This window comes from Aphelocoma coerulescens, chromosome 3 (assembly GCF_041296385.1).
Source record: "Aphelocoma coerulescens isolate FSJ_1873_10779 chromosome 3, UR_Acoe_1.0, whole genome shotgun sequence".
Taxonomy (NCBI): Eukaryota; Metazoa; Chordata; class Aves; order Passeriformes; family Corvidae; genus Aphelocoma; species Aphelocoma coerulescens.
In genome coordinates, this window is record NC_091016.1 from 125,059,230 (window position 1) to 125,190,202 (window position 130,973).

Genomic DNA, 130,973 nt, shown 5'->3' on the forward strand with positions numbered 1-130,973 from the left:
AGTGGGAATTTGGCCCAGAGCAGGAGCAGGAGCCAGGGAGGGCGATCCTGCTCCCAATCCTATGGAATGCTGGGAACGCAGGCCTTGGGATCTCTGGAAAGCTGGAGAACATCCTGGAAGCGCATGGGGGGAATCTCTGAGGGAAGAGGGGTGGGAATAATCCCAGATCCCAGATCCTCCATGTCCCCACAGCAAATCCTGTCCCAAAAAGAGCCCTGGATTCCTGCTGGGAATTCCTTCCCAGCCCCCATCCCTGCATGCTCCGGGAGAGTCCCTGCCCCGAAGGATGCCAGATTCCGGCCCTTCCTGAGCTGTTTTCCAGGGAAAAGGGAGCAGAGCTGGCTTGGATGAAACCCAGGAGGGATCAAATCCACCCCATGGATCCTTGCTCCGATGTTTTTATGGGAACAGGGTCTTCCCAAGGCTCCCAGGGATAAGGAGACCCCATGGATGAAGAATTCAGGGATGGAATAATCCATTTTTAAAAATAATTTGCCAGGGAAACCATTTATTCCTGGGAAAAAAACCCCTTAATTCCAGCATTCCTACAAGATCCGATCCCACAGGACGTTCCCAACCCTGCTTCTGTGGGAATTTTGGATCCAGAGGTGCCGGGAGAAGCAGCTACAAAACCCTGCGTTTTCCAGGGGTTTTTCCCTCCTGGAGAGCTCCACATCCATTGGAAGCTCCGGCTCATCAGGAATTCTCTTCCCCGACTGCTTTTTTAGGACCTGCCGGGCTCGGAGCTTCAGAAAGCCGGGAGCCACCAGAGGAGTGGGAGTTGGGATTCACCCCCAGCACATCCTTTCGCCATCCCAAAAAGCCGGAGCCAGGAATGCTGAGACAGCCGCAGCGATGTAAACACGGAGCCGCGCAGTCAAAACAAGGAAAATCCGGCATTTTTCCCGATTTTTAGGGACACGGCCTTTGGAGGGAGAGCTCTGCCTCCAGGAGATAACCGGGAGAGGGGAGGAATGTTTTCCCTTGGCTGAGTGGATGCGGAATTCCCAGCAGCAGCACAGCGAGGATTTCGGGATCAAAATAGGTTTGGGTGGGAAGGGACCTTAAGGATCATCCCATTCCAACCCCGACACCTGCCACGATCCCAGGGGGGATCCGACCTTTCCTTGCACACTCCCAGGGATCCAGGGATTCTCTGCGAATTCCAGCCCAGCCCCTCCCCACCCTCCCAGCCAGTAATTCCTCCCCAACATCCCAGCCCAAGCTCCCCTTTCCCACTGGGAAGCCATTCCCTGCCTCCTGCCCCTCCAGCCCAAATCCCAAATCCCAGCTCTCCTGGAGCTCCTTTAGGCTTGGGAAGGGGCTCCGAGGCTTCCCTGGATCCTTCCCTTCTCCTGCTGGACATTCCCAGCTCTCCCAGCCTGGAGAGCTCCAATCCTTTCCTCCTTCCCAGCACCCTTGGCATGAGCTGATCCTGGTGCCGATCCATGGCCAAGGACTGGGATCCCGGCAGAGCTGATCCCTGCGCATCCTTGGAAATGCTGCTCCCCATTTCAGCCGCTTCCCAAGGGGAATTCCTTGGACGCTCTGGGGATGGGGAAGAGGAATTCTGCCCTCTGGAAGCACCACCTGGGCTCTCCTCCTTCCCAGGAGCTGTGATTCCTGCTGGGAATTCCCGGTGCTCCACAGAACGTCCCACTGCTCCAATGAGCATCCAAACATCCCATGAGGATCCAGCTCCCCATCCCAAGGCTCCTTCCCTGCCCTGGAGCTCGTTCCGTGGGTTTTGCTCCTGGAATTCCCATAGAAAAGTCCTCCATGGCCTGAGCCAGCCTGGCAGGGGCAGGGATCAGTTGGGAAAACTCGGGAAAGGGTCCCAAAATCCCAGGAAATAAATGGAGGTGTGTCCTGCCCTATTCCCACCTGGATCTTCCCTTCCCACGGCACCAGCCCTGATCCCAGGGTGGGATGGAGCCGGGAATATCCCGGCTGGGAGAGCAGGAGGCACAGCCTGGGCTTGGAATGGTCATTCCCTGTGGGAGAGGCGCTTCCAAACTGGGATCTGGGGGGTGCCGATCCTTGCGCTGGCTCGGGATGGGGGAGCCATGCCGGGAATCCCTGGAGGACCTGGGATTGGATATTTTGCTGGGATATCAGGAAGGAATCCTTCCCTGGGAGGGTGGGGAAAGGCTGGGATGGACTTCCCAGGGAATTTGAGGCTGCCCCTGGATCCCTGGAAGTGTCCAAGGCCAGGCTGGAGCGATCTGAGAATGTGGGAGATGTCCCTGCCCATGGAATTGGATGGGATTTCAGGTCCCTTCCCACCCAAACCATCCCAGGATTCCACAATTCCACCACCTCCTCCCCCTCCAGGACCTCTAACAGAGCAGCACTCCCTGAAATAGTTGGGATTTATGGAAACCTGGGGATGCTTTGGGATCTGCCCCCATTCCCACCTCTCCCCCTCTGTCCCCGCTCTTCCCAGTGCCAGGGAGCTGTTCCAGGCCATGCCAGGCTGACGTAAATCCTGGGAAGCTGGAAAAACTCCCGGGATTTGGGACTGGCCGAGGCCAAGCTGAGCCGGGAGCGGTGCCAAGATCCATTCCCGAGCCAAGGGCAGCGGCTCCGGCACCTCCTGGAGCCGGGATCAGCCCAGGAGGCATCGGGAGAGATCCCTGAGCTTTGGGAATACTCTGTGGGAAGCACCAGGAATGCTGCGGGATCCACAGGGGTGGCTCCAGCCAAACTCAGGACACAGGGAAAGGGCCTCAGGTCGTGGCAGGGAAGTTCAGGTTGGATATTCGGGAATATTTCTCTGCTGGAAGAGGGAATGAACATTGGAATGGTGGGGTCAGAATCCCTGGAATTGTTTAAAAAACGAGTGGATGTGGCACTTTTCCATAGGGATTTGGTGGGATTTGGTCAGAGGTTGGATTTGCTGGTCCTGGAGGTCTTTTCCAACCTTTTCCAGCCTGGGAATGCAAGGGAATACCCAGAGGAATTCTGGCTCGGGTTGGTTTGCAGGGAAGAGGATGCTGAGGGAATCTGGGATCCCTCCGGAATTCCAGACTGGGATTTGCTGGTGGGATCTCCTCCTGTGCCACCCCGAGATTCTAGCAACTCCTCCCATGGATGATCCCAGTGGGATCAGCCCAGGGAGCTCATCCCGGATGTGGGAGTGACGAGGGAATGGGATAGAGGAGGGAAGGGGGAGGGTGGGAATGTGGGAAATTGCCAGGAAAACGGGACGAGCCGGATGCTCTTTCCCATGCCTCTGGAAAAGCAGCGATCCCAGCAGGATCTCTGAATTCCCAGGAGTTGCCTGACCACTGCCAGGGAAGTGGGGAAAAAGAAGGATTTGCCTCTTCCTTCCTGCAAATGCAGCAGGAATTCCGTCCTTGTGGAGATGAGGATTTGGATCCCATTTCCCAAATCATTCCCTTTGTTCTCAAAACCACCTGGGATTTTGGGACCCTTTCCCGAGTTTTCCCAACTGATCCCTGCCCCTGCCAGGCTGGCTCAGGCCATGGAAGGCTTTTCTATGGGAATTCCGGGAGCAAAACCCATGGAACGAGCTCCAGGGCAGGGAAAGAGCCTTGGGATGGGGAGCTGGATCCTCATGGGACGTTTGGATGCTCATTGGAGCAGCGGGACCTTCTGTGGAGCACCGGGAATTCCCAGCAGGAATCACAGCTCCTGGGAAGGAGGAGAGCCCAGGTGGTGCTTCCAGAGGGCAGAATTCCTCTTCCCCATCCCCAGAGCGTCCAAGGAATTCCCCTTGGGAAGCGGCTGAAATGGGGAGCAGCATTTCCAAGGATGCGCAGGGATCAGCTCTGCCGGGATCCCAGTCCTTGGCCATGGATCGGCACCGGGATCAGCTCATGCCAAGGGTGCTGGGAAGGAGGAAAGGATTGGAGCTCTCCAGGCTGGGAGAGCTGGGAATGTCCAGCAGGAGAAGGGAAGGATCCAGGGAAGCCTCGGAGCTGCTTCCCGAGCCTAAAGGAGCTCCAGGAGAGCTGGGATTTGGGAAAGGTCTGGAGGGGCAGGAGGCAGGGAATGGCTTCCCAGTGGGAAAGGGGAGCTTGGGGTGGGATCTTGGGAAGGAATTACTGGCTGGGAGGGTGGGGAGGGGCTGGGCTGGAATTCACAGAGAATCCCTGGATCCCTGGGAGTGTGCGAGGAAAGGTCGGATCCCCCCTGGGATCGTGGCAGGTGTCGGGGTTGGAACGGGATGGGATTTAAGGTCCCTTCCCACCCGAACCATTCCATGATCCGATGACTCCATGCTCTGATAAATTCCCTGTTTTTCCCTTCCCATCCCAGGTTATCCCTCTCCAGCCCAGACCCGCCTCCCACTGCTTCCCTCCGCCTTTGGACTCTGTGTCCCGGGATCTCAGCCCCCGGCAGAGCTGGATCCGGCCCTTTCCCATTCCCAGCTGGCTCCTCCATGGGATGCCGTGACCTGAATCCCGTCCCTTTTCCCACCCCAGCTCCATGAGTTCCCTCCCCGTTCCCTGCTCTGGGCCCTGCCTCAGCCGCTCCGGGTCCAGAATTCCCGGGAACAAAGGGCAAAGCCCCGATCCACCTTTTTTTCCCCAAAACCGGGCACAGGGCCAGGCCTTGGCACCGCTCCCTCCGTGCTCCGGCAGCCAAGGATTGCACAGAATCCCTGGGAAAAAGCCTGGAAAAGGAGATGAGAGCGACTCCGAGTGTCCAACGGGCACAGGCCGGAGAATTCCAGCCAAAAACCAGGCATGGCATCCAGGGGCACTCCTGGGATTTGTATTCCAAGCAGGATGGGGGGAAGCAGCCCAGGTGAGTCCCAGCCAGGGAATTCTGGAATTGGGAGCTGGAATTCCTTGTCCTGCTCAGGGATGGGCCTGGGAATCACAACAGGATCGAGAGCCAGTGTTGGGATTGGTTTTCCTTAAAAAAATGGGGGAAAATGAAGGAAAAGGGGATTATCCAAGGAAACGAGGGAAGCAGAGTCGTTTTCCAGAGGGAAAGCTCCCAGTTAAAACGCAAACCGTGATCCCTGGAAACACGGGATGAGGGATGGGCTCCGGATCCCTGTGGCTCCGAGCAAATCCAAGGCAAGCTGGAATTGCCCACTAGGAGCCACTTGGGAATTTTTCCCGTTTTCCAGAGTCTTTTTGCTCTTCCCTCTGCTGGTTTCCAGCACCTGGAAGTGGCTGTGGATTCCCAGGGATCCTGCCTGCATTCCAGCTGGGAGCTGGAGCTCTCCAGGGATCACTTCCAGAGGGTCAGGGCATCACCAAATATCCTGAATTCTGGGGGACGCTCCGGGGTGATCCCAGGCTGGGATCCGGGTGTCCGGGAATTGGTGTCAGGGTAACTTTAGGATGTTCCCGAATTCCGTGACAGGCCTGGAATGTCATGGCTATCCCATTAATCCTTTGCCACTCCTCCATCCCTCTGGGATGGCCTGGAATCCCAAAGTTCCTCAGATGGATCTGGACACCAAGGTTTGGGAATTGCCTGGAGTCTGGAAAACCACGAGAGGTTGTTCACATGGGAATTTCCAGTCCTGGAATCATGGAATGGTTTGTGTGGGAAGGGACCGGAAATCCCACCCCATTCCATGGGCAGGGACACCTCCCATGATCCCAGGTTGCTCCAAGCCCCTGGAAGCCTGGCCTGGAAAACTTCCGGGGATGGGGCAGCCTCAGATTCCCTGGGAATCCTGAGGGATTTGGCTTAGTCCCAACACATCCCATCCCAGGGCTCGGAATTCTGCTTCCCAGGGGGATCTGTGGAGGGAGAGGGGATGGAAAATTGGGATTTGCATCCCTCAGGAATCCTGGGTAACCTGTCCATGGAAATGTTCCTTCCCTGGCCTTGGATTCCCTTCCCTGACCTTGTTTTTCCTTCCAGAAAATTTTCCCCGAACTTTCCCCTCCTTTCCTGCATTCCGAGCCTGGAATTTTGCCGGCCACCAGGACACAGGCAGAATCTCTTCCCATTCCCTGTTTTTCCCTGCTGGAAGAAGCAGGATCAGCCTGGCCCTGCCTCTTCTCGCCACAGAACCAATTCCAACCCCCCCCCAGCTGCTCCTGCAAGTCGGATTTTCCTGGAAAATCGCTGGAAGCAAAGGCCTTGGTGAGCCGGGATCCGGGAACATCCCGGAGTGTGAGGAATCTGAGGCTGGAAGGAGGCCGAGCTCGGAGCTGTCCCCGGGAGCTGCTGGAACCAGGACACAAAAACCCCGGGAGCAAGGCTGGAAAAGCCACTGGATGTGACAGGGAGGGAGGAAATCAGGGAAAATCCAATTTCCAGCACAAATCAACCCTGACAGGGAAGGAGGGAACGGAGCGTTCCCGGATCCGCTGCGTTCCCAGATCTGCCACCTCCTCAACCCGACCCAACGGCACCAGCCCAGATCCACAGCCGGGAAAACGGGATCCGGAGCTGTTCCCTGTGTTCCCTGCCCTTCCCAGGAATGTTGTGGCTGCTTCCCACGGTTACAAATCCCGCCGGGAGCAGCCAGAGGAGGGCTGGAATGGGATAACGATCCCGGCCTCGGGACAGCGGGAATCTCCCGGACATCACCTGAATCCAGGGAATGGTGCCGGGATGGAGCAGCCGTGGGGAGATTCCTGGCCAAGGCTCTTCCAGTCAAATCTTAGGGATCTTCCCTCCGGTGCAGATGGAATTCCTGCTGGGAATGAGCTCGAAGAGGCTCCAGGGGCAAATTCCAGGCTCTGTCCCTCCTTTTCCTGGATCAAGCTGCTTTATCAAGGTTCTTCCCTGATGGAATCCTGGAATTTTGGGTGGGAAGGGCTCTCAAAGCCCCTCCAGTCCCATGCCATGGGCAGGGACACTTCCCACTGTCCCCGCTGGATTCTCCCACATTTCTGTCCATGCTTCTCCAGGCAGGAATGGCTGATCCTGCTGCATGAGGCCTCTGGGAGAGGCTTTTTCCATGGATTTTCCTCACTGCCTTTCCCTGCCTTCTCCGCTGCTCCTGAAGCTGAACCCCATCTCCAAAACATTTCCCAGCAGGATTTTCCCAGCCCCGAATCCTGGAATTGTCACCATGGCGGGACGTGGCGGCTCTTCCCTGGCAGCTCTTCCCTGATGCTCCACGATGGGAATCTGGGAATTCCCATCCCACCACATCCCCCTTCCCCAAACCATCCAGCTGGACGGGGCAGATCCCAGATCTCCAGGAGTTCAGGGGGTGGTTTTTTGGGAAAAAGGAGGTGATTGTGGCACTTGGGGACGCTCCGTTGTCCCCGGGCGATGTCCGTGACCTTGGGAAGGGAAGCGCTGCCATTGGGAACATTCCAGTATTGATGTTTTCCGCTTCCAAGCCCTCGGAGCCGGGCTGTGGTCACAGATGAGGCTCTCTGGCTCCTCCGGATCGATGGGAACACCACAAGGACCTTGCCGGTGTCCTTGTCCCCTCCATGGGACAGGGAGGGATCATCCCAATCCTTGCTCTTGACCCCCAATCCCTGATGATCCCTTGGAATGTCCCATCCTGCTCTCCAGGAACTGCGGAAGAAGGAAAAGCAGCTCCCAAGCTGTGGAATCCCCTGGATCCCGAGGATGGTTTTCCATGAGGATGGAAGGAGACGGGGAACGGCAGCATCGGGAACACGGGAGATGCTTCCAAATCCCAGGATTTTCGTGCCTAAGGGACAACGTGGGGCTGGGAAGGGCCCTCCTGGAGTGAGTGGGAAGGGCGCTGGAAGGTCCTCCTGGAGCCGAGCCCTCTCTGGGATTTTTTCCTGCCTCCATCAAACCATTCCCGGGGTCCCAGGGGAGCACGGAACACGCTTGGATGCATCCAGCCCCAAATCCATCCCCACCCCAGCATCCCCAGGAGGGATGAGCGTGCTGGAGGCACCAGGAGCCTGCCGAGCAAAGATCCTAAAAAAGTCCCCTCCAGACCTCAGGATTTCATGGAATTCCAGCGTGGTTTGGGTGGGAAGGGACCCTGAACCCAATCCCCTTCCAAGCCCGACACTTCCACGATCCAAGGCTGCTCCAGCCTGGCCTTGGATACTCTCAGGGATCCAGGGGCAGCCCCGGCTCCTCTGGGAATTCCAGCCCAGCCCCTCCCCACCCTCCCAGGGAAGGATTCCAGAAGATCCCAGACCCCGAGAAGTTTGGGACTGTGTGGGGCTGGAGGTGACAAATCCCTGTTGTTATCCTGGAATGCGACAGAGCCCTTCTGGAATTTTTGGAGCACCAGAGGGGGAATATCCCTTGCTCCTTGAGGAAATGGCCTCAGGGATCACCACGGGAAGTTTCAGTTGGATTTTGGGAACAATTCCTGCCTGGAAAGGGTTTTCCAGCCCTGGCACAGCTGTCCAGGGCAGGGCTGGAGTCGCCATTCCAGGTGGGATTTAAATCCCTGTGGATGTGGCCCCTGGGGACGTGGGTGTGGGGTGGCCCTGGCAGCGCTGCGGGAGAGGTTGGAAAAAACTCCAGAGGATTTTTCCAGCCCAAACAGCTCTGATTCCATGATTGCACGCCCAGAGATCCCAGATTCCATTCCCTGCTGGTCTCCGTGAGGGAGGAAAGGGGAGAAACAGAGGGAAAACTTGGATAAATTTGGGAGAACCCAGCTTTTCCTCGCCCACAGAAACAGCAAATCCCACCTGGAATTCCCCCTTGGAGAGAGCAGCTTTCCCTGGAAGGAGTGGGCAGGTGGGAAGATCCCAGCTCCAGCCGGCTGCCGGAGGATGTGTGGGTGGGAATGTCTCATCCCAGCCGGGCCAATGCCGGGAATCACCGAGGATGCAAAAAAAGGCAAAAAAATAAAGGAAAAGCTTCGGGAATGAAGGAAGCGCCAGAATCCCAAATCCCGGTTGCCCGGACAACGACCCCGGAGCCCTTGGATGAGTCAGTCCTGGATAACGACACCGAGGATGGGCTTTCCCTGCTGGAATCTCGGCTTTCCCAAGGAGCCGGAGCGGGAGCAGCCGGTGCCTCACCCTGGGCTCGCCTGCTCCGGACCCGCATTCCCGGTTTCTGGCCAGACATGGATTTATCCCGAAGAACCAAAGGAATCCAAACAAGAATTGGGACTGGGGACATGGACAGGAGGCTCCAGGTCCTGCAGGGATGCCCTGGGAAGGGAATCCAGCATGGGAATCAGGAAGCAGCAGCAGCTATGAATCTCCATCTCCCACTTCCTGGGGAATTTTGGGATTTTCCTCCCGTTTCCAGCCTGGGAAAAAGCCATTGGCAGGATGTGCCTGTGGATTGTGTTTAAAATTCCCTCAGGTGTTGCTTTTTTATTGGATATTTTGGATTTTCCACTTTCCAGCTGCTGGCATCCCTCCACCAACGCATGCTCCCACCGGTTTGGGAATATTCCGGGCAGGAATAAATAATTCATGGAGCACGGCCATGGAATGAGGCACCCGGAGGACACAGGGAGAGGCCAAATGGAATTCCTGGCTCCAGCTGGATCCCAATGCTGGCACCTGGCAGGGCTGGGAGTGGGATGTTCCTGCGGATCCATCCCAGCCGTTCCATCCTGGAGATTGGGATTCCCATCCTGGATATTGGGATTCCCATCCTGGAGATCAGGATTCCCATCCTGGATATTGGGATTTCCTTCCTGGAGATCGGGATTCCCATCCTGGAGATCAGGATTCCCATCCTGGATATTGGGATTTCCATCCTGGAGATCAGGGTTTCTATCCTGGAGGTCAGGATTCTGTCCTGGAGATCGGGATTCCCATCCTTGATATTGGGATTCCCAGCATGGAGATCGCGATTCCCATCCTGGATATCAGGATTTCCATCCTGGATATCGGGATTTCCTTCCTGGAGATCGGGATTTCCATCCTGGATATCAGGATTTCCATCCTGGAGATTGGGATTCCCATCCTGAAGATCAAGGTTCCCGGCATGGAGAGAGGGAAGGAACTGGGATTTGAGTTGGAGAAGCTGGAGGGTTGGGATAGGGATTGATGGGAATTTTCGGTCAGGCTGGGGATGGATGGGAATTTTCCGGCGGTTTGGGAGGGAGGAAGAGCTGGTGACAAACAGGATATGGATCCCGAGGGGCCGGGACAAGGAATCCGCACCGGAGCCATCCATATCCAAATCCATGTCCAGATCCAGGGATGGATGGGGTGAATCCAGGGAAAGCGTGGATCCAGCTGATCCCTGTCTGGATCCAGGGGCAGCGTTGATCAGGGATAGTCCCTGGCTGGACCGAGGGACAGTGAGGATCCAGGATGGCCCTGGCCTGGATCCAGGGAAAGCGTGGATCCAGCTGGTCCCTGGCTGGAGCCAGGGATTGTCCGGCTCGAGGCTGTTCCCTATTTGGACCCTGGGATGGTGTGGATCCAGCTGATCCCTCTCTGGATCCAGGGGTGGTGAGGATCCAGGGGTGGTGAGGATCCAGGATTGGTGAGGATCCAGGGATGGTGAGGATCCAGGGATGGTGTGGATCCAGCTGGTCCCTGGCTGAACCCAGGGATTTTGTGGATGAAAGGATGGGGGTGGATCCAGGCAAAGTGTGGATCCAGCTGATCCCTGACTGGATCCAAGGATGATCTGGATCCAGGGATGGTCTCTGGCTGGATCCTGGGATGGTGCAGATCCAGCTGATCCCTCTCTGGATCCATGCTGTGTATCCAGGGATGATCTGGATGCAGGGATGGTCTGGATGCAGGGATGGTGTGGATCTAGCTGATCCCTGTTGGGATCCAGGATGGATCTAGCTGATCCCTGTTGGGATCCAGGATGGATCCAGCTGCTCCCTGTCCCGAAAGAGGCCATTGCCAGAGGCTCAGCTGGTCCAGAGCCTTGTAGGGAAGGAGTCCGGGATATTTCAGGAAAACCATTCCCGGCAGGATTGGCTGCTGTCCCTGATTCCCTTTGCAGGATCCTGTCCCACCTGGAATTCCCATCCTATCCCAGTTATCCCAGTGGGACAGAGACAGCCCTGGGGCCCATAAAACCGGGATTCAATCCATCCTGGAGAAGGGAAACATCCCAACTTCCACAGTTTCCAAAGGCGCTATTCCGGCCGGGAGGAGCCGGAGCCACTTTGGGATGTGCAGCTACAAATCCCGGAGCTTTAGCTCATTCCTTGAGGAATTTTTCCCTGGAAAAAGCCCTTCCAGAGGGCTGGAATGTGGCCGGGAGGGGGGGCCCGGAATATTTTTGTGTCACCTCTGCCGGAGCTTTTCCAGCTGCTCCTGCCCCTCTCCCTGGGGACAAGGAGGGAACACGGCACCTCCGGATAGGGATGAGCTCCTGGATTCCTGCTGGGAATGGCATCCCTGCAGGCAGCCCCGGCGTGGTCCTGCTTCCAGCCGGGACAGGGAAATAAATCCCAAGGATCAGAGCTGGATCCCCACAAAAGCACCTGGATTCCTGGGAATTGCGTTATCCCTTGACTTCCTGGGGGAATTCTTTCTCCTTCTCATTATTTGGGTTATCTTTGTCCCATTATCCCAATAGTTTGGCGTTGGGAAGTGCCTGGATTTCTGCTGTGCAGGGAATGATGTGGTTCCGGAAAGGAAAGAATGGAATGGAATAAAATGGGTTTCAATAAAGTGGGATGGGATGGGATGGGATGGGATGGGATGGGATGGGATGGGATGGGGTGGGGTGGGGTGGGGTGGGATGGGATGGGATGGGATGGGAGGGGATGGGATGGGATGGGATGGGATGGGGTGGGATGGGATGGGATGGGGTGGGGTGGGATGGGGTGGGGTGGGATGGGATGGGATGGGGTGGGATGGGGTGGGGTGGGGTGGGGTGGGGTGGGGTGGGATGGGATGGGATGGGGTGGGATGGGGTGGGATGGGGATGGGATGGGGTGGGATGGGGATGGGATGGGATGGGATGGGATGGGATGGGATGGGATGGGATGGGATGGGATGGGATGGGATGGGATGGGATGGGGATGGGGATGGGGTGGGATGGGATGGGGTGGGATGGGGTGGGATGGGATGGGATATTTTCATTTGGAAGGAACCTACATGGATCAAATGGCCTTGGATCAGGGACACCTCCCACAATCCCAGGCTGCTCCAGCCTGGCCTTGGACACTGCCAGGGATCCAGGGGCAGCCGCAGCTTCTCTGGGAATTCCAGCCCAGCCCCTCCCCTCCCTCCCTCCCAGCAGGAATTCCTTCCCATTATCCCATCTATCCCTGCTTTTTTCCTCCTTGTTCGATTTCTGCTGGAGAAAATCCTGTTCCTGAAGTCCAGTGAAGGGTTTGGAGCAACTTCCACCCCCTCCAGTCCACCTGGAGCAGTGGGGAAGGCAGGAAAAAGTGGCAAGGAAAATCCATGGAAAAAACATTTCCCAGAGGGATCAGCCTGTCCTTGCCTGGAGGGGAAGCACAGGCGGAAATGGGGGAAAATCTGGGATAGTGGGAAGTGTGCCCTGCCCATGGAAGGGGATGGGATGGATGGGCTTTGAGGTTCCTTCCCACCCAAACCATTCCATGATTCCCACCCAAACCATTCCACGATTCCAAGGGATTCTGCACTGCCCATGTCCCACATGGCACCAGCTTCCCACATCCCTCCCTGGATCCTGCTCCGGCTGCGTCTCCACATCCCTGGAACCAGCAGCAGCCGGAGGCAAGGGCTGCCTTTGATCGTTTTCCAGGAAATCCAAGGACACGGAATGACCGGGAGAGGCCCAGCGGGGCCAGCAGGTGCCTGATGGAAAACAGAGACGGCTGCAGGCGCTTCCCAAAATTTAATTAGGGATTGTAAACAGCTCTGCTGGGCTGGGCCTGGACACTGGGAGAAACCCTGTGGAAAATGGTCCTGGGGGAAGGGCTTCCTGGGAAAAGGGGGATTTTGGGGGCAGCCCAGGGAGGTGGGGGAGGGAAAACGGGACCAAACTCAGCCCAGTTCGGCTCCGGGTCTCTCCCAGTGGTGGGAGAGGAGCGGAGGGTGGGAAAATGGGCAGCCAAAAATGGGAGCCTCTGGATCCTGGCATGGCTTTGGGAAGTCACTTGGGACACGGAAGTGATGCCACGGCCGGACATCCAGCAGGGATTTGGGTCCTTCACTCTGGGTTTGGAACCTCCACCTCTGGATTTGGAACCCCCGCCTCTGGATTTGGGTCCTCCACCTCTGGATTGGATTCTCCACCTCCAGGCTTGGATCCTCCACCTCTGGGTTTGGAACCTCCACCTCTGGATTTGGGTCCTCCACCCCTGGACTTGGATCCTCCACCTCTGGATTTGGATTTGCCACCTCTGGATTTGGGTCCTTCACTCTGGGTTTGGGTCCTCCACCTCTGGATTTGGAACCTCCACCCCTGGATTTGGGTCCTCCACCTCTGGATTTGGATCCACCACCTCTGGATTTGGGTCCTGGGATGGCCTGAAGTGCCACTGTCCCTCCCATCCCATCCCATCCCATCCCATCCCATCCCATCCCATCCCATCCCATCCCATCCCATCCCATCCCACTACGTGCAGATTCAGGGAATCATGGAATGGTTTGGGTGGGAAGGGATCTTAAATCCCACCCAGGGCCACCCCCTGCCGGGGGCAGGGACACCTCCCGCTCTCCCAGGGTGCTCCAAGCTCCATCCAGCCTGGCCTTGGACACTCGCAGGGATGGGAATGGGACCCCAGCAAGGAATGTTTTCCTCATTTCCCACTATTTCCGGGGTGCAGGGACAAATCAATCCCTTTTTGTTGCAGTTTTGGGGGAGCCTTTCCCTCATCCCACCCTCCTCCAGCTGCTCCTGATCCTGCACATCCCTTTTCCAGCCGCAGAAGGGGATGGAGATGGGATGGGGGAACAGGATACGGGAGGAGGACGGAGCCAACGGGCTGGAGGGGCAGGAGGCAGGGAATGGCTTCCCAGTGGGAAAGGGGAGCTTGGGCTGGGATCTTGGGAAGGAATTCCCGGCTGGGAGAGTGGGGAGGGGCTGGGCTGGAATTGCCAGAGAAGCTGTGGCTGCCCCTGGATCCCTGGGAGCATCCAAGGAAAGGTTGGAGAAACTCGGGGTCAGGGAAGGTGTCGGGGTTGGACTGGGATGGGATTTAAGGTCCCTTCCCACCTTTCCACGATTCCATGGAACATCAGGTCCCGGCATCCAGAGCGGTCAGAAGGAGGAATTGCAGCTGCTCCCTGTTCCAAGGGCTGGAACAGAGCCGGGATCCAGAGCCCGGATCCGATCCAACCTGGACCTTTCCAGAACCAATCTGCAAAGTGGAAGATCGTGGCTGGGAGCCGACATTCCCGATCCCTCTCCCGGACATTCCGGATGGACTCCCGACACCTCTGCTGCCTGGTTTTCGTTTGGATTTCACCTCCAGGCCACCTTCCCGTTTTTCCACTCGAATCCTGGTTTTCCACCGCTGTCGGATCTGGTGTCCCAAGTGGCCAGTGGCACGGTCGGCTTCCCAAAGGGATGGATAAGGAGCTTTTTCCCAGGAGGGAATAGAATTAAGGAGCCTGTCGGGAATTAGGGAAGCACTCGCTGGATTTATTCCGGAGCTTAATCCAATTCCAGCCACAGGAGAGTTTGAGCTCCGCATCCACAGCCCTTGGAGCAGGACAGGCAAATCCAGTTCCAATCCCCCTGGAAAACCTCGGCATGGGGTGAGGGTGGAGCCCCCGGGATGCTCCACAGCCGCCCTTCACCCAGAGCGGGAATCCTCGGAGCAGCGGGAAAATCCCTGGAGCTGGGAGAGGGGGCTCCAAACTGGGATCAGGGTGCCCAGGTCATCCAACCTCCCATTCCCAATCCATGTCACCAACCCCAACATTCCCAATCCATGGCACCAACCCCAACATTCCCAATCCGTGTGAGCAACCCCAACATTCCCAATCCATGGCACCAACCCCAACATTCCCAATCCGTGTGAGCAACCCCAACATTCCCAATCCATGGCACCAACCCCAACATTCCCAATCCATGTGAGCAACCCCAACATTCCCAATCCATGGCACCAACCCCAACATTCCCAATCCATGGCACCAACCTCAGTGTTCCCGGTTCGTGTCTTCCAACCTGAACCTTCCCACTCCATGTCACCCATCCCCAACATTCCCAGTCCAGGTCACCCACAGGGAAGAATTCCTCCCCAATATCCCATCCATCCCTGCCCTTTCCCAGTGGGAAGCCGTTCCCTGGTTCCTGTCCCTCCACCCTTCTCCCAAGTCCCTCTTCAGCTCTCCTGGAGCCCCTTTAGGCTCGGGAAAAGACTCCAAGGATTCCCTGGAATCTACTTTTGTTGTGCTTTGATCCCTTGGAGCTTCATCCCATGGGATTTGTCTGCAGGGACACAGAATTCCAGCCTGGAGCCATCCCAGCAGCTCCAGAGGATCCTGGAATGGTTTGGTTGGGAAGGGACCTCAGATCCCATCCCATTCCAACTCCGACCCCTTCCCCTATCCCAGGCTGCTCCAATCCCATCCAACCTTTCCTTGGACACTCCCAGGGATGGAGCAGCCGCAGCTTCCCTGGGAATTCCAGCCGGAGCCTCATCTGCTTTTCCCAAACTTTTGCAAAACCTAGGAAAAATTCACTGGAATTTTCCCTCTTGTTTTGACTCCAAATACAAATGGAACATCCAGAAAAGTCAGCTCCGGTTTTCTTCTCTCCTTTTTCCTTTTTATTTATCCTCTTTCCTTGTTGGTTTTTTTTTTTTCCTGCTTTGTGGCTCTCCCCACTCCGGGAAAGCTCTGGAGAAGGGAAAGGGGCTGCCAAACTTATTCCCTAAAAACCATCCGGTCGTTTTCCAGCCGCTCCAGGATTTTCCTGCCTTTTTCCTGGCAGCTCCATGTTCCCAGTTAAATCCTGACCTTGTCCTTCCCTCTTCCCTCAAGGCAAATCCATCCTTTCCAGCTGAGACTCCTCCAGGCTTTTCCAGGAGAATCCTGGGAAGCAGCTGGGCTGGGGCTGTGTGGTAGAAATTCCAGGATTTGGGATGGATTGGTCTCACCTGGGCTCACCTGGAGCCAAAAGCGGGGGGAGGGGCCCAAGGTGGGGAAAAGGGAAAATATGGGGCAGAAAAGAGGAGGAAAAAGAGGGGAAAGAGGTGGGAAAATATGGTAAATAAGAGGTGGAAAAAGAAGGAAATAAGAGCAGGAAAAAGAGGGGAAAGGAGGTGGAAAAAGAGGGAAATAAGAGCGGGGGAAAGAGGGGGAAAGAGGTGGGAAAAGAGGGAAATAAGAGCAGGAAAAAGAGGGGAAAAGAGGTGGGAAAAGAGGGGGAAGGAGGTGGGAAAAGATGGGAAATAAGAGGTGGAAAAAGAGGGGGAAAGAGGTGGAAAAAGGGAAATGAGAGGTGGAAAAAGAAGGGGAAAGAGGTGGGAAAGAGGAGGAAGAGGTGGAAAAAGAGGGAAATAAGAGGTGGAAAAAGAGGGGAAAAGAGGTGGGAAAAGAGGGGGAAGGAGGTGGAAAAAGAGGGGAAAGGAGGTGGAAAAAGAGGGAAAGAGGTGGAAAAAGGGGGGGAAATAAGAGGTGGAAAAAGAAGGGGAAAGAGGTGGGAAAAGAGGAGGAAGAGGTGGAAAAAGGGGAAATAAGAGGTGGGAAAAGAGTGGAAAGAGGTGGGAAAAGAGGGGACAGGAGGTGGGAAAAGAGGGGTGATAAGGAAATAAAATGATGATAAAAGAGATCCAGAAGGATGTTGATAAGAGAGATAAAAAGACACAAAGTGAGGATAGAAGAGGTGTAAAATCAGGATAAAAGGGGTGGAAAAGGAGGGTGAAAAGCGATTTCAAAGGGGATTGCTAAGAGATGGAAAAGGAAATAAAATGATGATAAAAGAGGCGTAGAAGGAGGGGGAAAAGGTTTAAAAAGAGGAGTAGAAGTGGTTTAAAAGGAGGGTGATAAGAGGTTTAAAAGAGGATTGATAAGAGATGGAAAAAGAAATAAAATGATGATAAAAGAGTTGTAAAAAGGGGGGTGAGAAAGGTTTAAAAAGAGGAGTAAAAGAGGTGTAAAAGAAGTTGGAAAGGAGGGAGATTAGAGCTACAAATGGGGGTTGATAAGAGAGAGAAAAGGAAATAAAATGATGATGAAAGAGGTGTAAACTGAGGGCAAAAGAGGTGCAAAAGGGGGGTAAAAAGGTTCAAAAAGAGGAATAAAAGAGGTGTAAAAGAAGTTGGAAAGGAGGGAGATTAGAGCTACAAATGGGGGTTGATAAGAGAGAGAAAAAAGGAAATAAAATGATGATAAAAGAGGCGTGGAAGGAGGGGGAAAAGGTTTAAAAAGAGGAGTAAAAGTGGTTTAAAAGGAGGGTGATAAGAGGTTTAAAAGAGGATTGATAAGAGATGGAAAAGGAAATAAATTGATGATTAAGGAGTTGTAAAAAGGGGGGGAAGTACTGTAAAAAGGGGGGCGAGAAAGGTTTAAAAAGAGGAGTAAAATGTGTAAAAGAAGTTGAAAAGGAGGGAGATTAGAGCTACAAATGGGGGGTGATAAGAGAGAGAAAAGGAAATAAAATGATGATAAAAGAGGTGTAAACTGAGGGTAAAAGAGGTGCAAAAGGGGGGTAAAAAGGTTCAAAAAAGAGGAGTAAAAGAGGTGCAAAAGGAGGCATAAAAGGCGTCTAAAAGAGAGGTGATGAGAGATAGGAAAAGGAAATAAAACGATGATAAAAGAGAGAACCCAGGGTGGTGCTGAGAGCTCTCAAAGGCTCTAAAAAATGCTGATAAAGGAGCTCTAAAAGGGTGGGAATGTGACCCCAAAATTCCCTGCGCTCCCAGGGCCGGGCAGGCCTTGCCCGTGGAATCGTGCCCCTCTCCGGGTCCCATCCCGGGCAGGGATGAGGCTCCTCCTCTCCCAGGGATCGGCGGCATCAAGGACAAATTAATGAGCCTGGGGGGGGGGGGGGGGTGGGTTGGACCCAGATGTTCTCCACAGCTGGATATGGAAAATCCCAATCCCAACCTCAGGAAAGGACTGGGAGAGACTGGGAGGAAGGATGCGCCTGCCCAGATCCCGCTGGAAATGAGCCTGGCCTGGAACTGGGAATGCCCGGGAAGGGTGGTCTGGAAATTGCCATCAGCGATTTCCAACGGCCCCAAAGTGTAATTACAGGGATTAGAGGGATTAGGGAAAAGCAGGACACGGCAATTCCCTTAATTCCACACATTGGCACTCCGAGGGCAAACGGGAGCATCTGGGGACAGCCTGGAATGGTTTTCCAGGGGGATTCTCCATCCGTTATCCCAGCCCGGCCGGGGATCCAAGCAAATCCCCTGGAAGACAGAGCAGGGGATGGCTGGAGATACATGGGGGGAGCTTGGAGTGGGATCTGGGAAGGAATTCCCGGCTGGGCTGGAATTCCCAGGGAATGCCCGGATCCCTGGCAGTGCCCAAGGAAAGGCTGGAGCAGCCTGGGATCATCGGGGGAGGTGCCGGGATGGGAATGGGATGGGATTGAAGCTGCGTGGATCCCAGGCAAAGCATCCCGGGATTCTGGGATCCAGGAGGCTGCGAATCCATGCCCAGGGGTTTTTCTGGGAGTCGGGGATGGGAAAGGGAAGGGAGACCCTTCCTGGAGTGCCGAGATTGCCAGGGAAGGGCCTGGAGGCCGGAATTCCTTCCCGCAGAGGAGTCGGGATGGGGCTGGATCCAATGCCAGGCTGGGAGAGGCGGGAATGGAGGGATTTCCCTGGGAAAGGGGAGCTCGGGCTGGGATCTTGGGAAGGGATTCCCGGTTGGGCTGGAATTCCCAGAGAATCCCTGGCTGCCCCTGGATCCCTGGAATTTTCCAAGGTCGGGTTGGACGGGAATCTGGGACAGTGGGAGGTGTCCCTGCCCTTGGAATGGGATGGGATTTAAGGTCCCTTCCCAGCCAACCCATCCCTTCATTTTGGGATTCATCCCTCCTGCTCATCCCAGGAGCATCCGAGGACTTGGCGGAATTCCTGCCGGGATTTGCAGAGCTGGCAGCTCCTTCCCGGCTTATTTGTGATCCTGAAAAAAAAAAAAAAAAAAGAAAAAAATGGAATTGTTCCTCTGGAAAGGCACAGAGCGGAGCGGCCTCGTCATCCCATCAAAGAGAGCCTTGCCTTGGGATTTTTCCAGGTTTTTCCTGCTGACGTCACCGGCATCCATCACCCGCCTGGGACTTCAAACACGGACGGAGGGATCCGTGCGGGAGACGTGCTCCGTGTCCCAGAAAAGAGCCCGAAGGAGGAATTCTGGGCTGTGCCGAAGGAATCCGACAACGGCGCCCGAGGATTTCACTAAAATCCGGGAATCTGAAGAGATTTGGCCACGCTGGCCATTGGAATCCCCCCTCAGGATGGGAAAATGCCAGGGAATCATGGAATTGTTCAGGCTGGAAAAGAGCTCTGAGAGCAGCGAGTCCGTGGGGAGTTTGTGCCTCTCTTCCTTTTCCCGGGAATGTGGATCCTGGAGAGGACACTGAGGACAACTCCATCCCGGAGGGCCAAAAGCTGGAATTACAGCTGGGATTGGGGAATTTCATGGAATCCTGGAAGGGTTTGGGTGGGAAGGGCCTTAAATCCCCTCCCATCCCACTTCCCACGATCCCAGGGTGCTCCAACCCCATCCTTGGAAACTCCCAGGGATCCAGGGACGGCCACAGCTTCTCTGGGAATTCCAGCCCAGCCAGGAATTCCTTCCCCAAATCCCACTTTCAAGGATGAAACGATTCCTTTCCATGATTCCCCCACCTCCAATCCCTGCTCCAGCGCTGCCATCCCGATATTCCAGCGGCTGCGATCGGGAGGGATCTCCCGCTGCGGATCCCACACGAACGGGGAATCGCGGAGCGCCGGGACCCCGGGAATGGATCCCAGGACCCGCGGGCAGGGGTGGCTGCGATCTCGGGAAGCGATTCCTGCCTCCGGGAGCTTCCAGGGATGCAATTCCCGAGCTCGTGGGGCCCCCTAAAGGCCCGCCTTGGGAGCGACCCCAGGAGTGCGAAAAATCCACGGAAAGGCCCCAAAATCCCTCCCTTGGAATCTCCGATGGGAGCGCGGAGCCGGCCAGGATCCAAAGGGGGATTTGGGATCGCCCGTTCCAGGTGGGAACATCCCCGGAGCCCAAAAGGAGCTCCGGGATCAGATCCCGGCCCTGCCTGGCCGGGGGAGCGCTGAGATTCCACCCTTCCCGTTAAAGATCCCACAGAATTCCCGGATCCCCCGGGGGTTTTCCTGCATTTCCCTCCTCTTCCCTGCTTTTTTTCCCAGCTTTTTCTTCCTCTTTATGTTTCATTTTTCTTTGTTTTTCCCCATTTTTTTGGCCTTCATCCCCACCTTTCCCTTCTTTCCGTTTTCTCCCCTTCTCACTCTCTTTTCCCCATTTTCCTTTGCTTTTCCCCATTTTTATTCACTTTTCCCCATTTTCCTGCTGTTTTCCTTAATTTTTCCCTCTTTCCCTCAGTTTTCTGTTTCCCTTTTCCCCACTTTCCTTCGCTTTTCCCCATTTTCCTGTTGTTTTCCCTCCATTTTTCCCCATTTCCCTCAGTTTTCCCTTTGCTTCTCCCCATTTTTCCCGGTGTTCCCCATTTCCCCCCCAGACCCCCCCAGTGCATCGGGGGGGTTTTGGGGAAACCCCAAATTGGGGGGGATTTGGGGGTCTGGGGGGAGAGAAATGGGGAACACCGGGAAAAAATGGGGAGAAGCAAAGGGAAAACTGAGAGGGTAAAAATAGAGGGGAAAAAAGGCAGGAAAATGGGGAAAAGAGAAGGAAAATGGGGAAAAGCGAAGGAAAATGGGGAAAAGAGAGTGAGAAGAGGAGACAAGGGGAAAAGAAGGGAAAGGTGGGAATGAAGGCCAAAAAATGGGGGAAACTGAAAAAGAATTCAAGAAGAAGAAGAAAAAAAAGCTGGAAAAAGCGGGGAAGAGGAGGGAAATGCAGGAAAACCCCCGGGGGATCCGGGAATTCTGTGGGATCTTTAACGGGAAGGGTGGAATCTCAGCGCTCCCCCGGCCAGGCAGGGCCGGGATCTGATCCCGGAGCTCCTTTTGGGCTCCGGGGATGTTCCCACCTGGAACGGGCGATCCCAAATCCCCCTTTGGATCCGGGCCGGCTCCGCGCTCCCATCGGAGATTCCAAGGGAGGGATTTTGGGGCCTTTCCGTGGATTTTTCGCACTCCTGGGGTCGCTCCCAAGGCGGGCCTTTAGGGGGCCCCACGAGCTCGGGAATTGCATCCCTGGAAGCTCCCGGAGGCAGGAATCGCTTCCCGAGATCGCAGCCACCCCTGCCCGCGGGTCCTGGGATCCATTCCCGGGGTCCCGGCGCTCCGCGATTCCCCGTTCGTGTGGGATCCGCAGCGGGAGATCCCTCCCGATCGCAGCCGCTGGAATATCGGGATGGCAGCGCTGGAGCAGGGATTGGAGGCGGGGGAATCACGGAAAGGAATCGTTTCATCCTGGAAAGTGGGATTTGGGGAAGGAATTCCCGGCCGGGAAGGTGGGGAGGGACTGGGCTGGAATTCCCAGAGAATTCCCCTCCTTTTTGGGGGGGTTTATCCCGGTTTTTGGGGTTTATTTTGGGATTTGGCCTCATTTTGGGGGGAGGCTCGTTCCGGTCCGGTGTTAAAATGATCCCGAATAATCCCCGGAATTCCGGAGCCAACGAGCCCGGGAGCCAAAGCCAAACCCATGGATTTTATTGAGATGATCCCAAATAATCACTGGAATTCCGGGGTGGGAAATGCGGATTTTATGGAACAGGGAATGTGGGAGAGAGGGACGGGAAAAGGCAGAGAAAGGGCCGGGAACGAGGTGCGGGGACAGAAGGAGGGACAGAGCCAAGGAAATGTCCCCATCCCGGGATCCCGCTGGATCCACGCCCTGGGGATCCTCCCGGGATGGGGATTCCCGAAAAGCGCAGATCCCATGGATTCACAGGTGGGAACGGCCCGGTTTGTCCCGGGATGGGGCAGAATTCCCGAAAAACACAAATCCCATGGATTCACAGGTGGGAACGCCCGGGAGCCTCCCGGGATGGGGAGGCTTTGGGGTCTCTGGGGCCGCTTTGGGGTCTCTGGGTACTTTGGGGTCTGGGGCCGCTTTGGGGTCTCTGGGCACTTTGGGGTCTGGGGCCGCTTTGGGGTCTGGGGGTGCTTTGGGGTCTCTGGGGTCCCTTTGGGGTGTGGGGCACTTAGGGGTCTGGGGACATTCTGGGGTCTGGGGGACTTTCTGGTCTGGGGGCGCTTTGGGGTCTGGAGCACTTTGGGGTCTGGGGGCGCTTTGGGGTCTCTGGTGCAGTGCCCGCTCCTCCCCCAGGGACCTCACTGGGGGAGCTGCACCCCCGTTTTGGGGTGATTTATCCCATCTTCGGGGCCGTTGCAGGGCTGCACCCCCACATTGGGGTGATTTATCCCATTTTCGGGGCCGTTGCAGGGCTGCACCCCCGTTTTGGGGTGATTTATCCCATTTTCGGGGCTGTTCCAGGGCTGCACCCCCACATTGGGGTGATTTATCCCATTTTTGGGGCCGTTGCAGGGCTGCACCCCCGTTTTGGGGTGATTTATCCCATTTTCGGGGCTGTTGCAGGGCTGCACCCCCACTTTGGGGTGATTTATCCCATTTTCGGGGCCGTTCCAGGGCTGCACCCCCACTTTGGGGTGATTTATCTCATTTTTGGTGCCGTTGCAGGGCTGCACCCCCGTTTTGGGGTGATTTATCCCATTTTCGGGGCTGTTGCAGGGCTGCACCCCCACTTTGGGGTGATTTATCCCATTTTCGGGGCTGTTGCAGGGCTGCACCCCCACATTGGGGTGATTTATCCCATTTTCGGGGCTGTTCCAGGGCTGCACCCCCACTTTGGGGTGATTTATCCCAACCTCAACAGTTTTCTCAGCCTCAACAATTCCACAATTCCCGGATTCCAGGAGTAGCCGCCTCCTCCCAGCCCCGCTCCTCGCATTCCAGCGGCTCCATCCTCATCCTTCCCGCTTTTCCTTGGTGTCCCTCCCTCGGTTCTCGGCACAAAACCGCCCCCGCTCGGGAAAGAATTCCCAACCCCCTCATCCTGCCCAGGGCAGGGCTGGAGTCCCCATTCCCGGAGGGATTTCAAATCCCTGTGGATTTGGGGGGACCTGGATCAGGGGTGGGGGGGGGTGGGGCGGTTGGGCTTTTCCAGCCCGAAGAATTCCAGGATTCCCGGAGCTTTCCCGCTCGCTCCTCTCCCACTGGCGCTGACGCTCACCTGGGTTCGCTCTTCCCAACAGAGGCGGGGCCGGCTCAGCTCCTCCGCGACATTCCCGGGAATTTTGGGAAGGGCGGGCGGGGGGTGCTCGCCCTTATCCCGAGGTTGCAGCCTCGTGGAGCCGTGCCTCAGTTTCCCCATTCCCGGCCTCCCGCAGCTGGGAAGGGAAGGGAAGGGAAGGGAAGGGAAGGGAAGGGAAGGGAAGGGAAGGGAAGGGAAGGGAAGGGAAGGGAAGGGAAGGGAAGGGAAGGGAAGGGAAGGGAAGGGAAGGGAAGGGAAGGGAAGGGAAGGGAAGGACAGGTGGGAGGAAGAGGAGGGAGGGAAGGGAAGGGAGGGGTGGGAGGGGTTCGAGGGAGGGGAGGGGCGGCCCCGCTGCTGAATAATTCAGCGCTGGCAGCGGGGGAAGCTCCGCACCGGCACCGGCACCGGCACCGGCACCGGCACCGCACCGAGCTGAGCTCCGGAACGCGGCACCGAGACCGGGACCGGCTCCGGGACCTCACCGAGACCACACCGGGACCGCACCGAGCTGAGCTCCGGAACGCGGCACCGAGACCGGGACCGGCACCGGGACCGCACCGAGCTGAGCTCCGGAACGCGGCACCGGCACCGAGACCACACCGCGACCTCATCAGGCTCCGGGCACCGCACCGGGCTCCGCACCGGGACCGCACCGGGACCGCATCAGGCACCGGGACCGCACCGGGCTGAGCACCGGGACCGCATAAGGTACCGGGCACGGCACCAGGACTACACCGAGCACCTCGCTCTGCACCGGGCTCTGCACCGAGACCGCACCGGGACCACGTCAGGCACCGGGAGCCGCCCCGGGACCACCTCGGGCTCCGCTCCGAGACCGCCCCGGCACCACCCCGAGCTCTGCACCGAGCACCGGGCTCCGCACCTGGATCGCATCAGCCACCGGGACCGGCCCGGGACCGCCCCGGGCTCTGCTCCGAGACCGCGCCGGGACCACCCCGAGCACCTCGGTCCTCACCGGGACCACCCCGAGCCCGCCCCGGCGCCCCCCGGCTCCGTCCCGAGCCCCCCGCAGGGTCCCCCCATGGCTCTGGTGCTGCAGCTCCGCTCCGTCTCCGGCCTGCGCGGCAAAGGCGACCGCATCGCCAAGGCGGCGTTCCGGGGTACCGGGAGCGGGGACGGGAACTGGGGATCGGGATTTGGGCCGCCGGAATCTGGGGAGCAGGATTTGGGGAGCAGGATTTGGGGAGCGGGATTTGGGGGAGAGGGATTTGGGGGGAAGGAATTGGGGGAGCGGGATTTGGGGTGCAGGAATTGGGGGAGAGGGATTTGGGGGGAAGGAATTGGGGGAGAAGGATTTGGGGTGCAGGAATTGGGGGAGCGGGATTTGGGGGGAAGGATTTGAGGGACAGGATTTGGGGACAGGATTTGGGGGAGCGGGATTTGGGGGGGTGAGGCTTTGAGGAACAGGATTGGAGGAGCAGAATTTGGGGTGCAGGAATTTGGGGAGCAGGATTTGGGGGATCGGGATTTTGGGGCGAGGATTTGGGGTACAGGAATTGGGGGAGCGGGATTTGAGGGAAAGGATTTGGGGTGCAGGATTTGGGGTGCAGGATTTGGGGGGAACTATTTGGGGGGAAGGATTTGGGGGAGCGGGATTTTGGGGCGAGGCTTTGAGGAGCAGGATTGGAGGAGTAGGATTTGGGGTGCAGGAATTGGGGGAGCGGGATTTGGGGAGCGGGATTTGAGGGAAAGGATTTGGGGACAGGATTTGGGGAACGAGATTTGCGGGTGCGGGATTTTGGGGTCAGGATTTGGGGGGCAGGGTCTGAGAGACAGGGTTTGGGGGGAAGGATTTGGGGAGCGGGATTTGAGGGGCAGGGTTCGAGGGGGAGGATTTGGAGGCAGGAATTTGGGAGCGGGATTTGGGGAGTGGGATTTGAGGGACAGGATTTTGGGAGCAGGGTTCGGGTGCAGGATATGGGGGGCAGGATTTTGGGGGGGTTGCGGGATTTGGGATGCAGGATTTTGGGGGATCAGTATGTGGGGAGTGGGATTTGGGGGACAGGATTTTGGGGGGACAGGATTAGGGGTGCAGGAATTGGGGGAGAAGGATTTGAGGGATCGGGATTTGGGGAGCAGGATTTTAGGGGGGCAGGATTTGGGGGAGCAGGATTGGGGGGGTGGGATTTGGGAACAGGATTGGGGGGTGGGATTTGGGAACAGGATTTCCGGGACAGGATTCGGGGAGTCCCAGCATCCATCCCTGCCTCAGTTTCCCCACGCACGACCCCAAAGCGGCTCTTTTTGGGGTCCCCTCCCCACGGGTTCATCCAGGGAAAAGGAGGTGAATTCCCAGGGTGAAATTCCCGCCGGGAGCCAGGATCGTGTCCCAGCTGGAATCCGGCTATGGGATCACGGCTTTGTAGGATCGAGGGTCCCAAGGAGAGATCCCAAAGGAATCCTGGTCTGGGATCCGGGATCAGCCTGGATTTCTCCCGAGGATTCCGCAGCTTCCGATTCCCGCCGGGATCCGCAGCAGCTCCACAGATTTCCACGGGAAGGAGGAACAATTCTCCCGGGGATGTGGAAGTTCAGGAGCTGCCGGAGCTTTTCCAAGGCTTGGGAAAGGCTCGGGATGGGATCCCGGCTGGGGCCGGATCCCTCTTCCAGCGGCTGGGAATCCATGGAGGCGGAGTGGGATGAGGGCAGCAATAGCGATTCCAGCTCCGGGAAGCGGGGGAATTCCAGGAATTCCATGGCCGGCCTGGATCAGCTTTCCCTGCTCTTAACGACCTTGGGATCATTAACCAGGGACAATTAACCCTCAGTTCCCTGTGCTGCTTCCCAGCGCCAAGAAAATCCCCGGGAAGAGGCGGAATTCCTGGCTAACTCGGAGCCTGGAGCAATCCCAGCAGCGGGAACGGGATGCAGGGCAGGAAAAGCCACCTTGGATTTTCCCAGTGGGCTCTGGGAGATCCCAAATTTCCAATTTGGAACATTCCCGGTCCCGAATCCGGCCCAAATTCCCTGTGGGACAGACAGGATCCATCCCAGGACAGGATACAGGGAATGGCTTCCCAGTGGGAAAGGGAAGCTCGGGGTGGGATCTTGGGAAGGAATTCCTGGCTGGGAGAGTGGGGAGGGGCTGGGCTGGAATTCCCAGAGAATCTCCGGAAAGGCTGGAGCAGCCTGGGATAGCGGGAGGTGTCCCTGGAACGGGATGGGATTCAAGGTCCCTTCCCACCCAAACCATTCCAGGATGGAATTCCAAGGAAGGAATTCGGTGTCGCCTTCCAGGACAGTCGGATCAGGGTCCAGAGGTTCTTTCCTGGTCTTTTCCTTCCGTGAGTTCCAGTGGAAAGGGGGATTTAGCGTCACGCTGGGATGAAGCTGATCTCCCTGGTGCTTCCAGGTGGGAATTCCTCTTCCCAGGCTCATCCAGGCCCTGGCCAGGAAAATCCAGCTGCTAAAAGGGGCAGGAAGCAGCTCGGGAAGCGATTCCAGGTGGGGTTGGATTGGGAAGCGATTCCAGGTGGGGTTGGATCAGGGAAGGCAGCGGGGAAGCGGATCAGGATGGATCCATCCCTCGCACGCGCCCGGAGAAGGATTTGGGCTCGTTCCCTGCTCATTCCCTGTTCCAAAGCTGCAGCAAACCTCGGATCCACAGGGGAAAAATCGGCTCCAAAGGCTGTCAGCATCTTTCCCAAATTCCTGGTATCCGAAGGGAAACCGAGGGAGCAGCTCCAGAGGGACAGGGAATTCCAGGGATGATCCCTCTTGGATGGGCAGCCGGAACACTTTGGGATGTGGGAGAGCTCTGGGGTTGGAATCCGGGCTGGAATCTGGGCCGGAACATTCCATGGGACGCAGGAGCTGGTTCAGGATGAGGGTATGGGAATAATCCATCAGGGTAAATAAGCGGGATGATCCTTAGGGATCATCCACACCGTGGATTCCAACAGCAGCAGGAACAGAAAGATGGGAGTTTTCCACGCTCTTGGGATCGTGGAATGATTTGGGATGGAAGGGATCCTCAAGCTCATCCCATTCCAACCCGCCTGAGAGCTCTCCTCCCTCATTCCATGTCTTTGGGAATGCTCTGCTGCCCCCTCGCTCCATGAAAGTTTGGGAATGCCGGGCAGCTCAGTCCTGCTGGCTCCTTGTCCTCTCCAGCAATTCCTTAAAATCCCTGAGGGAATTTTGGAGCTTGGATTAAACAGAGGGTGCCCTGAACCCCATCCCGGCCCCCATGGGAATAATTCCTTGGGAATAATTCCTTGGGAACAATTCCTGCCTGGAAGGGGCTGTCCAGCTCCAGCACGGCTGCCCAGGGCAGCGGGATCCCCATTCTGGCAGGGATTGAAATCCCTGGGGATGCGGCACTCGGGGACACGGATCAGGGAATGTTGGGCTGGCTCCAAGAGGGAAGCAAAGTAATTCCATGATTCCATGATTCCTTCCTTAACCAGGGCCCTGTCCTGCCCTGGGATGGGATAGGGTGGATTCCAGGCACATTGACCTGGAATTCCAGGCCTGGAATGTGTCCGGTTGGAGCTCAGTCCCAAAATCCATTGGGAAGAGCTTCCTGCCCTTTTCCAGTGCCTCTGGAAAAGCTTTGGACCCTTGGCCATGGGATGAGGAGCCCTCTCCCAGCTCCCGGCTGGATTTTCCTCGTTCCTCTGGTTTTCCTGGATCCCCGAGCCTGGCACAGGGATTCCCTTCCCGATGCCAGCCCATCCAGCTTCTCCCTCCGGCAGCGCATCCCGAGGGATCCGGCGGAGCTCCCAGGCTCAGATGGGAGAGGAAGGAGTGAAATCCGGGATGAAGCATTCCCGAGGCTGACACCCCGTGGGAAGGCCTTGGAATAACGCTGCTCCTCCTCCTCCGGGAATCCTGGGAGCTGCAGTGTTTTCCAAACCAGGGAAACTGAGGCACAAATGGAATTCCAGATCCATGGGAGGAGCCAGGGAGGGGGGAGGGTGGATCCTGCTCGGGAAGTGGAGGGAAAAGATGGAGTCCATGGCCAAAATCCACTCCCATCCCGGAATTTCAGGGCTTCCTCTCCATCCACAGCCTTGGATTTGACTCCCACATTCCCAAGGGATCCCTGTGCCCTGTGAGGATCTGGGGGGGGGGGTTCAGCTTTGCCTTTAGGATTCTCCCAGTTTTCCATCAGGGATTTGGGAATGGGATTGAATCTCGGTGGCTCCAAAGGGCTCCCGGATCTGTCGCGGTTCCATTTCTCCCCCTCCTTGCTCCGCACATGGAAACAAAGCTGGGATGACTCCAGGATTTTCCGGGAATTCCGGCTTCTCAGCCTGGCTTTGGGGAAGAGGCAGGAAAACGGGGAATTTTCATTACCTGGCCCGTTTTTTGGGAAACTCCAGCAGGATCGGAGCTCTTCCAGAGTCTCTTTCCCATGGGAATTCCCACTTTGAGTCCGGCTTAATTGCATTTGTTTCCGGGGTAATTAGGGAGCCGGGAGTTAATGGATCACAGATGGATCGTAATGAGCTGCCAGGAGAGGCTTCCTCTCGGGAATGGGGCTGGAAAATCAGGGATGTCACTCATGGGTACCTCCTGGAGAACTGGCGGATAAAGATTCCGCCGCCAGGAAAAGTTGGAATGCTCCTGGATTGGGAAGGGTTGGAGCAGGGAGGTCCCACAGGATCGAGGGGCCTCTCTCAGGAGATGGAATTCAGGCGGAATTTTCCATCCGGCTGTTCCCAACCCGCAGATCCCAAAATCCCAGGCTCTCCCACACCTTCATCCAACTGTTGTCCCTCTTTTTCCCTCTCCAGGGCTTTCCTTCTACACCCGAGTGCTGGAAAACTGCGAGGATGAGGCCAAGTTTGACGAGGTAGGAGAACTTTTCCATCCTTTCATCCCACAAATCCCTTTCGCTTTCCCAGGATTCCCAGTCCCGGTGAAATCCCTATTCCCAGTTATTGTTGCCACCCTCGTTGCCTGCTCCAAGGTTTTTCCTGGCAGGGCCCAAACGGGATTCCTGGCTGGACACAGGTGGGAAAATCCCTATGGCATTTTCCAAAGGGGGAATAAATGAAAACCACAAAAAAAATTCCATGTTTTCTGCTGAAATTTCGGGAAAGAATTGTTCATCCACACTGGGAAAATCCGGCTGGGATTTTGGCTCCATTGCTCCTTCTCTCAGGAGGAAAAAGCTGGACTTTTCCCCTTGAAATTCCTTCTTTTTCCTTCAGAGTGAGGCCCTGGCACAGTATTCCCAGAGAAGCCGTGGCAGCCCCTGGGTCCCAGGAAGTGTCCAAGGAAAAGGCTGGAGCAGCCTGGGATGGTGGGAGATGTCCCTGCCCATGGAATGGGATGGGATTTGAGTTCCCTTCCCACCCAAACCAGCCCATGAACACTTCCAGGGTGTTCACACATCCCATAATTTTGGGCATTTTTCCCCTCCAAGCCGCATCAATTTCCATCTCCCACTCTGTGGGATTTTCCCCCCTCATTCACCACGTGCCATTGGAAAACTCTGTTTGGGAATGGTTTGGATCGTGTTGGGTCAGGAGCCGTGTCCAGCCTGGAATTCCAGCTTTTTTTAGGGAAGCGATTCCCTCCTGGAGCAGCCACAGGCTCCATGTTCCATGCCATGGAGGCATTCCCGGACCCAGAGGATCAAATCCTTCCCGCTGGGGGAATATCCAGGGAATCACCACCCTCGTGCTGCCACAGGGAATACCTGGGAATGTTTTAAGTTCAAACCACCTGGATTATCCATGGCAGATCCCGAATCCTGGAGCAGGAGGTGGTGGCCGGGTGGGATCGAGCTTTGATTCCAGGGAACAGGGATGGGACAAGGGAAAACGGCCTCAGGCTGTGCCAGGGAGGTTGAGGTTGGATTTTGGGAACAATTCCTCAGGGAAAGGGTGGCCAGGCCTTGGAAGGGGCTCCTGGGGAGGTTTGGAGTCCCCATCCCTGGAGGTTTCCAAGGAATTCCTGGATGCGGCACTTGGGGCTCCAGTGGGGATCAGCCACAGCTTGGATTTGATGATCCCAGAGGGAATTTCCAACCTCGATAATCCCTGGATTCTGTGATCCCAGAGCTGGAAAAATCCATGGCAATTCCCTCTTTTCCTGCCACCGCTTCCCATGAATCAGGGGCCGCCTCCAGGCAGGATTTGGATTTCAAGCCCCGGTGGTTTCCACTTGTTTGGTTTCGCTCAGTTTCTTTTCCAATTATTTTCCCTCGTTCCTTAACGAGCTCTGCAAATCCTCGGCTTCTCCGGAGCCTGCCGGCTATTCCAGAGGCTGCGCACAGCTCCCCAATTAATCAGGAACGTTTGCGTTCCCTGCTGCGTCCCAAAGAGTTTAACCTTGGAAGGGCTTTTCCTGGAGATCTCCCACAGCTCGGGAGGGAAGGGAATCTCTGGGAATGAAGGAGCCCGAATTCCTTGGAGCTGCAGTTTTCTGGGATAATTTCGAACAGGCCCTGAGGGATGAGCTGCTCACATCAATCCCAGGAAACACAAACCATGGAAGCATGGAATGGGTTGGGTGGGAAGGGAACTTAAATCCCATCCCATTCCATGGGCAGGGAATTCCCGATCCCAGGGTGCTCCAAGCCCCATCCAACCTTTCCTTGGACACTTCCAGGAATCCAGGGGCAGCCGCAGCTTCTCTGGGAATTCTGTGCCAGGGCCTTCCCTGTTGGTTTTTTCCCAGCACGTGGAAAACCCCTCGGATCAACCTGTGACTTTTCCAGACTTATTTTCCCCCTTTTCCTTTGGCAAACACAATCCCAAACTTTACCGAATCCCTGGACATGGCTCCCCACAAACACGGCCACTTTCTCTGCCTTTCCTTGGATTTGGAGTGGATTTCCTTGGATTTGGTGGATCTGGAGCCCCCAGAGCACATTCAGGACCCTTTGGAAGGAGCTCGGACAGGGACAAGGGAACCTGGCTGGAAAAGTTCCCATTTTTGTCCTCCTCTGCCTGGGAGAAGGAGCCGAGGGCTGATGGTGCAGAGGCCTGAAAAGCGGGAACAGGACAATTCCTCAGGCCAGAGAGGCATTCCCGAAGAATTCCTTCCTGGAAAGGGCTGTCCCGTGGTGGAGCCCCCATTCCGGGAGGGATTGAAATCCTTGTGGGTATGGGGACATGGATCAGGGGTGGCCTCGGCAGTGCTGGGAATTCTTGGATTCAGGGATCTCCGAGGGCTTTTCCAACCCAAATGACTCCTTGGTTCCATAATCTTGGGATTGCCGGGGGATTTTATCACCGGATCCAATCCCTGGAGCATCAAAACCATTGGAAAAAAACAGGAAAAAGCAGGGGAAGGACTGAACTCCATCCCCACATGGAGAGCTTGGGATAAATCCTGCTGCAGGATCCAGAGCGGTGCCGGATCCATTGGTGCCATTTCCCATTTCCTTTTATAATCCCATAATTTTTCCTTTGCTTCCTTGGCTCTGCAGACAAATTAAAACCGGGAATAAATAGCTCGGGAATGAGGGCTGGGGAAGTGCTGAAGAGGCACCGGTCCTTCCTGGGAATTTGCTGGATGAGCAAATTCCCTTCCCGTGGTTTTCAGTTCCGCTCTGCTGCTCCTGAGAGAGATCCCGGATCCATTGCCTCCGGCACATTCCCATCCTGGGATGCACCGGGAGCAGCTTGGGAAGGGGGGATGCTTGGATTTGGGAGGCCCTGGGGCTTGGGAAACCAACGGGAATTCAGGGGGTGGGGCTGGAAGAGGGATTTGCCTTGGGAAGCAAAAAAAAATAGGAAAGGGATTCTATTTTATGGAATGCTTTGGGTGGGGAGGGAATTCAAGGATCATCCCATTCCAACCCCGACACCTGCCACGATCCCAGGCTGCTCCAACCTTTCCTGGGACGCTCCCAGGGATCCAGGGGCAGCCACAGCTTCTCTGGGAATTCCAGCCCAGCCTCTCCCCACCCTCCCAGCCAGGAATTCCTTCCCAACATCCCACCCCAAGCTCCCCTTTCCCACTGGGAAGCCATTCCCTGCCTCCTGCCCCTCCAGCCCTTTCCCAAATTCCAGCTCTCCTGGAGCCCCTTTAGGCTCGGGAAGGGGCTCTGAGGATTCCCTGGATCCTTCCCTTCTCCTGCTGGACATTCCCAGCTCTCCCAGCCTGGCTCCATATTCCCATCCTCATCCAATGTCTAGATTTATATTTTCCGTGTGTGCATCCATAAAATATTTGGCAGTGGGCACATCCTTAGCGACATCCCTATAAAACAGCCCTGCCGCCTTTTTCCTGGGAAAAGAGGCCTTTTCCCATCCTCATCCCCCCCCCCTCCCCCCCAGCAGCTCCCTGGAACACTCCTGCCTCACCCATCTCCTCCTTTTCCCAAAAAACTCCTGGATCATCCCTGTCCTCCTTTTCCCAGCCGATCCTCGCTCATCCCTCTCCTCCTTTTCCCACAACCATCCTGGCTCATCCATCTCCTCCTTTTCCCAGACTTTCCGCTGGCCGGTGGCGACCAACATCGACGGGAATGAGATCCTGGAGATCCAAGTGTTCAACTACAGCAAAGTCTTCACCAACAGGTGAGTCCTCCCTTCCCAAGGATCCCATCTGGATCTTATCCCACAGGAAGAGGCAGCTCCGGTTTGGTCCAGAGGTGGGAGGGTGAGGAATGCACTGGCTGGAGTTTCCTGGGAATTTCCAGTGCCGTGCGAGCAGCTCAGGGGGGGAGGAATTCACCCCAGGAATTCCGTGCTGCTCAGCTCCGATTTTCCCCCGACTTGTGCCGTTTGTTTCCATGAAATTTCTGTGTTTTAAAGGAAACTGGAATTTTCTGGTGGATTATCCAGGTGGAAGTTGATGCTGGAATGTGTTTTCCCAGATTTTCCAAATCCTGCAGGTGTTGGATTTATTGCATCCAGGGAAATTGTGGCTGCCCCATCCCTAGAAGTGTCCAAGAAAAGGTTGGATGGGGCTTGGAGCAGCCTGGGATAGTGGAAAGTGTTGAGGTTGGAATGGGATGGGATTTAAGGTCCCTTCCCACATGGATCCATGAGGACCCCTGGAAAAGAGAAGGATCCAGGGAATCCATGGAGGCCCTTCCCGATCCTAAGGGGGCTCTGGAAGAGCTGGAGAGGGATTTGGGATAAAGGATGGAGGGGCAGGAGGCAGGGAATGGCTTCCCAGTGGGAAAGGGGAGCTTGGGGTGGGATCTTGGGGAGAAATTCCTGGCTGGGAGGGCGGGGAGGAGAAGAAAGGAGCTGGTGCTGGGAACATCCCTCCAGGAATGCTGGGAATATGTGGAATAGGAAATCCCACAAAACCAAGGCAGTGCTGGAACTCCAGCCCGTTTTCCTTGTCCAGGAATAAGTCGGAGGAGGTTGTGATGGTTCTGGGAACATCCCTCCAGGAGTGCAAGGAAAAAATGGGAAAAGAAATCCGACTAAAGCAAGGCTGTAATGGAACTCCAGCCCATCCTTCTTATCCAGGAATAAACTGGAGAAGGAGAGTGGAGAGGAGGGAGAAGGTTGGGAACATCCCTCTGGGAATGCAGGGAATATGTGGGAAAAGAAATCCCATGGACTGTTCAGAAATGAGTTGGAAGAGGAGGAAGAGAGAGGAGGGAAAGGCTTGGGAACGTCCCTCCAGGAACGCTGGGAATATATGGGATAGGAATTCCCGTCAAACCAAGGCAGTGCTGGAACTCCGGCCCATCCCCCAAATCAGCCGGAGGAGGAGGAGAGGAGGGAGAAGGTTGGGATCAGCAGGGTTGGGAAAGCTGATCCAGGCTCTCCGTGAATAATTCACACGCGGCTGATGAAGGCCATTGATCACAGGCCTGGAAAAAGGCGGGATACCTGATCCAGACCCTCCGGAATGACGAGGGAGTCGCATCCGAGGGGCTGCTTTTGTTCCCTGTCTCTGTGGCCGTCAGCAGCAGACAATTGCAGGAACGTGATCCTTGTTTGGCCTCATCCAGGTGCCTCCGGATCCTGTCGGGTTCATCCCGGCTCCGGAGGGTCCCCAGGAGTGTTCCCAGGGTGCTGAGTATCCAAGGAAAAGGGCAGGATTGGATGTAGGGAGAAGCCTCCTAAGCCTCCAAATGGGCCCTGGCATCCCAAAAATCCTGTCCCCAGCTCCTGGATTGGGAATCTCCAGGCTGGGAATCTCTCCAGGACACATCCAAAGCATCCAGGTGCGGGTGGATGAAGGGTGGGGCCACATTCTGCCCGTGGGTCATTCCCAGGTGGAAATTCCCACTGGAAAAGCTCCACACGAGGGAAGGATCAAAAACCGTGGGGCCTCCACACCCTGCAGAAAACCCAGGAGATTCCCATGGCGTGGAATAATCCATCTGATCCCATCCTGGAAAATCCTGGTGTGAGATGGGATGAGCTGGGTGGGAACACCGGGATCCTGCTGGGATTCAGTTGTTTTCCATGGTCCTCTGGGACACCTTCAGAATCCCTCCAAGATGGGAGAAAATTCCTGGGATGTTTTCCCATGGTTCCAGGTCCTGGGAAAGGCTGGATGGAGGAAATCTGAGATCCCAAATTTTTGAGATTTGAGCAGGAAAAGCTGCTATGGGACATTCCTGAGGGATGTGGGAATGGGAATCACACTCAGGAGAGGGGGAGATGCAGAAAAAAAGCAGAGGCACAACCAGGGATGAATCCGAGAGGCGGCCGTGATCCAGTGGCTACGGAGTATCATCCCTGTGCTCCCATTCCCAAACTTCTGGGACAGCCTGGACCAGCCTTTCCGAGCAGATTTTCCTCGTGCAGAAAACAGGGATAACACTGGGAAGAGATCCCAGTCCTTCAGGAGCGGGCACAAAAGCCAGGAGCTTTTGCTCCGGGGGGTTCCGTCTCCTCGGTGTCCCTGTTTTCCCCTGGAGCAGCAATGGGATCTGGCCAAAGGCCCAAAGCCACATTCCAAACCCGGAGCAGGGGGCACAGAGAACTTTCCTATGGAAAACCGATCCCACGGAGAACAGGCAGGAGCTGCTCCGTGACCCGCCAGGGACACAAAGAGCCGGATTCCAAAGGGTTTAATCCATCCCCGGAGTCTCCGGGATGGAAGCGGAGCTCGGTCCTGTCCTTTGTTCTTCTCCAGCCACGGAGATCCTGGCACAGCTCAAGTCCTCCGTGTCTCCAGAGGGATCCTCGTTTCATCCGCGGAAAATTATCCGGGATGGGAACAGGAGAATGGGAAAAATGAACTCCGGAGCCAGAGGGTTCCCCCTTGTCCGACTGCCCTCCACACACGGAGCAGTTACGTGGGATTTTGGGATGGAATTCCTGGCTGGGAGGGGCTGGGATGGAATTCCCAGGGAAGCTGTGGCTGCCTCTGGATCCTGGCGAGTGTCCAAGGAAAGGTTGGACAGGGCTTGGGGCAGCCTGGAATAGTGGAAGGTGTTGGAGTTGGAATGGGATGGGATTTAAGGGCCCTTCCCACCCAAACCATTCCAGGATTCCATGCCGGAATCCTCGGTGCCCAATCCCCACCTGCAGCCCCTCGTGTGGGGCCCCTTCTGCCCCGGCCACGTCGGATTTTGTGGAACTTTTCATTTCTGGATCAAAACTCAGAGCGACACCGAGCCAAACGCACCCAAACCGCCGCTTCCGGAATCTCATCCCGAATTAATTGCCTGGCAGGATATTCCCATACCCGGACCCGACTTCCCTTGTTATCCTACTCCACTTGTCTCTCAAAGAAAAATCCATTTATATGTAATGGGAATTTTCCTGAAGGAGGAATGGGAAGAAACTCGGCTGGGGCAACTTTTACTATCCAGAGGCTGCTGAGCGGGAGCAGCTGGAGTGTCCCGGATTTCTCCCGGTTATCCAGGCGGAAAGGAACCCGGAGCAATTCCGGGCTCCTGCAAGTGGAGTGAAGGGGATAATTACGAGGGAAGTGATTTTGGAAGCTCTAATTCCAGGGAGTCCCACAATTCCGGATGAAGCTGCAACTTGGCTGGAGAGGGAAAAAGGCTCCTCATTCCGGAGCGAGCTCCGAGCTCCAGGCAGGAGCCACCAGAGGAAGCAGCTGGAATCAATCAGGATTGCCCAAGCAGGGATTTGGACATCCATGGAAAAGCTGCAGGTTCCAAATGGGAATGGAGACCTTCCGCTACCCCAGGGTGCTCCAAGCCCCGTCCAACCTGGCCTTGGACACTTCCATGAGGATTCAGCAGGAGAATTCCCGGGGAAGGGACCAAAAGCTGAGGAATTCCTCCGTTTTCCTTATCCCGCCTTTCCAGGGGTGTCTGGAAGTGGGGACCAAACCAGGATGGAGGTGCCAGGATTTGGCTCTTGTCAGTTCCCTGGGGGGATGGATGGATGGATGGAGGGATGGACGGACGGACGGACGGACGGACAGACGGATGGATGGATGGATGGAATGGGTGGACAGACAGAGGGATGGATGGACGGATGGATGGAGGGAGGGATGGATGCATGAATGGATGGATGGAATGGAGGGATGGACGGATGGATGGACGGATGGATGGATGGATGGACGGATGGAGGGAGGGATGGATGGATGGATGGATGGATGGATGGATGGATGGATGGATGGATGGATGGATGGATGGATGGATGGACACAGGGATGGATGGATGGAATGGATGGATGGAGGGATGGATGGATGGATGGATGGATGGATGGATGGATGGATGGATGGATGGATGGATGGATGGATGGATGGATGGATGGAATGGATGCATGGATGGATGATTCCCAAAAAAAGAGCCTCTCCCTGGCTTCAGGAGCAGAACTTGCCCATGGATCAAACAGCATCCAAGGGCTGAGGGAGCAGAGGAGGGAAAATGGGATTTCCTGGACTGGAGAATGCTCTTGGCACAGACAGGTGGAATTCCTGCCTTTGGAAAACTTCAGTGCGGGCAAAGCCTGACCGGATTCATGGGATTCACCATCACCCCAGCCACCGTGTCCCTGGAATTGCAGGAGGTATCCCTGGAAGTTGGGATGCACCACGAGGGCAAAGCCCAGTGGGTCCTCGGGTTTGGAGCATCCCGGACTCCCTGATCCCGGGATTTGAGCAAGCTCCTGGTACGGAACCGGCCTGGCTGGGGTTGGAAACCAGAGCTGCTGCTCCAGGCTGATAAAATTACGGATGACCCAGAAAATGTCCCTTTTTTCCATCAGCAGAAGTGCCGGGGAAGGGAGGGAGCAGGGCCCTGATGAATTATGGAACACTTGGAATTGAACGGCTGCACAGACGAGTCCTGAATATTTAATTCCGTCTTGCTCGGATCCTGCTGGGCAAACGGCTGGGAAAGGATCCGAGGAAGGAGAGGAGCTTCTCTGGGAATCTGTGCCAGGACCTCCCGACCCTCACAGCCGGGAATTCCTTCCCAATCTCCCTGCCCTCTGCTGCAGGGCTTGGAATGGCTCTGAGTTACCTGATTTTGTCATGGATTCATGGAATGGTTTGGGTGGGAAGGGACCTTTGGGATCATCCAGTTCCAACCCCGACACCTGCCACGATCCCAGGGTGCTCCAAGCCCCATCCAACCCAGGGATCCAGGGGCAGCCACAGCTGCTCTGGGAATTCCAGCCCAGCCCCTCCCCACCCTCCCAGCTGAGAATTCCTTCCCAAGATCCCACCCCAAGCTCTCCTTTCCGACTGGGAAGCCATTCCCTGCCTCCTGCCCCTCCAGCCCTTTCCCAAATTCCAGCTCTCCTGGAGCCCCTTTAGTTCGGGAAGCAGCTCCAAGGATTCCCTGGATCCTTCCCTTCTCCTGCTGGACATTCCCAGCTCTCCCAGCCTGGCTCCAGAGCAGCTCCAGCCCTCGGAGCAGCTCCATGACCTCCTCTGGACTCTCTCCATCAGCTCCACATCCCGGTGTTGGATCCCGGAGCTGGAGCAGCTCTGCAGGGGGACATTCCAGGAGGAATTTCCTGTTCCTTCCTCAGGTCTCTTTGGGCATTGAGCACCTGGGAGCCAAAAGTCCCTGGATCCAGGAGGAGCAGGGAAGCCACCACCACACCTGGGAATGTTTGGGATTCCAAACAGGTTAAAAAACAGGGACACCCGCAGGAATCCAGAGCCCTGCCGGCTCCACTCCTGAGGAATAGCTGGAATGGGCCTGGATGATCCTCGTGGGTCCCTTCCAACTCAGGATATTCCGTGGAATAAGCCCCAGCCTTTTCTCAAGGAATACTTTCCACAACAGAAGAGCTGCTGCTCTGGCAAACAGGGAATAACGTTGTTTTCCAAACCCCGAAATCCAGGTGGATCCAGCAGCTTTCTCCCCACCTTGGAGAAGAAGCAGGAGGTTTCCATGGGATGCATTGCTCCTTCCGGATTGAGAATTACGGAGTAAACAAAGGAAAACTTTCCCTGTTCCGTGTCCTGCAGGGCACCTTGGAGACAGAGCTCTGCTGGGATTGATCCGTGCATGGAGTGCGGAAAATGAGGGATGGAGGTGGAAGTCCTGCAGGGACCTGGAGGGGCTGGAGCGTGTCCAGGGCAGGGAATGGAGCTGGGAAGGGGCTGGAGCAGCAGGAGCGGCTGAGGGAGCTGGGAAAGGGGCTCAGCCTGGAGCAAAGGAGGCTCAAGGGGACCTTTTCCCTTGCCACAGTTCCCTGGGAGGAGCCAGATGGGATTGGGATCTGCTCCCAGGGAACAGGGACAGGAGGAGAGGGAACGGCCGCAGGGCGGGTTCAGGTTGGATATTGGGAACAATTCCTTCATATCAATGGATGGGGCTTGGAGCAACCTGGGATCGTGGAAGGAATCGGGTAGGATGGGATGAGCTCCAAGGTCCATTCCCACCCAAAGCATTCCGTGATTCCATGTCCTGGTGTAGATGGATGAGGGACAGTCCCTGGTCCTTGTTTGAGTCACCAGCATGGAAAACACTGAGGACATTCCGGATGGAAAAGACTGGTTTGGGATCTCTCAGCTGCATCCCAGGAATTAAAGACTGATGGCTCCCAAATTTCCTTCTTTCCTTATCCCAACAGCATTCCCTTGGAATGGCTCCTCTCCCACCTTCTCCATTTTCCAGCATCTCCTGGATGAGCCCTGATCTGGGATCTCACCTCTCCCTAAGGAAAACGGGAAGCAGAGCCCCGCACAGCTCCTTGGCCAGCAAAGCCCTTTTCCCATGCGAACCAGATCCTGGTGGGTGAGAGCTCCCAGGATTTCCTGTCCTTTGCTCCTCAGGCTCATCGGGACGTTCCGGATGGTCCTGCAGAAGGTGGTGGCAGAAGGGCAGCTGGAGGTGACGGACACGCTCATCGATGACAACAATTCCGCCATTCAGGTGGGTCTCCAGGGGGAATGGACAACATTCCCATCATTCCTGGATCCACGCGTCCATGTCTCCGCTGAATCTGTGGGAACAGGGGTATTGGTGTTCCCACCTGGGTCCTCAGCCTTGCCTTGATCCCGTTACTCCTGGTCTGAAGGGATGAGACAGCCGGGGATATCCAGAGGGTGCACAGAGAAGCCTGGATTGGAAAAGTGTGGGAAGTTTGGGATGGGGAAAAGCAGGAATGGATCTGGTTTGATCCGAGCATGGACAGGGACCACCAGAGCCCAGGGTGGAATTGCTGAATTCCAGACTGGTTTGGGTGGGAGGGGGGAGCTTAAATCCCATCCCGTTCCAACCCCGACACCTGCCACGATCCCAGCCTGCTCCAACCTGGCCTTGGACACTCCCAGGGATCCAGGGGTAGCCACAACTTCTCTGGGAATTCCAGCCCAGCCCCTCCCCACCCTCCCAGCTGGGAATTCCTTCCCAAGATCCCACCCCAAGCTCTCCTTTCCCACTGGGAAACCATTCCCTGCCTCCTGCCCCTCCAGCCTTTATCCCAAATCCTTCTCCAGCTCTCCTGGAGCCCCTTTAGGCTTGGGAAGGGGCTCCAAGGTTTCCCTGGCTCCTTCTCCAGCTGGATATTCCCAGCTCTCCCACCCTGGCTCTGGAGCCTGACATTGGATCTGTTCACACCCAGCTCCTCTCTGAGAAGGAATGTAAGGAATAAGGGACTTCACTTGGAATCCTGGCACTCCATAAGGGTCTCCCTTCCTCTTTCCTCCCTTTTCCATCCCCAGCTTCCATAAAAATCCCTCTGAATGGATTCAGAGTGTCCTTTAGCATGGAATCCTGGAACGGTTTGGGTTGAAAGGGACCTTAAAGCTCATCCAGTTCCACCCCCTGCCAGAGGGCAGGGATAGATGGGATCTTGGGAAGGAATTCCTGGCTGGGAGGGAGGGGGAGGGGCTGGGCTGGAATTCCCAGAGCAGCTGTGGCTGCCCCTGGATCCCTGGGAACGTCCAAGGCCAGGTTGGAGCAGCCTGGGGTCGTGGGAGGCGTCAGGGTTGGAATGAGATTGGGATTCAAGCTCTCTTCCCACCCAAACCAGTCTGGGATTCCAGGATTCCATCCCAAGCCCTGGCCAGGCCCATCCTCATCCCCGTTATTTCATTCCAAAACCCTCATTATTTTGCCACCAGAAATTTGGGAGCATTTCACTCCCATTCTCTGATTTTCCTCTCTGCCCTCTGTGACACCGACGGATCCTAAAAATGTGGGATTTTTCTCCTTTGCAGCGTGACTTTAATCAGGCAACTTCCCAGTATCCCAAGAGAGCAGCGGGAATTATGTCTTCCCAGATCTGCATCCTTTGCATTTTCCTTCCCTCCTCAGGAGCATATTCCTTGTTTTTATCGCTTTCATTCCCTCTGTCCCCCCAGGAGAAGCCGCTTAATTCAATCCTGCTCTCCTCCCTGCCAATCCCGAGCATTCCGCGCATCTGCCCCTGTCCGTGGCGCTGGATGAGGCGGCGGCTTCCCGGGAGAAGGGGGAGGCTGATTTTCGATGGCAGCCCCGGGGCTGGGTACCAGGATCAGAAATAGCTGCGTTTCCAAGCGAGTTCCAAAACTCCGTTTCCATGGGAAACGGCTCCTGGGAGATGGGAGCGCAGCGAGGGAGGCGGCGGCTGCTCCGCACGCGGGGAGCTTTTCCTCGGGATGGGGGCTCGGGATGAGGGGGCCACACCTGGACTGGGCCGGGGGGCGGGGCGGGTCTCATCCTGCTTTTCCCAGAGGGGTGGGAATTATGGGATTCCGGGCGAGGAGGTGCCTGAGGGATTTTCCATGTGATCCAAGGGTCTGGGAAAGCAGAGTCAGAGTCCAGAGGAGGCCGCGGAGCTGCTCCGAGGGCTGGGAGAGCTGGGAATGTCCGGCTGGAGAAGGGAAGGATCCAGGGAATCCTCAGAGCCCCTTCCCGAGCCTAAAGGGGCTCCAGGAGAGCTGGGATTTGGGATTTGGGCTGGAGGGGCAGGAGGCAGGGAATGGTTTCCCAGTGGGAAAGGGGAGCTTGGGCTGGGATCCTGGGAAGGAATTCCCAGCTGGGAGGGTGGGGAGGGGCTGGGCTGGAATTCCCAGAGAATCCCTGAATCCCTGGCAGTGTCCAAGGAAAGGCTGGAGCACCCTGGGATCGTGGGAAGGTGTCAGGATTGGATTGGGATGAGCTTTGAGATCCTTTCCCACCCATCCCAAGGCAGTTTCTGGGAACAGCCTCATTTTTCCATAATGGAACCCAAAGGAAAGGTTGGAATTGTTTTCCTTTTTCCAGGCTGGCTGAGAACCATCCCTGGCAGCTCCCACCCTCCCTCCTGACTTTATTGCCTTGGCCAGGAGATTAAAAACTCCAGGAATGCCAGAGCCAGGAGCGAAATTCCGGCCACGTCTGGTCTCCTACAACAGAAAAGCTGGGATGGCTCTGAATTAATTTTTTCTCAAGAACTAGGGAAAAAAATCCATAAAAAATCCATTTAAAATCAATTTAAAATCAATTTAAAATCCCCAGGGAAAGATCAACACCCCCCTCCCCCCCAGCCCAGCAGGGGATTTTTTCCTTCTTCATTTTCTCTCCCATTCCATTGTTTCCAGCAGGAATTTCTCCTAATTCCAGCCCACACCTCCTAATTGCCCTTCCAAGGGATGATCCCACTCATCCCACAGATCTTTCACTTTGTTATATCCTTAATTTTTCCTGCCTCAAAAGGATTTTTTTAACTCCCAAATCCAGCTGGGAAAGGAGATTTTAACCCCAAAGGTTTGAAAATGTGAAAATCCCAATATTCCAATGTTGATCCTTGGTTTTCCTCCTCACTTCCTGGGGTTTTTTTTTTTGATGTTCTCAAACAGATTCGGGGAGTCACAGGGGGGAAAATTGGGTACGATTGACTCAAATTTGGATTTTGGCCAAAAAAGGAAGAAAAATCAATCAAAACCTTCCCCCAGAGCTCCGTTCCCAGCTGGGATTGAGTCACCCTTGGGCTGTCACGTGCGGAATGCACAGGATCCCCGTGGAACTGTTGTTACCTTCCCAAATCTTGGACTTTCCAGCCTTCCAGCATCCCCTTGTTTGGAGCGAGGGAGGGGGGATGGGGAGCACCTCCTCTTACACATAAACATGGAAAAAGGAGGATTTCTGTCAGAAATTTCCCCATTCCCCATTTTTGTCTTTTTTCTTTTCCCCCCCCCTGGTGTTTTTATCTCAAATCCATTGGTTTTGAATCCAAAAGAACAGATAATTTCTCCATGGAAGCGGAGTGGAGGTGGAAAAGTGCTTTTCCCTTGTACTTTGATCTCGGCAGCGGCTGTTGGCTTTTCAAAAGAGACATTTCTTAGGAGAGGGATTTTTTTCCTGGCTTTCCCTCCCCCCCCCCCCGATTTGCTTCGTTCAAATTGGAGCTTTTAGAAGGATTTTGGCCACCAGAGCAAAGGCAGCGGGATGAACTCTGATGGATTTGATTCCATTTCGAATCCAGGGAAAGATTTTAGGGAGAAAAAGGGAAGAATTTAGGTAGAAAAAAGCCTGAAAGCTCCAAACCTGAATTTGCTGCAACCTGGAGTAAGTTGGGAATGGCCACATGGAAAAGGGAGAGGAACTTGCTCGGAGTTGGTTCATCCAAGGAGGTTTAGATTAGAGATTGGATCTGGGATATTGGGAGGGAATTCCTGGCTGGGAGGGTGGGGAGGGGCTGGGCTGGAATTCCCGGAGAAGCTGTGGCTGCCCCTGGATCCCTGGGAGTGTCCAAGGCCAGGCTGGAGCCCCCTGGGACAGGGGAAGGGGTTGGGGTTGGAATGGGATGAGGTTTAAGGTCCCTTCCCACCCAAACCATCCTGGGATGCTGTGATTCCATGGAATTGTAGGATGCTGATTGCTGGAGTGGCTCCAGGCTGGGTTTAGAGCCAGAGACCTCAGAGCCCCTCCCCGAACTTAAAGGGGCTCCAGGAGAGCTGGGATTTGGGAAAGGGCTGGAGGGGCAGGAGGCAGGGAATGGATTCCCAGTGGGAAAGGGGAACCTGGGGTGGGATGTTGGAAAGGAATTCCCATCTGGGAGGGTGGGGAGGGGCTGGGCTGGAATTCCCAGAGCAGCTGTGGCTGCCCCTGGATCCCTGGGAGTGTCCCAGGCCAGGTTGGATGGAGCTTGGAGCACCCTGGGATAATGGGAGGTGTCAGGGTTGGAACTGGGTGGGATTTAAGGTCCCTTCCCACCCAAAGCATTCCAGGATTCCATCATCCATAAGAAGCCTGAGATGAAGCTTGGACAGAGCCAGTGCCAGGCCCCTTCCTGTCCCCAGACCCCACCAGGACTGGTCATGGCCAGGCTGGGAGATCCGAACCAGGGCTGATCCAAGATTCCCCAGGGATGCCCATTCCTAAAAAAAACCTGCCCTGCCTGGAGATGGGACCAGGTCGGAGTAAAGCACCACAAATCCAGGGATTAGCAGCATCCCAGGGTAAAATTCCCAACAAAATGGTGGAGCAGGGAACAAAGCCCCACCAGGACCCGGCTCCATCTGCTCCCAGTGCCTTCAGCCGCTCCAAGGGTTTGCAGCTCTTCCGGACTTTTCCTGTCTCCTGGCTCTGCTGCAGCTGGTCCGGGATGCACCGGGAATTCCCGGTGAATCAGGACCATGGTCAGATCCCTCAAAAACTGCTGTCCAAGTATCCAGGAACAGAGAAACTTTGGGATCAGCAAGGCTAAAACATCCAACAGCTGATGCTCTTCCTGCTTTTTGGATTTCCCAGGATATTCCATGGGCGCTGATTGTGTCTCTCTGTGTTGCAGACCAGCATCTCCATAGAGATCCGGTACCAGGCTCTGGATGGGACGGTGGGCACCTGGAATGACAAGGAATTCCTGGAGACGCCCAGTGTGCACTCGGAGGGGGATGGAAGGTATTCCTTGGAGACCGACAGCCTCCTGTCCGGCCACCGGCACAGCTCTGACGTCTCTCCTGGGAAATCCAACCAGCAATCCATGGAGAGGAGCTTCAGGAGGTAATGGGATGTGGAGATCTTGGATGTGGGATTGTGGGGGAATTGGAATGGCTTGGATTGTTGGGAAAGGGCAGCGTCATCCCAGTGCTGCTCCAGGGGGCATCTCCTGCCCTTGGAAGATTCATTGGAACAGCTCCAGGTGAGGATGGGATCCAGGTGGCCACCGGCAGCTCCTGGTGCTCCACAGCTGGAGCTGAGACTTCTAAGACTGGACCACACGGAGAGAAATTGTCATTCCATGCAGATCCCGAGGGATGGAGGATCTGGCTCCCCAGATCCCGAGGGATGGAGGGTCAGGCTCCCAGATCCCGAGGGATGGAGGATCTGGCTCCCCAGATCCCGAGGGATGGAGGGTCAGGCTCCTGGTTGGGCCTCGCTGGTGGGATTAAGTCCATGTGGGATCTCAGGTGTCCATGGAGTGCATGTTGCTCCCAGGATTGAGGTCCCAGGGCAGTCGCTGGGATGTCAGTCCCTCCCCAGGATAAGTGAAATCCCACACCAGGTGATTCCTGCTGGGAATTCCTGAGGAATCCTGTGGTGGCAGGTGGGAACACCTCCAGCTCTTCCAAGGGATGTTGTTCCAGTTTTCCATCCATTTAAGGATCCGTAGCTTCCCTTGGGTGTCTTTGTGAGCTCGGGGGATCTGCCCCTGGATGAGAACAATCCCAGGGACTGAATCCCAACATTCCCTGGCACAAAGCTGCTGGAACCAGTTGCAATCCCAGCCCAGTGACTGGGAATGCTGCAGGTGACTCCACTGGGACAAAGGGCAAGCTGGGACCAGTTCTCCAGGAGCCTATGGACACTCAAGGCTCCATCTTCGGATGGTGGTGGGGTCCCCATCCCTGGAAGTGGCCAAGGAATTCCTGGAGGTGGCACTCAGTGCTCTGGGCTGGTGACAAGGTGGGGATCAGGCACAGCTTGGACTCGATGATCCGGGAGGGATTTTCCAACTTGTGGGATTCTGTAATTCCAGGATATGCAGCCACAAGGGCATTCATGGAATGCTAAGATGGATTTTCAGGCAGCTTTCCGCAGTCTTTGGAGTTGTGTTCTCTGGGGTGGCTTTGTCTGTGGGTTTCCACTCTGGGAGCTCTTGAATCCATTGGAAAAGGGAACAGTTGGAAGAGGGGGGACACCTCAAAGCCCTGAAGTTGCTGGAATTCTTAAGGAATGTGATGGAGGTGGAGGGGAGACTCTGGAAGTGGGAGAGGGGGACGGTGAAGGCAGAGCTGGGTCCTGGTGTCACCCACGGCTCCCTCGGCATCACCACATTCCCTGTCTGCTCCTCATGGACCAACCACTTCCACGGTGATAGATAAAGGAGGACAATCCTTGTACTCCCAAATCACGGAATCATGGAATATCAGAACCATTTCAGCTGGAAAATCCCTCCGAGTGCGCTGAGTCCCAGCACTCCCCCAGCACAACCAAATCCCGAAATCCACACGGGGGGCCCAGCCCGGAGCTGTGAATCCAAACACAGCCCTTGGAATCCGCTGCTTTTTCCATTCCATTTCTCTCCCTCAGGGTTATCCCATTTTGGATCACATTCCAGCCGGGATTAGCACTTCATTGTGGCCAAAAAAAGGGAAAAAACAGCTTTTTCCCTATGGATGGAGACAGAGGGAATATCCCTCTTAATTGCTCGCGTCCCTCCAAGGCAGTTCATTAACTGTGGGAACTGGGCTGAATCCAGGGAATTTTCAAACAAATTGGAAGTGCGGCTTTATTTCCCGGCCCAGCGAACCGGGACAAGGCTGAGTGGGAATGTGCCGATGGATTAAAGAGGCAGATGCCGGGCAGGGAGCCAGGAATGGCACGGCTCAGAGTGGGGGTCAGGCTGTCTGGGATGGGAAATCCGAATCCTTCCTGTGCCACTGGAATCTGGGGATGCAGGGAGCACGATGGATGCTCCGTCCCTCATGGGAGTGTCCAAGGCCAGGTTGGAGCAGCCTGGGACAGTGGGAGGGGTCCCTGCCCATGGCAGGGGTGGGACTGGATGGGATTTGAGTTCTCTTCCCACCAAAACCAGTCTGGGATTCACGGATTCCAGGGAATTGGAGGATGCTGCTGGGATGGCTCTGGGATGGGTTTTCCAGGTTCTCATCAGATGAATCCTGTGGGATGCAGCTCCATGGGATTAGAGGAAAAAAATGAGGATCCAGGGGGGGCTTGGAGCCCCTTCCTGAACCTAAAGGGGCTCCAGGAGAGCTGGAGAGGGATTTGGGAAAAGGGCTGGAGGGGCAGGAGGCAGGGAATGGCTTCCCAGTGGGAAAGGGGAGCTTGGGCTGGGATCTTGGGAAGGAATTCCTGGCTGGGAGGGTGGGGAGGGGCTGGGCTGGAATTCCCAGAGCAGCTGTGGCTGCTCCCTTTTAGGAGGAGTTGTGGGATTTGCCGAGCATGGGATGTGCAGAGCCGTGTCCTGGGTGGGGGATCCTGGTTGGATTTTGGGAACAATTCCTGCCTGGAAAGGGTTTTCCAGCCCTGGCACAGCTGCCCAGGGCAGGGCTGGAGCCCCCATCCCTGGAGGGACTGAAATCCCTGTGGATGTGGCACCTGGGGACATGGATCAGGGGTGGCCTTGGCAGTGCTGGGAATGGTTGGACTCCATGGGCTTCGAGGGCTTTTCCAACCCAAGGGACTCAGTGATTCCATGATTTTGGAATCCGGAATCCCAGGAAGGACAGAGCTGATGCTGGCGGTATTCCCACCAGGATGGAAGAGGAAGAGCTCTATTTCCACAGCGAGGACGAGCTCCTGGGAGAGGGGGATTCCCTGAGCCAGGGATCCCTGGACACGAGGTAGGGAGAGGCTCTGCAGTGCTGTGCTGCTCCTGCCTTTTCCCGACGGATCCCCCACCGGAATTGTCCCTGAATTCCCATTCCTGGGCTGCTGGTGGGGAGGAGAAGTGATGGAACAGCCTGAAAAGCAGCCTTGGAATGGGACCCCGGATGGAGATCGGGATCCTGGCTGGGACACTGCCTTGCCTTCGATGTGCTCTTCTGTCTCCATGTCCTGTCCCCAGATCCCGGGATCAGCCCTTCCCATGGGAACCAGTTCCCTGTGTGTGCATGAAGGTTTGTTTGCTGTGGCTTTTCTTGGAGTGCCAAAAAGAGTTTGGGAAGGAGCCAAAAGAAAAGGGAATTCAGGGAAAACCCAAGGGTCATCCCAAGAAGAGCTCAGCTCACAGGAAGGAGAATTCTGGGAGAGGTTCCTGAATTGCTGTGGGATAAAGGATGGCAGGAAGGACATGGAAGGGCTCATGGATTTAACACTGGATCAGCCTTGGATAGGGCAGAGTTGGATCAGGTGATCCCTGTAGGTCCCTTCCATTGGAAAATATCCCATCCCATCCCATCCCATCCCATCCCATCCCATCCCATCCCATCCCATCCCATCCCATCCCATCCCATCCCATCCCGCCTTTTCCCTGGCTGGGCCGAAATTCCTTTGGATTATCAGGGCAGAAAACCAGACCTGGACCTGGATTATCCATCCCAGGATTCCTGGTCAGCCTGGATCAATCCTGGCTGGGAGGGGCAGGAATTCTCCCAGCCCTTTCTCTTGGAAGTCAGGGATGAGGGAGGATGCGGAGATAAAAGTTGGAAGAGGGAGATTCCTGCAGCAAAGCCATTTAAATGGGGTTTTTAGGGATAACGGGAATAGAGGCATCCATAAAAGCAGCAGGAAGGGGATGATGCAGGGAATACTGGAAATACAGGAAATTCCCTGGGATAGGAAAGGTTTATCCCCCATCCCAAACAATTCCCAGATCTCGGCACCTCTGGGATGTTAATGGGGTTTTATCCCTGTTTTCACTGAGATTCCCTAGAGGATTTTCCTCCAGGAAATTCATGGCTCAGGTTGTAGCAACCCCATGCTGGGGTTTACCAGGAATCAAAAAAAGGCCGAAAAAAAAAAAAAGAAAAGAAAGGAAAGAGGTTCCACATTCCAGCTTTTGGGAAGGATCCCAGGGCACTTGGACGTGAACCATCCTTTGGAATCAAAGGGAAAAGGCTTTCGTTAAAATTCCTTTGGGAACAAAAATGTCCCGGCTCCTTTGGAAGGCCCTTCCTGCTCCATCACTTACAGATCCCAGACCTGGGGAAAATTTGGATTGGAAGAATAAAAATAGGAATTTTGGTGTTTCCAGAGCTGCGATTCCATCAGGGAATTTGGTGGGATGGGGAGGGCTCCTGTTGGACCCTGTCCTGGCCTTCCTCATCCTCATTCCCAATCCCATTACCCAGGATGTCCTTCCTCCAGCCCAGGGATCCCTCTGGATTCCCCGTTTTCCACATGGATGGAAGATTTGCAGGAGGGGTCAGGAATGGGCAGAGGGACAGGGATGGGAAGGAAAAGGGGAGTGGGATACACAAGGAAAAGTGGGATAAAGAAGGCATGGAACTCCCTGTCCCTTGAATGTCACAGGAGCAGCCTCAGGGATCATGGGCCAGGCCAATCCACAGCCCTGGAGACAGGGAATTGCGAACCTATGGAATATTCTGGGTGGGAAGGGACCTTAATCCCGACACCTTCCAATCCCGACCTTCCAATCCCGACACCTTCCACTATCCCAGGGTGCTCCAAGCCCCATCCAGCCTGGCCTGGGACACTTCCAGGGATCCAGGGGCAACCACAGCTTCTCTGGGAATTGCATCCCAGCCCCTCCCAGGGAGCAATTCCTTCCCAAAATTCCATTTAAATCCAGCCTTTATTGGTTTAAAGCCTTTCCCCCTTTCCTGGCATTCCAGGCCCTGCTGAAATCTGTTCCCAGACATGGGGACCTGATTTAATTCGCATCTTTTCCAAACACTTTTCCCATAATCTCAGACGTTCCCTTCCCTGTGCTGCCTTTCTCCCACCCCGCTCCCAACCCTGAGCCCCTTTTCCTCCTGGAGAATCCCCTGGGATTCGGGCACAGACATCCTGGAGAGGCTTGAGCCCGGAGATCCCAGAGTTTGGTAGCTCTGGAAGCAGAGGAAGATCCTTCTCCGGCAGATCTGGGACAGCCTTGTCCCATTCCCACGGAGCAGAGAACTTTGGGAATTGTGCTGTGGAGCTGTGGATTCCAGGGGAAGCAGATCCATCTTTTCCTGGGCGTCTTCCTTGGCCGGTGCTGGATCCAGGCTGATCCCGTGCTCTGGCACCAGGAATTTTCACCTTCATTCCCTCTTTTCCAGGATGTCTCTGGGAATGTGTGACCCTCCCATGTCTGCAGATCCACATGGACACTTCTGCTTGGGAATTTCCCAAAATTTGGGCATTTACGTGTAAACAGCACCCCCCAGGAAGCGATCCCATAGCTTTCCAAGTGTTGGGAAGGGTTTTCCATCACTGGGATGATGGCAGGGCTTTCCAAGGTTTCCAAGGGCTGGGAATTCCCCTTTCCTCCTTCCAGGAATTCCAGCACAGGGTACAGCACCCACCCATTCCCACTTTTCCTTTGGGATTTGTGCAAATCCATCCCAAACAGAAGGAAGGCGTGGGAAAAGGAGGTCAGGGAGGAGGGAACCACTTGGAAAATGTGGAATATTGGCCAAATATCCCCCAAAATCCAGTCTGGGACAGACCTGGATCCTGTGGACACCACTGGAAGTGGCCTGGGGGGATCCTGGGATTCCAGCCGTGCATGGAGTGCTTTGCTGTGCCAGAGTGTTCCCAAGTTTTTCCTGGTTTATAAAACAATGGAAGAGCCCTTAATCCTCACATCACAGCTGGAATTTTTCCTCTCTCCCTGTAAATTCCCAAGCCTTGGAGACGAAGCAGAAGAAGATCAGCATTCCAGGTAAATTCCCACAGAAGATCCCCCTCTCCAGGGCTGATCCACCTCCTAAGTCGTGCTTTCCAGGGAAAATTCCTTAAATCCAGGAACAGACATCAGAACGTGGATTTGTTAAATCCCATTTTTGTGTCTCCCTGGGGATCCCAAGTTTGGAACCTGTTCATCCCACACAGAATCCAGGGATGAAGGAGCCAGGAACGGGAGGTGGAACCTTCCCATGTGCCAGGTCCCTGGAATGGCTTCGGCTCCTTGATCCATTGGGAGCTTTGACCAAACGCATCCATGAAAAAAATCACGGGAAAGGATCCAGAGGAGGGAAAAAATGAGCAAAAAAATCCCAGGAAATGGGAAACCATTGGAACCAGGACAGGATCCTTGAAAAAGCTGGACGTGTGTTCCAGTGAGGAAAACAACAAAGAACAGGAAATCGGGAAGGAATTCTTGGCTGGGAGGGTGGAGAGCAGCTGGGCTGGAATTCCTGGAGGAGCTGTGGCTGCCCCTGGATCCCTGGGAGTGTCCCAGGCCAGGTTGGAGAACTGGGATAGTGGGAGGTGTCCCTGCCCATGGAATGGGATGAGGTTTAAGGTCCCTTCCCACCCAAACCGTCCCGGGATTCTACAATTCCGTGATTTATTTACCAGTACAGACTCACCCTTAGATTCCCAGGGAAAGCCAAGAGGGATGGGCACTTCCAGAGGCAGTTCAGGAATTGCCCAAACCTGGCTGAGCCCAGCTCCCAACCCTTTGGAAACTGAGATCCCGGGAAGCACCACCCGATAGGGGCTGTCCTTGAAATATTCATGGCGAGGACAGAGCTCGGAGCCGAAAGGAATCTGCTCCAGGTGAATTATTGATGGAAGCTTTTCTTCCATGTCCCGGCGGATCCGAGCCTTGTCCGACTGCCTGTTGCTAATTATCCCTCCGGCACCTGCTCCAAAGTTGGGATCTGTGCCAGGCACGGGAGAACTTGGGATGAAACTCCCCACAGGCTGCCCAGGGCATTCCCATTCCCAGGTGGATGTGGCACTTGGGGATATGGATCAGTGCTGGGAATGGTTGGAATTTGGGATAGTGGATAATTCATTCGTGTCCAAGTAGTTAAGGAGGGTCCAAAATTCCCAAATCTGTGTGGCGTTTGGGCACAGATCTTTGGGATGTCACACTCCAGATCCGTGCCACCACCAGGATGAACAGGAAGTTTGGGATCCTTTCCATCCTGGGAAAAACAGTCACAGTCAAGGTTTTCCATCTTTTTTTCCAACCCCTTCGTTAAATTTAATTAAATTACGTTAATCATTTAATGTGCCATTAAATTCCTTGGAAAAAAATGCATTCTGTGGATCCTGAAAATCAGGAAAAGGTTCAAACCAATGGAGCAGGTGCTGCCGTGAGTCCCAGGGAAGAGCCTCCAGCACCTGGAGACTTTTCCAGAATGCTGGGAATGTAAATTGCCCCCAACCTGTCCCGGTGAAGATCTCCCAGATGGAGCAGGAGCAATGGATAATTCGGGAAGCGCTGGGGACAGCTCCTGTTCCTCATGCCGGAAGTGCAGATCCAGACTCCAGCCGGGTTTTTCCTGAGAATAGGGGGAGGGGAACACCCTAGGCTGGAATTCCCTCCCTGGAGCACCAGGAGCTTGGACACGGCCCCATCCTCCTGGGAAGGGGTGTCCCTTCTCCCTCAGGAATTCTGACACTGGGATTTGATTGGATTTTTTTTCTCTTTCTCTCCGGTGCCTCTTCCAGGATTAAGTTTAACGATGGATACAAGGCAGTGGCAAGGTACCAAAATGTCCTGCTGGGAGGGATCCCGGATTTTGGAGGGATCCTGGATTTTGGGGGAATCCCAGTTTTGGGGGGTTGCTCCCATCCCAGGCACCCACACCTTACAAGTAGGTGCCGGTCCTGGCATAAATCCAGGATTTGGGATACAGGCCAATCTCATCCTGTGCTCCCTCTCCACCATATCCCACATAATATGGGGATACTGGGAATCACAGTGTCAGGACACAGGGAATGGCTTCCCACTGCCAGAAGGCAGGAATAGATGGGATATTGGGAAGGAATTGCTCCCTGGGAGGGGCTGGGCTGGAATTCCCAGAGAAGCAGTGGCAGCCCCTGGATCCCTGAGAGTGTCCAAGGCCAGGTTGGAGCAGCCTGGGATGGTGGGAGGTGTCGGGGTTGGAATGGGATGGGATTTAAGGTCCCTCCCACCCAAACAATTCTGGGATTTGAGGATCAGCCCCTCCCCCGTCCTGCTCCCGTGGGCTGGGGGTGGCTGTGTCCAGTTGGGAATGTTCGTTAATTCCTCACATTCCTCCTCCTGGTTCCGTCTCCTCCCAACAGTGAAGACCCGGAAGATCCCAGGTACGGGCTGTGGTGTCTCTGCTTCCCTTTGGCAATGGTGTGTGCATGGATAGGAGCATGGTGTTTGGATCCGTGGAAAGGGCCTTTTCTGGGATCACTCATCCCCGGGGGTCCCTCTGTCCTTCCTAATCCCAGCAAGGACAAGTCTCCTTCCAGTCAGGGACTTCCGAAGGGGCTCCAAGGGTTCTGTTTGTCTGTATTCCCAGCTATCCATCCATCCATCCATCCATCCATCCATCCATCCATCCATCCATCCATCCATCCATCCATCCATCCATTCATCCATCCATAGATGCCTCCATTCCTCCATCCATCCCTTCCTCCATCCATCTGTGGATCCATCCATCCATGGATCCATCCCTCCATGGATCCATCCCTCCATCCTTCCATCCATGGATCCATCCATCCCTCCCTCCATCCATCCCTCCCTCCATCCATCCCTTCACCCATTCCATCCATCCATCCATCCATCCATCCATCCATCCATCCATCCATCCATCCGTCCATCTCTATCCATATCCATCCATCCCCATCCCCATCTCCATCCCCATCCCCATCTCCATCTCCATCCCCATCATCTCCATCCCCATCTCCATCCCCATCTCCATCCCCATCCCCATCTCCATCCCCATCTCCATCCCCATCTCCATCTCCATCATCTCCATCTCCATCCATCCATCCATCCATCCATCCATCCATCCCTTCACCCATTCCATCCATCCCTTCACCCATTCCATCCATCCATGGATCCATGGATCCATCCATCCCTTCACCCATTCCATCCATGGATCCCTCCATCCATCCCTTCATCCATCCCTTCATCCATCCCTTCATCCATCCATCTGTGGATCCATCCATCCATCCATCCATCCATCCATCCATCCATCCATCCATCCATCCATCCATCCATTCATGGATCCCTTCATCCATCCCTTCCTCCATGGATCCATCCATGGATCCATCCATGGATCCCTCCATCCATCCCTTCACCCATTCCATCCATCCATCCATGGATCCCTCCATCCATCCCTTCCTCCATCCATCCCTTCCTCCATCCATCCTTTCCTCCATCCATCCTTTCCTCCATCCATCCCTTCCTCCATCCATCCTTTCCATCTGTGGATCCATCCATCCCTCCCTCCATCCCTCCATCATTCCAGCCCCACCAGTGCTGTCCTACCTCTGTTCCCAATTCCCTGGATGCCGTGGGATCCTTGGGAAGCCCTGTTGCAGGGAGCTCTCCCTCTGGGACGCTCCTGGATTGGCTTTGTTGGATTGCTCCATGCACGTGGATGAGTTTGGGGCAAGAAGGTGGATGAGGGTCTATCCCTGGATCACATCTCATGGAATTGCTCCTTTGGATTGCAGAGCCAAGGCCAAAGGGAAGGAGAAAAAACACCTGGTGTTGCCGTTCAGGTATCCCTATTCCCTGATCCCTGATTCCCAGGGTCATGCCCTGGCCCTTGGCAGCAGAATCCCTGGGGAACAGCAGCAGGGCAAGACCAGGAGTCCATTTTCCCAAGGAAAGGGCTCCAAATCGAGTGGTTTGAGAGATAAGATGGGAATTCCCCATCCGTGCCCATTCCAGGCCCCTGGAGCCCAGGCTGGGACTGTCCGTGGTCACCTTTGGCAGGGAGGGTTGGACTGGAAGAGCCCAAGGAAAAGGAAAGGATGGACAAAGAGGAATTTGGCACTGGCTGCTCCACCAGGCCCTTGTAAAAGGGTCCTGGATCCCTCAGGAAGCACAGTCACCCACCCGGACACCCTGATACGAGTGCCAGGAATGGAGTGGATGCAGGAATCGGGAGAGGAGAGAGATGTGGGAAACACTTGGAGCAGGAAGAGGGAAACATGGGAAAAGGAGGGTCACACCTGGAATGCGCCGTGTTCCTGCATCCCTCATCCAAGATGAGGGAAAGGACACAGGATCCGCACTTCCCTGGCCCCTCTCCTAAGGATGGATCCCAGGGATGGGACATCCCCGACCCTCTGCCCACCCAGGGATGGATCCCATCCCGATTCCAGGGGACATTCCAGGCCCTCTGCCCACCCAGGGATGGATCCCATCCCGATTCCGAGGGACGTTCCAGACCCTCTGCCCACCCAGGGATGGATCCCATCCCGATTCCGGGGGACGTTCCAGACCCTCTGCCCACCCAGGGATGGATCCCATCCCGATTCCGGGGGACGTTCCAGACCCTCTGCCCACCCAGGGATGGATCGCATCCCAATTCCAGGGGACATTCCAGGCCCTCTGCCCACCCAGAGCAGTTTGGATCGGGAAGAGAGGGAGTTTTCCAGCCGGGCTGTGGGAGGGAAGGATCCCAGCCAGTGAGATCTGAGGGATGTGATCCCACAGGGATTCTGCCTGGAATCCCGGCCAATCCATCTCCGATGTGTCCAGCAGGACCTGGACCAGATCCCTGAGCTCCGGGGGGAGGTGTGGAATGATTTAATTCCTCTCCTGGCAGCTTTCCAATGCCGAGCTGGGCTTTGGTGCTCCCGGGAGGAGCTCAGCTGGCACGGGAATAATTTTTCCCACTGTGCTTCCACACCAGGATTGGGACAGGGAAAAAGCAGGAATGCTTGGATCAGAGCAGGCTCCAAGCTGATCCCTGCCCCTGCTGCTCTTCCCAGTTTCCCACCTGTGTCCCATTTTTTGCTGGAGCCCTTATGGAATTCCCCTCTCCCAAAACCCATCCAGCAACCCTTCACAATTTAATCTTTTCCTGGATGGTTTTCCAGCTGCTCAGAGCACAAGGAGCTGGAATTTCAGGCTCTGAAATCAGTCCCCCTGTCCCTTGTCCCCAGCCCGGCGAAGGAGCTGCTGTAATTAACTCCAGCTTCCTTAATTACATCCCCAAGCTGCTTAATTGCTTTCTCCTCCCTAATTGCTGCAGGACAACGAGGGCGGTTAATGGGGGAGAGGGAGGGAGAGGGAGGGAAACAGGGAGGGAAACAGGGAAGCAGCACCGGGAAGGAAAACAGGAAGAGAAGCAGTGCTGGGGAATAAAATAGGGAGGAAAAGAGGGAAGCAGGACCCGGGAGGAAATTAGGGAACAAAATAGGGAGGGAAACAGGGAAGCAGGACTGGAGTGGAAACCTGACAGGAAAATAGGGAGGAGAACAGGGAGAGAAGCAGGATCTGAGAGGAAAACAGGGAAGAAGGACCAGGGAGGAAAACAGGGAAGGAAAGAGAGAAGCAGGACCCGGAGAGGAAAACAGGGAGGCAGGACCTGGAGAGAAAAATATGAGAGAGAAGGAAAACAGAAGCCAGAGAGCGGAGCAGGATCCCAAAGGGAACAGGGAAGGAAGGGATTGATGTTTCCGATGCGGAGTCGGGGCAGGAATGAGGAATTCCAGATCCAGCCCACGCCCTGCAGCACAGGCCCCTCTGGAGGGGGGATATGGATGCACCTCTGCAGGGGGATAAGGAAAACCATTCCCCTCTCCAGAAAGGAGAAGCCTTGTCCCCTGCCTAGGAGCTTCCCAAATCCGGGAATGGAATCTGGGAATCCCACGTGTCCTGCACAGCAGTGCTGCTTTGCCAGCCCCAAACACAAATCCAGGGAATGTCCATCGCTTCCAGCTCCAGTGCTGGGAGCTGGGGTATCCTAAGCCATGCAGGGATGTTTTCCACCTAAATTTTAAGTTGAGAGAGAGGAGGTTTGGATGGGATATTGGGAAGGAATTCTTCCCTGTGGTGGTGGGGAGGGGTTTGGCTGGAATTCCCAGAGAAGCTGTGGCTGCCCCTGGATCCCTGGAAGCATCCAAGGCCAGCTTGGACAGACTTGGAAAAACCTGGGATAGTGGAAGGTGTCCCTGCCCATGGTAGGGGTGGGATTAGGGATCCCTAAGGTCCCTTCCCACCCAAAGCATTCCATGATTCCCGGATTCCTTGGTGCACTGAAGTTTGTTTGCCTTTTATTCCCTCGATATTCCGCCACCAGCTCCAGCAAAGGCAAGGAGAAGACCAAGGAGCACAAGTAGGTTTGCTCTCCCTGCTCCTCTTCCTCCGTGTTCCCACTTTTCCAGCTGATCTGGTTGGTTTGCTCTCCCTGCTCCTCTTCCTCCTTGTTCCCACTTTTCCAGCTGATCCAGTAGGTTTGCTCTCCCTGCTCTTCTTCCTCCTTGTTCCCACTTTTCCAGCTGATCCGGTGGCTGTGCTCTCCCTTTTCCAAAGCTGGACCTGCCCACCCTGGAAAAACTTGGCTCTCTTGGATGTGTGGCCTGAGGGTTTGTAGCCTGCAGGGAATATTTATCCAAAAAACCAAGGAATATTTATCCAGCAAAAGCTTTGGAGCCTGGCAGCGCTGGAAGGGAGCTGAGAGGTTTTGAGGGAAGCCTGGATCTGTCCGGTCTGGATGAAGGGAGTTTCCCAGCCTGGGCATGGACAGGGCAGGAGCGGTCAGGGTGCAGATGGAACTTGGATCCGGCTTTTCTTTGGATATCAGGAAAAGGTTCTTCCCTCAGAGCCAGTGGGGCACTGGAACAGCTCCCCAGGGAATGGTCACATTCCCAAGGCTGCCAGAGCTCCAGGAGCACTTGGACAGGGACAGGGTGGGATTGCTTGGGTGTCCTGGGCAGGAGTTGGATCAGTGATCCCGGTGGGTCCCTTCCCACTTGGGAATTCCTTGATTCCATGGTCCAGCAGCTCCTGTGCCCACATTAGGCTGCCAGGTTTCTTCAGCTCCTGCCTTCCTCTTATTCCCAGCTGTTTTCATGGATACCAGACCGGGCTGCTCTCCCAAGAGCCGGATCCTCCGGCTCTGCTGGAGCAGCTCGGCTCAAATTTAAACTCAGCTCCAGGGAATGCTCCTGGAATCACCCCCAGGCACTTCCCCATCCAGGAGGTCTCTTCTGGCTCCTGTTCCTTGTTTTGTGGTTTAAGGATCAATTCATGGCACATCCCATGGATGGACCTTCCCAATTAATGGGATAAAGTGAGGAAGAGGAGATGAGGTGGGAAAGGAGGAAAATGTCCTCAAGGAGAGGGCAGAGTCAGGAAAAACGGGAAGAGATCTCCCAGCTCTGGTCCTTCCTCTGGGAAGAGGCACAAAGGAATTGAGGGTTGGGATCTTCCCAAGGATGGTGGGTGTAGGATGAACCGGGGAAGAACAGGAAGATTCCTGACAGGTGGAATTCCTGCAAGGAAGTGAGCCGTGGGAACACTGCTCCCTGCTCCCAGCAAAAAGCAGTGATTACAATGTCCTTTTATCCATGGATAATTCACCAGTAACGGGATCTTTAACTGGAATCTGGCCAGGAGAGGCTGCTCCCGACTCCCTGCCATGGCTTCAGAATCCCTGTGTGTGGATTCGGGAGATCCCCATGGGTGAAATCCTAAAGGACAAAGCCAAGAGGAGCAGCAGGAGGATTTGTGGAACTGGAGATGATCCAAGCTCAATCCCGTATTAAACCGCAGAAAATCCACGGGAAGAGCACTTCTGGAGGCTGGGTGGAATCTCCCGTGTCTAATACGGATTTAAACTTTGTTGGAACTTTCTGCTGACTTGGGATCAGCATCAGGATGTTCCCTCCTCCACCCCAAATTTTCCAGAATCCAGGTGGGATGTGCTGGAGCAGCAGCGGCTTCTCCGGAGATCGGTTCTTTGGGAAAGAGGGAGAAGGCCGGGTATTGGCAAAGGAGCGCTCCGGCTGCTGTGGCAGCAGCTCAGGTTCCGTGGGGCCGCGGATCCTCATGGAATATTCATGTGGAGACGGTGTCAGCTCTCCGCCAGCCCCTGCTTCCCACCGGCGCCGTCGGGAGCGTGGCGGGAGCAGCGGAGGGATCAGGAAGATCCCACAAAACTCCCGCTCTGCCCACGGAGGAGGCTCGGAGGGATCCCCCATCCCTGCTCCGTCCCCTCGGGCACTGGGATGGACGTTCCACCATAGAGGTGCCGCCATTCCCGGCTCAGCTCTTCCAGAACCTTCTCCTGCAGGGCTGGGTGAAGGTAGAAGCTGGCATGGGAAGGGGGAGGTGTTTGGGATTGGGCAGGGCTCACCCAGCTTGGAAAAGGGACGGGTGGGGATTGGGAAGGGGTTGGGGATCAGGATGAGCCACTGGGAAGCTGCTCCAGAACATTTGGGATGGCTCCATCCTCATCCTCATCCTGTTCCTTCACTTCTCCTCCACACCTGCCCAGTGCCGCCAAAATCCACCAAAATCTGCCAAAATCCACTGCTTTGGAATTTATTTCTTTGTCTCTTTTTTCCTGTTATTCCTCTTTTTTTCCTTTTTTCCTGTTCTTTTTTGCTCTTTTCCTCCCCTTACTTTTCCTGGTGCTTTTTCCTGTTTGTTTGGAGGTTTTTTCCCCTGCTTTATCCTCAGCATTTTTTAATCCTGACAGGTTTTTTCCGCATGTTTTTTCTTTCCTCTATTTTCTCTTCCCATGTTTTTTCCCCTGCTGATTCCTCCTGGGGTTTCTTTCCCAAATTTTTCTGTTTTTTTTTTCTTTTTTTTCCCCCCTACTTTCCCCATGTTCTTCCCTCAGGTTTTTCCTCCCCACATTTTATTTTCCCTCTACCTTTTCTTCCCATTTTTTTTCTTTTTTCCCCCCTCTGCTTATTCCTCCTGGGATTTTTTCCTAATTTTTTCAGTGTGTTTTCCCTTTTTTTTTTCTATTTTCCCTCCCCATTTTTCCATCCCCATTTTTACCTCCCTGTTTTTCCTTCCTATCTTTTCCCCCTATTTATTTTCTCCCTCATTTTTCCCCTTTTCTCCTTTTCCTTCTTTTTTCTATTTCTTTTTATGTTTTTGCCTTTTTTTCTTCTTCCTTTTTTCTTTCCCCTCTTTTTTCCTTTTGTCTCTTTTTACTTTATTTCCCCTTTTTCATTTTTTGCCCCTTTTCCCAATTTTTTCTTTATTTTCCCTTTTTCTTTTCCATCCTTTTTCCCCTCTTTTTTCCCCCTTTTTTTCTTTTTTCCCCTCTTCCTTCCCCCTTCTTTCTTTCCATTTTTTTCCCTTCCCCCAGCACTCTCGAAACTCCGTTATTCTCTGCCCCTTCCCAGGGCTCCATTCCCAGTGCTGGGAATTGGCTCAGAGGAACTGGGATGGACACGGACACAGCACCTGGAGCTCTGTTCCATGGACGGGCCTGGAGCCCTCCGGATTTTTCCCTCTGATCCACCTCATCCCGTGGATGTTCCAGAGGCTTTTCCCCAGCTCCAGGGCCTTTAGGAACACATGGAGCTGCTGATCCCAATTCCTTCCCTGAGTCCCCACTCCAGGAGGGGCTGGAGGGGCGATCCCAGCTCCCGCATGGATCCCTTGGGAAGGGGCTGGGTTGGGATGGTGATGCTGGGATGGGTCTCAGCACACATTCCTTGGATCAAGCGCTTAATCCCAGTTTTTTCCATATGGCCCAAAACCAGCATCATCATTTTACTGACGGGAACATCCGAGAGATCCAAAGCATCCTCGGTGTCCGTGGATTTGGGAGGATGGGAGAGGACCCTGCCAGGTTTTTCCCTGCAGGGTCCATCACCAGCTGCCCCTCACTTTGGTTTTCCTTCTCAAGGAACCTCAGAAATTCCTGGAACAGGGATTTTATCCCTGAGCATCCACAGGTAAAATGGCAGCTCTGGGACTGGAGGGACTTTTTGCTCTCCGGTTCTAAGAATTTCACAGGAAAGAAAGGGATGTAATCCAACCATCCTGGAGGTTTGTTATCTTATGGAGGGCTCTGGCTGCTGGGTATTCCGGGCTGGAAAAAATCTCTGTGGCAGAGAGCAGTCTGGGAGCAGAATTCCAGAACCTGAGCTGTGATTCCAGCATTTCCTCATTAAAGAAATGAGTTTGAAAACTGCTCCAAAAGGGTCCCATCCCCTGGGTGTTTCCTGGTGGGATTACAGGTACAGAACCCTCATCCTCACTTTTTCTCCTCCAATCCATGGAAAAACTGCACCATCATGGAGCCTCCTGGGAATTAATCGCAGCTCCCAGAGGACGGAGTGTTGCTTTAGTCCCAGATTTAAATAGTTCCTGGATCATTATCCCGACTGGATTCCTCTCCCTCAGATAATGTTATTTTCCCATTCTCCTTAAATTTTTTCCCGCTTTCTCTGGCTCTCTCTGCAGCCTGCAGACTTCTGCAGGTTACTTCCAACCAGGATGCACCAGGCTGGCTGCAATTCCAGGGTTTCTTGGTCTTGGGAAAAAATTCCCAAGGATAAAACTTGACCCTTTGGCCCCATCCAGAGGTGGGACTGGGAAACCCCACAGATTCCACGCCGTTGCCTTGTGGGCAGCACATCCCAATCCTGCAGGATCCAGGAGCTCTGGATCCGCTGGATCCCCTGGCCTGGCAGCCAGCTGGAGGTGAGGTCCTGGCTGGAGGTGAGGTCCTGGCTGGAGATTAGATTTGGGTTGGAGGTGAGGAAAAGTCCAGGCTGGAGGTGACGTGTTGTCCTGGCTGGAAGTGGATCCCAGTTTGGAGGTGAGATCCAGCTTGGAGGTGATGTCAAGGCTGGAAGTGAGGTGAGGTCCAGCTTGGAGGTGAGTTCCCATCTGGAGGTGAGGTTCATGTTGGAGGTGAGTTTGGAGGTGAAGTCCAGTCAGAAGACGAGGAAAGCTCCAGCCTGGAGGTGAGATCTGAGCCTGGCTGGAGGTGAGGAGAGGTCCAGGCTGGAGCTGAGGTCCCAGTTGGAGGTGAGTTCCAGGCTGGAGGTGAGGATCATCTTGGAGGTTAGACCTGGGCTGTAGGAAAGGTCCAGCCTGGAGCTGAGTTCCTCGTTTGGAGGTGAGGCCCAACCTGGAGGCAAGGCTCATCTTGGAGATTAGATCCGGGCTGGAGGTGAGGTGGGGAAAGGTCCATCCTGGAGGTGAGGTCCAAGCAGCAGGTGAGGTCAGGGCTGGAGGTGAAGTGAGGTCCTGTCTGGAAGTTAGATCCAGGCTGGAGGTGAGGTCCAGGCAGGAAGTGAGGAAAGGTCCATCCTGGAGGTGAGGTGAGATCCAGGAAGGAGGTGAGCTCCCAGCTGGATCTGAGGTCCAGTCAGGAAGGGGGGGGGAAGGTCCCAGTTTGGAGGTGAGGTACAAGAAGAAGGTGAGATCCTGGCTGGAGGTGAGGAAAGGTCCAGCCTGCAGGTGGGGTGTGATCCTGGCTGGAGCTGAGGTCCAGCCTGGAGCTGAGGTCCCCTGTTATTTCCAAGCTGCCCCAAGAACATCTCCAGCAAAGCTGCCAAGGCTCCTCCGCTTCCAGTGATGGGAATTTTCCAATTAAAAACATTCCCCCCTCACAGGTGGGGGAGTAGTTGGAGTGTCTGAAATTTGGGGTGTCTGAAATTTTGGGTGTTTCGATGCTGGATTTTTGGGTGTTTCATTTTCAGTAGTTTCATTTTTTGGTCTCTTGGAAAGAAATTCCATGAACCGGTTGGGAGAGATGAGGAGTGGGACCACAACACGGACCCCCAGCAGGGACTCTGCTCATGGGAGGCAGAGTTATCCCAAGTTATGATTCCCAGATAAAAAATGGGTTCCAAGATTCCAGGGCTGTGGATTCCACTGTGATCCTGCCTCTGCCTCTGGAATATTCCCTGCTCTGTTTTTCAGCTGATATTTCCTCTTTTCCCTTTGGAAAAAATTCCTCCTGTTCCCACCTCCCAGGTCCTAGAAAACACTAAAATACATCAATTAATGGGAATTTTTATTCTCCCTCTCTCCATCCAGAGCTGGAAAAGGAGTTTTTTCAGCCATGAAGCTTGGAAAGACACGTCCGTCCAAGGACGAGCATCGGAAACAAGGTACGGTCGTGGAATGATGGCGGATTCCTGGGAAAGCAGCAGCGGGAGAGGAAGGGCTGCTTGTTCCCTGGGCTTGGCACTGTGGTGGGGCTGGAACTGGATACCTCTGGAAAGGCAGGAGAGGGCAGCAGGTGGAAATTCATTGTTGTTTCCATTCAGAGCCTCAGGATCAGTTTTCCACTGCGAAGAAAAGCAGGAATGTGTGCTTGCAGGCAGGGAAAAGCCTTGCTTTGGATTGCGGTTCTGGGAAAACTTCCACTGCTTTCCAGCCAGGTTTCAGGACAGGAAAAGGGAATTTTGCCTGGGATGCTGACATGGATACCTGGGTGCTCTTCCCAGGCCCTGGGTGTTCCCCTCGTGGTTAAAGCTTCCAGCAGGACCATGGGAAAACATCCAGGATGCAAAGGCAGGAATGGGTCGGTCCCATGGAAGTTGGATTTATCCATGGTCAGGGAATGGTCACTGTGTGGTGTGGTCAGGGCTGCACGGCCGGGAGGCTCCTGATCCCACCTTTCCCAGGAACCTCGGGCTGTCCCACACCTCCCCTGGGCTGGGATTGTTATTCCAACCCTTGGCCACTGGAGATGGGATGGGATGGGATGGGATGGGATGGGATGGGATGGGATGGGATGGGATGGGATGGGATGGGTGTCCTGCACCCACTGCCTGTTGGCCAAGCCAGCATTCCCAGCATTCCATGGGTGCTTCCATCCCATCCGGGCTCCTCTGGTGGGTTAGATCAGGACCTGTTCACAAGGTGGGACAGGCTGGAAAGGGCTTGGAGCAACCTGGGATAGTGGAGATAGAGGGGGTGGGATGGGTGGGAATGGTCCTGCTGAGGGCTAACAGATTCTCCGGATGACCAAAATCCACTCTGGGAGGTGCTGGTCTGTCCATCGCCTGCAGGTCATGGGATTTGACCTGCTCAGGTCCTTCATCATCAAGGAATCATGGAATGGTTTGGGTGGGAAGGGACCTTACTCATCTTGTTCCACGGGCAGGGACAACTCCCACTATCCCAGGTGGCTCCAAGCCCCCTCCAACCTGGCCTGGGACACTGCCAGGGATCCAGGGGCAGCCACAGCTGCTCTGGCAATTTCAGCCCAGCCCCTCCCCGGCCTCCCAGCTGGGAATTCCTTGCCAAGATCCCACCCCAGGTTCCCCTTTTCCACTGGGAAGCCATTCCCTGCCTCCTAACCCCTCCATCCCTTGGCCCCAGTCCCTCTCCAGCTCTCCTGGAGCCCCTTTAGGCTCAGGAAGGGGCTTCAAGCTCTCCCTGGAGCCTTCCCTTCTCCAGGTGAGCACCCCCAGCTCTCCCAGCCTGGCTCCAGAGCAGAGGGGCTCCAGCCCTGGAAGCAGCTCCGTGGTCTCCTCTGGAGCCACTCCAGCACCTCCATGACCGTCCTATGCCGAGGATCCCAGAGCTGGAGGCAGTGTGACTCCGGCTCAGTCTCCCTACTGGGTTGAGGACTCCCTTTCCTACATGAAAGGAGCATTCCAGCACCTTCTTCCAACAGAAACCCAGGCATGGGGATGTGCTGGTGGGATCTGGGCTCCTGCCATAGTTTTTCCTCTTGGAATTGACCAGTTCTTCCCATTTTTTCACCCCTTTCTCCTCAAACCCAGGGAACTGGTTGTCTTGGCAACATCTCTTGTGCTCCTCAGATCCCCAGCTCTTCCTCCAATGCTCTTTCACCCCCTGAATTTGGGATGTTTATCGTTATTCCTTTTTTTTTTTGGTTCCCAAAACCCTCCGCAGGAATTCTGCCCAGATGGAATTCCATGTCAGCTCTCTGATAACCCCTTTTCTGAGCAGGTTGTCCGAGACCCGACCTGGTTCCCATTGTTTTTGTGTTCCCGGCCGAGGGGATGGGTTGGTTTCCTTTCTCTCAGCCTTTAATTATTCACTGATGGAAATTAAAACCGAAGCCATTCCTTTGTCCCGTTCCTGCAGATGATCCGGCAGTTCTGGAAACAGAAGACCTGGATAGAAAGGCCATGAGATACGGAGCAGGCCTGGAGCCAGACACCATCTCCCTGGCCTCTGTCACCGCTGTCACCACCAATGTCTCCAATAAAAGGTGAGATCCCAGCTGGGATTGTGCCAGTGGGAGGTGAGGACAGACATCCCAAAAATGTTTGACCCCTGACTCGGGGAATGTTGGAAATCATTGTCCCATGGAGCCAGCGGGGTGATTTTTTGGAATATCTGTTCTGCAGCAGTGATCACCAAAGTTCTGTGGAGAGTTCCGGGTCCCAGGGTTGAAGGAATGTTGAGAGGGACCCTGCTCTTGTAGTGAGAGAAACTTGGGACAAGGACCTGGAGGGTCAGGACACAGGGAATGGCTTCCCACTGCCAGAGGGCAGGGATGGATGGGATATTGGGAAGGAATTGTTCCCTGGGAGGGACTGGGATGGAATTCCCAGAGAAGCAGTGGCTGCCCTGGATCCCTGGGAGGGACTGGGATGGAATTCCCAGAGAAGCAGTGGCTGCCCTGGATCCCTGGGAGTGTCCAAGACCAGACTGGACAGGGCTTGGAGCACCCTGGGATAGGGGAAGGTGTCGGGGTTGGAACTGAATGATCTTTAATGTCCCTTCCTACCCAAACCATTCCATGATTCCATGAATTCCATCCATGCTTTGACCCAGAGTTTCTTCTGCTCTTCCAAAGGTCCAAGCCTGACATCAGGATGGAGCCAAGTGCCGGGAGGCCCATGGATTACCAGGTCGGTGACACTGCTGTGTCCCCAAGCTCTGCTCAGGGGGTCACAACCCAGGCTTGGGGACACTGTTCACAGGGACCGAGTTCCTGGTGGGGCTCAACTCACTGGGCTTGGAACCAGGATATCCCAAGAGCTGGAATTTCACTGGTGGAGCCGTAAATGCAGGATTAAGTCATTTACTGGGGTGGGTGTCCAGCATATGAAGCCCAAATTAAGCTCTCTTTGAGGTTGTCCCCAGGGAATTTCTCCTTGGAGCAACCCGGGATAGAAGAAGGTGGCCCTGCCCATGGCAAGGGGTGGAATGGGATGAGCTTTAAGATCCCTCCCAATTCCAATCACTCCACGATCCCGTTGTGTTTTCCAGCAGAAGTGAAGCCAATGGGATGGATGTCTCTGATCCCACAGCTTGGCTAAATCCATTGGATTTTCCATGTTGTGCGAAGCGCCCACACCCTGGGGCTGGAATAACCGGGATTCCTGGGATCTCCTGCATCCCACACCCCACCAGCCCCTCCTCGCCTGTGTCCCAGTGGGAGCAGCAGACCCCATTGCACTGGAAATTCCCCTTGGTCAGAGGTGGGGGGATGGGTGAAGGCAGCCTGGAGCTGCTCCCAGGACATGGAAGTTTGGGAATTCCTCTCCCCAGGTCAGTGTCACCATCATCGAGGCCCGGCAGCTCGTGGGGCTCAACATGGACCCCGTGGTGTGCGTGGAGGTGGGGGAGGAGAAGAAATACACCTCCATGAAGGAATCCACCAATTGTCCCTACTACAACGAGGTGGGTCCAGCCCCTCTGCTACTCCAACCCCTCGATCCGGTGATTTCTTTCTTCTCCGTGGTTTTTTGGGTTAAATTCCTGTCGGAATAAGGTGAAATCTCAAACCACACATGGGAAACGAAGCCTTTGCCCTCTGGAATTTTGTGATCAGTTATTCCCAGGTTTTCCAAGAAATCGGCGCTTCCGTTGGCTCCCCCCACTCATTGGGGGATCAGTGATCCGTGTGGTCCCACGCTCAGCGTTGGGATCACACGGATGCATCCCTGCTGGGCCGTGGGCTGCAGGAGCTCCCCCAGGCATCCACAGCTTCTCCGGGGTGTTCCTGATCCTGATGGATCCCACCCCTCACGATTCCTCTTTCCTTTCCAGTATTTTGTCTTTGATTTCCACGTCCCCCCTGATGTCATGTTTGACAAGATCATCAAGCTCTCCGTAAGTGACCCCGGTGGCCTTGTCCTTGTCTTTTTGGGGGGCTTTGGAAGCAAACAACCCATTTTTGGGATGGATTTAAGGTCCTTGATGTGAGATTCCCAACAGGAATTCTCTTCTGCAGACCTCCAGTCTGTTTTTCTGTTCCAACCTTCATTCCTGGCTCCACACACTCCCACATTCCCTGTGTCCCTTCGTGGGTGGTCTCTGGTATTCCAGAGCTGGATAGAACAAAACCTTGGGATTTGTTTATTCCTGGGGAGAGGAAAGACCTTCCTGAGCCTGCCAGGGAAATTCCTGGAGCATCAGACCTGTTGTGGAAATCCAGGACTGGGAATGCTGAGAGCAAAGCCAAGATTTCAGCCCTCCCAAAACCCAGAAGGTGATGGACAAGATTTGCAGATTCCCTGCCCAATTAGGACACGTTAATTAGGATCATCCGTATCCATCCCATGCACAAACTGGTCGTACAATTTCTCCCAGTTTTCCTCAAATTCTGAGCATCCTAAAGGCTCCTCCATCAGGGAAATATCCAAATGTTTGCTGCCATAGGGGCTGGAAAAGGGATCTTGCTCCAAAGATTAATTTCTTTGCATTTTTTGTTCATTCCAAATATAAACTTCCTGGCAATTCCACTAATCAGGAGCTGCCAGCCCCACCAGGCCTCTTGGTGTCCTTAGAATCCTCCCCAGACCAAGGAAAACTCCTCAGCTCCTTTTCCATCTGGCACTGAAGATCTCTGGAAATGGTTTTGTGCCTCCCAGGTCCTGGGATAACTCCTGAGTGGTTTTCCCCTCTCGATTTCCAGGTGATCCACTCCAAAAACCTCCTGCGGAGCGGGACACTGGTGGGGTCCTTCAAGATGGATGTCGGAACTGTTTATACCCAGCCTGGTATGTGAATGCTGTTTATGACAATTCCCGGGTATCTGTGTCTGCTCTGTGGAGTAAAATTCCTGGCAAAGGAGCCAGGCAGGCGCTTTTTTTCCCAATTTAGTGTAAATGTGCAAGACATCGGTCACCTGGGCTCGCTCATAGGTCAGGGAAGAGCACTTGGCGCTTCTGGAGAAGGCTCCATATACCACCCTGAATTCATGGAATTCCAGAATAGCTTGGGTGTGATGGGACTTTAAAGATTATTTCATTCCAATCCTGACATGGGCAGGGACACCTCCCGCTATTCCAGGTTGCTCCAAGCCCTGCTCAACCTGGCCCTGGACACTGCCAGGGATGGGGCAGCCACAGCTGCTCCAAGAATTCCATCCCAGCCCCTCTCCAGCGTCTCAGGGAAGAATTCCTTCCCAATATCCCATCCAGCCCTGCCCTCTGGCAGTGGGAAGCCATTCCCTGTGTCCTGTCCCTCCATCCCTTGTCCCCAGTCCCTCTCCAGCTCTCCTGGAGCCCCTTTAGGCCCCACAAGGGGCTCTGAGCTTTCCCTGGGTCCAGGTCTTCTCCAGCTTTCCCAGGTGTCAGAGATCCCTCCTGGATATGCTGGTATCCAGCCCTGCCCTGCCGAGGAAGAAGCCCCAGGTGACATTCCCAGGCAGGACATCAATGTTCCGGACAGGAAGGTCCAGGACTGGATCCTGCCCTCCATGTCTGGCATTTCATCCAAGCCAGGAAGGCGCCTGGAAAAGAGAGGGGAGGTTGATTAGAGCGGCTGATCACCAAGTCCAACCATCCCCAGCACTGCCAAGGCCACCACTGTCCCATGTCCCCAGGTGCCACATCCATACGGCTTTGAATCCCTCCAGAATGGGGACTTGAGGCTCCACCCCTCCCCCCCCCCTCCCCAGTTTATCCCATTGTTTCTTTGCCTTCAACACTAGACACATATTCCCAATAAATTTTCCGGGGGTTGTCGGGATCCCTCACACACAGGGCAGGTCCCACTCCATGGAAGGCTGTGTCCTGGTGGCGTTGGCCATGTCTAGTTGTGACAAAGGTGTCTTTTGTCCCCTGGGTCGCAGAGCACCAGTTCTACCACAAATGGGCCATCCTGTCCGACCCTGAGGACCTCACGGCCGGCCTCAAGGGCTACCTCAAGTGTGACATCGCCGTGGTGGGCAAAGGGGACAACATCAAGACCCCGCACAAGGCCAACGAGACGGACGAGGATGACATTGAAGGGTGAGGATCTGCCAGGATCCGCTTCTCCTTGACTCCCTTGGGAATGGCTTTCCACCTCTCTTTACCTCGGATGGGATGAGAGGATCCAAACCTGGGGCTGGTGGCACACAATGAGCCACGAAACCAGAGGGAGCAATCCGGTGCTTTTCCAAGAGAACGCGTGGTCCTGGTGCAATTCCAGGTGATCCCCAGCACAGAGCAGCCATTCCTGGCAGGTCAGACCATCCACTGGTGGTTGAACTCTACAACAACACCAGCCTGGTGTCACCCAGCCACTCTTTACCTGATGCTCCTGATGGGCCCTGGGGGGGAAGATGGGATGGGATGGGATGGGATGGGATGGGATGGGATGGGATGGGATGGGATGGGATGGGATGGGATGGGATGGGATGGGATGGGATGGGATGGGATGGGATGGGATGGGATGGGATGGGATGGGATGGAGTCTCATCGCCCACTGCCGAGGCAGAGCAAGCACCTGCCTTGGATGAGGTTTGGACTTCTGGATGAGGTTTACCAGGCTGTGTGTGTGGACAGGGCTCCTGGACTGCCCAGAACATCTCAAAGATCATGGAACAAAAATCAGGAGATTTTAGGACTTGATTCCAGCCCCAACATTTTCCAGCTAAATAAACATCTCCATCTCAAATCTGCCTCTCAGGCTCTCCCCACGTGGAGTCATGGAATGGTTTAGGTTGGAAAAGACCTCTGGGATCGAGTCCAACTGTTAACAGTCAGAAACCACCAGCACAGCTTTCCTAACCTGCTGGGGTTTGAGGAGCCACCTCCAGTATGTTGGGCTTCGTTCCAGGCTGTAGTAGTGATGTTCTCCTCCTTATTCCTAAAATCCTGGAATGGCTTGGGATGGAAGGGATCTTCAAGATCACCTTATTCCAACCCTCCTGCCATGGGCAGGGACACCTTCCAGCAGACATGGGCAACTCCAGCAATTCCTAGAATTCCTCTAGAAACATTTTGTTCCCAGCATTCCCATGGGCTCATCTATTCCTGCAGAGGAATAAAGCCACAAATCCAAAAAAACCAATGGATGGAGTTTAGTTCATCCCCAAAATAATCCTCCGAGCCCCTCTTGATAAGGAAAAAATGACTCTTCCAACATCCTGTTCATTCCATTTCCACGGAGTGGAGTGGAAGTGGAAGGAGTCAGTGCTTGGAAAACGGAGCAGCTCCTCTTTGGTATTTTATGGGATCGCAAAGGTTGGAAAAGATTTCTGAAATCACCTCATCCAACCTTTAGTCTTCCCTGACCACCCCACCCCAGCAGCTGTTCCCAACCCTATCCATTGACATTCCAGGAACCTCCTGCTCCCGGACGGGGTTCCCCCGGAGCGGCAGTGGGCTCGGTTCTACATCAAGATCTACCGCGCCGAGGGGCTGCCGCGGATGAACACCAGCATCATGGCCAACGTCAAGAAGGCCCTCATTGGGGAGAACAAGGACCTGGTGGACCCCTACGTACAGGTGGCCTTCGCGGGGCAGAAGGTGAGTGGGGAGGTCCCAGGGTGACCATGGGAGGTGACACCAGCAGGGCCAGCAGGTAGCCGCAGATGGTCTCAGTTGTCATGGCACATTGGGATGGGTGTGGTGTCACCTGGCACCTCAGGATGGGTGTGGGGTCACCTTGCTTTCTATGCTTCCCCTCTCCATGATGGGTTTTAGCACTCTCCAGTTGAGAAAGGGAATTCCTTACTCAGGAGAGGGCAGAATGGATGGAAGGGAGCAGCTCAGGTGGTGAGGGATGGTTTGGGACATCCAACCCTTGTCTGAAATTCATGTCTTTCTGCTTCCCAGGGAAAGACATCCATACAGAAGAGCAGCTACGAGCCCCTCTGGAACGAGCAAATCATCTTCACGGAGATGTTCCCCCCGCTGTGCAAACGGATCAAGATCCAGATCCGTGACTCAGACAAGGTCAACGACGTGGCCATCGGGACCCATTTCATCGATCTGAGGAAGATCTCCAATGAAGGGGACAAAGGTAAAGTTGAAGTGGGGGCATTCCTTTGGCAGAGTTCCCAAAGTTTCCCAGACTCCCTCCCACCCCTGGAATTCCCTGGTGCCCATCTGGAGAGACCTCGATGCCCTGAAATGTGAGAGGTTGTTGGACCAATACTCTAAAACCCGAGATCCGTCACAAGCTTTCAGCCAATACCTGAAAGCAAAGATAGCCCAGAATAATTTGCTTTTCCAAGAATTCCATGGGTGGATGAGCATTTGTTGGGCTCCCCATTCCCACACATGCAGGCAAAGATGGGAAACCAAAGGTGGGACTGGAAAGGACCAATGGGGAGTTCTCCTTCCTCAACTCTCAAAATGGGGAATTGCTCAATGGGAGCCTCATCTCTGCCTTTTGGGCTGGGGGCCCTCCCAGTCTCCATCGTTGCCTTCCCTGCAAAACTTCCCTGAAAAAAAGGAGGCTCCGGGGGGACCTTGTGGCTCTGCACAAGTCCCTGACAGGAGGGGGCAGCCGGGGGGGTCGGGCTCTGCTCCCAGGGAACAGGGACAGGAGGAGAGGGAACGGCCTCAGGCTGGGCCAGGGCAGGCTCAGGGTGGACATCAGCAGGAATTTCTGCATGGAAAGGGAGGTCAGGCCTTGGCAGGGGCTGCCCAGGGAGGTTTGCAGTGCCCATCCCTGGAGGTGTCCCAGGAAGGGCTGGAGGTGACACTCAGAGCTCTGGGCTGGGGACAAGGTGGGGATGGGGCACAGGTTGGGCTCGATGGTCTGGGAGGGCTTTTCCAACCCAAATGATCCTGGGATTCCCTGAAAACTGTCTCCATGGATGGCTGCAACCACACTTCCATGGACACACAAGAACATATTCCAGCCTGTGCCACCACACACAGACCAGGAAAGTGATGCCAACCACAAGTGCCAGGACATTCCCTTTTGCCCGTCCATCCCCTTCCCACCTGCCCATTCCATCCCCACAGGTTTCCTGCCCACCTTTGGCCCTGCCTGGGTGAACATGTACGGCTCCACCCGCAACTACACCCTCATGGACGAGCACCAGGAGCTCAACGAGGGCCTGGGCGAGGGCGTCTCCTTCCGCGCCCGGCTCCTGCTGGGCCTGGCCGTGGAGATCCTGGACACCACCAACCCCGAGATCAACAGCTCCACTGAGGTGCAGGTGGAGCAGGCCACGGCGGTGGCTGACGTAAGTCCCCGTGACCCCACAGCATCCAGGGGGCAGTTTGGGGTCTCAGGAATATTGGATTGTTACCTTCGGCCTCACAAATCGAGGATTTCAAGTGTTGCCCCAGCTGTTCTGGATCTCACAGAGCAATGGAAGTAAATCTTGCAGGATTTCAGGTTTTAGCATAATTCCAGTGCTCACTTCCCTCGGGAGTGCTGGGAATATCTGAGTGAGATACTTTGGCTCTGGCACAGCTTTCCCAGAGAAGCTGTGGCTGGTCCATCCCTGGAAGTGTCCAAGTCCAGGTTGGACAGGGCTTGGAGCGACCTGGGATAGAGGAAGGTGACTCTGCCCATGGAACCAGACAATCTTTAAGGTCCCTTCTCACCCAAACCATTCTGTGATTTCTATCGTCTCCTAAACTTAGGGATGTTTCTCCGTGTGGAAAATACACACGGACAGTGACTCATCCCCTAATTCCAGTTGTCCCACTCTTATCCTGATGGGTTTCAATCAGAAGCCAATTCCCCCAGCCAGGGGGAATGAAACCACCGGGAAATAAAACCCTTCCAATTCAGTGGGAGCATCCAGGCACCTGGATTTGTGTGGTTTGATCAATTCTGTTTGGGAGTGAACTCAGGCTCGTATTCCTGAATTTCTCTGAGAGTCCATCCCGGGCACAGGGTGACGGCTCCCAGCACAGTTCAAGGTTATCTTTAATTAAAAGATACTAAAATGAAATCTTTAATTAACCACTCTCTGCAACGAGCCAAGAGATGGCAGACAAGACCCTCCTGGTCCCTTTGGCAGTGGCATCACGAGGGACAGACCTGTCTCTCCCTCTGGCCCCGACCCTCAGCCCTTGGATGTCTTTCTCCTGCAGAACTGCAGTGGGAAGATGGAGGAATTCTTCCTCTTCGGAGCCTTCCTGGAGGCCACCATGATCGACAGGAAGATTGGGGACAAACCCATCAACTTCGAGGTCACCATAGGTTGGTTGTTCTTTGGGGAGTGTGACGGTTTTGAAAATCAGAATCCAAAGCTGGGAGCGGGGTTTATTCCCGATTTTCCATTCCAACCCCTGCTAGAGCAGGTTTGGGGATCAGGGAATGGCCCCTCCGTGGGCGTGAGGGATGTGGGATCCCACACCCCCTATTTTGTGCCTGCTGGGGTGTGGCCAGTGGAGCTGATCCCTCTCCCATCCTGGCTTTGTGCTCTAGAGAGGCCAGCTCCAGGAGGGAATGTATTCCCAGGGGATTGAGAGGGGACAGGAGCAGGGTATAGACACCTCTCCCTAATTTCTGGTTCCTGGATGTGGCTCCAGGAAGTCAAACTCCAACGTTCTCTGTGATTCCAGCAGAGAAAACTTCTGCCACCCTGAATTCAGTCCCAGAGCTGGGAGTTACAACCCTGTGAATCAATTCCATCTTTTTTTTTTTTTCCTTGAGGTAACTATGGCAACCAGGTGGATGGCTCCAGCAAACCCCTCCTGCGGAGGAAGAAAGAGGGAGGGGATGGGGACGAGGAGGAGTCGGAGCTGCTCCAGAATTCCAGTGAGGATGAAGGTGGTGAGGATGGAGAGCTGGTCTCCGTTTCTTCATCCCAGCCCATGAAGCCCCTGGTCACGGACAGGTCAGTGTGTCCACCTGGGCACTGGGTCAGTGTGTCCACCTGGGCACGGACAGGTCAGTGTGTCCACCTGGGCACTGGGTCAGTGTGTCCACCTGGGCACGGACAGTTCAGTGCGTCCACCTGGGCACTGGGTCAGTGTGTCCTCCTGGATTTGTGTAGTCAGTATGTCCACTTAGGCATTGGATCAGTGTGTCCTCCCGGTCACAGACAGGTCACTGTGTCCACCTGGGCACTGGGTCAGTGTGTCCACCTTGTGTAGCCCCTGGGGATGTGGGTCAGTGGTGGCCTTGGCAGTGCCGAGATCCCAGATGGAAAAACTGCTGGAAAAATCTGCCAATGCATCAGGCAGGAGATTGGCATAAAAAGACTCAAATCCTGTCCCTGGTGAGATGTGCCTGCGGATGTCTGGATGTGGATACAAAGGACCGGGATAAGGAAGATAATTGGATTTACGATGATGAGATTCGCTTAAAGTGGATTTTAATCAAGTTTCAGCAGTAGATTGGTATTAATTAAATTAACTGTCTGATTAAATCAATTGGGAAAGGAGTATCCAGTGAAGTGTCTCCCTGGAATTCCCTCCGTTTTGCCATGAATATCCAGCACAGATAAAGTCCCCCTGGAATTCCCTCCTCTGTTCCTCGGCTCCTTGTCCATCTGAATCCCAAGGGGAGATGAGAAGCTCTGATGTTTTGGGGCCGCGCCCACCCTGTTTTCCCAAAAATCTCCAGCCTCTGGGAGCCTCCTGCTCCACCACGGGGCTCTGCTGACATCTCCTGGCGGGAATACCCGGGAAGAGCTGGAGCGGGATTTAACTCCTGGTGATTCCAGGTGCAGCAGGATCCACAGTGGCTTTCCAGGGGGTGGATCCCAGCTCATAGCCAGTGCTCCAGAAGTATGGATCACCCTTCCTTTAGCTGTGCCATCACTATTCCAAGGACAGGTTGGGCAGGGGTTGGAGCAACCAGAAGGTTTCAGAATCCCAGAACGGTTTGGGTGGGAAGGGACCTTAACGCTCATCCCATTCCAACCCCAACACATTCCAGTGTCCCAGGTGGCTCCGAGTCCCGTCCAACCTGGCCTTGGGCACTTCCAGGGATGGGGCAGCCCCTGGGCACTGCACCCATCCATCCTGGGCCTGGCATTGGGAATGGCCTCGGGAGAAACGGAGCCTCTGTTCTCCAGGATGCAGCCGAAGCCACCTCCCTCCCACTCCTGAGCTCCTTCCCACCGCGGCAGTGCCTCCCGGGAGCGGGGTGGGATGGGGGCTGCTCCAGGCTGGGATTGTCACCCCCACGGAGCATCTCTCCTGCCTCCTCCTGCAGGAATTATTTCCACCTGCCCTACCTGGAGAAGAAGCCCTGCATCTACATCCGGAGCTGGTGGCAGGACCAGCGGCGCCGGCTCTACAACGCCAACATCATGGACAAGATCGCGGACAAGCTGGTCAGGGATGGACAGGGAGGGATGGAGGGACACAGCTGGGACACGGGGCTGGCACAAGGCACAGCCACATCCAGGCTCCCTGGGTGTCTCTGCACCTCGGCGCAAAGCAGGGACAGGCAGAGCCCAAAAAGGGGAAAATTCCCAGTGAGGAATCACCAAATTCCAGCAGCTCCTTGAGAATTCTGTGGGTTAGATCCAGGTGTTCCCACAAACGGGAACAGGGGCAGGGAGGCTGGGCTGGAGGGGTGAAGCACTCCTGTGGCAGAGCCAGGGAAGGGAAAGCTCCAGGGAGACGTTGGAGACCCTTCCAGGGCCTAAAGGGGCTCCAGGAGAGCTGGAGAGGGACTGGGGACAAGCCTGGAGAGACAGGACGAGGGGGAATGGGTACAAACTGGAAAAGGAGATTTAGGCAGGATATTGGGAAGGAATTGTTCCCTGTGAGGGTGGGCAGGTGCTGGCACAGGGTGCCCAGAGCAGCTGGGGCTGCCCCTGGATCCCTGGAAGGTTCCAAGGGACAGGGTTTGGAGAAGCCTGGGATAGTGGAAGATGTCCCTGCCCATGGTGGTGGAGTTGGAATTCAATGATTCCCACCCAACCCATTCCATGATTTTATGATTAACAGTCTCAGCTCATTCCCAGGGAGCCTTCGGGAGAGCTCTACATTGGCAGGGTCATAGCAGGATCCGGGAAAGGTCCCCCTGGCAGGTCCCTCCAAGAGGGTTTGGATCTCGGCCAGCTCATTCCTGGAGGGCACCAGAGCCATTCCCAGTCCCCAGAGCTGGGTCCCCGAACATGTTCCAGGGAAGCAGCCGGGGTTTCCCTCGGTGTGGGGTTGGATCAGGGGGTCCCCCAGCCCCCCACCCCTCACGCTGTCCCCATTGGTGCTGCAGGAGGAGGGGCTCAATGACGTGCAGGAGATGATCAAGACGGAGAAGCCGCACCCGGAGCGCCGGCTCCGAGGGGTCCTGGAGGAGCTGAGCAGCGGCTGCCTGTGAGTGACACGTGGCAAGGGTGGCACCGTGCGGGTCCCTACTCCCAGTGGATGAGGCTGGGAATATCACCTCTGGGAGTGTCACCTCACCTTGCCTTGTCCTCGGGATGACGGCACAACATTCCATGACATTGGTGCGATGCCGGATCTTTTGCCTCGGGCTGGAGCACGGTGCTGCCATCTGCACCCCAAAGACCCCAAAGCAGGGCTGAAAACCTCAAATCCTGTGGCCTCCACGGGCTGCTGGCACCTGGTGGCACCTGGTGGCACCTGGTGGCACCTACTGTCCCTTCCTGACCCTGAGTCCGGGGTGTGAACCAGCCCCGTGGCCACAGTTTTGTTGGAGACTGGAGGGAATGAGAGCGTTTCCCTCCAGGGACGTGGCCAGGCTGGCAGAGACCTCCCTGGGAAGGGCTCCCGTGGGAATCACCCTGCCGGCCTTTTCCCGCAGGCGCTTCCTGACCTTGGCTGACAAGGACCAGCATCACTCGTCCCGCACGAGGCTGGACCGGGAGAGGCTCAAATCCTGCATGCGGGAGCTGGTGAGTGGGATCTGGTCCCTAAAGGGGCTCCAGGAGAGCTGGAGAGGGACTTTGGATGAGGCCTGGAGGGACAGGACACAGGGAATGGCTTCCCAGTGCCAGAGGGCAGGGCTGGATGGGATATTGGGAAGGAATTGTTCCCTGGGAGGGTGGGGACGGGTTGTTCAGGAAAGCTTTGGCAGTAGTGGAGGAGGATTCCTGAGCAGGGGCTGGAATTTGGTCCATGGATGCACTGCTTTCCAATCCCTGTGGGTCGAGGGTTTGGGGTTTAATTCTGAGCAGAGGAGCCCAAAGACCCCTCGGGTCTCACCCACGTCCCAGGTGTCACTTGGGCCTCCGCTGCCTCCCCTCCACCAGACTCTGGAAAGAAGTTCGGGAGCACAGAGGAGCTGGAAGGGGGAATTTCGGGAACCCTGAGGAACAGAGCTGCTCCAGGGACAGAGATTTGGGGGTGATTTTGGGAACCCTGAGGAGCAGAGCTGTGCCAGGGACAGAGGTCTGGAGATAATTTTGGGAACCCTGAGGAGCAGAGCTGTGCCAGGGACAGAGGTCTGGAGATAATTTTGGGAACCCTGAGGAGCAGAGCTGTGCCAGGGACAGAGGTTTGGGGATGATTTTGGGAACCCTGAGGAGCAGAGCTGTGCCAGGGACAGAGGTTTGGGGATGATTTTGGGAACCCTGAGGAGCAGAGCTGTGCCAGGGACAGAGGTTTGGGGATGATTTTGGGAACCCTGAGGAGCAGAGCTGTGCCAGGGACAGAGGTTTGGGGATGATTTTGGGAACCCTGAGGAGCAGAGCTGTGCCAGGGACAGAGGTTTGGGGATGATTTTGGGAACGCTGAGGAGCAGAGCTGTGCCAGGGACAGAGGTTTGGGGATGACTTTGGGAACCCTGAGGAGCAGAGCTGTGCCAGGGACAGAGGTTTGGGGATGATTTTGGGAACCCTGAGGAGCAGAGCTGTGCCAGGGACAGAGGTTTGGGGATGATTTTGGGAACCCTGAGGAGCAGAGGTGTGCCAGGGACAGAGGTTTGGGGATGATTTCGGGAACCCTGAGGAGCAGAGCTGTGCCAGGGACAGAGGTTTGGGGGTGATTTTGGGAACCCTGAGGAGCAGAGCTGCGCCAGGGACAGAGGTTTGGGGGTGATTTTGGGAACCCTGAGGAGCAGAGCTGCTCCAGGGACAGAGGTTTGGGGATGATTTTGGGAACCCTGAGGAGCAGAGCTGTGCCAGGGACAGAGGTTTGGGGGTGATTTTGGGAACCCTGAGGAGCAGAGCTGTGCCAGAGACAGAGGTTTGGGGATGATTTCGGGAACCCTGAGGAGCAGAGCTGTGCCAGAGACAGAGGTTTGGGGATGATTTTGGGAACCCTGAGGAGCAGAGCTGTGCCAGGGACAGAGGTTTGGGGGTGATTTTGGGAACTGTGCGGGACAGAGCTGCTCCAGGGACAGAGGTTTGGGGGTGGTGGCCCTGCTCCTTGCCAAGGATGTTCAGGAGAGATGGACAAGGAGCTGGTGGCTTCTCCACCTGGCACAGCCAAGGACACCAACTTCAGTGGCCAGCTGCACCCTGGAGAGCCAGGAATTGTTAAATTCTACACTTTCCCATGGAAGCTCCAAGGGTCAGGTGTTGGGTGACAGTGGCAGGGGCCCCTTCCTTAATCTACCCCAAAACTCTCCAAGCTCAGGTGACACCGTTGTGGTGTCATCTCCTGGGCTCTGTCTCTGCCCTCTCAGGGGCCCTCCCAAGCCAAGGTCAACAGAAGGGTGTCCGAAGGTGTCCATCCTGACATAGTGGGATTGAGGCACCTTTGCCTCGTCTGAGCTGTGTCCTGATGACCTGGCTGTCCCTGCAGGAGAACATGGCCCAGCAGGCCACGGCCCTGCGCTCCCAGGTCAAGAGGAACACCATGAAGGACAAGCTGAAGCTGGTGCAGAACTTCCTGCAGAAGCTGCGGTTCCTGGCGGACGAGGTGGGTCCCTCACGGGCAGAGGTGGCTCTGGCTGGGTCAGCACATGGAGACAGAAACCAGGGATGGATGGATGGATGGATGGATGGATGGATGGATGGATGGATGGATGGATGGAGACCTCCGAGGGCAGGAGAGGTCCCTCTGCAAGGAGCCATTCCAAGTCCATGAGCTACCCCATGATCCCTGTGCACTCCTGGGTGGGAATGAGCTGATGAAGAAGAACCTTAAGAGTTTCCTGGGGAAGGGACAGAGCTGGGTCCTCCTGCAGCAGAGCTGGAGATGTTTATGCCAGTCCCAGCCATGGAGGGATCCTGTGGGATCAGGATCTAGGAGGTGACACATCAAATCCCAGGCTGGTTTGGGTGGGAAGGGATCTGAAATCCCATCCAGTTCTAACCCCAGCACCTTCCACCATCCCAGGCTGCTCCAAGCCCTGCCCAACCTGTCCAGGGACACTGCCAGGCATCCAGGGGCAGCCACAGCTGCTCCAAGAACTCCAGCCCAGCCCCTCACCACCCTCAAGGGGCTGAATTCCTTCCCAATATCCCACCTATCCCTGCCCTTTCCCAGTGGGAAGCCATTCCCTGTGTCCTGCCCCTCCATCCCTTGTCCCAAGTCCCTCTCCTGCTCTCCTGGAGCCCCTTTAGGCTCTGGAATGATTTTACTATATTTTTACACTTCAGGACTGGCTCAGAGAGGGTTCTTGGTCCTCCCTGGAGCTGCAGCTGTTCCACCTCCTGCTCCCGTTTCCCATGGAGGGCTCCCAGCTCCATCCTTGGTTACAGCCAGGCCTTCCTTGGCCCTGACCCAGCTCAGATTTGAGGTGTGATGGGCCCTGTCCAGACTGGGAACCTCTTCCCTGGGAAGGGATGAAGGAATGGCCCCAGCCGTCCCCTCCCCAAGGCCACTGAAGGAGGAGAAAAGGAAAATCTTCTGTCTTCTAAGACAAATTTGTATTTTTTAAAACTTTAACCAACCTAAATCCCAGTTTTTTTCCTGCTCTGAGCAGCTTTTTTGGAATGGGAATCTCAAAACTATTCCAGTGCCCACAGTGTGGCAACAGGCACATCCATCTTCCATGGAATTTGTTGGATTTGCCTCCAGACAGTCTCCAGCCCCACCAGTGCCTCAGTGGTCGGAGCTGGGACACTGACGGGGCTCTCCCGTGGCATTCCCAGCCCCAGCACACGATTCCCGACGTTTTCATCTGGATGATGAGCAACAACAAGCGCGTCGCCTACGCCCGCATCCCTTCCAAGGACATCCTGTACTCCATTGTGGATGAGGAGATGGGCAAGGACTGCGCCAAGGTGAAGACAGTTTTCCTCAAGGTGAGGATCCGTCTGTCCTGGAGGAGCTGCGGCCAAGAGGAGCAAAGTGGAGGAGGGAATTTGGGAGATGAGGATGAGAGTTGTGTATCCGTTTTTCCTGGGGTTTGAATATTGGAAAAATGTGATCCATACTCTGCTGGTAGGGGGGGAAATCTGCTCCTAGGGAGGGTGAAGCACTGACCTTACCCAGCCCGATAAGTGGGAAATGTTTGGAAAGAGGGGATGTGCTTTATCCAGCTGGAAATCCAGAGAATTCCTGGCTTAGGGAAAGGAAATCATGACGGGAAGAGGACAATGCACGAGCCAGAGTAGTATCATGATCCCAAAGGATCCTTGGGTTTAAGGAACAGCAGCACAATGCCCCAAAGGGGTTGGGTGCTCCAAGAGGTGGTGTGTCCATATTCCCAACATCCACGTGAAATCTTCCCTCCCTTGTGCTCAGCTCCCCGGGAAGAGGGGGTTTGGACCTGCTGGCTGGACAGTCCAGGCCAAGATGGAGATCTACCTGTGGCTGGGCCTCAACAAGCAGCGCAAGGACTTCCTGAGCGGCCTTCCCTGTGGATTCGAGGAGAAGAAAACCCCCCGAGGACAAAACCTGCCTTCCTTCCCACCCATCAGCCTCCTGTACACCAGTAAGGAATTCCCACAGGATGGGACATGGAGAAGGTGGGAGGGAGTCTGGCTGGACACCCCCTGGTCCAACGGCTTCCAGGAGCTAAGGGGGAAATCACTCCAGTTGTCCCAGGAGAGCTGGGGGGTGGGAATTGCATCCCCTCATCCCGCTCCTGTTCACGGCTGACGTTGTGCGCACAACGAGCAGGTTGCCAAAGAAATCCATATCCATTTGGGATTCGCGCTTTGAGCTGAGATCCTTCCCCCGTGAGGAAAAAACAGGCCCCTGAGACCTCCCTTGGATGGGTTCTGGGAGATTGTCCCAAGCCATCCCATCCCCTCTCTCTTCCAGAGAAACAGGTTTTCCAGCTGCGAGCCCACATGTACCAAGCCAGGAGTTTGTTCGCAGCTGACAGCAGCGGCCTCTCGGATCCCTTCGCACGGGTCTTCTTCATCTCCCAGAGCCAGTGCACCGAGGTGAACATTCCTGGGATGCAGGGATGGAGGGATGCAGGGATGGATGGTGATGCTGCAGGTTCCATCCTGGTCCCGTGGCACACATCCCAGGAGGATTAGGATCCCATAAGGATGAGGATGATCCTGGGGTCCTGCAATGGGAAAGCTGCTCTGGAACTGGGGATTGACTGTCTCTAGGAGATCTTTCCCCAGGAACCCATTCCCAAATATGTCCCACATGCTGGCGGCTGCAATTGCCCATGATTCCCCATGATTCCTTGTGAATGCCTGCCTGTTGAGGCAGAACTGGGTCATATTAAAGTGGTTTTTGGGCTTCCTTCCCAGTCTGACAGTTGCCAAGCTTTAGGAAGCCTGGAGGACACTGGGAATAATCCATCTCTGCTCATCTCCTGTTCGATTGTTTCCCTCAGAAGAATCCCTGGGAGATTCCCGATGCCTCTCTGATCCAAAAAATGCACAGCAGCCCCACCTGCCACCCTTTCCCAGGACTTTGGTCCATCCCCGGAGCAGTAGCAATGTCTCCCATCTTTCCAGGTTCTCAACGAGACCCTTTGCCCAACCTGGGACCAGCTCCTGGTGTTCGACAACGTGGAGCTGTATGGGGAAGCTCACGAGATGCGGGATGACCCCCCCATCATTGTCATCGAGATCTACGACCAGGACACTGTGGTGAGAAAATCCCATGGAATTGTGAGTGGTTTGGATGCTGGGATCTCTCCAGAGTTGGAGGCAGAGGATGTGGGGAGCCTTTTTTCCTGATTCCTGGAAAACGATCCCTCCACATCACCCACGGAGCCTCTGCTGCTCATAAACCTCAGATGTAACTTGATGTATCTTATTTTTGGAGAGGGAAGCAAGAGGCTGTAGTCAAGGAGATTTTCCCTTTGGGAAAACTGCTCATCCCTGGTCTCCTTGCTGTCCCAACCCCTTGGCTGTCCCAAACCTCCTTCAAGGAGCCAGGACTGAAAGTTTTCCCTGAGCTTTGGCATCCCAAGCCCAGAGCGCTGATCCCGTTCCTGTTCCGACCACGATGGGGAGGACCACAGGGCTAATTTTGAATTCTTGTTTTGGATCCCCAACTCCAAGTGCCCTTGGGGAGAACCACGGGTCTAATCTTGGAACTCCCCTGCTGGATCCCAACTCCAAGTGCTCTTGGGGAGAACTGCAGGGCTAATCTTGGAATTCCTGTTGGATCCCCAGCTCCAAGAGCTCTTGGGGAGAACCATGGGTCTAATCTTGGAACTCCCCTGTTGGATCCCAACTCCAACTGCCCTTGGGGAGAACCATGGGTCTAATCTTGGAATTCCCATGTTGGATCCCCAACTCCACATGCTCTTTCCGCAGGGAAAAGCTGACTTCATGGGCCGGACGTTCGCCAAGCCGGTGGTGAAGATGTCAGACGAGCAGTACTGCCCCCCACGCTTCCCGCCACAGCTGGAGTATTACCAGATCTACCGCGGCAATGCCACGGCCGGGGACCTGCTGGCCGCCTTTGAGCTGCTCCAGGTGCCAGCTGGACAAAGGGATGGGAAGGCTGGATGCATGGTTGGAAGGGAGAGGGGATTAATTTATGGAAAATCAGATAACTGGGAATAACTGCCCCTTCACTGCTTCATTGTTCTGCTGAACCCTTGTAGTTTCTCTTGGATGGATCAACCACTTGTTCATCAAAGGCACCTGGAAGTGTCCAAGGACAGGTTGGACAGGGCTTGGACCAACCCAGGATACTGGAAGGTGTCCCTGCCCATGGCAGGGGGTTGGAATTCAATGGTCTTTCAAGTCCCTTCCAGCCCCAACCATTCCATGATTCATGTCAGTCTGGGGCAATACCAGAGTAAAATTCTTCCACTTCTGTGCCTCGTGTTCCATCCACTGAAATGCTTTTCCCACCTCTTTTTTCTGCCAGGGCAGGTGCTCATCCAAGCCCTTTCCCCCACCACTTTCCTTGGACTCGGGGAACGGCTCACACGGGAGATTTGATCTTTCCTGAGCCCTGGGCTGGATATGGGACCTTAAAGCTGCTCCTGGGCTGAGCTCTGGGACCACATCTCCGTTTCCTCCCACCCAGCCCAGCAGATGCAATTCCAGGGTGGAACAGCCCTGGGAGTGGGATACATTGGTGGGCTGAGATTGCTGGATTGCTTCTGGGACTGTCCTGTGTGGAAGGACAGCAATTCCCAGCACCTTCTGCTCTTGCATTTCACTTTTCCCAAAGCAACTGCCCTGGGCTCTCAGTGCTCCCAGATAATGCAGACCCAACTACTGGGACCAGTTCCAGCTGAGACACCACCCAGTTCCCTCTGGAATTTGTTCCTGTCCATGGCAGGGGTTGGAATGAGTTGATCTTTGAGGTCCCTTCCAATGCAAACCAATCTGTGATTCCACAATTCTGGGAGATGGACCAAAAAAATGCTTTCCAGCAGCTCAGAGGAGCAGATCCTAATCCATGATCCATCTCTTCCAGATCGGCCCCGGGGGCAAGTCAGACCTGCCCCCAATCGATGGCCCCACGGACATGGATCGGGGTCCCATCCTGCCGGTGCCTCTGGGAATTCGGCCGGTGCTGAGCAGATACAGAGTGGAGGTAACGGCCTTGGAGCACCCGGTGTCTATGTGGAGTGTTTCCTGGGGCAGGCGAGGGTCTCCAAGGAAGGGCAGGAGGGAGCTGGGACTCAAGGATCTGTCTGTGGTGGCCAGACTGGGAACCAGGCTGCAGCATCCCTAAAAAACAGGGAATTGGATCACTTTGTGCTGTCAAAACTGGGCAGGACAGTGAGACAGCAGCACCTGGGCTGACATGCAGCTCAGGGAATGTTAGAGATGGACACGGAGCTGGATCATCTCTTCCCAAAGCAATCCCATAGCTCAGGTGTCCTGCATCCCACCAAACTCGGGCAAAGAGGATGGTACGCCTCTCATGTATCCATGGTTATCTAAATTGGGATTTTGTATCCAAAATAATGTGGGCACGACCCAGGGCAGTGCCCGTCCCCTGTGCTGGCACTGCTGGGGCACCTCCAGTGCTGGGGGCAGCTCTGGGCCCCTCCTGACAGGAGAGACCCTGAGGGGCTGGAGCGTGTCCAGGGAAGGGAACGGAGCTGGGAAGGGGCTGGAGCAGCAGGAGCAGCTGAGGGAGCTGGGAAAGGGGCTCAGCCTGGAGCAAAGGAGGCTCAGGGGGACCTTGTGGCTCTGCACAAGTCCCTGACAGGAGGGGACAGCCGGGGGGGTCGGGCTCTGCTGCCAGGGAACAGGGACAGGAGGAGAGGGAACGGCCTCAGGCTGGGCCAGGGCAGGCTCAGGGTGGACATCAGCAGGAATTTCTGCATGGAAAGGGAGGTCAGGCCTTGGCAGGGGCTGCCCAGGGAGGTTTGGAGAGCCCATCCCTGGAGGTGTCCCAGGAAGGGCTGGAGGTGGCACTCAGTGCTCTGGGCTGGGGACAAGGTGGGGACCGGGCACAGGTTGGGCTCGATGGGCTGGGAGGGCTTTTTCAAATGATTCCGTGGTTCTGTGATGTGTCCCACGAGGGCCCCTGTCCCTTGGAAGTCCTGGTGAACATCCATGACCCAGGCAATGCCCACAGGGATGTTCAGGGCACATCTCAGCCCCGGGTGAAGGTGCTTCTGCTCAGGTGAGATGCCACTGACCAGGTCTCCAAAGGGATCTCAGCTCCTGGTTTTCTACACATTTGCATCACCATAAATGAGTTGTGTTCCTCACAATTTTAATACAGCCATGGGGAATGAGGAGGTGGGGAAATCTCCATTTTGGGGAATTTTGGATGGTGGCAGTCTGTTACCCCAGGCAGGGACAGGGAAGTTTCCCCAGTCACACTGATTCCACTGGGACAAAGCAATGGCAGTGCTGGATCCAGAGGCACCACAGATGGACAGAGCTCCTCTGTGGAGTCCCAGGGCGGGAAAAGGCCAGGAAGGGAGAAAGGCAGGAAAAGGAGAGTCGAGAGCAGCAGCTGGGAGACCTTGGGCTGCAAACCAGGAGTGGGATGGAATATTTGGGGTGTCAGGAGGAGATACGTCAGGAATCCACCACTGCCCAGAGATGACATCGCCAGTGGGATCCCTCTCTGTGGAGAACCAACTCTCCAATGTGAGATCGTCCCGCTCACATTCACGTGCTCTCTCCTCCTCCTCCTGCCCTAGATCCTGTTCTGGGGGCTCAGGGACCTGAAGAGAGTGAACCTGGCTCAAGTGGACCGGCCCCGTGTGGACATCGAGTGCGCTGGAAAGGGCGTCCAGTCTGCCCTGATCCAGAACTACAAGAAAAACCCCAACTTCAGCACTTTGGTCAAGTGGTTCGAGGTGGTGAGTGTGGCTCCTTCCCTCTGATCCCTCAGCTGGAACCCGGAATTTCTGGAGCCCACCGTGGTTCCGAGCCCTTTACTCCAGTTTTCCCAAAGGAGTGGAGCATATGGACACCATTCCTTTACCTGAGGGCTCCCAAGCCACGTTTTGCTGGAGCAGCTCTGGACCTCTTCCTCCAGCATGATCCCAGTTTTGGTCCCTGCTCGTCTTCCCAACATGATCCCATTCTTAATCCCTACTGGCCTTCCCAACATGATCCCATTCTTAATCCCTACCAGCCTTCCCAACATGATTCCAGTTCTGGTCCCTGCTCGTCTTCCCAACATGATCCCATTCTTAATCCCTACCAGCCTTCCCAACATGATCCCATTCTTAATCCCTACCAGCCTTCCCAGCATGATCCCAATTCTGGTCCCTACTGCCCTTCCCAACCACCAAACCAGACGCTCTCAGTCCCTGATAACCATCCCTCCTCTTCGCAGGACCTCCCGGAGAACGAGCTGCTGCACCCGCCCCTGAACATCCGGGTGGTGGATTGCCGGGCCTTCGGGCGCTACACCCTGGTGGGCTCCCACACCGTCAGCTCCCTCCGCAAGTTCATCTACCGCCCGCCCGATAAGAAAGCCCAGCACTGGAACATGGCAGGTACCAGGACTGGGACATGGGGGCCTGGTCTGGGACATCCATGAGGAGAAGAGGGAGGTGGGATGGGCTGTGAGGACCACGAGATGGTTGGTTAACCCACAGAACTTCTGGGTTTGGGTCCAGTCTTATCCAGAACTTAAAAAAAAACACCCCAAATTTAGCACTTTGGTGGTTCCAAGGGGTGAATCTCCTCTTCCCTTTGAGCCCTCAACCGGAACCCAGAATTTCTGGAGCCCAAACCGTGGCTCCAAGCCCTTTTCTGTGGTTTCCTCAGAGGGGTGAGGAGCCACAGGGTGCAATCCATGACTTCCCATTAATTTTTTGATCTGTGGGTCTTGCCTGCTCCTCCAATTCCTGTAAGACAAGAAAGGTTCACCTCTGACATCTCTGCAGCTTCAGGACTTGAGTCCCCAAGTATTCCTCAGGACTGGGACAGGATTTGGCCACGCTCAGTCCCCGTGGTGGCTGTAAAGAGCAGAGGTCGAGGCCCCTCTCAACCCAAACCACCCCAATGCATCAGCGACTGCAGCAAAACCCATCCCAGACCCACTTCCCACCCATCCCAAGGGCTTGGGAGCCGCAGGAATTGCTTCTCTCCTCCCAGCTTTGGGGCTGGAGGCTGGGCAACATTCCCAGGGACACATCTGGTTGCATCCAGCTGACCAGGGGTTGTGTCCAAGCCAGCGGAGGCTTTCAGGACAATCTTCTCTGCCTCTTCTCCTCTGGACATTTCCTGCTTATCCTCCACCTTTCTTTGCTCCGTGTGGGATTTTGGTCCTGCTGAAGGCTCTGTGCTTATTTCCACTGCTCCAAACAGGGTGGTCCCACAGCGCTCCAGCCTGAATGCTGTGGGATCTCACCTGAGCTCAGTTTCTGGCATGAATCCTGTAGGATCTCACCTGAATTCTCAGTTTCTGGCGTGAATCCTGTGGGATCTCTCCTGAGCTTGGTTTCTGGTCTGAATCCTGTAGGATCCTATCTGAACTGTCGGTTTCTCCTCTCCACTGTCCCTCTCCCTTGTTCTTTCTCCTTCTCTGTCCTCTGTCCAGCCAAACACCTCAACGGGTACCTGGCCATGACCAGCAGGGCCCATCGCTCTCGCCCCGCAGGGGAGATCGTTGTCAACATGGAACCCGAGGTTCCCATCAAGAAGATGGACACAATGGTGAAGCTGGAAGCTGTGAGTATCTGCGTGGCCGCACCTCTTTCCTCATGGAACTGCCGATTTCTGAGGTGTTCCACCCTGAACTGGGTCAGCAGCATGTCCCAGGGACGTTGGGCTGTGTCACACTGAATGTGTCTGTCCCCAATTGCTTGACCAGAATGGGACTTTCAGCTCCTCCTACCCTTCTGCTCCAGAGCTTCCTCCACAAAAACAGATTCCTGCCAAGATGCTCCAAGGGCTGGAGCTCCTCTGCCATGGAGCTGGGCTGGGAGAGCTGGGGGTGCTCACCTGGAGAAGAGAAGGATCCAGGGAGAGCTCAGAGCCCCTTGCAGGGCCTAAAGGGGCTCCAGGAGAGCTGGAGAGGGACTGGGGACAAGGGCTGGAGGGACACGACACAGGGAATGGCTTCCCAGTGCCAGAGGGCAGGGTTAAATGGGATATTGGGAAGGAATTGTTCCCTGGGACGGTGGGCAGGGTGTGGGATGGAATTCCCAGGGAAACTGTGGCTGCCTATGGATCCCTGGCAGTGTCCAAGGCCAGGTTGGACAGGGCTTGGAGCACCCTGGGCTAGTGGAGGGTGTCCCTGCCCATGGCAGGGGTGGAATGAGATTAAATTTAAGGTCTCTTCCCACCCAAGCCATTCCGGGACTGATGATTTGCACTCAGCTGAGGGTGTGTCCTTAACCTGCTCTCCCTCTCCCTGTTCTGCTCCATCCCGGGCGGCAGAATTCCGATGCAGTGGTGAAGGTGGATGTGGTAAGCGATGGATCTTCTCTGCATCCCTGTTCCCAACCCTCTGCTCCCTCTGCAACCCTTCCATGCCACTTTCAATGGACCAGGCACCCTCCCCAGCCCAAGCCAGGGACATCACCCCTCTGTCCCACGACAGAGACACAGCAGCGCTGTCCCCTTAAGGGATGTGGCAGTGGCCTCGTTCCTGCAGTTTGGGAAGCTCTTCTGGGCCAGGACTTCTCATCCCAGCTGTCCCAGGAGGAGCTGGGCAGGCAGTGCCCTGTGGGAGGGATGCTGGGGATTCCCACCACAACCAGACAGCAGCTGGGAAAGGTTCCCTCACTCCACCAGGTGGGCCCAGGGTGCTTTGCTGGGCACAGTTTGACAGCTGCCATGGATGATTCCAGAGATGTAGCCTGGGAAATGCATGGATAAATGGGATGATGGAAATGCGGAGATGTCTTGGGACTGCCCCATCCCTGAAAGTGTCCAAGGTCAGGTTAGATGGGGCTTGCAACAACCTGGAATAGTGGAAGGTGTCAGGATTGGAGTTGGATGGGCCATAAGGTCCCTTCCCACCCAAACCATTCCATGATTCTGGCACTGTCTCCCTAACCTTGGTCATCCTTGGCTGTTTTGTGCCTCAGTGTCTGCGGCTGTAAAAAGGAGAAAGTTCATGAGGCCCCCAAGCCTGAGGGGTCCTCCCTCCTCACCCCCCACCTTTGTACTTCCAGAGGCGATTCTCCTTCACCTGATCCCTCCCCTTCCCCGTCTGTGCTTCCCTTGTCCCTTCAGACCGAGGAAGAGAAGGAGAAAAAGAAAAAGAAGAAGAAAGGAGGAGGTGGAGGTGGAGGTGGCGGGGAGGAAGTGGAGGAGGAGGAGCCAGACGAGAGCATGTTGGACTGGTGGTCCAAGTACTTCGCTTCCATTGAGACGATGAAGGAGGTGGGTGAGGAGCAGCAGCGAGGGGTATCCAGGGGAGATTGTTTCCTTACTGCAAGGTCTCCCCTAATTCCAGCTCCTTCCAAAGCCTTGGGGCTGTGTTGCATCCCACGACTGTTACAGAATCCCAAAATTGTTCAGGCTGGAAAAGCCCTTGGAGATCATCGAGTCCATCCATTCCCTGGCACTGCCAAAGCCACCACTGACCATGTCCCCAAGTGGCTTCAAACCCCTCCAGGGATGGGGACTCCACCACTGCCCTGGGCAGCTTTTCCGTGAAAACTTTGTTCCTAATTTCCAGTGGCTTCCTTTCTCCCCCAGCAACTCCGGCAGCAGGAAGCAGCTGCGGCAGAAGTGGAGGAGAAGGAAGAGATGGAGATCGGAGAGGGTAAGGCTGGGAGTGAGAGAGGGAACACGGCAGGGAAATGTGGGACCAGGATTCCTCTTGGTGCTTGGACATCCCTTTGGGAATCTGCTGCAGCTCTCCGGCCAAACACTCAGTGTGTTGAGTTTTCCCAAAAAGGGTCGATTTTTGAGGATGTTTTTCCCTGCGTGTTGAACTCTTTGCTTGCTGTCCTAACGCAGGTGGTGAAGACAAATACACAATGTAGGGCAAGTTGTCTCACCTAATTTATCCATTTATAACATTTTATTTATTATATATTTTTTTTCACTTATTATCCTTTCATAAAATTATGGGATTGATTATGGCCTAAATGTGTTTTTCACTGAAGGAAGTTGGGTCTGTAGCTCAGGTGGGCTTCTGACCTTGCCTAAATTTGGGCGAGACTGATTTTGTCCCAAAAATGATGCAGGCCAAGAATCCTGGGACTGGTTGGTCAAGGGTGACTTTGTCCATCTGCCCGTGCCGTCAGCAGGGCCGGGAGGGGCGTCCCTGTGGAATTCCACCCTCGTTTCCCATATGCTCCATGTCCCCATGACAGGGGGTTGTGGTTGTGCCCAGGTGACACAAAATCCTTCAGCTGAGTAAAATTCCGAGCCTGCTTTCTTTTGGAAGACTAATCTTTATACCCCAGGAAAAATGAGGTTGGGTTCTGCTGAGCTTGGAGACAACTCTGAGCAGGTTCTTCTGGGCTTGCTCTGGTGTCCCCCGTGGTTTTCTTTCTGTCTCTTTAGAATGATCGATTTCCTTCAGCTCTCCCACTCCTTCCTCTTTTCCTCTTCCATGTGAAGTTTTTCCATCTGTCTGTCCCCATCACTGGGCATTGTCCAACCCTCATGAAAGCTGGCAGAGGCACCAAGGGACAGGGATTGCAGCGGGGGGATAAGTTTCCTTTGAATCCACCTTTTCCAGCAGCATCTTCCCAGCTGTCCATGGCTGGTGGTTGCTCTGAACGAGCTCTGGTGACCTGCGATTGCAGCTGCTCCTGGACAAACCGAGGGCAGCAGCATCCCCTCTGTATTCCCAGGCTGGGGTTCCACTCCCCAGGCTCCATAAAGCAGGAAAAGTCTCTGGCAGAAGGAAGAAGAGATGCTGTGGGCAGGACCAGGTTTTCTCACTGCTGTCGAAGTTCTCTGTCCCTGTTTTGTAGTCCTCCAAGTGATTCCTGCTCAGGTCAGGGCTGGAATTCCCTGCACAGGGATCTCCAGGCTCCTGGAGATGCTGCGATCCAGAGCCAAGGAAAGAGGACAGGGCTGGGATGGGACTTGCAGGCAGTGGCAGCTGGCAGCTTTCATGCTCCTCTTCTTTGAAGGACCTTGTCCAAGCCTCGCCCCATCTCCCCCACCTTTCCTCACCCTCATTTCCATCTCCTCCCTCCCTCCTCACCTTCATTTCCATCTCCTCCCTCCCTCCTCACCCTCATTTCCATCTCCTCCCTCCACACCGTTCCCCCCCGGACTCAGTGACCAAACTTGGTGACTCTCCCGTGAAAGGCTCCAAGGCTCAGGCGAAGAACAAGGACAAGTCCAAGGCACCCAAAGATGACAAGAAAAAGAAGCAGCAACCAGTCCCTGAGCTCCCCGAGAAGAAGAAGCAGCAGAAGATCGATGAACTCAAGGTACTGGGGGGTGCTTCCAAGGAAGTACCTAATCCTAGGGCTGATGTGCCTTGGGACACCTTTCCTAGGGATGTATCTTGGGACAAGGCTTCCCAGCTTCTCTCCACAGCTGGAACGAGTCCGAGGTCACAAGAAAAGGGGTTGTCCTGGGATAGGCTCATCCTTGGGGCATCTTGGATATGTCGCAGCTGGAGGGGAGAGTTTTCCTGCCTGGATGTGGCTGGCCCAGCTGGGATTCAGGGCAGGAATGGACTCTGGTTCAGTGATCCCAAGGATTTCTTAGGATTTATGTCACCTGTGGTTCTGGGGCTCAGATGGAGCTTGGACCTGGGTCCTTGTCCTGGTTTGAGACACCCCCAGGCAGTCTCGCACAGAGGGGGAACAATGGCCCCACCCGTTGTTCCGAGATGCCCTTTTTCCAACCCAGAAACACTGGAGATCCTTCCCCTTCCTAGAAAAATCAGGCACTGGGAGCTGAAGTGTCCACATTCACAGAATCCCAGGATTGCTGAGGTCGGAAAAGCCCTCCCAGACCATCCAGTCCAACCTGTGCCCCATCCCCACCTTGTCCCCAGCCCAGAGCACTGAGTGCCACCTCCAGCCCTTCCTTGGACACCTCCAGGGCTGGGCACTCCAAACCTCCCTGGGCAGCCCCTGCCAAGGTCTGACCTCCCTTTCCATGGGGAAATCATTCCAAATATCCAACCTGAGCCTGCCCTGGCACAGCTTGAGGCCGTTTCCTCTTGTCCTGTCCCTTGTTTCTTCTGAGCTGCCTGAGTACTCACCACATCTTTTCCTCACCTTTATTTTTATCCCAAATTCCCTCCTTTTATCTTCCTGTCATCTCAGGTCTTCAACAAAGAGCTGGAAGCAGAGTTTGACAACTTTGAGGATTGGCTGCACACCTTCAACCTGCTCCGGGGAAAGATCGGGGACAATGATGACAACGCTACAGAGGAGGAGCGGATAGTGGGGAGGTTCAAAGTGAGTGAGTGGGGAGGTTCAAAGTGAGTGGTCAGGAATGTTGGCTGGGACCTCGGGGAGGGTGTTTTGGGATGGGTTTGCTTCCCTGGAGACCCTGGGCAGCAGGACTCAGCCGGGCCGTGCTCTCCCTTGCACCAGGGCTCCATGTGCGTCTACAAAGTGCCGCTCCCTGATGACATCACCAAGGAGGCTGGATATGACCCCACCTTTGGGATGTTCCAGGGGATCCCCAGCAATGACCCCATCAATGTGCTGGTCCGAGTCTACATCGTGAGGGTGAGTGGGAATTTGGGGTGTGACAGGCGGGATCCAGCACTCCCTTCCACCCAGAGCTGGTCCTGGTGCCATAGGGATGGTGGGATTAGCTCCAATGCATCAGGACCCAGGATGCAGCTTGAGGACTGAAGCAGCTCCTTGGTTATGGAATGGTTTGGGTTGGAAGGGACCTTTAAGCCCATCTCCTTCCACCCCCTGCTGTGGGCAGGGACACCTCCCACTGTCCCAAGTTGTTCAGGCATACCCCAGAGTATCCAGACCCTGAACGGTGTCCCCAGGGCTGTGTGCTCCCACCACTGGGAACAGGACAGATCCAAGCTCCTGCCAGATCCAGAGACCTCTTGCCGGCAGGTGGGATGGACCGGCATATCCTGGTGCTCAATTCCCATGGATAGTTTGGACCAGCCTGGAATGTGAGGTGTTGGTTCCTTCTACAGCCATGCCACCACCCCAGTGACGGTTCAGGATGGGAGAGAATGGGAGAAAAAGACTGGAATGGGATCTGGCAGGATCGAGTAGATCCATCTGAAGGACAGGGCACCTCCTTGAACATGTGCTCCTTGATCATTGATCTGATCCAGCCAATGCATGCTGTTCCTTTATATTTGGAGTGTGCTCTGGAAAAAGTCACTTCCTGACCTCTGAGCTGGTCATCCGCCTGTCCCCAGGTGTGGAGTTCTGCAGCCAGGCTCTTGGGAGGGGTCTCCATCCTGCTGGAAGCACCTGGGCTGCCCTTTGCCACCACCTTGTCCCACTGTATTACAAATGGAACCTACATTCGGTTCCTTTCCCACCAGCCTGGTTGTCCATCCAGAGCTGCTTCCCACTGGGATATGGAGTCTCCCATCCATCACCAGGCTGGAATAGTAGACAACCTATTGGTTGGTCAACCCCAAAACCAACCAGGACGGGGTGGATGTGTTCTCACGTGGGCATCTGCTGCTGCGCCATGCTTGGAGGTGGGATTGGAGAGTTTGGGGGTCCTCACCCCCTCTCTGGGGAGAATCCAGTGTGGAGAGAGCACAAGGGGAAGGCGACGGATGTCTCGGCATCTTGGTCAGGTTCTTGCTGAGGGTGTTTCCTGAGAGCGTCTTTTTTGCCTCTGATGAGATTCCAAAGGTGACTGTGGTGACATCTCAGGACACAGCCAGCTCCAGCCTTGCCCTAAACCAGGACAGGGATTAACACGAGGCAGGAATATCCCCGTTTCAATCCAAGACACTCTGTTCAGGGACTGAAGTGGCCGAGTGTTCTCAGGGATGGAGAATGAACCCATCCCTGAATCCATGGCTGCCTGGGACAGCAGTGACCCATCCCATCTGTTCCCTCCAGGCCACGGACCTCCACCCAGCTGACATCAACGGGAAAGCCGATCCCTACATTGCCATCAAGCTGGGCAAGACAGACATCAAGGACAAGGAGAACTACATCTCCAAGCAGCTGAACCCTGTCTTTGGGAAGTGAGTCTGCACCTGGAATTGCTGAGCTGAGCCTAAGCTTGCCGGCCCTCAGCCCTGCACCTGAGCTCTCCTGTGGCCTCTCCTTGAGCCGGAATGATCTGATTCATCCCACAGTGTGGATGCCCTTCTGGGATGTCCTTCTTTGCCAGTGTGTGGTCAGTGTAGGACCGGGTGTTTAAGAGACGAACCTGAAATTTATCTGATCGGGGTGAAACACCCACTGAGGAATCATCAGACCTAAATTTGAGTGAGAATAAAACACAAACTCAGTTTCAGAACTGTTGGGACATCCAGGTCAAGGATTTTCCCTCCTGTCGAGGGCTGGTGGGCCTGGCAGAGTTGGTGGTTGAGTTAAAACCCACCTCAGATGTCCTGCAGTAGTGGATGCAAATTGAACACCATCCATGGATTGGAGTATACCCACTCCCCCATGGCGGACAAACCACGGGTCTGTCCTGAGTGGCAGCCAGACCCTCCAGCAGCTTTTCTCTACTTCTCCCAATCCCAGATCCTTCGACATCGAGGCCACCTTCCCCATGGAGTCCATGCTGACCGTGGCTGTGTATGACTGGGACTTGGTGGGCACCGACGACCTCATTGGGGAGACCAAGATCGACCTGGAGAATCGCTTCTACAGCAAGCACCGGGCGACCTGCGGGGTGTCCCAGACCTACTCCATGTGCGGGAAAAGCCTTCCCTGCCCCACCTTCCACCTGAACCCTCCTCTGTGTCACCTCCCACCCCGAGCCAAGAGCTCCCACAGGAATCCTCCCCCTTCACTGCCTGCTGATCCTGGAACGATTTGTTTTGGGAAGGACCTCGCTCCGTCCAATCCTGCCATGGGCAGGGCTTAACGGAGGAGTCTGTGCTGTCCCCGGTTTTGTGACCACCACTAGGGAGCAGTGGAACAAGTTGTCAGGAGCCCAGGGCAGGAGGGAGGGACTGGGAGAACTGGTCAGACTGGGAAGAGGGTTGAGGTCAGGGCTGAAATAGGAGCAGAGCAAGTGGGGTGATGCCGAGCATCAGGAATCGAGTGGGATGCACTGGGAATTCCAGGTCTGAGCCAAGGTGGGGTGGATGGTGGTTGCAGAAGGGGCACAGAGGGGTCAAGTCTTCTCTGAAGTTTCACCTTTGCTGCCTCAAATCCTTTCCCTGGGAATTTTGGGTCCTTTGTGGTGCAGTGGTTTTTTTTTCTGGCAAAAGGGAAAAAATGTCTCTTTCCTCCCAACCTTTTTTCTCTGACCTGGCCCTCCTGTTCCCAGCCATGGGTACAACACCTGGCGTGACCCCATGAAGCCTTCCCAAATCCTGTCCAAGCTGTGCAAAGAGGGAAAAGTAGATGGGCCGCACTTCGGGCCAGGGGGAAGAGTGAAAGTTGCCAACAGGGTCTTCACCGGCCCCACAGAGATCGAGGATGAAAATGGTATGGCACTGTGGGGTCATCCCATGGGATGGAGGTTCTGGAGGGGAGCGGGGGTCTGGGGGGTCTGCTCATCATCCAGGGTTGGAATCTCAGACTAATTTGAATCATGGAATGGTTTGAAAGGGACTTTTGAAGGTCATCCAGTCCAAACCCCCCAGACAGATGTGGTGGCCCCATCCCCCAGCCCTGCAGTCACCATCCCAGTATGGGACCAGAGTCCTACAGACCCTCCAGGCCAGTGGGTTCCTCTTGGAATCACTCAAGGACATCCACGGACATCCAGAGTGACCAAAGCTGCCTCTGGAAACACCCCCCTGGCAGTGCATGTCCAAAGAGCAATGGAGACACCTCATGGCTTTTCCAGGGCATAGGAAATAGTCATCCATGGAAATGCATTCCCAAACAATGGGATATGAGGGTTGCGTATGTGTGCCCAAGAAAGAGGGAGAGGGGCCAGGAGGGGTGAAGGAGAGGAATAAAACATGGTCAGTGGACATGGAATTGGTTCAGACAGGGAAGACTGGATGGGGATCTGGACCTTCTGAAGGGATAGAGAGAGGAGAGCAGAGTGAGGAAATGCCGGCTGAGGAACAAAGTGTTCCCAAGGGATGGTGAGGCAGTTCTGCACCTTGGAGCAGGGGTGGAGGCCCCGGGTGCTTTGCCATCCCTGTCCCATTTGTCCAAGATCTCCTTTGTCCTCCAGGCCAGAAGAAGCCGACGGACGAGCACCTGGCGCTGGCGGTGCTGCGGCACTGGGAGGACATCCCGCGGGCCGGCTGCCGCCTCGTCCCTGAGCACGTGGAGACGCGGCCGCTGCTCAACCCTGACAAGCCGGGCATAGAGCAGGTCTCACATCCCAGCGGGAACGGGAGCAGCCCATGGGGGCCAAAGCAGCCCTAACCCACCTCAGGATGGGCAGGTCACCCCGGGAGCCCAGCAGAGAAAATCTCCGGTGCCTCCCGATCCATCCTCATCCATTTCACCTCCCACAGTCCCTCCTGACCCCACATCTGCGGTACCTGGGAGCAAAATTCCCAACAGATTCCCAAGCAGAAGGAACTGGGAATCCCCGGGATGCTGTGCATAAAAGGCAGTGCTGGGAATTCCTTGGAGACCCCAAACCTCCTGGAGTCCTGAGGAGGACTCTGAGCCCATTTTACAGGGGGAGGTCCCAGCCCTCTTGAGTAAAGGGGGGAGAGCAGGAAGAGAGGTGGGCTCTGGTTGTTTTACAGGCCCGATTTTGGTCAGAAATCTCCCAAAATCCAATCTGGGCTGCCCCACTGAGTCTTCCACAGGTTCCTTGTAGAGGCTGGGAGCAGAGGAGGGAAAGCTCCCCTTGGTGCTTGGCTCACCCTGGTGAGGCTGATCCGTGCTCACGTGGAGATCATGGAATGGTTTGGGTGGGAAGGACCTTAAAGCCCATCCAGTTCCACCTCCTGCCATGGGCAGGGACACCCTCCATGAGATGCTTCTGCAGGGGTGGAGAAGGATTCATGGCACGGGAGAAGCTTGTCCTGCTCCATGTCTGGCATGGCCGGAGGGATTGCTGTGGGAAGAGGGGGACACTTGGTGAGGAGGGGACAGGAGGGACAAGGGGAGCTGACAGTGTCTCTGCCACCCCTCAGGGCCGCCTGGAGATGTGGGTGGACATGTTCCCCATGGATATGCCAGCGCCTGGCCCTGCCATCGATATTTCTCCCAGGAAACCAAAGAAGTAAGGAACAGGCCGGCCAACCAGTCCCAGGGAAAACGGGAGGTTGGGGATGGAGCCCATCTTCTCCCATCTCCTGCTGATGTTCCATGGCCAGCCCAGCCCTCTGCTCGGGTTCCTCAGACGTGCTGGCACTTCCAGAGATCCCAACACTGGAGGCAGTTCCAGAGCTGCTCCTGAGGGTGGTATCCCACCTCTTCCATCCCCTGCAGCTCCTGATCTTTCTTGGCTGTGTAAACTGGGAAATTCCATCGTTCCCAGGCCTTGTCACAGGGCCAGGGCAAAGCAGAATGCCCAGCCCTGAGCCTCTCCTGGGCAGGGATATCCCAGGACAGTTTGGAGGAGCCTTTCCCAGGAGGTGACGGATAGAAGGAGGGGTGGTGGAGGCGACTGGGACAGCTGATCATTCCCAGCAGGAAAGAGCAGGCACAGACAGTGCATGGAGAGGGAAGAAGGACATTTCTTCCCTCAATATCCCTCCTAGCCTCCTTTCACCCTGCTGGCCTAGGTCCTTGGGCCCCTTTTCCTACCCCCAGGGCTGGGATACCGGGATGGCACTGGGAATCCTGCTGGGAACCTCTTGTGCAGGCAGCTGATGCCTTGGGTGGAGAGAACATCCCTGGATCCCAGCTGGGAGAGGCACAGCATGGGACAGGCAGGCACACACAGGAGGGGCTGGAAAAGGTGGAAGAATCCCACAAATGGACTCAGCCAGGGCACTGCCAGAGGGAGATCCCAAAGGATTCCCAGGTTAAGGAAGTTGTGCTTCCCCCACCTGGGGGACTCCCTGGTATTTCCAGTGAGGTGCTGTGGCTGTGGCCACGTGTCCTGAACCTCCCTCCAGCCTCCCCTCGCTGCCGGAGACGGGATTCTGCTCTTCCTCCACCCACTCCCACTGTGGGAGCCACTTCCTCCATCACCAAAATTCCCAGCCGAGCAGAAGTGATGGGAAACACCCCGGCTGCTGCACAGTGCTGGGAATTCCTTGGAGACCCCAAACCTCCTGGAGTCCTGAGGAGGACTCTGAGCCCATTTTATAGGGGGAGGTCACAGCCCTGTTGAGTAAAGGGGGGAGAGCAGGAAGAGAGGTGGGCTCTGGTTGTTTTACAGACCCAATTTTGGTCAGAAATCTCCCAAAATCCAATTTGGGCTATCCCCACTGAGCCCTCTGCAAATTCCTTGTAGAGGCTGGGAGCAGAGGAGGGAAAGCTCCCCTTGGTGCTTGGCTCACCCTGGTGAGGCTGATCTGAGTTCACATGGAAATCATGGAATGGTTTGGGTGGGAAGGGCCTTAAAGCCCATCCAGTGCCACCTCCTGCCATGGGCACGGACAACTTCCACTATCCCCGGTGCTCCAAGCCCCATTCAAGCTTTGGACACTTCCAGGGATCCAGGGGCAGCCACAGCTTCTCCAAGAATTCCATTCCAGCCCCTGCCTACCCTCCCAGGGAACAATTCCTTCCCAAGATCCCATCCAGCCCTGCCCTCTGGCAGTGGGAAGCCATTCCCTGTGTCCTGTCCCTCCAGCCCTTGTCCAAAGTCCCTCTCCAGCTCTCCTGGAGCCCTGGAAGGGGCTCTGAGCTCTCTTTGGATCCTTCTTTTCTCCAGGTGAGCACCCCCAGCTCTCCCAGCCTGTCCCCATAGCAAGAGTCCCATCCCTGTAATCATCTCCATGGCTGAGATCCCCTCTTGATCCCTGGGATAGATCCCTTTGAGCAGTTCCCTGTTCCTGGTGCCCGGCCCTGCTTTCTGGCAGCATCACCCCATCCCCTCCTATCCCATTCCCTCTTCCCACGCCTCACCTCCCTTTCCCTCCCTCGGGCAGGTACGAGCTCAGGGTGATCGTGTGGAACACCGACGAGGTCATCCTGGAGGATGACGACTACTTCACGGGCGAGAAATCCAGTGACATTTTTGTCAGGGGGTAGGTACAGCCTGGAATTCCAGTGGTGCCTCCTCCGCTTCTCCCGGGGTGGGCGCCAGTCCTTGCTGGGGTAGGAGCGGGAAGAGGGGCAGGACACGGATGGTGCTGGGGTGTCTCCTGTGCCGTTTCCTGCCTCTCCCCTCTCCTTGGCTGCACGTCCCACTGCCTGTGCCCGGTGCCCCGCTTGGAGCTGCGGGTGATTGTCTGGAACACCCCTGAGGTGGTTTTGGAATGCGGTGCTTTCCTGGCAGGAGAGGAGATGCCTGACGTCTCTGTCAGGGGGTGATGAGGCCTCTTGGCCCCCTCTGCCCCTCTCTGAGTTTGTCTTGGTGTCCCCTCATGGCATTCCCACCCTGCCACCTCCAATTCCAGCATCTGGAGCCAAACTGGTGGTGGTTGTTCTGAAGGTTTGCTCCCATCTCCGCTTCAACCTCATTCAGCAGGAAGGGAAAGCCCCTTCCAGAATTCCACCACATCAGAGAGTTACAGAATCATGGAATGCTTTGGGTGGGAAGGGACCTTAAACCTCATCCCATGGGGATGGGGTGCCATGGGCAGGGACACCTTCCACTATCCCAGGCTGCTCCAGGCCGCGGTTCTGTCTCTCAACAGACAAATCCTGTGGGATGCAGCTCCAAGGAATCCAAGCAAAACCCCTGAGATCCAGGGAGACCTTGGAGCCATCCCAGCAGCTCCATCCCTCTGGAATTTGAGCATCTTTCATCCCTGGAAGTGTCCAAGGCCAGGCTGGATGGAACTTGGAACAGCCTTGGACACTGCCAGGGATCCAGGGGCAGCCACAGCTTCCCTGTGCCAGGGCCTGCCCACCCTCCCAGGGAAAAATTCCTTCCCAATATCCCATCCAGCCCTGCCCTCTGGCACTGGGAAGCCATTCCCTGTGTCCTGTCCCTCCAGCCCTTGTCCAAAGTCCCTCTCCAGCTCTGTTCTGATCCCTTTCCATCCTGCTCTGCTCCAGCCTCCCCAGCAGTGCTCCCAGCTCCTGCACAATTCCTTAACACCTCCGTGCCCAGGGTAGACCCTCAGACAACCCCCTTGAATCTCTTTCTCCCGAAGTCCTCTGTTCCCTCTGGGACCCTCCTGCCCCTTGGATTTGCTGCTGCAGTGTCTGGAGCAGCCCCAGTGCTTCATTCACATCTTTTAGGTCCTTCCAGTCCTGGAGACCGCCTGGCTGCCTGGACAGGGTGGTCCTGTGCCCTCTCCTTCCCAGTGTAAACCTGTGCTCCCCTCTCACCCCCCGGGCCCTGCAGGTGGCTGAAGGGGCAGCAGGAGGACAAGCAGGACACAGATGTCCATTACCACTCCCTCACCGGTGAAGGCAACTTCAACTGGCGCTACATCTTCCCCTTCGACTACCTGATGGCCGAGGAGAAGATCGTAATCTCCAAGAAGGAGTCCATGTTCTCCTGGGATGAGACCGAGTACAAGATCCCAGCCCGCCTCACCCTGCAGGTCTGGGATGCCGACCACTTCTCGGCCGATGATTTCCTGGGTACGTGGAGGGTCCAGAGCATCCCACAAACCCCTTGAGCTGCTGCTGGATGGAGCAGGTGGGATGAGAGGGCAGGAAGGGTCTGCAGAGGGATCTGGACAGGCTGGATCCATGGGCCAAGGCCAAGCAGCAGGTCCTGAACTGGGGTCACACCAACCCCACGGAGCACTCCAGGCTGGGGCAGAGGGGCTGGAAAAGGCCCTGGTGGTGCCAGTGGCTGGGCACGAGCCCAGGGGTGCCCAGGTGGGCAAGAGGCCACTGGCCCCGGGGCTCTGCCAGCTCTGGGCTGGCAGCAGGGCCAGGGCAGTGCCCGTCCCCTGTGCTGGCACTGCTGGGGCACCTCCAGTGCTGGGGGCAGCTCTGGGCCCCTCCTGACAGGAGAGACCCTGAGGGGCTGGAGCGTGTCCAGGGAAGGGAATGGAGCTGGGAAGGGGCTGGAGCCCCAGGAGCGGCTGAGGGAGCTGGGAAAGGGGCTCAGCCTGGAGCAAAGGAGGCTCAGGGGGGACCTTGTGGCTCTGCACAAGTCCCTGACAGGAGGGGGCAGCCGGGGGGGTCGGGCTCTGCTGCCAGGGAACAGGGACAGGAGGAGAGGGAACGGCCTCAGGCTGGGCCAGGGCAGGCTTAAGGTGGACAGCAGCAGGAATTTCCCCATGGAAAGGGTGGTCAGGCCTTGGCAGGGGCTGCCCAGGGAGGTTTGCAGTGCCCATCCCTGGAGGTGTCCCAGGAAGGGCTGGAGGTGGCACTCAGTGCTCTGGGCTTGGGACAAGGTGGGGATTGGCCACAGGTTGCACGTGGTGGTCTCAGAGGTCTTTTCCAACATTCATGATCCCATCATTCTGAGATCCCTTTTCTCCACTCCTGTAGCCAAAACACCATGTTTTTCCTTCCCAGAGGGTTCAAAGCTGCTCCCCAGGGCAGGAGATGCTGCTCCAGCCCCTCTCCAGCCAAGGACTTGGCCTTTTTGGGGTGCCAACCTCTGTGCTCCCCTTTGTCCTGCCAGGAGCCATTGAGCTGGACCTGAACCGCTTCCCCCGGGGAGCCAAGACATCCAAGCAGTGCAGCCTGGAGATGGTGACCAACGAGGCCGAGCTGCCCATGATCTCCATCTTCAAGCAGAAGCGGGTCAAGGGCTGGTGGCCGTTTGTGGCCAGAGACGAGAACGATGAGCTGGAGATCACCGTAAGGATGGGGGAAAGGGAGGGTTTGTCTCCTGGGGACTGCACTCTTTGTGGACACCCCACATCCCCCCACATGGCTTCGTTCCCTTGGGACCCCTCTGCCCTGGGGGATGGAGGTGGGAGTGTGTCCCAGACCTCAGCACAGTTCTCTGCTCCCTGCAGGGCAAAGTCGAGGCTGAGCTGCACCTTCTGACAGCAGAGGAGGCTGAGAAATCCCCTGCTGGGCTGGCCCGAAATGAGCCTGATCCCCTGGAGAAACCCAAGTGAGTAGGAAAAGCCTCTGCAGCAGAGACCTGGGATTATGGGCTTCTACTCCCACCTGGAGTGCTGCATCCAGATCTGGGCCCCAACACAAGGAAGACATGGACCTGTTGGAATGGCTCCAGAGGAGGCCACGGAGCTGCTCCCAGGGCTGGAGCCCCTCTGCTCTGGAGCCAGGCTGGGAGAGCTGGGGGTGCTCACCTGGAGAAGAGAAGGATCCAGGGAGAGCTCAGAGCCCCTTGCAGGGCCTGAAGGGGCTCCAGGAGAGCTGGAGAGGGACTGGGGACAAGGGCTGGAGGGACAGGACACAGGGAATGGCTTCCCAGTGCCAGAGGGCAGGGCTGGATGGGAGATTGGGCAGGAATTGTTCCCTGGGAGGGTGGGCAGGCCCTGGCACAGGGTGCCCAGAGCAGCTGGGGCTGCCCCTGGATCCCTGGCAGTGCCCAAGGCCAGGCTGGACATTGGGGCTGGGAGCAGCCTGGGACAGTGGGAGGTGTCCCTGCCCATGGCAGGGGTGGCACTGGATGGGCTTTGAGGTCCATGAATCCCTCTTCCCTGGTGATGGATTAACGATGGGTGTTTGTTTCCCCTGCAGCCGCCCGGACACATCGTTCATCTGGTTCCTGAACCCGCTCAAGTCCATCAAATACCTCATCTGCACCCGCTACAAGTGGCTCATCATCAAGATTGTGCTGGCCCTGCTGCTCCTCATCATGGTGGCCCTGTTCCTCTACAGCATGCCGGGATACATGGTCAAGAAGCTGCTGGGAGCGTGAGGGGTGGGAGCCTCTCCTGTGCCCCCAGCCCCCGGCACAACCTTCCCAGCTCCGTGTCCTTCTCCTCCCTGTGACCTCTGGGCAGCCCTGGGGGCATCTCCTCCCTGCTGCTGCTGCTGCTGCTGGGCCTCCTCTTTGCATTCCCCCTCTGTGGGTCCCACTCAGGCTTTAGTCCCAGGGAAATGGGGCTGGAGCACGGCACAGATCCCCAGACTCTGCATCCCTCACCAGCGCTGGGAGAGGTGCCCAGCTGGCTCCTGTGGGAGTCTCCGAGGCCTCTGCCCATTGGGGTTGTGGCTGGTGCCTTCCTGGGAATCAGGGGAAGGAGACGGGAGCTGGGGCTGCATCCCTGGAGCTGCGGGAGTGCTCCAGAAAGGCTCCTTGGAGGGACGTTCAGAATCCAGGATGGAGCAGGGAGCTGGGCTGGAGCAGCTGGGGATGTGCCGGCCCCACCAGAGTGAGGGCACAGAGCACCCCCCGTGCCTGTCCCCGCTGCCAGCACCGTCCCTGCTCCACTCGGAGCTCTGGAGGTCACATTCCCCGGCACAGGGATCCGTCCCGCCTCAGGAATGCTGGACACGGTGCCCCAGCAGGCCCCACAGAGAGCCCTGGGGTGGGCCAGGGGCAGACCCTGCCCTTCCCTCCCACGGCTCCGGCAGAGACTGGGACGTGTCCCACAGCTCAAACGTCTTCCCAGGATCACCCAGCCCGAGGTGGCGCTGGCTGGACATCCCCGGGGCTCACGGAGCCTCTGGCACAGTCTGAGCTCCCGCTCTCCTTCCGGATTCTCCGCGTATTTTGTTTGGCTTGGTAATTCTTGTGGCTGGAGTCCTTCTGGCCATGTGTCCCGGGGAAGGGCTCTTTCCTCGGCTCTCGGCAGTGTCCAGCTGCTGCAGAGCCGCCTTTCTCAGCTCCCGGTGTGCAAGATCCCCACTGAAGCACTGAGGCCATCTCAGCGATGTTTGAATGAGGATATTACTGTTCCAGTCAGTCAATAAAAAACAGCTTTCACACCCGGGTTCTCGTGGTAGTGGGTGTTGTGGTTTGACACTGGCCAAACGCCAGGCACCTGCCAAAGCTGTTTGTTCAGAAAAAAAAGTAATCAAAGGTTTGTGAGTTGAGATGAGGACTGGGGGAAAAACACTCTAAGGGCAAAACAGGTTCAAATGTAAAGGTATAAAGTAAATTTATTATTAACAGAGTCGGAGGAGGATAATGAGAAATAAAATAAGCTTTTAAAACATTCTTTTCCCCCCCAGCCCCTCCCTCTTTCCCACTGACAGCGCAGGGAGACAGGGCGTGGGGGTTTGGGTCAGTTTGGTACTGGAGATCTTTTTCAGTTCGCTCAGGGAGAGGAGTCTTTCTTCTGCTGTGCCGTGAGTCCCTGCCACGGGCAAAACAGTTTTCCCAGAGCTGCTGTGGCGTGGGTCACTCATCCACGGGGTGCAGTCTTTTAGGGATAGGCTGCTCTAGTTTGGACAAAAGGGCCCTCTCTCTCTTTGGGTCTCCCACCGGGTCACAGCTTCTTCTGGCTGCGAGTGGATCTGTGCACCCCCGTGGACTTCACGCATTACACGGGGACAGTTTGTTTCACTGCGGTCCTCACCACAGCTTGCAGAAGAATTTTGGCTCTTGGAGCACCTGCTCCCCCTCCTTCTCCACTGACCTTGGCGGTGATTCGCCCCAAACCAGGCCAAGTCAATTCCTTGATCACACAAACCTGCCCCACACAGATAATGTCGTTCCATCACATTCAAACAAGCCACGGAAAAAAGGTAACCTGATCAAAAATTTCCCTCAATTTATGATTGGAGCATAATTAAATCTCTGTTTATAGGCACAGAGGCCAGAGGTCACCACACCCCCACAATGTGGAGCAGAAGAAGCTGGCTTTAGTCACGGGGTGCATTGTGGGGTGCATCCCCCCCTTTTCCAGGCTGCACCGTGATCTGAGAAATGCTCCTTGGGCCTCAGCCTTGACAAACAGCACCTGGGCTCAGCTCCTCTGGAGCTGCTCAGAGCTGCCCTCTGCTCCCAGGCACCGCTGCTGTCTGACCAGCTCCTGCTTCTTTTGCTGTGCTCTGGCTTCTTATTAAATCTGCTTTCTACTGATCCCCTGGACGATGGTTTTTTGAGTGATCTCAGTCATTTGCCACAAGAGGCCCTTCCCTACCACAGCTGCTCCCCCACCCCTGACCCCTTGTTGGAGGAAATCCCAGCTGGGCTGCAGGGGGCCAGGACAGACCCCACACCTTCTCCCTGCCTTCTCCTGACTGACCGGAGCTCCCCTGGCTCCCTGGAGCCAACCCGGGCATGCTCTGGGGCAGGTGGGGCTTTGGGCATGGGGAGCGAGCCAGAGGAGCAGGACAAGCTCAGCCAGGGAACAGGTTTTGCAAGGAAGAGCTCTCAGCCAGCAGAACCCAGCTGTGAAGCAGCAGCTGGGGGGGTCACAGAGCCCCTCTGCAGCCCCTGCCCCCTTTATTACACACTGCCAACAATACCCCAAAATTCCCTTCTGGAAAGTGTCCCCAGGATTAATGAAGTGACCCAGAGAATCCCGGACTGGCTTGGGTGGGAAAGGGCCTTAAAGCCCATCCCATCCCACCCCTGCCATGGGCAGGGACACCTCCCACTGTCCCAGGTGGCTCCAAGCCCCAACCAGCCTGGCCTTGGGCACTGCCAGGGATCCAGGGGCAGCCCCAGCTTCTCCAAGAATTCCAGCCCAGCTCCTCCCCACCCTCCCAGGGAACAATTCCTGCCCAATATCCCATCCAGCCCTGCCCTCTGGCACTGGGAAGCCATTCCCTGTGTCCTGTCCCTCCAGGCCCTTGCCCTAAGTCCTTTCCAGCTTCTCCTACCTGGATATACATCCAGCTAGCACACTTGATATTATTATTATCAGCAATTAGTTTTATCCCAGTACTCTTGTGATACTAACTAATTGCAGCAGCAGTCAATTATTGTAGCAGTCAATTCTAAAGAATTCTATTAAAAGTAACATTCAATAGTAATAATAATTACATCATTATGATATAAATTGTAGCAGCAGTGAATAGGAACAAAAACTAATAACAACAATCAATAACAGCAGCAATCAAATCCACATTACATTATGGATCGCTACAAATTTATCACTGCTGAGGAAAACTTAGACACGCTGTAACACTAAAGAAACTTATGAAAGATGACTTTATGCTTATGAAAGATGACTTTATGACTTTATCGATAACAGAGGTGCTGTGCTGCCCCTGCTCCTTTTCCTGATGGAGCACCAGCCCCAGGAAGGGCTGAGGGCCTCACCTGCCCTCCAGGTACCAGCACAGCAGTTAAGGGTCAGAGCTCTGTGCAAAGAGCTGAGAGTGGAGCGTCAGCCAACTCAAACCACGGCTGGAGCGGAAATTGGGCTCTAATCCAAACCATCTGACTCCAAAAGCGTGGCTCCACTTTCACATTCTGCTGCAGTCAAACGCCTGATTTCCCGGAATTGCTCTGCTGCTGCTATAAAAAGGGAAGCAGCACCGAGTTAAGAGCCAGGGCTGGGTAAAGAGGGGCTGGGATGGGCTTCTCTTAGCCCGGGAGCTGCTGGTCCCAGAGGGGGACGGTAGGAGCTGGGGATGAGCTGTGGGGCTGGGAGGCGGGAGCAGCCCGGAGCGGGATCTTGTTGGGCTCCTGCCTCCTGTTGCCTGTGTTTTGCCGTGTCTGGGGAGAGGGCAGGGCAGGAGAAGAGGGGTCCGAGGGCAGCGGGCGGGTGGTGTCTGCTCCGAGCGTGGGCTGGAGGAAGCCGCCTTTGCTGGCAGCCGGTTTGGGGGAGCTCGGGGGAGCCGTGAGCGCTGCGGGGGCTGAGCTGGGAGGGGGGCCGGGCTCCGAGGGGTGGGAGCGGAGCGGCGGGGGAAGGAGGAGGGATGCGGGGGGATGGAGGGGCAGAGTGAGGTCTGCGGAGGCGCAAAGCCTGGCCCGGGAGCTGCCAGCGGGGCTGGCCGGGCACAGATCCATTGCGGAGCCCCTTCCCTGCCGTCTGCCCGTGCCCGGCCGGGAAACGCTCCCCGCGGGCGGGACCGACCCTGCCCGGCCCGGGCACCGCCAGCGCCGCGCTGGGGCCGGGGGGCTGCGCTCCCCTGAAGGCAGGAGCGATGGGGGCCGGGCGCCGTCCTGGGGCTGATGCTGGGGGGGTTCCTGGCCCCCGCGCCGCTCCTTCGGGAGCAGGGCAGCTTGGCGGGGATGAGGGGCAGGCACGGGACATCCTGCTCTGTCCGGCCACCCGGGGCTACAGCTCTACCTTTTCCTCCCCATGCAGGGAGGGTGGCATTCTCCTCTCTTCCAGTCTAAGCGGCACCGCCCAGAGCGCTCTGCTCCCTGCGGCAGCCCCTCAAAGGCACCTGCGCCCCCAGAGCCCCTTTCCCTGGGGCAGGGCTGGGGAAAACACTCTCGGGGGGCTGTTCCCGTGAAACGGGCTGCAGGCATTCCCATGGCAGGTGATGCTGCCAGCCTTGCTGCTTCCCTCGTTTGCTCCCAAGGTGAAACTCGATCCCGAGTTATCCCCTGCGTGTGTTTAGTGCCTCTCTGCGGGCACCGACACACTCGCATGGGGCTTTTGCCCTATTCCTGCAGCACTGGAAGCCGTGCGGGACTGCCAAAGGTGCCTGGGGGCTGCTTCAGGGTGTGGCTGGGCTGGAGTTAATGTTGTCCAGGGCAGCCCCCGGCTCCTGAGCCTGAACCAGCGCTGGCAGCGCCCGAATGGGAAAGAATTTGGGAGGGGACAGGGCTGGGACAAGTGGCCCGAGTGGACAAGCTACAGCAGTGGCCCTGAGCCAGTGTTCCCTTCCCAAGCAGCTGTTCTGGACTTGGCTCTGCTGCCCGGGGAGCAGCTGGACATGTGCCCAAAGAAAACAATTGGTGTCTAAAGTCCCTCCTGTGCTCTGCCAGCACGCCCACCTTTCCTCCGCTGCTGAACTGCCCTTATCTCGAGCCAGCGACTTTTCCTGCTTCTGATTTCCCCCTCCTGTCCCCATCCTGCTGGTGGGGGCTCACGAGCTGCTGGTGGGGGCTCAGTGCCTGCTGGGATCCAAGCCCAGCGCTGCTTCTCCCCCTCTCCGGGGGCCTGAGCTTCCCCCCAGCAGCAGCTGTGGGGTGTGGGCAGTGGTGGGACGGGGCTGCCCCACTGTCAGTGCTGTTCCCTGGGCTCTGCCCCCTGCACACCTTGTCTCCTGCCCCGAGAGCACAGATGTTCCCTGCACAGCCTCTCACCCATCAGCACCCCCAAGTCCTTCTCCTCAGGGCTGCTCTCAATCCATTCTCTTCCCCTCTTGTGTCTGTGCCTGGCATTGCCTCTCCAGCATGTCCAGCTTCCTTCTGGTGGGGCAACAGGGATGCAGGTCCCAGGTGAAACCCTGCTCTGGTCAGCTCCCCAAAAGGGCCCTGAGGAGTCTTTGCTGCCTGGGCAATCCCCAGTGGAGGAGAAGGGTTGGCCTCCAGGCCTCCCTGGAATGAATCCTCCATGCTCATGGGTTGCCTTCTCCTGTCTCTCTGCTCTTCTCCTTTAGGATTTCAAGCCTTTCCTTTCTGGTGCTCTTCCTCCTGAGTCCTCAAGGTGGTTCCCATCTTCTTCTCCTCACCCCGCTGTGTGTCCCAGGCCTGCCACTGCTGCTGTGCTCTGTCACCTGAGCTGGGGCCCTCGGCTGCCAGTGTCCACTGGGAAACCAAGGCTTGGAGCAACGGGAGCATCTGCTGTGAGGTGGGTGAGGGGAATCAGAGCCCACAGCCCTTGCACAGATTGCTCAAATCTCCATGGACCCTGAGGGAAAGCTGCCCCTGAGGGCTCTGGGAGGGTACAGGAGCCCTCAGACCTATATCTGAGTCCAAGCCCCTTGCATCGATACCTGTGCTGGTAAGAGTCTCGTGGCCTTGGTGGGACGGAAGCTGCATGCACAGGAAGGTTTTGTGCACAGAATAAATCTCTCCAGTATCCAGCTGAACTGAGATTGGGACAATTATCAATTTGTGACAGCGTCAAAAACCCCAAAGGTGTAAAGGCAGGTGTGCAGTGAGAGCGCCAGCTCCATAAGGGTGAGAATCATGGAATGATGGAATGGCCTGAGTTGGAAGGGAGACACCAGGATCCTGAGAGAGGCAGGATCAAAAACTCTACTGAAATCCAAATACTGGCTGTCCTTGATCATCTCTGTGGCTTAATGTGTTATAAAAGGAAACTCAGTGTGACGAGCAGGACTTTCCCGTCCTGAGCCCATAGTGCCTGTGACCAATGACTGCCTTGTCCTCAGGGGCTTTTCAATCAAAAGTGACCCGCACTGATGGACCCCAGCACCTTCCAGAGCCTTTTCCCAGGGGCCCTCCCTAACTCCCTCCCTGAGTAGCCTGGAGTTGTGGAGTTTCCTCCTGCACTGGGGTGGGCCTGTCACAAAATTGCCAGAAACAGATGAATATGTCTCCCTAACACCAATTTCATGTTGAAGAGGGCATCATTTATTCCGGTGCCTGGAGTGGCATGGGGGAGAAGTCTTCCTAACATGCCAGCTGATTTCTACAAGTGTATTGCTAATAACAGTCACTACAGGCACATTATAATTTGCCCATTACCAGAAAAACCGTCCCCATGTTCCCCAAGTTCCCAAACTCAGTCCTTGTTTTGGCTGTAGCTGCCTGCCTGAGCCAGATGTCACCTCTTCATCTTCCAATGTCCTTGTGTGGAGAGCAGTTTCTGCAGGCCTTGTTTCCCTGCTAAAGATTATCAGACACAGTGTCTTCTCTGCTAAAAGTTCATGGTCACAGTAGAAATTGAATAAACCTTTTTGGTATCACTAAGGCTTTATCATTATCTAGATCCACACATACGCCTAGGAGCCCCGTTACGGTGAGGGACTGGAGAGCCCCTCCTCGTAACTGGGAATTCCTGCAGTGCTTCCGCCTGATGGAAACGAGGCTTCCGACTTTGCTGTGAGAGGGCACAGCTTTTATAGTGTTGAATAAAAAAGCTGACATCACTTCTAGTGCAGGAGCATCTGGTTTTATTGTCCTCTTGGGTTCCTCACAAAGCCTGGCCAGCGCTAAAGGGGGAACCAAGGGAGTTGTCTTTGATCTTTGTTATGAATGAATGGTGCCGGTTTAAATCAGCCTCCGCCTTTTGCCCAGGCCTCTGGCAGCAGGCAGTTGTGTTATTGAGGTGGCCAGCACGCCAAGACCCACTCTCATTCGCAAGTTCTTTATTAATGGCTGATTCGGTCTATTATAAAATGAATTCTTTATTAATAGACACAAAGCTAACAGACATGAGGCTTAAAACAGACTATTACTACACAGGGATAAGGCAAAAAGGGACTACTAGTATTACACACGGGGTTAAAGGTACCATTAAATTTACAGCTAGCTGAGAAATACTATAACTTAGCATCCAATGTTTCTTGCCATCCAATTCTTGAAGGAGCACACATCGAAATCTTTCCTCTGAATTTCTGGAAAAATAACCTCAAAGTTTGCATCCAAGCTTCAGGAAGAAATTGTCTCGCACGTTCCCAAGGAGTATGTAAGAGACTTCTGCCTCTGTGATAAACTGTAGGACTTTTATAGTGTAAAACCAGGCCTTTTGGTCATCTCTGTTTTTTTATCTCTTCCCACATCTGTTAAGCTGGCAGACTTTTTTGTGCCAGGAGGTGCCACCCACTGGGCCTTGCCCACCTGGGTTATCTCTCCTATCTGCACCGGCCACCTGTGGTGGGGAGAAGGGTGATATGCCCTGCCACAGTCCTACACCCCCAAAAAAGACCAGATGTCTGATTTCTTGGTCTTGTCCGATTATCTAAATAGGGAAAGGTAAATACCTGTTTTGCTAATGAGCGAGTATACAGATCATATACTTAATAATACTTTGTTAATGAGTAGATACATATCTTGCTAATGCTACTTCAGTTAAGAGTGGATACAAATATCATACTGCTAATAATACTTGGTTCATGAGTAGATACATTTATCACATTGCTAATAATTCTTTGTTAAGAACTGGATACAAATAACATTTTTGCATTTGGTTGCAAAATTCATTCAGAGGTCAACTTTGGCTCAAGGCCTGTTGTTCAGGCCTTAGTACTTCAGAAGGGACACACAGGGATTCTGGGAGAGGCAGGATTGAAATATTTACTGAAATCCAAAAAGCTCAGATTAACTGGCTGTCTTTGATCAGTTCTGAGGGTTAACGTGTTGTAAAAGGAAATTCAGTGTGACAAGCAGGACTTTCCTGTCCTGTGCCCATGCTGGCTGTGACCCATGACTGCCTAGTCCTTCAGGGGCTTTTCAATCAAAAGTGACCAGCACTGATGGACCCCAGCACATTCCCTGGGCCTTTTCGCAGGGGCCCTCCCAAACTCCCTCTCTGAGCAGCCTGAAGTCTGCTCCCCTCAAGGCCAGGGTTGAAGGTTTGCTGGGAACTTTTCCTCCTGTCAGCAGAGATTTTAAACTCGGTGGCTCTGTGGTGGCTGTGGCCGAGATGGCCACCAATGGGCACTTGCCTGATGAAACCCTCTGTGGTAACAAGCAGCAGATCACAGAGGGCACCTCTCTGAGTTGGCTCCCAAAGTCTCCAGTCTGTCCTGATGGGCCACCAGGATGCCCCAAGCACTGCTGAGGGCAGGAGCAAGGTGGATTTTCCCCATGCACTGCACTGGGCCCCTGAGTGTGCCAGGAAGCAGCTTGAGGGAACAGGTGTGTGTTATGAATGGATGATAGAGGTTTAAATCGGCTCCTGTCTGTTGCCCAGGCCTCTGGCAGCAGGCAGTCGTGTTATTTAGGTGGCCAGCTGTCTTGGTTTGAAAGACAGGTGTCTGCCAAGGAAGGCAGGAGTCTCCCTTGAAATGAAAAAAAAGAAAATGCAACCCCCTTTCCTCTGAATTATTATAATTTTGAAATTAAGTGGCTTTCAGGCAAAGATATGAGGAACAGGAATAACAGTTCTTTACTATTATATATCTCTGCGTATAACCAGTCAAACAAACAGCAATAACTACGGCAGGAACAGCAATCACAAACCCAGTCCCAGCCTTCTCGGCTGTCAGGCCCTTTCCCCTCGGGTGCAGTTCCGCTCGCAGCCGGCAGGGATTGCTGGCGGCTCCCGGTGAGCAGGGCAGGTGCGATGGTTCCCCCGCGGCTGTAGGGGGCGCTCCGGAGCGAGCTCAGGGAGCAGCGGCACCGGTGCCCTGGGATCCCAGGGAAGGATGGAACAAAGGCTTCACAAACCCCTGGGCAGCCGATTCCGGTGTCCGGCCGGACCCTCGGGAACAGCAAAGGCTTCACAAACCCCTGGGCAGGGCGATCCCGGTGTCCGGCTGGAACCTCGGGAACAGCAGGCTGGAACAGCAGGGATGAGCACAAATCCCGGATGGCAGACGAGATGTATCAAACTCTGGAGCTGTGGTGGGAACCCCGGGAGGTCTGAGCAGGCCGGGCGAGCAGAGCTACAGAGTAGCGAAGGCTCGAAGCAATGGCCAGGGCAGGGCGGCTGCAGCCTGGCTCCCAGCAGGGCAGGGAACGTGGGCTTGGGAATCCTGGTGTCTCTCCAGTAGAAGGAAGGCAGCCGAAAAAGCAGAAGTCCCCAGTGCTGACGAAATCCTTCCAGCCTCCCTCTCCATCCAAACGGAGGGAACTAACTGCCCACAATCCCAGGTGAAAAAAGAGTAGCCAGATGGACCCCACTTCTGTGGCCAGGTCTTTTGTTTTTCTTAAGCACTCAGTAATTTGTCCCCCTGGCAACACCTATGGAGAAAAAGAAAAAGAAGGGGAACTCCTAAAATCCCAACACCAGCACCCCAAAATCCACTACCATTCACAAGTTCTTTAATAATGGCTGATTCAGTCTATTATGAAATGAATTATTTATTAATAGACACAAAACTAACAGACATAAGACTTAAAACAGACTATTACTACACAGAGATAGAACAAAAAGGTATATGCTAGTATTACACGCGGAGATAAAGGTACCATTAAATTTTCAGCTAGCTAAGAAATAGTGTAAGTCAGGATTCAGTTTTTCTTACCATCCAGTCTTGATGGAGTACACATTGAGAAATCCTCTCTCTCAATTCCCAGGGAAAGGGAGCTGGACTTGTGTCCAGCTCCAGGGAGAAACCTTCTCACACCTTTCTGAGGAGTGTGTAAGAGACTTCTGCCTCTGTGATAAACTGTGCCTGTGTGTGTGTGTGCCTGTGTATGTGTGTGTGTCTGTGTGTCTGTCTGCGTTGTCTGTGGGATACACACTCAGCTTCAGGGTTGATCCTGCAAACAGGAAAGCAACAGGCACATCCAGCGTGCTGGGAAGGAGACCCTGGCTCTTGTGCCATGCCAGGCTGGGCTCCAGCAGCCGGGTGCGAGCAATCCCCAGGGCCGCAGCTGCTGCAGAGCCTCTGCCAGGAGGCTGGGGCCTCTGACAACACAGCTTAGGGACACTCTCTTTTCTTCCTTCACAGCCATGGCTTCGCAGGAGGACACGCAAGAGGGGGATGCCAAGGCACAGCTGGCAAAGGCATTTCAGAAGGAAGGACTGGATGCTGGATACTGGGTGCCCAAAGTGTCGCAGAATCTGGGAATTGAGTGCAGAGAAGCTCTGCAGCATCTGGAATGTAAAGACTACCTCAAGCTGGAGTGTGCAGCACGGCACCCCTGGGAGAAAAAGGCACTCCAGAAACTCCTGAAAATAAAAGACAACAAAACAACCACTGAAGAGGTGCAGAAGGAGCACTTGGAGAAGACAAAGAAGAGACAAGAAGTGGCCAAACAAGCCCTAAATGATCTGACAGAAATGCTCAACAGCCACAGCCACAGCCAGGATGCTCTGAGGGAGAAAGCAGAGACTCTGTGGAAAGCCATGGAAATTCCAAAAGAGTTCTGGCCATCGCCAAAGAAGCCCTTGGTGGATATGCTGGAGAGCATCCACAAGCAGCTGGAGCAGCAGGAGTTGTCAGCAGGCAGGACGGAGCACATCCCCGACACGGAGGTGCTGAGACGCGCGTCAGGGGGACTGGCCCTGCAGGGCATCTACAGAACCAGCAGACCTGAAGATATGCTGGCAAAGCGAGAGCAGCTCCTCAGGGTTCCTGAGGGATTCCAGCTCTCTGGTCCGGAGCAAGGATCGCTACTTGAGAGGAAGGAGTTCTCCTCCTCTGCGGCAGAATCCAATTTCACCAAGTCCATGGAGCAGCTGGGGTTCAGCATCAGCGTTTCTGCCAAAGCCGCATTCTGGGGGGTTTGTCTGGAAGCGGGTGTAGATCACAGCAGCTCCTCACAGTCACAGAACATCCACCAGTCCCACTCTGAGCAGAGCTACTTTTGTACCACCAAGTACCAGTACATCCCTCTGGCCTCCTGCTACCTCCAAAGGCATCAGCTTTGCCTCTCGGATGCAGCTCTGCAGGAGCTGCAAGACATGGAGCAGCTTTTGAGCTGCATTGAGGAAGAAGACAGCTGCACCCTGCTGAAGATGTGTGAGAGCTTCTTCAACAGGTTTGGGTCCCACATAAACCATGGTCCCCTCCACTTTGGAGGGATATTCTGGTGGAAGGCGTCTACAGAAGGATTCCAAGCCGAGCAGCGGGAAGAGATGAAGCAACAAACCTCTAAAGCTCTGAATGACTTTGTCAGGGCCAGCTGGGGTGGCTTTGGGGCCAGTGTTGGAGGGACCCTGGATGTTTCCAAATCCAGCTCCAAGGCTTCCATCCAGGGAAGAGCCGGAGAGAGTTCCCACACAGCGATTCAGCTCTACGTGCTCAACACAGGGGGCCCACCAGACACAGCTTCTCTTCCTCAGTGGAAAACAGGGCTCGTGTCTGATAACACAACGTGGTGCGTTATCGACCGCGGCTTTGAGCTGATCCCAGTGTGGGATGTTATCCGGGGCAATCACAGCAGGGATTTTAAGTCCGTCACTCAGATGAGCAGAGCCCTCAGGGATGCGTACAAAGCGCTGACAAATCAGAGCGTCGGCACCATTTTTGGAGAGGAACTGGACAGTGCAGTGCAAGAGGCCAGAGATTTCATGGCCACTGTGAAGGCCTGGGAGGTGATGGTGGATGAAAGGAAGCTGCTCATGCTGATGGAGCTAAAAGAGGATCTGCATGCAAAAACCAAGAACCCCAGTGTGTGGATCAATGTGTGCCTGTCGGACAAAGCCCTGCAGGACTTCCTGGTGAACACCGTGCGCAGTTGCCAGGAGTCACCTCCAGAAAACACCACCTCTATCAAGGTAATGTTGAAGAGCATCCTGGATCCTCATATCTACTCTGTCAAGGACTTCCCTGAGGCTTCCTTCATTATGCAATGGATCTTCCAGACTGAGCACCAGCTTCCCAGACGGCCCAAAGTCTCTGAGCTTGAAGAGCTCATCAAAACACTGCAGCAAATGAGGGAGCACATCTATGCTGTCACCTATGCACCAGGAAGCTCTGCTTCTGCTGTTCATCAAGCAAAGATAGAAGCCACCCTGACCACCAGCCTCGCCATTTATTCCTTGCTCCAGTCTCTCCAGGAACGGGCTGAGAAGGACATGGAACTGTTGGTGCTCTTGATTGTGACCAGCACAGGGTACAACGTGGAAAGCAGCACTTTTCCACACCTCCTTGGACACCCAGAAATTCAGTACATGGCCAAGGAAATAGAAGCGGCACATGAGGAGTACGTGAAACTGAAGGAGCAAGATGCTGACAGAGCTGAGGCCTCCCTTCTGCTGACGGGTCTGACTGTGACACCCGAAAGTCAAGAGCTGTCCCCTGAGCAGAAGAAGGAGCGTTTAGTTTTCATGGAAGATCACATGCAAGGCTTGTGGTCCACACGGATCAAGAATCTCCTCCAAAAGCACAGTGGAGGCAAAGACTGGGAGAGGCTGGAACAGGACTTGCATTCCTTGATCAGAGGGTGTTTGGATGAGAAAATGGATGAACAGAGGATGCAGAACATACTCAGAGACATGGAAGACACTTTTCCAACACCTGAGCCCCCCAGTCAGTCTCAGTCCAAGTCAGACGGCAGCAAATCCAAAGCAAATGAAACCATTACAAACCAGGAATTCCTCCAGTTGCTCAAGCGCCTTGGACTCAAAAGTCACTATCCAAGAAAAATGGGGATGGGAGATTTCCGCACCATCTGCAAGACATCTCTGCAGGACAGCCAGCCCAGCAAGGACAAGGAACTGCCATTTTACTTCCTGCAAAAGCTGTTAACAGTGGATTACCAGGTGAGGTACCTGACTTGCTGGGACAAGAGCAACCCAGTGCTTCCACGTGTGCCTCAAATGACCGAGCAAGAGCAGAAACCTTCTGAATTTTTGGAAAACTTTCTCCATCATTTGAAGGAAGCAGTCCCTGAACCTGGAAGCAGGGACAGCCGTGTGCACCCCATGGACCTGCAGATGGCCATTTTCCATTGTGCTGATGACTTCCTGAGAGAGACCCTTGCAACCAAGCTGGCGTTCTGCCAACTGGCGCTGCCTCTGTTGGTGCCCAACCCGTGCACTTCACACATCGAGTTCCCGCTCTACGCCCTCAGCCAAATCCAAAGGAGCTGGAAAGAGGCAGACAAGTCAGGAAAGCAGGCCAGAACAAAGAGTTACAACAACAAACTCATCTTTCAGGCACAGACACCCATTGTGTCCTTCATCCGCATTGGCAGCTCGGCCTCCTCTTCCAAGTCTCAGCTCCTGAACGCTCTGCTGAGCAAACGCAAACACGACACTTTCTTCCACCGCCACTGCAGAGGCAGCACCAGAGAGCGTTTGCTGATGGAAGGGGTGGTGGAGATCACCTGGTACTGCCCCCGCGGAAGCCCTGATGACACCTTTGAGTGCTGTGTGGCTTTCTGTAACCTGCATGGAGATGCCAGGGATCACGGAGCACAGCTGCAGTTCCTGCAGGAGATATCTGCTGTCAACGTGGCTCTCATATCTGAGTTGGAGCACATGGACAACAGGGGGGAGAATCTTCTGCAGGGTCTGTGGCAGTCACAAAGGCCTTTGGTTTGTCTTCTCACAGAAAAAGAGAATGTTGCAGCTGGACAACACAGTGAAATCATAACAATAGGGATCAAGAACAGAAACGAAGCAGAACTCATGGTCCAGCTGACTGAAACAATCCAGAATCTCCTGGAAAGGTCTCATCCACGTTTCAGCCTGGAGGCCTGTCTGGATAAAGCTCACCAGCATGGATTCATAGTGGATGCAGATCAACCTGCAGGTTTGACAGCCAAAGCAAAGGCAAAGGAGCTGGTGGAGCTTCTGAAGAAAGAGAAACTGTCTGAGATCAAATCCCAGCTCCTGCCCCTTCAAGGAGAACTGTGGTACCAGTGGTGCCAAAAGGACAAAGAGCTCACTCGCTTGCAGGAGAAGGGGAACAAGAGCATTGAGCATCATCGCAGCCAAATTGAATATGAGAAGGCAGAACTAAGAAGAAAGCAACTTGAACAAGCTTCCCCCCTTAACCCACTGGTGAAATCATTCCTTGGCTTTCTCCAGGCCCAGCCAGCAGATACCAAGAAATACTTCCTGCACTGGATGAAGGTCTTTATGGATGAGCTGTCCTGCGGTCGCCTTGAAGAACTGAGGAGAGACTACCATGAGATATGGTCTCAAATCCAGGCAAGAAAGAAAAGCAAGAAAAGACCCAGTGAGAATACTGAGTTGCTGAGTCGGTTGGATGCTCTCTCTGATGATATCAGCAATTCATCCATTGGCCTGGAGCATCTCTTGAGAGAGGTGGGGCAGATTTATGAAGTTCTGGAAGAAATGAACTGCAAGAATGAGAGTTGTGTCAAACTGCCAGAGATTGCAGCAGATCTGATGGTTTCGGGGTATCCTGTGGAGCTGATGGATGGGGATGCTTCTTACCTGCCCTTGTGCTGGGTGGGAGCAATCTTTGACAGCTTAATTGAGAGGCTGGGGGACAAACGAGTGTTTGTGCTCTCCATGCTCGGCATCCAGAGCACAGGCAAGTCCACCCTGCTGAATGCCATGTTTGGTCTGCAGTTCAACGTCAGCGCGGGGAGATGCACCCGCGGAGCCTTTATGCAGCTCATCCCAGTGGGTGAGGAGCTGCAGCAAGACTTGGGCTTTGATTTTGTGCTGGTGGTGGACACAGAGGGACTCCGTGCCATTGAGATGGCCAATAAACACTCCCTGAACCACGACAATGAGCTGGCCACCTTTGTCATTGGCATTGGCAACATGACTGTGATCAATATCTTTGGAGAAAATCCCTCAGAAATGCAAGATGTTCTCCAGATCGCTGTGCAGGCTTTCCTGAGGATGAAGAAAGTCAATCTTTCCCCAAGCTGCCTCTTTGTCCACCAAAACGTGGGAGAAGCAACTGCCAAGGAGCAGAACATGGAAGGACAAAGGCGTTTGCAGGAAAAGCTGGATGAAATGACCGTGGTAGCTGCCCAGCAGGAATTCTGTGACATCTCCTCCTTCAGCGACGTCATTGGCTTTGATGTGGACACCCACATTCACTACTTTGCTCAGCTGTGGGAAGGAAACCCCCCGATGGCACCACCCAACCCCACCTACAGCCAGAACGTCCAGCAACTAAAGAGCAAAATCCTCCAGGCTGCCCAGAAGCAGTCGCAGCGCAGCATTTTGAGGCTCTCGAGCCTGAAAGTTCGTATTGGTGACCTCTGGAATGCGTTGCTGAATGAAAACTTTGTTTTCAGCTTCAAGAATTCCCTGGAGATTGCCGCATACAGGAAACTGGAAAGCGCCTTTAGTCAGTGGACCTGGAGGCTGAGGAGTCACGTCTTAGACATGCAGATGAGACTGGACAACAAAATTCGGAATGGGGACTTACAGAATGTGACCAGGGAACACCTTGAAGGGCAGGTGCAAGAGACAAGTGATGCCATTGAGAAAGAAGTGGAAAAGTATTTCAGGGAGGACAAAGACCGTGAAACACTGGTCCAGTGGAAATCAAGCACAGAACTGAAGCTGAAAGAACTAAAAGACGCTCTTCTTCTTGAAACAAAAAAGAAATGTAAGAATCTTATTGAGCTACAGAAGGAGCAGAGTAAACTGGATGCAAGGAAGGCGCAATATGAAGCCGAGCTCCTGAGAAGGAGTAGGGAGTTGGCTTTGACTCTGAAAGGGAAGAGCCTCAGTGAGAGAGAACTGAAGGACAGCTTTACCTCTGTCTGGAACAATTGGATTGCCGAAGTCTCCAGTGCTGCTCGTCCTCAGGAACAGGTGGATATCGATGCAGAAATCGAAGATGTCCTTCTAGAGCACTTTAAGGAGCCGGGTTTCCATGCCAGGATCACATCATTTCCCAAAGGCAGAGGATTTTCTTTTGACATGCAGAAACACGTCATGAAAAAAAAGTATTTGGGCTTCTTCCAAGATCCCAGGAGCATTTCCAACGCTGATGTGATCAACTTGAAGCACATCACAGACAGCATCATAGCATGTGTGAGAGCAAACATTGATAAGAAGGAAGAGGAGAAACGGGATTACAGTCGAAATTTTATTCATGAAATACTCAATGAAGTACAGGAAGGTGTGAACTCTGTCCCCAGCAATGCAAAATGTACTTTTAACAGAGAGTACAGCATAGATTTGTCTCTGTATCTGTGCAGAATGGCAGCAGAAAGGTTTAAAGTCATGCATGAAGCGTTCCAAAAGGCAAATGACCCAGTCGTGTACCTGAGCAGCAAGAGAGAGGATTTCTTCCAGTGTTTCCAGATTTCCTGCCAAGGAGCCACTTCTATCACAACTTTTGCTGTTTTCCTTTGTGAGAAGATTGAACCAGCTCTTCACCAGGCGGTCTATGAGAGGACAGCTAAAGCCATTGCTGAGGACATGCAGGGCAAATTCCCAGATTTCCAGGGCAACAGAGCCAATCTGGAAATCTCCATCCTGAGATACCTGGCAGAACAAGAAAATTTTGAGTATTTCAAGGATTACCTTAAGTGTCCAGAAGAGTTTTTTTTGAGCTACCTTGGAAAACGAGTTCAGAGTTACTGTTCACATGGGAGCAGAAGTCTGGAGAAGTTTTTAGATTTCTCCCTTAATCTTCTCTATGGAAACATCCTGAAAGCTGTTTCTTTCTCAACCCAGATTGTCAAAGACAGAAAAGACAGAGAGGACAAAGTCTCTCTTTGGCTGGATGAATTTTGCAGGGAACTGACAGAGGTGATCAACTTGCCCAGAAGTGACCTGAAGGGCATTGAGCACCAGGAGGTCACAGACATTGAGTTCCTGAGCAGCGCCATGGCAGAAGCTCTGGATGACCTGAGGGACAGGCTCAGGAAAGGATTTGCTGATGCCGATATGAGCTCATTTGCAAGGCAGCCTCACACCATCCTGGCAGAGCATTTCTCAGGGTGCTGGGAGCAGTGTCCCTTTTGTGGGGCTGTTTGCACAAACACCATGCAGAATCATGATGGAGACCATCAGCAGATCTTCCATCGCCCACGAGCTTTGGTGGGAACCAAGTGGCATGAGACGGACCACCTGGTCATTGATATTTGTTCCAGCCTTGTTGCAAGTAATCTCAAATTCAGGTTTGATGGTGGCCCATGGTTCCCTTACAATACATACCGTAATGCTGGACCTCCTGTTTCCACTTGGAAGATTCTTCCTGATCCATCCATGCAGGCGTACTGGAAATGGTTTGTGTCTCATTTCAGGACACAGCTGGAAGCTTTGTACAATGGGAAATTTCAGGGCAAAGGAGAAATCCCTGAGGCGTGGCAGAGAGTTACCAAGCAGGAAGCACTGTCCGAGCTGGACAAGTATCAGTCATGTCCATGGGAAGGAAGAACCACAATGGCTTTGCAGTTTAGAGGAACTTTGTACCAGGCTCTCCTCAAAATGCAGTTATAACAATGACACTCTCAAGCCATGTAGAGAAAATGGTATCTAATTGCTCCCAAATTTGGTGAAATAAAGTGTGTTACTGCAGCCATTGCTCAGCAACTCCCTCACTTCATGATAAAGCCAGAATGCTCTTGCCTTCTTGCCATAAACACTTCCCTCTGCTTTGTTCTAGAGCTAAACCAAACCCCTTCCCTGGGCCAATCGGCCTTGTGGCCAAGCCTGATCCCAAGGGCCAGGGCAAGGGCAAAGGCAACACTCAAAGCCCCCCTTGGATCCGCTGCTGTGAGACAAGAAGGGACAGTGTCCCAAAGGCAGTTTTCCTGCAGCAAGGAGGTGTCCTGCTTGGAGAAAGGGCTGTGAGGCCTGAGGGCAGCTCCACACTGGCTGCAAGCTGGGCTGCTTGGCTTTTGGGCATCATCCTTGCCTCTCTCATTGCAGCCTCCTGGATCAGCTGAGGCCGTTCTCCCAGCAGGAGCTGTTGTGTCCCTGGGCTCAGGAAAGCAGTGACACGACAGCCCCATGGCTCAGGCAGTGCCTCCACTCCCTGGCTTGGAGGTGCTCTGTCTCTGTCCAGGGCAGCCGCTCCTGCTCAGCTGCCTGGGGCTGCTGCCCTTCCCTCCAGCCCTCAGCCCCGGCAGGAGCTGCTCCTGCCCTTGGCCTCGCTGCTGAGCCAAAGCCTTTGGAATGCCCCATGTGGAGAATCCCATCTGCCAGCACCTTCCGCAGCGGCCCTCGGGGCAGTGCTGGTGCTGTCCAGGCAGGCTGGTGGCACCGGAGCCGTGCCCTGGAGAAGGTGGCACCATCTGGGACTGCCCCAGGGACGTGTGGGCAGTTTGGCTGTGCAGGTGCTGCAATGCTGCTGGCAATGCGAGGGCCAAGCCCTCCTGGAGAGCTGCTGAAGGGCTGCTTCAGCCTCATTCCCTGCAGGCTCTGCTAATAAAGGAGTTGATTTGGACCGTGCTGCTCTGTGCCTCCTTTGTGTTCAGGGCAGCCACAGCTGGGGGTGACTGGAGCTCTGTGTGGGGCACACAGGCAGAGGACAGCGGGGTGACACTGGGGAAGGGCGTGTGGCAGCAGAGGCTCTGCTCCTTTCAGGGTCTCTGCTCCAGGAGCAGCTTCACTGTCTGCAGGGACAGAAGAGAGGGCAGGAAGCTCCAAACCACAACAACATCCAGGGAAACCAGTGGGAGTGGCAGGTGCCAAGGGAGGCAGCGCTGGGAACCAAGCCTGGCCTGTCACTGGCACGGAGGGCTGGGAAGGTTGATCCAGCGAGGTTCTGTGCTCTGGAGATGCTCAGCTGGGAACCTGCGGGACAAAAGGGGAACGGGCCCAAACTCTGCCAAGCCCAGCCCTGGCCAAGCAGAGCCGGAGCCAGTGACAGGAGCCAGAGCTGGGCTGGGTGAGCGTGTGCTGCAAGGGCTGAGTGCCAGGGCCTGGGGACAGCTGGGCTGGGAGGGGATTTGGGCCGGTTCCTGGAGCCTCACTGGGAGCGGAGGTGCCCCTTGCTATGGTGTCAACTCTTGGGCTCAGTGGGATGGATCACTGTGCAGCTACTGCAGTGAAGGGGTCCCAGTTATGTGTTTAGGCTTGACAGTTAACGCAGTTCTGTGCTCCTGGCACGAGCTCTGGCGTGCCCTCTATCAGAGACGGTCCTGCTGCGTTACTTCTGTGCGTTGCAGAAGCGACCTCGGCATCAGGATATGCGCTGCTGGCTGGGCGAGTTTGCTGGCTTCTTTGCAGAGGAGACACGGCAGGAGCTGATGATATCGGCTCACATTAGTTCAGAGGTAAAGGAAGAGAGGCCATTCTGGTCTGGCTTCCAACAGGTTTATTGTCAGAAGTTTCACAACCAGAACATGGCAATGATCTTAATCTCGGATCCTCAAGAGGCTTTTCCCTCAGTTTTATAGGGGGTTTGAAAACCGCGGGGAAAGGGGAAAGCAACCAATGAGTCACAAGCCAGGGCGAGGATACAATTTAACAAGAACCAATGGGGGACACTGGGAGGTGGGAGATACAACAAAGAACCAATGAACAACTGAGTAAGAGGGAATTTTTCCCAACCGCGACAGGCAGTTTGGACCGGGGCGCGGCCCAGGGGGGATGGGGCTTAAGCTTCTGAGCTGCCCCTTGACCCACCCTCTGAGTCTGTGTCTTCCACAGGAGGGTCTGGGGTTGATCGGCATCTCGCTGCCCCAGCCCTGCAGTGGGCTGAGTCACAGCAACATCCACTGAATTTTTTCCTGTTATCATCATAAAGTTATTGGGCAGGGGAGGGGAATAATGGATAGTCAGTGATTAAGCCACACAAAGGAGTAGCTAATAGCCCTCACATACCAACTTCTGGTAAGGGGTGTGACTATGTAAAATAATGTAATACATACCCATCAGCTAAGCGGGGATACCTAATGAATATGCAATCGTTGTGTATGAGAACAACTCTGTTCACCCAACGCTTGGTGCACTCGATTAGAGAAAGGATTCCCTGAGTGACCAGCGCTGCAATAAAGAATGGCTGCTTTCTAATACTCCAAAATGTGTTCAAAAGTTTCCATCTGGCTGATTTTGGTAACAATGGCCACTAATTAAAACTGAATATGTGTCTGATGGCTCAAAGGATGAATCACCTCAAATAACAACTCAAGAAGTCCCATACACAGCTACTGAATTAGCCATATTATTAATGAATATGGTCAAACCTCTAAGGAGTCTGAGACTAAGTATGTTGGGAGTGTGTCCCTCTGTGGAGGTGATCATGTTTTATTGTCAAATAAAAAGGCTGAAGGATATTGGGGATTCAGTGTCTTCACTACAGGAGACAACTGAGCTCCCTGGTCTCTTACACAAAGAGCAGCTTACTGGGCTGGCAGACTAAATTCCCTGGAAAGGGGAGATGCCCGGGTGACAGTGGGAGCTACTGATCAAATAGCAGAGAATGTGCAAAAAGCTGCCTGTTTGCAAATGACACATGACCAAGAATTAAATTTTTGGCATTAATCTCTTAAGGTGATACCAGTAGATCCTGAAAGAATGACCCCCCTTGTCAGAGGACTTCCAGAGTCCCTAAAACCCATGGGTGTTGCAGTGGGGATACTGCAACACGCCTATATCAAACCAGGAGTCCCGTGGAAAAGAAATATATACGGACGGATTCTTGCTAGATGTTTCAGAGATGTTTATTTCCCCAGCCGCATGGCCGGGCTCTGCTGAGGGACTCTTACAGTCGGGACCCGAGCTGCTTTGCCCGCGCAGGGGAACACAAACCAACCAATGGGGAACGAGGCTGACCAGGGGCAGGGAAACCCCGTGCCTCCCTCAGGGCTACATGGCAGGGGAGGGACCCCAACATCTCACCCGTTTTATTTTAATAAAAGGAGAATGAAGACAACTGGATAACCATAACAAGAACTGTTTCAAAACAAAACAAGCCACCCTCCTGAGTCTTTAAATGTCCAAACAGATTCTCTGGAACATCTTAGGGCTGACAGAAGGGAGACAGAACTCTCTGGACATGCCTGTGGGGAAACTGAGGCAGGAGAGGGTTCAATCTCTTCCCTCCCCCTTTTCATCCCCCACTCGGCATTGGAAAAGGATTTTTGGGGAAACAATTGGCAAAGGCAGGGTTTTGTGAGGGAAACCATGGATGAAAAAACGGATTGGGAATACACTGGGGGTAATAGGACATAGGGTAAAAGGGAAAGGTGGGATTAGGAAAGGGAGACTGTAGGGGGGGTTTACAATGGAGATATTGCCTAACATGACTACGATTTTTTGCATATATACTGCCTTTTACAGGAACACCATCAGGCCCAGTGACCTGCGATGCTTGTAACCCTTTTCTACCTTGTATGATTTTGAATTCCACCACCTCTCCATCTCCCAAGCTTGGGATGCATTTTTCAGGGTTATTCTTTTTAATAGCAGTTCTATGCATGAATATGTCTTGCTGGTTATCACATCTTGTTATAAAACCATAGTTTTGTTTAACATTATACCATTTCACTGTCCCTAAGATCTTAGCTACTATGGTCTTTTCCTTTTTCCGAGTGGCTGCTGTTTTCTGTCTCGCTGTGTCTTTGCTCTCTCTTTCGGTCGCTCCTGTGTTGGAACTGTGGGGGCTGCTGGTTTCGGCGCGCTTTTCCCAGGGTTGCGTTCGGGGCCGGCCGGGCCAGGCCGCACCGCTCCGTTCGCCGTGCGTCGCCTCCTCTGCTCTCAGCTGCGTTGCCACTGCCAGGGGCTCCGCCCATGTCTCGGCTGGGCCCCCGAGCCCCCCCGCGCCCTGCTCCAGCGCGCGTTTCGGCTGGGCACGGCTCCGCTCCGCCGCCGCCGCCAGCCGCCGCCCGCGCGCCGCCCCTCTCGTTCGGGCGCTCACGGGGCTCGCTCCACCACACGCTGCGCGGGGCCGGGCGGGCACTGCCGGGTCGCGCTGCTCCTGCCGCACCTCGCTCCGCCACCGACACTGGGGCTCACGTGGCTCCGCCCGCGCACGGGAACCGTCTCGCTGCTGCTCGCAGAGCGCTCGGTGCACGTGGCCTGGGTCGCACGGTCCCTGAGCCAGGCTTCCCTTCACCAGGACACAGCTGACATTGCTCAACAGTCTCGGTTATTAAATAATATTCACGAAAATATTCTTCCATCGGCATATATTTTGACTCAAATATTAACTGGGTCCAAACGGTCTTCCAAAAGCTCTTGGTAAGAATTAGATCCCAAGAAACATAGAAAAAGTCCTTAAACAACCATGCCAGGAAGTGTTTCAGTTCTTTCTGAGCTTGAATCAAGCTAAAATTTACAAATCGTTGTTCAAGAATCATTTTAAGTTTAAGATAAATGTCCATATGCGGCTCTGAAAGCCAAGAGTCTTCCCACAGTTCCTCCATAGTTTAGATATGGAATAGCAAAACAAAACCAAGAAGAGGAATCCAAAGTTTCCAGGGTTTACTCACACAAAGTCGCTTAGGGATCGGGGATCGTTCTGCCCTCAAATCTCCACCATAATGTTGCAGTGGGGATACTGCAACACGCCTATATCAAACCAGGAGTCCCGTGGAAAAGAAATATATACGGACGGATTCTTGCTAGATGTTTCAGAGATGTTTATTTCCCCAGCCGCATGGCCGGGCTCTGCTGAGGGACTGTTACAGTCAGGATCCGAGCTGCTTTGCCCGCGCAGGGGAACACAAACCAACCAATGGGGAACGAGGCTGAGCAGGGGCAGGGAAACCCCGTGCCTCCCTCAGGGCTACATGGCAGGGGAGGGACCCCAACATCTCATGGGTGTTCAGCTCCACGGTCAGATAGTAAGCCTGAGAAATGGGGAAAGAGCTGTTGCCACCCTGGAAGGGGCTATAACCCCTGATCATAGTCACAGAGAGCGCAAAATCTGGGCCTGGGGAGAAAAGGCAGAAGAACTGATGAATAATGGCAGAAAATATGGTCCAGTGCTTCCCAGTAAAACTGATTATTAAGCACTCTGACATGTGAATGGAAAACACCAATGCCCCTGACAATACCCAAAAAGGCAGCATTTTCCCCCAGACAGGGAGGATAAATAAACACAAGTGATGAACACAGAAAAAAAAAAATAAATAGTCTTTGGATTTCTGGTTTTCAAAAGGGGATCCCGAAAACACTTATGGATGGTCAGCCTAGTGATAAACTGGAGTTATTAGTGAAAGGGTGACTGACAAAGGAGGGATCAGCCGAAGCTGTTGTCCCACTACAGCTCCTCCCTAAGAAGATACAAAAAAAGAAAAGATGGTGGGAAACCCTTTTCTTCATCCCCAGTAGGTGAGGCGGGGGACGAAGGGTGGCTTTTTATCAGAAGGCTCACTAAAAACTAAAAAGGAGATTTACTAATCACTTGTGCTATTGGTCCCTGTAAAGTCGCCATCACCTTTTTCACAGATACTGGGGCACAAATATCCGCCCTCAAAGCTGAAGACGCTTCCTCATGGGGCGTGGTGCCCTCATGGAAGGGTATATTTGTAGGGGACGTAAATGCTAAGAGAGGTGGCAGAGAAATTTTCCTATTTTTACAGCCACCTGTGAAAGTCTCCTTTCTCACGCTAACCAGCTGGGAAAACGTTTTGAGGTCTTGTAAACCATCTCACAGGTGCACAAGCTGTTTGTGTCTTTGTTTTCCACACTGGGAAGAATATTTTGGAAATGGGTGTTATGCTGTTCAGCCAATCGCTCTGTGAGGCGGATGGTCAAGCACCCAGTGGTGTTATGGCACTCTTGCGAACAAAGCTATATAAGCTGATTTATATAATTAAATAGAGCCATCTCTGGCCTTTGAACCCAATGCTGGATTGTGTCGTTCTTGGTACAACAGCGACAGGGGATGCTTTTGGGTACCCACAACCCCAAAAGATGGCTAAAGTGAAATGCTGGTTACTGGGGAAGGAAAAGCAATGAAAACCCTAAAGGTTTTTTGTCCTGAGTCCGAACATTAATGTGGGATATGTGTAGTTGTTGGGGACACCTCTCAAAAGGCTGGAAAAATCAAGATGAGCACTACAGCTCCCATCTAATTAACCAACACAGAATTCCTATCAACCATTACCCAATTCAAGGTACCTTATTAAATACAGAGCCAAAAATCACCATTCTTGATTTTAAAGATAAAACCCATTGTAAAGAAGCCAAGTACCCAGCTCCCCTAGGAATGGCCTGGGGGCGCTCCAATGGAAAATTTTATTCCCACCTACCTCTGGAATCAGAGAATGCTAGACTGAGGTGTGGAGTCAGAATCCCCTACCTCTGTCCCAAGTGCATCTTCAATTTTTCTGAAGTGTCCAAAAGACACAATTACCATAGCGTGCCTTCCTCAGAAGCAGCACAAAGACAAAAATGGCAAATTTTGAATTATTAGACCACTTGATAAACAATAGCACTAATACTTGAAAACATTTTCACCCCTTCAGTTACTCTAAAAAGGCATCAGTTTGTATTAGAAAATATTATTTGGCAATTACATTTGCCAAGCAACTGGACACAACGTGTGTTTGGAGAGCTAAACACCCACGTCCATCAGGCTTCCAAATTGACATGATAAAGTAGATTAGCTCTAGATGTCTTGTTGTTGAAACAACAAGGTGTATGTGGAATGTTACAATTGTCTGAAGCAGAATGTTGTAAAATTGACAATGCCTCATCCTCCATCAAGGAGGCAAGAGCTAAAATGAGAGAAATAAGTGATCAGATGGGAGAATTGTTTCAATCTATGCAACCACAAAACTGGTTTGATGGATTAGATCCTGGATCGTGGGTTGCTACCATCCTGAAGTCTTTAGGACTTAGCCGGTGGAAAAAATGGTTGGTACAAATTGGAATAGTAAGGGTAACCGGATTTGTATTCATAATTATTGGCACTGGGATGGTTAAATGTATGATAATGTGCTTGCTAAACTCACTTTCCCTCTCTGTTCACTGCATTTGTAGCACCACCAAGAAAGAAGTTCACACTGAGGTTCCCTGGGGCAGTGTGGAACCCCAGGGTGGTGTGGAGAACTGCCTGAAAACAACCTGTTTCACCATCTGTTTCCTTGATCTACTCCTTTTGTTTTGTGAATGCCACCCAAGCAGTGGGTATGGTTCCCCTGCCCACCCCAAGGTGGGGATCCAATTTCATGCACAAAGGAACTTGAGGGAGATAAAGAATAATTTTCCCTTAGTTCATTATCACAAGGATCACCCACTATATTTTCACTAGTGCCAGGGGGAGCAGGCAGTCAGGCATATACAAAAATTGGTGGGTTAGCCACTTTTGTCCAAGTTTGAACTTTAACAGTTGGAAAAATTGCCTATTTTCCATTTTCTATCTCTGACCATCTGCATTTATTGTCTCTGAGTAAGCTTTCCTTTACATGTATTCAACAGTGAATCTGCTGCTCCCGTATCTATCAAAAATCTCTTTCTGCATTCCCCAGCTTTAGCACAACCAGGGGTTCAGCTGGGATGATTCCCAGGTCCTCTTCATGCTTCATCCAAGCTCATCAATATGACTGCCTGCGGGGTGGGCTCTAATGCTGAAGGATTCATTGTCTGTGCCTGCGGGCATTCCTGATTCCTGTTTCCTTGCAAATAGCACATTGATCTTTTCCTAATGGTCATCATTGAAAATCTCCTCTACCTGCTCTACCTCTTCCCCAATAACTCCTCTCTTTCCTCTGGGACCTGCTAGAGCAGCCATGAGTTTTCCCTCTTTGCCTTCCCAAGCCAGCTCTCTGTCATTATATAATTTCCATGCAGTTTCTAACCGTTTATTTATGTTTCTGGAATCCTCTCCCTCCAGTCTCTGTAACTTCCTTCTGAAGTCCAGAACTGATTGTCCCATAATTATGGCTGCCACTTGTAACATATCTCCTTCTCTGTCAGGATCTATGTTAGCAAATTTCCCATCTGTATGCCTTAATCATTGATGGACATTTGAAGAAGACTCATCCTTTCCTTGGATTACTTGATACAATTCTGACATAATTATAGGCTTTGGAATTACATGTTTGTTAGGGTTTTAGGAGCTCTCCTGATTTGTTGGGGGTTTTTTTCTGTTAAAGGAATTTTCCCCATGTGTGTTGCTAGGGGGACAAATGGCTGGGTACTTCAGAAAACAAAAGAGGTGCCTGTGGGGGCGGGGTGCATCTGGCTACTCTTTTGTTTCACCTGGGTGTGCAGTCAGTTGGTCCCAGCTCTTGGACAGAGAGAGAGGCTGCTTTCTTCAGCTGCTTTTCCTTCTGATGGAGAAAAACCCCGAGATCCCAAGCCTGCTTTCCCTGCCCTGCTGGGAGCTGGGCCGTGGCCGCCCTGCCCCCGCCGTTGCTTAGAGCCATCGCTGCTCTGTAGTCCTGCTCACCCTGCCTGCCCAGACCTCCAGGGGTTCCCTGTCTGGATACATCTCGTCTGCCACCCGGGATTTGTGCTCATCCCTGCCGTTCCAGCCTGCTCTTCCCGAGGGTCCGGCCAGACACCAGAATCGGCTGCCCAGGGGTTTGTGAAGCCTTTGTTCCATCCCTTCCCGGGATCCCAGGCCGCGATTGCCGCTGCTCCCCGAGCTCGCTCCGGAGCGCCCCCTGCAGCCGCGGGGGAACCATCGCACCTGCCCTGCTCACCGGGAGCCGCCAGCGCCCCTGCCGGCTGCGAGCGGAACTGCACCCGAGGGGAAAGGGCCTGACAGCCGAGAAGGCTGGGACTGGGTTTGTGATTGTTTGCTGTTACTGCCACAGTTATTGCTGTTTGTTTGACTGGTTATACACATATAGATATATAATAGTAAAGAACTGTTATTCCTATTTCCCACATCTTTGCCTAAAAGCCCCTTGGTTTCAAAATTATAATAACTCGGAGGGAAGGGGGGTCGCATCTGCCATTCCAAGGGAGACTCCTGCCTTCCTTGGCAGACACCTGTCTTTCAAACCGAGACAATGTTTCATTAAAAAAAAAGATTAATCTCTGATATCTGGTCAAAAGATATTTGTGTCTGGTTGGTTGGGATCCCATCTTGGATACACAGGTTGAAAACAATCTGCTGCTCCTGGTTGCACATTTTGGGCATGAACTCATTCTACCTCTTCCCTTGACTTTGCTACCACCACTGTCTTCTCATCTACATTCAGACGCGTACCTAAAACCACTTGAGCGTCATTCCAGCCAGGATCCTGTGTCCTTACAGGTCTGAAAGGCCTTATCTGCCTTCTCAGGTTTTTCCCTCTAAGTCCCTTTAAGTCCTTCAAGGACCTCAACTCGGTTACAGAAAAAGGCACCATTACCATGACCAGTCCATTTGCACCGACTGCCCATCTGAGAGGGGCTTGAATCACCCCCCTTTCTTCATTTCTTCTCTCTCCTCCTCAGCATGTTCTCCATGCCACTGGCCTAAATTCCTCTACAGTCTGTGTCTGCCCTCCTTCATCCGCAGGGTTAGGGAGCTACCAACATTTTAAAATCCTCTTCCTCTCTGTTGTGGCTTTGGGTATTTTCAGGGAATTTTCTCCCATCTCTTACCTGAAAGAAGGAAGCTGTGAGGGGAGGGGGCAATTAAGAAACAAAAGAAATGGCCAAGTGCTCTCACATATCACTGTAGTGGCTGGCCAGGGGAACAAGAGTTTGGGAGTCATGCCCGTGGAAGGGGGGCTGGATTCTTCAGGAGTTGTGGCATAATACTGGGAGATGGATTGGGGTGGACTCTGGGACTCTTGTCTGGGGTGTGAGGAGCTGGTTTATGCCCACTTTTTTGTCTCAGTAGTTGAGGATAGTGTGTGTTACAGATGCCATTTGTCTCCTGCGGGGCCATTGATACAGTTTACCTCGCCGCCCTGGGTCTGCCCACCTCCACTGTTCCAGCCCACTGCTCTGGGGATACTCCCACAGTTTAGCCCTTTTTCCCATCTCGGGAAAGACAGGCACCCAATGCCTGCACCACACGTGACCATCTCCCATCTCCTCCCTTGCCTGAGCTCCCACCACCACCTCAGGAGGCTTCCAAGCCCACGTCGGAATGGCCCTGTAGCCACAGGGGAAGCACTGTGGCCCCTCTGCCTCGCCAGGAGCCAGCAGCACCCCGTGGAGCTTCAGGAGAGGCACTGTAGCCTCTCTGCCTTGACACAAGCCAACATCACTCCCTGGTGGTTGTCCCAAGGGGACATTACTTGATGGGCAAGAAAAGGCCGTTAGTGGGTCTTCTAGTTTGGGTTTTGTTTGGTTTTGGGGTTTTTTTGGCTTGTTGCTGTTGTATGCCTCAGTTTAGAGGTATAGAAAGGCACAGGAATTAATTTCTGGGCATAGGCAGCGATATGGGATACACATCATAAGGTCACCCCAAGACACTGTTGTTGCTGTTGTCGTTGTTTATCTATCTTTTTATATATCTGTATCTACCTATATATCTCCTAGTAAAGAACATGTATTCCTTTTCCCATATCTTTTCCTAGAAGCCCAGTAATTTCAAAGTTATAATAATTCAGAGGGAGGGCTTCATCTTTCCATCCAGGAAGGTTCCTGCCTTCCTTGGCAGACATCTGCCTGTTAAATCAGGACACTCTTCCTTTCCAGCTTCAAGACAACGTTCTCCTGTCGTTCAGGCTGAACAACATCTCTCAGCTTTCTGCCCTTACTCCTTTTCCACTGGTGACACCATGGCATCTTTAGGCACTACACCATGATCCTTCTACTGATCTGAATGATGGCACAAAGTGAGAAATAAATCAACTTACGCCACTTCATTCCATTTTCCTTCCCAGTGACAAAACAACATTAATTTTAATAAGGTGTTATATATGAAAGTACCGTTCTTTGGCTATTTTTCTTCTTGTCTAACACACAG

General features: G+C 54.7%; 2 protein-coding genes across 7 annotated transcripts; both read left to right on the forward strand.

Annotated features, from left to right (window-relative positions):
- The first annotated feature begins 24,145 nt into the window (after positions 1–24,145).
- OTOF (otoferlin) lies at positions 24,146–102,805 on the forward strand. Of its 4 annotated transcripts, XM_069011893.1 has the most exons (51): positions 24,146–24,224; positions 28,866–28,924; positions 32,521–32,609; positions 39,223–39,322; positions 44,148–44,359; positions 47,077–47,163; positions 51,893–51,928; positions 52,493–52,513; positions 53,882–53,929; positions 56,470–56,499; positions 62,184–62,257; positions 64,212–64,338; positions 64,930–64,984; positions 65,628–65,759; positions 66,129–66,191; positions 66,997–67,081; positions 68,158–68,317; positions 69,634–69,820; positions 70,130–70,316; positions 71,270–71,493; positions 72,356–72,464; positions 72,921–73,104; positions 74,430–74,550; positions 75,441–75,541; positions 75,993–76,083; positions 77,936–78,052; positions 79,231–79,383; positions 79,826–80,015; positions 80,348–80,472; positions 81,007–81,141; positions 81,817–81,978; positions 82,937–83,056; positions 84,630–84,791; positions 85,274–85,436; positions 86,486–86,616; positions 87,328–87,357; positions 88,129–88,278; positions 88,597–88,663; positions 90,172–90,296; positions 91,146–91,280; positions 91,419–91,556; positions 92,889–93,016; positions 93,525–93,695; positions 94,279–94,439; positions 95,143–95,285; positions 96,065–96,153; positions 97,976–98,074; positions 99,343–99,584; positions 100,585–100,763; positions 100,925–101,025; positions 101,619–102,805. In XM_069011893.1, exons 1-51 carry the CDS (start codon positions 24,146–24,148, stop codon positions 101,797–101,799), a joined length of 6,258 nt encoding a protein of 2,085 aa, XP_068867994.1. In that variant the 3' UTR covers positions 101,800–102,805. The 4 variants fall into 4 exon arrangements, with proteins under 4 accessions (XP_068867994.1, XP_068867996.1, XP_068867995.1 ...); XM_069011895.1 differs by lacking the exons at positions 47,077–47,163; positions 51,893–51,928; positions 52,493–52,513; positions 53,882–53,929 and having other exon boundaries at positions 86,546–86,616; XM_069011894.1 differs by lacking the exons at positions 47,077–47,163; positions 51,893–51,928; positions 52,493–52,513; positions 53,882–53,929; positions 56,470–56,499.
- Positions 102,806–105,348: 2,543 nt separating this feature from the next.
- On the forward strand, positions 105,349–119,707 carry LOC138108792 (interferon-induced very large GTPase 1-like). Of its 3 annotated transcripts, none has more exons than XM_069011899.1 (3): positions 105,349–105,400; positions 107,429–107,530; positions 112,269–119,707. In XM_069011899.1, exon 3 carries the CDS (start codon positions 112,271–112,273, stop codon positions 119,654–119,656), a length of 7,386 nt encoding a protein of 2,461 aa, XP_068868000.1. In that variant the 5' UTR covers positions 105,349–105,400; positions 107,429–107,530; positions 112,269–112,270; the 3' UTR covers positions 119,657–119,707. The 3 variants fall into 3 exon arrangements, with proteins under 3 accessions (XP_068868000.1, XP_068867998.1, XP_068868001.1); XM_069011897.1 differs by having other exon boundaries at positions 105,351–105,400; positions 107,340–107,530; XM_069011900.1 differs by lacking the exon at positions 107,429–107,530 and having other exon boundaries at positions 105,386–105,400.
- The last annotated feature ends 11,266 nt before the right edge of the window (positions 119,708–130,973 follow it).

Bases quoted from the DNA above. Each gene is read 5' to 3' on its own strand.
- OTOF (XM_069011893.1), top strand. From the start codon at position 24,146: ATGGCTCTGGTGCTGCAGCTCCGCTCCGTCTCCGGCCTGCGCGGCAAA. The intron at 79,384-79,825 runs GTGAGGATCCGT...CCTTGTGCTCAG, and splicing joins TGAAGACAGTTTTCCTCAAG to CTCCCCGGGAAGAGGGGGTT. The intron at 91,557-92,888 runs GTGAGTGGGAAT...TGTTCCCTCCAG, and splicing joins TCCGAGTCTACATCGTGAGG to GCCACGGACCTCCACCCAGC.
- LOC138108792 (XM_069011899.1), top strand. From the start codon at position 112,271: ATGGCTTCGCAGGAGGACACGCAAGAGGGGGATGCCAAGGCACAGCTG.